The 144,179-nt window shown below is 37.9% G+C and overlaps 11 protein-coding genes across 14 annotated transcripts; 5 read left to right on the top strand and 6 right to left on the bottom strand.

The window, feature by feature from the left end:
* Positions 1-7,585: 7,585 nt before the first annotated feature.
* On the top strand, positions 7,586-10,449 carry Prosbeta5 (Proteasome beta5 subunit). Its single transcript, XM_028321101.1, has 6 exons — positions 7,586-7,808; positions 7,885-7,986; positions 8,127-8,226; positions 8,864-9,057; positions 9,552-9,690; positions 10,250-10,449. The coding sequence occupies exons 1-6, from the start codon at positions 7,665-7,667 to the stop codon at positions 10,414-10,416; spliced, it is 846 nt and encodes a 281-aa protein (XP_028176902.1). The 5' UTR covers positions 7,586-7,664; the 3' UTR covers positions 10,417-10,449.
* A 4,282-nt stretch (positions 10,450-14,731) lies between these two features.
* LOC114364799 (probable enoyl-CoA hydratase) lies at positions 14,732-20,239 on the bottom strand. Its single transcript, XM_028321102.1, has 6 exons — positions 20,042-20,239; positions 19,457-19,689; positions 19,042-19,192; positions 16,321-16,470; positions 15,815-16,012; positions 14,732-15,009 (listed from the first exon to the last, which is right to left on the bottom strand). The coding sequence occupies exons 1-6, from the start codon at positions 20,169-20,171 to the stop codon at positions 14,819-14,821; spliced, it is 1,053 nt and encodes a 350-aa protein (XP_028176903.1). The 5' UTR covers positions 20,172-20,239; the 3' UTR covers positions 14,732-14,818.
* Positions 20,240-21,995: 1,756 nt separating this feature from the next.
* Positions 21,996-25,351, top strand: Der-1 (derlin 1). The gene is made up of 5 exons (XM_028321084.1): positions 21,996-22,392; positions 23,127-23,330; positions 23,653-23,801; positions 24,581-24,691; positions 25,174-25,351. Exons 1-5 carry the CDS (start codon positions 22,240-22,242, stop codon positions 25,313-25,315), a joined length of 759 nt encoding a protein of 252 aa, XP_028176885.1. The 5' UTR covers positions 21,996-22,239; the 3' UTR covers positions 25,316-25,351.
* Positions 25,352-31,628: 6,277 nt separating this feature from the next.
* LOC114364802 (melanoma-associated antigen C1-like) lies at positions 31,629-33,989 on the bottom strand. Its single transcript, XM_028321106.1, has 2 exons — positions 32,200-33,989; positions 31,629-32,157 (listed from the first exon to the last, which is right to left on the bottom strand). The coding sequence occupies exons 1-2, from the start codon at positions 33,985-33,987 to the stop codon at positions 31,711-31,713; spliced, it is 2,235 nt and encodes a 744-aa protein (XP_028176907.1). The 5' UTR covers positions 33,988-33,989; the 3' UTR covers positions 31,629-31,710.
* Positions 33,990-34,377: 388 nt separating this feature from the next.
* On the bottom strand, positions 34,378-35,986 carry ND-B22 (NADH dehydrogenase (ubiquinone) B22 subunit). The gene is made up of 3 exons (XM_028321085.1): positions 35,829-35,986; positions 35,189-35,331; positions 34,378-34,614 (listed from the first exon to the last, which is right to left on the bottom strand). Exons 1-3 carry the CDS (start codon positions 35,927-35,929, stop codon positions 34,421-34,423), a joined length of 438 nt encoding a protein of 145 aa, XP_028176886.1. The 5' UTR covers positions 35,930-35,986; the 3' UTR covers positions 34,378-34,420.
* A 1,432-nt stretch (positions 35,987-37,418) lies between these two features.
* On the top strand, positions 37,419-57,598 carry LOC114364796 (retinaldehyde-binding protein 1). Its single transcript, XM_028321099.1, has 6 exons — positions 37,419-37,602; positions 54,276-54,538; positions 55,526-55,747; positions 56,267-56,460; positions 56,857-56,973; positions 57,322-57,598. Exons 2-6 carry the CDS (start codon positions 54,286-54,288, stop codon positions 57,562-57,564), a joined length of 1,029 nt encoding a protein of 342 aa, XP_028176900.1. The 5' UTR covers positions 37,419-37,602; positions 54,276-54,285; the 3' UTR covers positions 57,565-57,598.
* A 1,497-nt stretch (positions 57,599-59,095) lies between these two features.
* Positions 59,096-99,996, top strand: pds5 (cohesin associated factor B pds5). Of its 4 annotated transcripts, none has more exons than XM_028321071.1 (20): positions 59,096-59,342; positions 62,588-62,677; positions 68,334-68,528; positions 70,019-70,209; positions 74,410-74,617; positions 81,045-82,091; positions 82,240-82,417; positions 83,059-83,247; positions 84,168-84,261; positions 84,475-84,658; positions 87,235-87,456; positions 88,394-88,522; positions 88,961-89,020; positions 89,533-89,646; positions 89,884-89,929; positions 91,034-91,152; positions 91,848-91,991; positions 93,055-93,219; positions 94,459-94,560; positions 96,180-99,996. In XM_028321071.1, the coding sequence occupies exons 2-20, from the start codon at positions 62,597-62,599 to the stop codon at positions 96,279-96,281; spliced, it is 3,570 nt and encodes a 1,189-aa protein (XP_028176872.1). In that variant the 5' UTR covers positions 59,096-59,342; positions 62,588-62,596; the 3' UTR covers positions 96,282-99,996. The 4 variants fall into 4 exon arrangements, with proteins under 4 accessions (XP_028176872.1, XP_028176870.1, XP_028176871.1 ...); XM_028321069.1 differs by having other exon boundaries at positions 59,097-59,342; positions 88,385-88,522; XM_028321070.1 differs by lacking the exon at positions 89,884-89,929 and having other exon boundaries at positions 59,097-59,342; positions 88,385-88,522; positions 89,533-89,692.
* A 1,988-nt stretch (positions 99,997-101,984) lies between these two features.
* LOC114364787 (facilitated trehalose transporter Tret1) lies at positions 101,985-117,648 on the bottom strand. The gene is made up of 7 exons (XM_028321089.1): positions 117,334-117,648; positions 109,708-109,937; positions 109,058-109,381; positions 106,649-106,781; positions 104,044-104,261; positions 103,339-103,524; positions 101,985-102,909 (listed from the first exon to the last, which is right to left on the bottom strand). The coding sequence occupies exons 1-7, from the start codon at positions 117,395-117,397 to the stop codon at positions 102,673-102,675; spliced, it is 1,392 nt and encodes a 463-aa protein (XP_028176890.1). The 5' UTR covers positions 117,398-117,648; the 3' UTR covers positions 101,985-102,672.
* LOC114364788 (uncharacterized) lies at positions 113,630-116,488 on the bottom strand. Its single transcript, XM_028321090.1, has 2 exons — positions 115,552-116,488; positions 113,630-115,052 (listed from the first exon to the last, which is right to left on the bottom strand). The coding sequence occupies exons 1-2, from the start codon at positions 116,112-116,114 to the stop codon at positions 114,488-114,490; spliced, it is 1,128 nt and encodes a 375-aa protein (XP_028176891.1). The 5' UTR covers positions 116,115-116,488; the 3' UTR covers positions 113,630-114,487.
* Positions 117,649-120,043: 2,395 nt separating the features above from the next.
* LOC114364795 (trypsin-4) lies at positions 120,044-125,323 on the top strand. Its single transcript, XM_028321098.1, has 6 exons — positions 120,044-120,291; positions 121,277-121,458; positions 121,971-122,068; positions 123,313-123,480; positions 124,595-124,713; positions 125,149-125,323. The coding sequence occupies exons 1-6, from the start codon at positions 120,044-120,046 to the stop codon at positions 125,321-125,323; spliced, it is 990 nt and encodes a 329-aa protein (XP_028176899.1).
* A 1,870-nt stretch (positions 125,324-127,193) lies between these two features.
* Positions 127,194-142,767, bottom strand: LOC114364792 (solute carrier family 2, facilitated glucose transporter member 8). Its single transcript, XM_028321094.1, has 7 exons — positions 142,535-142,767; positions 139,613-139,729; positions 138,374-138,580; positions 136,970-137,102; positions 132,332-132,561; positions 131,686-131,880; positions 127,194-128,720 (listed from the first exon to the last, which is right to left on the bottom strand). Exons 1-7 carry the CDS (start codon positions 142,736-142,738, stop codon positions 128,460-128,462), a joined length of 1,347 nt encoding a protein of 448 aa, XP_028176895.1. The 5' UTR covers positions 142,739-142,767; the 3' UTR covers positions 127,194-128,459.
* Positions 142,768-144,179: the final 1,412 nt, after the last annotated feature.

Genomic DNA, 144,179 nt, shown 5'->3' with positions numbered 1-144,179 from the left:
CTATTACCACTATAGTCATGTTGACAATAAAATACTATCGATAACATCACAACTGGCAGCACTATCATAAAATATACTCCAAAACCCCGAGGGCAAATGGCAACATTCTTTATTTTCGAATATTAATAAGAAGCGTGCAACATTACACCGTATTTCACATCAAGTAACATCAACATGCTTTGTCCCGCTCACACTGTGCGATTAACCGTATATCCGTACGTTTCTAATGTCCAAAATTTATATAATCACATCTTAGGAGACGGTATCTGCATAATATTGGGCAGTCACACAGAAGGATCACCCCCTTAATGAAATCCGTTGGAAGCAACCCATAAGCACAATCAAATCGATATCCCTAAGTATTATAAATCAATAACACAATAAATTAAGATAGCACTTAACCTATTATATAAGCATGTATAATATTGTCTAAAATGGTGTATGTCTTGTTGGTGTTAATAAATAAATAAATAAATAACGCCACAATAGCTTGCTTTAGCTTGATGTGCCCTTGATTGACACAATAAAAAAGACACAATACAGAAAAAAAACAACAAAAACACAAATATGCTATTACTATTATTATGTAATAGCTATTTACGATGCAGCTCAGCATTTCATCAACCACATAGATAGGTACAGTCAAGTAACATCACTAACCATGCCATTCAAGAAGAGCATTTAAGAATCACAGATAACTAATACTATGTCAGAGATCATGAGATCCATCATCAATCGCTTCTCGGCCTTTTGGCTAAGATCAAAGTGAAGTGCATTAAGAATTATGACCCAATGCTTTCAATATCTTCAGCTCAAGTCAAGATCTTGGACCAAAAATGGCTCGATAAAGAAAAGGGGAGATCATGTTTTTAAGCTACTCCTTTCAGCATTAGACTGCAACCGCTTGAAATGATGGATGATAAAAAAAGTTCCAATTCGGTTAGCGACACCAACTTCCAACTTCAATTCTTTAGAGTTACTCAAAAAGCGCATTTATGAGTAAAAACACTGCATCATCCTAAACTCTACTTAGTGCTTAACGGCCAGTGTTTTTCCATTGTTTTTTTCTGTTATTTAAAAAGGAAACGTAGAAAACTTCTTTGAACTCACTGCATGAAGCTCTGCTATGTATCTGGCTGGAGAGATTTGGGTCCTAAAGACAAAAACTTTTTTCACCATGCAGGTTCGGCGAGGTCGCAAAAAAACTTTTTGGTAAAATTTTGTGCGGTGGTTTGATATGGGTACCACACTACGACACAATATTAATGTTTAAGATAATGTATATGAAGCGGTATGTTATTTCAGATTATAAATAAAAGTTTTCTCTATTTGTAGAATATATACAATCTTTCATCGTCCTCATTTCAGCTACAGGACATCAACTGCTGAACATAGACCAATCCAGCCAGCCTGCATCAAGCGACGTTCCTGCTACCTTTATAAGTCGTCGGTCCATTATTGGTAGACGTCCCACGCTGCCTTTTCTGGTACGTGGCCTCCACTCCAGAACCTTGCTGCCCCCATCAGCTGTATAATAGAAGAACAAACATAATTCAACACAAATTACCGTCTAAAACAAATTATGGTACACTGATACAATTATTCACGCCGTTTTAGGGCGATTTTATTGTCAAACTAGACGGGCATGGCGCTATTGTCTTATTAAAGCGGCAAATGAGCAACTCGGCCGCGGGCTGCCCAAATGCACTGTTATTTGTGGGTATACCATAATTTGAGGAATGTATTCGACTAAATCAGTTGACAATTGCTGTAAGAAATATCTGGAAAGCTTATTATGAAAAATTACCGTATTTCGCTTTGTTCCTGAATTTAGAAAGACTGTTGCAGAAGTTTCCATTTGTAAAACTTTTATCATATATTATTATCAGTTGGTTATACATTGGTACTCTACAAGTAATAGATTATTATCCTAGAATCTAGATGATAAGAAAAAAAACATGTACTCCTATGTGTTTTGAAAGTCTGATCAATCAATAGATAGTATGACTGTTGTTCTTTGAGTAAAACACATTATAAACGCTCGTTTTGACAACAAAATATTTTTTAAGTAGTTGAAACTATAATATTGCCAACAAATAACTCCATGGCAAAACTTCTCTAAAAAAACTTTTATTTCAGTCCTGATAACATAATTTTCTGAAAAATTACATTGTTTATTGGGTGCAGTCCTGTTGTCCCCCCTGGTTGGCCCCCCTGGGGGAGCCAACAGGATTTCGAAATCCTGTTGTCCCCCCTGGCTAGGGGAGACAACAGAACTAGATTTTTAATCAATTATTTGAGGACTGTGGTCCCCCCTGGCAAACATGATTTAAAAATCATATATTTTGTACCATTTTTTTTGAAATACTGGAAGTACTTGACTGAATGCCAAATTGCCAAACTGAATAACTGTTTGTTAAATAATAATTACCATTTTGATAACGAAAAAAATAAGGTGTTGGTGCCGATACTGAGAGTGTAGACATCTGCCAAGAACGGTTTTTATTTAACTATTTATTTAAGGATATGAAATAATATGAAGAATATAATAGGATTTTCTTAAATTCCCCACATAAGGGAGTAAAACGGACTCCACGCATACGAACTCGCGGGCGGCCGATAGTTGAATCACTGAGCAAGTGTTGAATATTATGATTAATTTAAAATTATGCAGTTTTAGCGTCCTATCTACTTTCACGTACCTATTTAAAAACTACTAAACGGATTTTTAGTAAACTTTACAGAAGATAATATTTTTTATACATGTGAATAGCATACCGTTAACTTAGCTTTTGCCCACGGTTTTGTCTGCGTAAAATTTAGTCTGTCACAGAAAAAAATATAAGAGCGCCTTCCTATTTCAAAAACTGGCATAAAAACTATCCCATGTCCTTTCCCGGGACTCAAAACTATCTCTTTACCAAATATCAAAATCGGTTCAATGGTTTAGGCGTGAATTCATAAAAGAAATACAGATAAAGTTTTTCGCATTTACTTAATATTATTTAGTAGGGATAATTCATTAAGATTTTTTTAAAAGCAAGTAAAGCAGATTTTGGAATAGTCAGAAATAGTACCGGTACCAACTACTTATATTTTTTTCGTTAACAAAATGATAATTATTATTTGACATACGTTTAGGTATTTAGTTTGGCAATAAGTATGGCATTCAGTCAGGTACTCCATTTTCAGTTCATCTTAAATGTTATAAAAATATATGGCTTCTAAATACTCAATGTTTGCCAGGGGGGACAACAGTCCTCAAATCATTGATTGATAATCCAGTCCTGTTGTCTCCCCTAGCCAGGGGGGACAACAGGACTGCACCGTTTATTGCTACGAAAACAATAATTAACAATGTCATTTTGTAGAGTTGTCTCCTTCAGAACTTCCACTTGTCCAATACAACCTGATACATTGAAACTCCATGGTCACCACACTGGAATACCAGGGTAGGCCATGGATCGCGTGACGCCCCCATGGGAACAGCCTAACGTTCTGAACCTCAGGAGAGTCCAACTGTCAAGTATATGCCAACTGTGGCCTACGCTCACACCGACTCGTAATTGAAGGGGTGAGTGGACAAAGGTGTTATCTGACAAAACTGAAGAATCGTCTTTTTTGCATGAACATAGGTTTTCTGTGATGATAAAATCGACTAATGAGCTCAAAACACACAATTTAGTTACGTGTTAAACCTTAACAAAGTTGTTATCTGACAAGCATTCATACATTTCAGGATTCAAATGTGGTATGAGCAGATTAACATTTTCAAACACTCATTTTGTTAGTTAAGACCTTTGTCCACTCACCAATTTATTACAAAAATTACAAAAAGGTAACGTTTGTCTGTCGTTTTCAGGTTTAACTTATAATTTTTGTGTAGAGATAGATCATAAAAAGTAGCTGCCCCAAAGCCACAATGACCTACACTTCATGATGGTTTGACGTTCTCACCTATGTTGGGAGCATGCGCTGACAAACTTTCAGCTTTTATAAAATAACGAAGGTCTGGCGTTCACTGGCTCTTAGTCCATAAGGCATTTAAAGGTTCATAGGTACATCATTTCTTCAGTTTGGGTTGAGAAAATACAATTACTGTCTAGATAAAGATTCCCTGTCAAAAGAAAATAAGAAACAAAAAGCCAATTTTTCAATTCAGATAAGTTTCGACTTAACTAATTGCCAGTATAAATGGACAATAATTTCAAAATGTTTATTTTATTCGACTGAAAAAAGTTATCAGTTGATTAAAAAATTAACTCTTATTTATTTAATTTCGTTCAGAGTGCCTTATGTACACATATTATAATTCACCTGAAAAAAGGCAGAGTAAATAACCTCTCTGTTATCCGATCGTTATCCATTAGTTAAACATCAATTAGTCAATTAAATTAATATCAATATTTAAACGCGCCGTAATTACGAGCATTTTAAATATCAACCCTTTGCTATCGTCAAAATTAAAGGAGATAATTTTAATTATCAATATTAATAATGTACTATTTTAGTTTTTCATATTTAATTTGCTAGAGTCAGACTAAGATCGATTCGAATAAAAAGCTGAGTTTCTTCCGCTGCATTTTCTCATCCCATGCCCATAGTTTTGTTTCAAAGTTTCGGTAGGATACGTTTCTAGTAAGTCTCCTGAAAAGTTCCAAAGGCATTGTAATATCATTTGAAAAAGAACGTTCTGTTACACTCCGGTGTAACTGTGATACTGTGAACCTCTAAAACTTGCAATTATGAGTTTTGGGCTATCATTTTCGTCGGACTAGGTTACCATTTGTTAAATATGCACTCTTGGACTTTGACTGGCCGGTCGTGACTGCCACGGCGGTGAAGTTCACGAATTTTGAATTTGTCTGGCCACACTAATGCCTGTTATACATCGGGAAGACTGCTGAGACCCAAATTAGAGAGCTTAAGTGATGGATTAACATGTTTCAAGGCGTGTAAGTGCGAGGATTTGGAATCGGTTTGATTGTTGAGTATTTATTTGGATGTTACTTGTAAAAGATTTCGAGGTTATGAATATAAAGTGGAGATGAGTTAGCGAAAGAACTCTACAAATGCATTGAAGTGTAACTAGTGTATGGTTAAATTGTTTAGTAACGTTTTACATATTTTCTCCACACTTAAAACTCCACTAGGAATTAAAGAGAAAAAGCAATCTCTACGTAGTAGAGAGTAGAGAGAGTAGTACTTACCTATAATCTCATCTTCGATAAATCTAGAAAAGGTTCTACATTATTTAGGTAATAATTACCTTTTAGAATCTGCAGCAGGATTTTGATCACGTCAGGATTTTATTCACTCCAGGATTTTGATCTACAATAAAACTTATGAAACGTTCTTGAACAGGGAACCGATTAACGACTAAACTCTAAGCAATTTGCTCAATTACTTATTTCTCAATGGTAAACACAACTTGCAACTTTGTAACAGCTTCGAAACTCGTGAATCCGCATTCCTTGTAAGGTACTACTTCTGATTGAAGTTCATAAAGATAACTATAAAATAATAACCACCTTAGTTACAGTAACGCCGTTCTTTAGAATGATAAGAATCTATTAAACCGTATAACGAATAGATATGGCTCTACAAATGTCTACAATTTATCAATTTAATCGCTAAAACTGTACGAATGGCTGCGTCCCTACCCCCAGTAAGTAATGACAGAAGTTAAACTAGTAATTTGAATTAAAGATCAATGGTTCCGATTCGGTTGTGCAAATTTTAAAAAAGCTTTTAACTCTTTTAGTTTAAAACTAGCTTTCCGCCCGCGGCTTCGCCCGCGTGGAATTTTGTCTGTCACAGAAAAACTTTATCGCGCGCGTCCCTGTTTCAAAACCGGGATAAAAACTATCCTATGTCCTTTCCCGGGACTCAAACTATCTCTGTGGCTTTCATCAAAATCGGTTTAGTGGTTTTTAGGCGTGAAAGCCAGACAGACAGAGTTACTTTCGCATTTATAATATTAGTATATTACATTACATAAATATATAAAAGAAAGTCGTGTTAGTTACACCACTTATAACTCAAGAACGGCTGAACCGATTTAGCTGAAAATTGTCAGGGAGGTAGTTTAGAGCCAGGAGAAGGACATAGGATACTTTTTATCCCGTTCGAAATAAAAAAAAAGTCTGCTTTTTTATTGCCATTAAGGCGGAACAAAGTTCGCCGGGTCAGCTAGTTACATATTATATAGATACGTTTATATACGATACGCCACAGTACAGCAAATGTTTGGTGACAGAGTGGCTTCAGTTTAATAAAGAGCATTTTAAGAAAATTAATAAGGAGCAAATGTTTTTTAAATATTTTTTTAAGTATCGATGTCCACATTCTGTCTTATTTTTTAACGATTGCACCATCTTAAGAAACGACAAAAATCTGTCAGGCTAAATACAAAAAACACCGGTTATCGTTATTGTTACGGTCAAAGTTAGGTGGTGCACTCATTCAACAATTTGCCGAGTTTAAAACTACGAAACTGAAAATGAGTCTTTGCTGCTAAAAAGATAGGTAAGAATATTAAGAAAGATATATTATGATCTTAGTTTAGCGATAGGTCCAACAGAATGCCACCAATAAGATTATATCGATGAATTGTGAGTCAGCGCGTAATGATAGCCTTACTAACTCCTCCGCCATTAACTATAGCGCTCGCATTCGCTGAATTTTATAATTCTGACCTATGGGTATCTCGAGAACTTGTAACTGTTAATTTATGATACTTATTTTATTAATGTTAGATGTATGTACAGTACCTAAGTATAAGATGCTTAGTTAATGGGCAGACATTTATTTCAAATTTTTCTTCTATTGTTATTTAACTACATATTCTATGGTGTAGGCTTAGATTAATAAAGCGGTGTAAGGTTTATCAATACTGGAGCCACATTAATACAATTCAAACATGATTTAATAATGTGCTCTCCAAAGCACAGACTCATCTTCTTTACGAATAATTAGGTTAATTCAAGCCCGCAGTGTTCAACAAAAATAGATATTATTGCATTATATAAATGTGCCCCACCTAGGAATTGAACCCGGATCCTCTATGCCGAAAGTCTCTGTCTAAGCACTATTGCTTACCTACAATTTTGTTAAAACTTGAATATTAATAAATACGAATGCATATTTTTGCAACAAAAATAAAATAAAAAATAAGCTCCGGCTTAGTTTTTTTTTTGAGACACGGTCTAATTTTATAAAATTACGAGTAGCGACATCTATTGGGGAGTAGATGACAAAATGCAATGATGCTAAATCAAGCATGTCAGAGTTATGGTGCATAGCGACATCTATGATGGAGTAGGAAAACTAATTTGATATACATGTAGTACTGTTTTATCACGAGAGATGGCAGTCTAAGCATTATACTATTCTATTACAGATATTACACTTTAATTGAATTAAATCAATTTAATTTTAATTATTTATTTAAGTCATTATGATAACTATTTTAAATGAAAAATAAGAAAAATAAATTAACGTATTAAACGATTTATTAACTCCATGTTTCCAGTCGCCCTGTGCTAGCTTCGCAAACCTAAAAAAGCATAAATGTCAGGTATAAAACTGTCAAATCATATTTCTGAAAATCGGCGTTTTTCGCTTGTCATCCAACAAAGTTTTGTATTATTTGTGAAATTAAAATGGCTTTACTGGATATTTGCCGCTTGGATGAAAAGATTAACTTGAAACCCGTGGACTCGCTTGCCTCTTTTCAAAATGATGTGATGGGATTCAGCCAGAACTTCGACAACGGCTACCAACTTGCGACCCCTCCATTTGCAAACGTAAGGTTACTTTGCTATTTTCTCTAAAATTGATCATAAAATAACCATTATTATAATGTTTATCGTTTGATTTCAGCCTGTTGAAACATTGGCCCAGTTCAACACAAAAGATGAGACCGGCAAACAGATCAAAATTGAGTTCGACCATGGGACCACAACTCTTGGTTTTAGATACAAAGTAAGTAAAAATTGCACTTTATAGCCTAATTCAAGACAATAGACAAGATTAACAAGACAAATGTACAGTTTTTTTTAATGCAGCTAAAAGTACTCTTTTTTTCTAAGTTTTTGTTATTCAGTTGTTTATTTTGTGTGTAGGGTGGAGTGCTACTGGCGGTGGACTCCCGAGCGACTGGCGGCCAGTTCATCGGCTCACAATCTATGAAGAAGATTGTCGAAATCAATGACTATTTGCTTGGTAAGTAAAATTTTCCCTTTCTTCTAACAAAGTCCATCTATCAATCTCCTCCATTGATATAACACACAGCCCTTTTCCAAACTTACTTAGATCCAACACTATCTTTTCATGTCCCACAATTACATTCAATGCTCAACAGTTAGTTGCCTATTGCCATTAGCCTGAATGTCCTGTTTATAAAAATGGCTATTAAAGATAACTTACGCCAGCCAGCTCTAAAATTGTTATTTATTGTCTGCATAAAAATAATCCCTCATTATCATCATGGTAAACTTATGTATTTTTCTTTCCTAGAACTCAGTTTGTGTAAAACAGTGTTTTTCAACCTTTTTCATGACACAACCCCCCTAGTTTAAAAAAATATTTGGCGACCCCCCAACCGTTCGCTTTTTTTTCATGCATTTTATAATGTTATAAAAATGTTTGTAGGGACTGAATACTTCAATCCATACAACATTTTAATGCATTTTCATAGTTAGATTTCGGATAAATCTGTCTTTATAACTAATGTTTTTTACTGAGGTGGTTTTTACGACCTCTCATGACCCCCCTATAGAGGCTCCGCGACCCACAGGTTGAAAAACACTGGTGTAAAGTAACCTGGAGTGGCATTGAAACATATAACCACCTTCCTCAGGAACACTGGCCGGCGGTGCAGCGGACTGTGTGTACTGGGACCGCGTCCTCGCCAAGCAGTGCCGCCTCTACGAGCTGAGGAACCGCGAGCGCATCTCGGTGGCGGCCGCCAGCAAGCTCATGGCCAATATGGTGTACAACTACAAAGGCATGGGGCTTAGCATGGGAATGATGCTGGCTGGGATTGATAAGAGGGTAAGAAACACTACATTGATATTACAAGCTTTTCAAATTAAAATTCAAAACATTTATTTGCTCAAAACTGAAATTTGAATTTGTTATATTTAATCCTTCAAGCTCCGCGAATCTAGACACAATAGATAATCAATTGTTATGACATTAATTAATGCCGTCTGGGACTCAATCGGTTAAAAGTAGCTTTATTTAAAAACTGCAAGTCACTTCATCATAATAACATAGGCAAGAGTGAATAGGCACTTATAGGGCAGATATGTACCATCCTAGACTGCATCCCACTTAACACCAGGTGCGATTGTGGTCAAATATCTGCCTTGTTTTGCATAAAAGATAACCTGAAAATTGTATCTTTGTTATGAAACTTGAATAACTAAACTGCACAACATCATAAGTTCAAAAAATAAAATGCTGAGTAATCTGCTAATTACTTACTTAATCTATTGTTTTATGTACTTTTTGTGTGTCAATAAAGTTTTATCTCATTCTTGCAGGGAGCTCAGCTGTACTACGTGGACAGCGAAGGCACGCGCACGCCAGGCAAGGTCTTCTCAGTCGGCTCCGGGTCGGTGTACGCGTTTGGTGTCCTCGACTCTGGATACAGCTGGGACCTGTCTGACTTGGAAGCTCAGGGTAATGTTTGGTTTATTTCAAAAGCAATTGATTTGTTTGAAACTAATCTGCTGTGATACCAAATAACAGTTTTGGGAGGGGTTGATAAAGATAAATAATAGTTCAATAAATAATGTAATGGTAGAAAATTAGTGTCACACAGTTGTGGTCTGTGTCATTATAGTGTCAAATTCAAAAGAACCTTCAACAAACTAAATTTTTTTTTACAAACATGAGTGTTAAGACATCCCATTTAATTTTGTATACAAAAATCTTCTTTTATTTAGTGACAGGCATGACAAGCTCATAAAAGTATAATTCTTGGTAATATAAAATTATTTATACATGTTGTTGGATCTTAGGGGGCCATCCTTAATATACGTCACACGAATTTTATGATTTTTGACCCCCTCCCCTAGTGTCTTCACATATTTTACATCAAGAAATTTATTCCGAAATTCCCACCCCCTTGTCACACAATGTTACACTTCGTCAACTTCTGCCTCCCCCACGTGTGACGTAATTTATTGGTCCCTTATTTCCAGAGAATATTTATTTATTGTAATTTATATATTCCCAGAGCTGGGCCGCCGCGCGATTTACCACGCGACGCACCGCGACGCATATTCCGGCGGCATCATCCGCGTGTACCACATCAGCGAGCAGGGCTGGGTCAACGTGTCCAACGAAGACTGCAGCACGCTGCACTACAAGTACCGCGCCGAGAAGGGGCAGGAAGACGACTAGATGGGGCTTTTGAAATAAATGGTTTTTAATATATATCGTGTTTTTTTTCCTTCCTTCCTTTCCTTCAAAGCGACTTCCATCAGCTACCTTCCCCTGGGTGCGCCCATGGATGTAATACTTGAATACAAAAAACAATTTATAGGTTTATCTTAACTGAGTCAAGCACTGACTTAGAGCGCTCTATTGGTAAGGCGGTTATCACACCGCGCCGCGCTCCGTCGTAGGGATATTCCGATACTAATAAATACGAGTAGGTACTCGATACTTTTGATTCGATACCAAGTATTTATTGTATCGAATCAATTTTGCGATACATAATCGGTATCGAAACAAAAATACTTGGTATCGAATCGAATCAGCAAAACAACCGAAAACAATAAAAAAAACCGAGAACGCATCATACAGAACTGAGAGAGCAAAAACAGTCAGCTAATCAGCTTTAATCGGTTACCGAGTTACCGGTATTCGTCGCGTGGCGGCGTGAGTGACGCGTTGTCTCGCGCTGGGCCAGCCGAATTCGTCCGACTTCAGCCGAGCCCGAGCCGAAAGCGAGAGAAGGAGACACCCGCACCCGCCCGCAATAAATCATCTCGCCATTCCGCCAAGTGTTAAGTGATTGTTTACAAGTAATTTCAAAATAATAAAACAAAATAAAAGTTCCAAAAAGTATCGATATCAGTAAGTATCGATACTTTAGGAGTACTTATTTAAGTAGTATCGAAAAAAGATTTGAGTATTATCGAAATGAGTAGGTATCGATACTTAGGTGGTATCGGAACATCCCTACTCCGTCGTGGAGCGCGTGATTTTATATAAAAAATCCCGCGCGCAGACGCAGTGTGAAGTGCCGCGCGTGTTTTCTATACAAACTGAAGTACTTGCATACAATGATTAAATCTGTCGACCCGCGTACCGCGGCGCAGTGTGATAACCGCCTAATTGGAAGCGGGATAGGGGGGTGTTTTTGTGACGGTCAAACGCCAGCGATACTTCAGATCCCCTTGATTTACATGCTCCGTGACGTCACAATATGTCAATGTCACCTCTCCGACAATATGTCAATGACGCATACTCCGGCGGCATCATCCGCGTGTACCACATCAGCGAGCAGGGCTGGGTCAACGTGTCCAACGAAGACTGCAGCACGCTGCACTACAAGTACCGCGCCGAGAAGGGGCAGGAGGACGACTAGATGGGGCTTTTGAAATAAATGGTTTTTAATGTATATCGTGTTTTTTTTCCTTCCTTCCTTTCCTTCAAAACGACTTCCATCAACTACCTTCCCCTGGGTGCGCCCATGGATGTAATACTTGAATACAATAAACACAATTTACCTATAGGTCTATCTTAGCCGAGTCAAGCACTGACTCAGAGCGCTCTATTGGTAATTGGGAGCGGGATAGGAGGGTGTTTTTGTGACGGTCAAACGTCGTCAGCGATACTTCAGATCTTCAGTTATGCATGCTCTGTGACGTCACAATCAGGGCCGGATCGTGAATTTGTGGGGCCCTGGGCTGAAACTACTTGGGGGCCTATCATAGTACTCAACTAATAGCCATGCCAAAAACTGTTTCTATAATGATATACACTGGTCATCACAAAAATCGACCCTCCCGCGACAAGCACTTTCAAACGTATGCATTCCCACTTCCCACCAATATTGGCACCATTTAAAAGCCTAGTTCTAAACTTCATTTAATTAGGGAAAGGTTTTTACCCCAAAAATGTATCTGTAGAAGAACCCAGAGTCACTTCTTCAAAAACAAGGTAGTTACGATTGAGCCAACTTTTATGGCTATAAAACTGTTAAGTTGGGATTAATATCCATCTGTTAAAGAGGACACGTGAGATCATTATTTCCGATCTCTCTAGCTACAATCACGGCAAAGGTCCTTGACAGTGTGCTTGACTCTCTACTAGATAAATATTTAAAATCACATGATGCTCAATTGGGGTGTAAGCCTGGACTGTCGACCGAGAGCGCCATCCTTAGTCTTAAGCACACTGTCAGGTACTACACGGATCGGGGAACTCCCATTTACGCATAATTCCTCGACCTCTCCGTTCCGAAGGCGTTCGATCTTGTGTCTTATGATATCCTTTGGGATAAGATGAGGAGGCAGGGCGTACCGTCTGAAGTATCACAAATATTCCATTATTGGTATGCTAACCAAATTAACCGCGTAAGATGGGCTAACGCTTTTTCTGAGGAGTATGGGTTGCAGTGCGGGGTGAGACAGGGTGAGCTGACGTCTCCCAGGCTTTTCAACCTATACGTAAATGACCTCATTGTTGTCTTTAGCAGTATGCGTATCGGATGCTGGGTAGATGGTATTTGTATCAACAACATAAGCTACGCTGATGATATGGTACTGCTGGCGCCAACAGTAGGGGCTCTCAGAAAGATGGTGGGTGTGTGTGTGAAGCGTATGCTAAATGCCATGGCAAATTGTATAATGTGAAGAAGAGCGAATACATGATATTTAAAGCCGCCAGTAAATGTTCAAACGTGGTACCCGACCTCTTGCTGAATGGGGTAAAGTTAAACAGAGTCACTAAATTTAAATATCTCGGACACTACGTTACTGATGACCTTAAAGATCATGTTGATATCGAGAGGGAACGAAGGGCGCTGGCAGTAAGGTGTAATAAATGTTGGCCCGCAGGTTTGCCCGATGTAATGACCATGTCAAGATCACTCTGTTTAAAGCATGCTGTCAGAGTCTATACACGGGGAACCTGTGGACTACGTACTCGTAGAAATCGCTTAGCGTCCTTCGGGTCCAATATAACAATGGTTTCAGGGTGCTGTTGGGCTTGCCTCGCTTCTGCAGTGCTTCGGAAATGTTTTCTCAGTCGCATACTGACGGCTTCTTTGCTGTCCTACGCAAGAAGACTGCCTCGTTGCTCAGTAGGATACGGGCGAGTCCCAACAGTATCCTGAAGACCGTGGCGGAGAGGTATGACTCTCCTATTATCCGACATTTCCTTCGGCTACTTCTTACCGAACGGGTTGGATAATTAGTGGTATGTTATAATAAATAAATTACTAACATAGTTGTATTAGGCACCCATTTACTAACCATGTGGATCATTGTTATCTTTAAATGAATAAATTGAATTGAATTGAATTATTTGGTTTTATAACCATAAAAATTGGTCTAATTGATCCCAGAGGTGAGCCCAAAGTGAGGTCTTTTTTCAAGTCACATTTATTGTATATCGCGTTTATGTTAATCGTTTATTAAAACAATTAATGTGTTTTTCTTTAAGGATATTTATTGGGCTTTCAAAAAACACCAATATTGTTGGGGCACCATGATTGCGTCAGTAGAAACGAGTTTTCCTGTAAAACGTAGGTGGGCCGATTTTTGTGATGACCAGTATATTATTCTTAATATTCTTATACATATATTTTTTTGTTGCACAAAAAACATAAATATTACTTAAATCTACACAAGTATTAGTTGTACAAAAGGTGACCTTATTGTTGTGTAGCAATCTCTTCCAGGTAACCTTTAGGTGAGAGAGAAATCGAAATAGAGATGTATTGTATAAAAGAAAAATTTTAATCAATATTTTCTTATGACGTTGTCACGTAAAAATATCGTCCGTAAACCGACTTTACAGACAATTTTTTTTTTTTTCAAATTATGGCCTACTTTTTAGCGGGATCTGGGGGCCCCTTGTAACCCCGGGGCCCTGGGCTGCAGCCCAATCAGCCCATAGGTAGATCCGGCCCTGGTCACAATATGTCAATGTCACCTCTCCCGTGCCGCTTCCATATCTCGCACTAACGGTCGTCGGTAGTCGGCGCTCGGGCGGCATCATCCGCGTGTACCACATCAGCGAGCAGGGCTGGGTCAACGTGTCCAACGAAGACTGCAGCACGCTGCACTACAAGTACCGCGCCGAGAAGGGGCAGGAGGACGACTAGATGGGGCTTTGGAAATAAATGGTTTTTAATGTATATCGTGTTTTTTTAAGTCACAGTTTGACTTAGTTCCTTCAAAGCAACTTCCAGGGAGGGGCAGTTAACCCTCCACGGGTGCGCCCATGGATGTAATACTTGAATACATCGTGTGGGAGCGGCACGGGGAGGATGTTTTTGTGACCGTCAAACGTCAGCGATTCTCATTGGCGTATTTACAAGTTAGTGGAACTGGAAATTTTACAAATCCCTACTAGACTGTTTCCTGGACAACCTAGCCATGTGGAATACACCTTTGATCTCTAAACTCTGCAGGCTAGAGTCCCATGTCTAGAGGAAACTTTTGGTCAAGTTTCAACAATAAAAAACAGTTTCAACTTAGTCAACTAACTTTATTAAACCAAAACGGTTGACTAGAGGGCATTAAGTTAAAAAACAATACAAAAACTTAACCGTAATCTTAATACTAGTTTACGACTTTTTCTTTTCTTCTGTAAACTTATCACACTTGTTCTGAGCGTCTTCTTTAGTCTCGGTGGGTTTGGGGGGTTCTGCAGGGGAGTCTACGTGTTCCACTGTTACTTCTTCAAACGTATCTTCTAGTTCCCAGTCCTTGAGGGGCACTTCAGTCAGTTTGTAGAACTTGCCGTGTTTGCCGATGCCTGTAAGTGTAATTTCTTTTTAGTTATAGTAGCACTGATTTCTCTTTATTTGATTTTGGTCGCTTAGTGATTTCTTGCAATAAGCTGACTCTTAAGACATTATGATGATGCAGTTCCTCCGTGGTTGAGGATTCCGGGTGAAGCTCGTTTCCACCTTCGGCCTGATCATCACTTACCAATACCATCAGGTGAGATACAGGCCAAGAGCTTCCTCATTGTGGATTAAAAATAAAATCGTTTTTTTACGCAAAAGGCAGGTTTTTGTCTGTAATTACACCTTATGTTAAGCGTAAATCTACAAGTCTAGATGTGGGATGCGGGTAACGCAGGACCGGTCATTATGGAAATCCTTGGGGGAGGCCTTTGTCCAGCAGTGGACGTCATTTAGCTGAAAGCAACGAACAAACAGGTCTAGAGCGGTATATTATCTACCCAGTAAATGCCTATTCGCTCTCGCCTTTTCGATTGTTTTGTTAAAAAAAATTGTTTTCTTCTATGTGTAACTACCTAGATTAATTGGTTAAAATCTGTTCTTTTTTTTCTGTCGGCAAGCTTATTTTCTTTGAATGCTGTATTTACCTGTAAAGGCATATCTTTTAGATTCTAGCTTTCTAATGTAACGATGCATGTAAATTGATATGTTGTGGGTAAATCTTTAACAATAAATAAATAAATAAAAAGAGGGTTCGGGAAAGATATCAGCAGGCAGTGAATTCTAGTCTAGCTATTCACATTAGAACTCAAATTAAATGTTTATATTATTTGACGAAAAAAGGCCCTAGACCATAGTTCTTAAGAACATTACCTCCTTGGAACTTCTTGACGCCCTGGTTGATGTCATCTATGGCGTTTCCCAACAGGCTGGTCATGACGGCCTCGTCTCTCATACTCTCCTCACTATTGGGGTTGAGTTGCGAGTTCACTGCGGCTAATTTGTCCATTATGAGCGCGCTTTGTGGAAACTTCGAGAGAGATTTGGCCAGTTTTATTGATTCGCCTAATGCTGTAACAGGTAAAATATTTGTTTTGTTATAGTCTACTCATGCGAAAATATGCGTTCATAACGAAGACAAGTACATTTATTTACAAAGTTAATTAAATAAGAGAAGATACAGAATTATTTTCAGGAAAGATTTTTTTATAAAACAAGTTTTGTGATTTTGTGTTACACACTTATTAAAAGTTAGAACCACTATAAAGAATTATAATTTATAAATTAAAATCTCTGTTTTTAAATTGTTCTTAGCATGATATTATAAATTAGTTTTTTGATACAAAACAGTGTCAGCAGTAAAATATTCTAGTACCAACCTGTACCAGTAGCCGTGAGCTTAGACGCAAGTCCGAACTGGTGTGCCTCTGTCCCAGTAATCAGCTTGCCAGTGATCAGCAAGTCTAGCGCTCGTGACAGACCGATGAGTGCAGTCAGCTTCCTGCCACCAAACATGCCTTGGGGAACCCCTGTATAAAGAGATTTTGATGCTAAAATTTTTCTGCCATCTGTTACGTTATCTGCATGTGTTACATGTTTTGTGAAGTCATACTGTCAAAGATGGAATTAAATGGTAGATTCCATAAATTGTGATTGGGATTCTAGATAGAACCTGCAATATAGGGATGATAACAGTATTATAATGCTAGATTTAATCATTAATCTGCCTGTGTTACATTATTTTGGGAAATCATACTGTCAACAATGGAATTAAATGGGAGATTTTCTATCAAGCATTTCCATAAATTGTGATTGGGATACTAGCTAGACCCTGCAATACAGGGATAATGACAGTATTATAATGCTAGATTTAAACATTATTCTGCCAGTATGTGTTAGATTATTTTGGGAAGTCATACTGTCAAAGATGGAATGAAATGGGAGATTTTCTATCAAGCATTTCCATAAATTGTGATTGGGATACTAGCTAGACCCTGCAATACAGGGATAATGACAGTATTATAACGCTAGATTTAATCATTATTCTGCCAGTATGTGTTAGATTATTTTGGGAAGTCATATCATAATCATCCCTGTATTTAATATTTAATCAGGTTTTTAATTCAAATTCAAATTCAAATAATTTATTTGTGAAACACAGGTAAGGAGTATGATGTACAAACAAAATATGTGTTCAAGCCGTGATCAGCCTTGTCGGCATACAAATGTTAAAGCGTGATTTTAAGTATAATATTACGTTATAGAAAAGTAATAATGAGCAAATTAAATGTCAAAATCATAAATGTCAGTTAAATAAATTGCAAGATTAAAATAAATTAATGCAGGGCAGTCAATCGGATATTAGAGTCAATAATATTGTCAAGGAAGAAATTGTAGAAAAACTTTATTTAAATTGTAGGAACTCATGTACTGAATAAAAACTGTTACTGACCAAAAATATAAATAGCTTTTGTTTAAAGATTGAGATATCAGTGCACTCTTTAATATGATTAGGTATTTTATTATAAATTTTCGGAGCCATAGCAAAAACACCCATGTCGTAGAGGGCTGTCTTATATGACACACATCCATCAACGGCTATAAGAATATTGCGATTACGCGATCTCGGTATTATTTTAAACAGGGAAGGGTTATGTCTAATAAATAGAGCCAGCTCAAATATATAAAGGCATGGCATAGTCAATATTTTTAAATTTTGAAAATGAGGTTTGCAACTGTCAGTTCTCTTCAAGCCACACATAGCACGTATACACTTTTTTTGACACCTAAATACTCTATCCCAGTTAGTAGCATTTCCCCAAAAGATTATGGCGTACCTCAATCTGGAAGCTACGAAGCCATGGTAAGACGTGACCAACGCAGGGAGATTTACTTTTTTTGATAAGTGGTAAAGACTGTATGATGACTGGGAAAGTTTCTTACACACAAAATCTATATGACTTTGCCATTTTAAATTGCTATCTATATGTAGACCCAAGAATTTTACGGTTTCAGTTGAATCCACTACTTTGCCACTATGCACTATGGGTAAATTGAGAGTCCGTTCCGTTCTTTGCTTAAATTCCATAATTTTAGTTTTGTCTATATTTATAACCAAATTATTACTTTGCAACCATTCAATTATAGAAACTAAGCCATTATTAATATCTTCTTTGTTGTCAAATACGGCTGTACAATCATCTGCAAACAGAATCATAGGATAATTAATAGCCTTTGGAATGTCATTTATATAGACCAGGAAGAGAAGTGGCCCCAAAACACTTCCTTGAGGAACTCCAAATATGATTTTTCTTGCAGCCGATCGAAAATACGTCTCTTGTTTAGTCTTGGGACAAACTCTGCTTATGCATGTAACCTGGTTTCTATTACTCAGATACGACTTTAACAATTCCCAAGTATTACCCCTGATTCCATAAGCTTCAAGTTTGTTCAGTAGGATATTGTGGTCAACGAAGTCGAAAGCTTTTGACATGTCCATGTAAAGAGCGTACACAGGTTTTCTTGTATCAACTCTAGGATATATCAGACGGAGGAATTCGTAAATCGCCAAATTTATTGATTTATTCTTACGAAATCCCTTTTGTTCATTAGCAAATAACGACTGCTTTTCAAAGTAACTATATAAGTCTTTGTATAATACTTTTTCAAGTATTTTCGAGAAGATCGGTACAAGCGCTATGGGTCTATAGTTTTTTATGTTATGTTTGTCATCTTTTTTGTACAGTGGTTTAACAATTGTAGTTTTTAGTGGTGTTGGAAATACACCTTGTTCAAAACAAAGGTTTATTAAATGGGAAAGCACAGGGGCAATAATATTAGATACATATTTTATCACCAAGACGCAAATGTCATCATATCCTGTACTTCTTGTATTTTTTAACTCTTTAATAATTGAATGGACGTGATATGGATCTGTTGGTGGTAGAAAAAATGAGTTAGGTGACTTATGAAATGATTTGGGATGAAAAGAGTCAGTTTTAGGGTTTTGAAGTTGAACTATATCTACAAAATAATTTTAGTTTACATATTTTGTTTTTAGTTGTGGCTCAAAATAAATTTAAAAATAACTGTCTTCATACCAAATCTCCTGCCCAGGCATCCCAGCACAGCAGTGTCTTCAACAACACGCAGATCACACGCCAACGCCAGCTCGAAGCCCTCGGCTACTGCATACCCAGACACTGCTGCTATGGTCACTTTGTCACAGAGTGGGCGGCGTAAGAGACGCGACTGTAAATGCAGAGAATAGACGTTGAATGATTGCAGTAATTATAAACTTAATATGAACTTGACTTGAGAATGAAAAGTATAAAATAATATTTTAAAATTTTACACCAATAAAATTATTGTATGCTTAATTATTTTTAAGGCATTTCATGAATTTGTGAAAAAAAAAACATTCTAGATGCATTAATAAAATCATCTAAAGTCAAGGACAAGGACTAGGGCAACCTAGATCTAAGGAATATACCTTTTATAAAGCATAATACTTACTGCTGCATCTTTAACATTATTGTACCCTTTCTCCCCAATCTCGTCTATATCAAAACCGGAGCAGAAGGAGCCTCCTTCTCCATTGAACACCAGGACTTTAGCCGATTCATCTTTATCGAAGGCTTCGATTGCAGCAGTCATCTCACGGAGAGTTACCTCATCTAAACTGTTCCTAGTGTGCTGACGGTCAATGTTTAGAGTGGTAATGGCTCCAAACTTTTCTATTACGATATCTGAAAAATATAAAAAAGAATATAGACATTCTACACTGCGTGTACATTGATATCAACCTATTAATGAGAAAAGAATCTTATTTCTGAGAAGAAGGGATGAAATTTAATAAATTGTACTGACAAAACAGATAAATAAATATTTTATGGTCAAACTACGTAGGTACTTAATTATTTACAGTACAAAATCTACATTATGCTTTCTGAGGCAGTATTCATATAAACACCATAATTTCTACTTTGTTTGATGACGAAAAGTAATAAGGCTTAAGTAATAATCAGCCAATACGTAATGTAAAACGAATTATCATAGTAATTTGAAGGTAAATAAATAAGAAAACAAAAATAACCTTACTTTTCTTTACTTCATCCTCATCGTCCTTATCTTTCTTTTTCTCCACTTCTTTTGAGCAATAGCGTACATTATTACTCCTAACTAACGACAAATTGCTAGCAGAAAGTAATCTTCTGAAAACGCTTCTCATTTTTGCGAAAACCGGAAAAATAAAATGAAAAATTGAAAAGCAAGACTGACAGCAGACAGCTGAGGAAATGTCAAAATTTGGTAGGGGTACCAATGCATTGCCAATCATTTTACCATCATTTATGTATTATCCCAAAAACAGGGCCCCTTCGTCAAGTTGATTTGTCATATCAAGTCCTTTCTATTACTAGCGCTACTTTGAAAATGTTTGTGAATTGCAAATTTAAATTTTCATAATCTAAATTACTTTCAAAAAAATATTATATAGCCTGACCAGGAATATAAAAACCCTGGCATAGAGGCGCGTCAATTGCATTTCATAGTGCAACACTGAGTACAGTCGTACCTGTGTTAAATTAATAGGCTAACTTTATGTATCAGGATTCAGGATTACGGGCTAATTTGATATTTTCATAAATTAACGAAAAATATTATTATAGGTAACCTGATTTAAATAAATTAAATGAAACCATCAATCCGACGCGCATTAAAATTCGCCCGCTGTGTCCTGAAGAAAAATTTTTTTCACCTACTTTTTTCAAAAAAAGTACCATACAATGGTATATATTTATAATCCTGATAAATGTAGCTTTCAGGACATATTTTTTTTATTAGATTATCTCCAGTGATTTAAAAGTAAACGACGTTTATTTAAAAAAATACTTTTTGGTTTTTGTGAATTTTACTCCATATTTCTAATTTTTTGTATGAAAAGGCAAAAAGTTTGTTCTAGAAATGAATTCACCATCCTTTAATTATCCGAAAATGATACCACACTTGCCCTAATACCCATAGTTTTGAAGATATAGGCCTTAAAGTGAAGCGCGGCAGAAGGAAAGTTGCCCCCCCTCCCCCTGCTACCACAGGGGGGGCTCCCGATGTCTACCGACGGAAATCTACTCAGGAGCACCCAAAGAACAACTGGTGCAAAAATGAGCCTTCTATACCAAAGTGGAGGGGTTCCTGCACTAAATTCCCTACTATTCATCAATAATCAAATTCAGAACTTGAATATTCAACTGCAATGTCTGCTCATGAACGCTTCAAACTCAAAATAAAATTAAAAACTGAGAAAGTGACAAAAAACTTTAAAATAGGTAGTTGAAACAAACCACAGCTAATTTTCACAGTGGGCTGTACTATACGATAAACATGTCAGTCAATTTGACAACCTTTGTCGGAAACATTATTAAATGAAAATATTGTCCGAACCCTTAGTATTTCTCTTCGACAAATACTTTAACACAATGTGAACCACTTTTCTTTCACGACAGTAAAAATATTTTAGCAATTTAATTCATAAAACCAATTGCGCACATTTAAAATAAAGTTTGTTTACACTTTGACAGCAATAGACTGACATGCAAGGTGACATGACAATGAAGTTTTCAGTTACTGTTGCCATTAAAAGAAATTAGTACCATTAGTTTTCCGCAACATGGCGAGGGTTTTTATGTTCCTGGTCAGGCTATAAAAAAATTATTGACAGATTTTGTTTTAATATAAAGTTCTCCAAAGTGGATATTTTCCCTTAAATTTTGCAAAAACTTTTAAGCTGGTAACATTGAATTTTTTTATTTTTGGTTAGACGAAGACACAAGGAAAGGAAATTAGGAGATATACAGCATTTAAATTATGTTAATGGAAAGCACAGATGAGTGATGGAAAGCTTTCAAAGCTATTTTATTTAAAATTATTCTTAAGACATAACTGCAGATCGATAATTTATACTTTATCCTTTGGAATTGTTTGTTAATTTTGCAAATAAACAACAGTGTTTTATTTCAATTATCATTATCAATCAATCAATATTATTTTCCAATAGTGCAACACCTAATTTTAAATGTCAAAATAAATAAAAATCATCCTTCTCCGATTTTCTGGACAAATTCTCATAGGACACGTGTACTTGCTTCTAATTTGTGTTTAATTTCATCACCAACATAAATATTGCGCTCATCAAGCCGAAAGAGTCACCACCAAAGTGGTTTCGGGTGTTGAAACTTAGTGTTTTGTGGATGTTAGTGTGTCTGTAGAGCTATTGTGTTTTTGTAGGAAAACCAACAAAAATGTCTGAGTTTAAGGACTGGTACAGGAATGTGCCGTTTTTTACGCGTACTTGGTTAACTTTGACGATAGTTTTTAGCCTTATCGGCCGGTTTGGACTTGTTAACCCCTATTACTTGTTGCTCGACTTCTACCCCTTCGTGTTTGAGTGCCAGGTAAGTGCTGATGTCATATTGATACCTTATCAACTTCTATGTAATTAAGTAAATCGGAACCAAGTAATCTTAAAGAAATCAATCAAGATCAATCAAAGCAATTTGTTTACATCTTTATTTTAGCATTCTAGTGGTACCTATAGATTCTTACAGCCAAAAGTATCCATAAGTTTTTATTCTCTTATTATAGTAATATCTTGTTACTTTCTGTAAATAGCATTTCTTTCTATATGCAGAACTGAGAGAATTGTGTTTTCTTAGTGTTAAAAGTGCATAAAGAATTTGACTTTTAGATATTACAGAATAAAATGATACCGGAGTATTATTTGTCATTTGCCTATTTGTATGAGATAAATTAATACAATTCACTTATTTTCTGTAAATAGGCTCACAATGTGCACTTTTATTTACATAATTATCCCAACCCTAGCACTGCTCCCAAATCTATATAAATAAAAATGAATTGATGTTCGTTAGTCTGATTAAAACTCGAGAACGGCTGGGCCGATTGAGCTGATTTTGGTTTTAAAATGTTTGTCGTAGTCCAGGGTAGGTCTAAACGGTGAGCAAATACACGCGCGATATTGTTTTTCTGTGACAGACAAAATTCCACGCGGGCGAAGACGCGGGCGGAAAGCTAGTCAGCAATAATATGGTGCAGCACTAAGGAGAAGCAGTGCAATACCTTAATCACAATGTTTCATTGTCTCTTCATAAATCCTAAAATTTTCCAGATATGGAGGCCGCTAACCGCAGCGTTCTACTACCCCATCGGTCCAGGCACCGGTTTCCATTTCCTAATCAACTGCTACTTCCTGTACACATACTCGCAGCGGCTGGAGACCGGAATGTTCCAGGGCAAGCCTGCGGACTACTTGTACATGCTCCTTTTCAACTGGGTGTGCTGCGTTATCATCGGACTGATGATTAATGTGCCGGTAAGTTCATTGATGTTAATTACAACTGTTTACTTGTGTTGTTGCTTTCTTTAATTTTTTGTAAACTCTTCACTGTAAAGATATGTAAGTTCCTGATGGCAATGTTTAAATTACATTTTCTCTATATTCCTTTCTAATACCAAAAACGAATCAGTGGTATTAGAAAATAATACATCTAATAGATTGTTTTTGTGTGGACCTGTCTGTTAATTGTATTGTATCAGGCACTCTTAATGTAAAATTAAGTTTTTAGCCTGAGTAACAATTAACTAAAAACATGTTTTATTAACACTATTTCATACAAAATACTTAATCTTTCCAGTTGATCATGGACCCGCTAGTCCTGTCAGTGCTGTACGTGTGGTGCCAGCTGAACAAGGATGTAGTTGTGTCGTTCTGGTTCGGCACGCGCTTCAAGGCGATGTATCTGCCCTGGGTGTTGCTAGCGTTTAACATGATCCTTAGCGGAGGGTGAGGCATCTTTAGAAATAAAACATTGTTTATTACCCAACTGCGCCAGAAGGAGAGTTCTTTTGCATAAAGTATTTGCCACACTGGATGTGGTCTGCAACCCGGTCAAAGTAAATTCAGACCGCATAATGGCCTGAAACCTGTGTAATTAAATAAATAAATCTGAATCTGTTAGCAGACCGTATCTAGTGTAGGCGTAGCAAATCCTTTAAACATGGTATGCAGGTTAAAAATATAGGCCAATGAGATTATGTTCCCATTTCGGTCAATATGTTGTGTATTAGCAACAAGCAATGTCCACCAACATTAAAGCGAAATTCATTAACGTAATTAAATTGCGACTGAATGCGTTTGTTGTACAATTTCAAAGCTCTTATCTGGTTTACAAATTAATGTAGAACAACTGGTTATCTATTGAAATTTGAGTCACTGGGACATTAAAGTTATAATGGCTTAGCACAACTTAAATACATAATTTATGTCGATCTGTGACAGACAAAATTTCACGCGGGTGAAGCTGCAGGCAAAAGCTACTAATATAGTAAAACAATTTTTTCTATATTAGACAAACCTTGTGTTCATCATCATCTCAGCCATAGGACGTCCACTGCTGAACAAAGGCCTCCCCCAACCTTCTGTTAGAAAATGTAAATGTCGCCGTAAGATTGTAAAAACCGTTAGATTACAATCGCACTTTCGAGATTATAAAATTTCGAAAGAATATGAACAATACACTGCGGTAACTCAAATCACATCATCTATAACTATTTTCTTTCCAGTGGTGCAATGGAGCTGGTGGGCATTCTCATCGGTCACCTCTCATTCTTCCTGCAGTTCAAATACCCGCAAGAATTCGGCGGCCCGGCCATCTTGACTCCACCTGCTTTCTTGTAAGTATTTATTTTGTATTATTGACCAGCCCACATACTTAAACTAAGCTGTTACATAAGCGTTCGTGATGCAAAGCGATTTCTTTTTGGGATTTTGGATAAATTGCTATTCGCACAATCATGCTAATATTAAGATTTAGAAAGAAAAAAAATAGCAACTAAAGCAACACTGAAAAAAATACTAAAAGAATATCTTGTCTGAAAATTAAACCTAAAGTTCTAAAAATGCTATTTGCTCAGCATAATGTGGTACGCTTGGATTGCACCAAGACGACTAGAGGATAGAGAGGCAAAGAGTTAGAAAAAAACAATTTTTTGACTCTGTAGAAGTGTAGAATAAAGCTTTATTAAAACTCAAGTTTATATAAATTAAAATAAATATCTAATATGTACCAGATAGCTTTACAGTTAGCTTACGCTCGCTAACATGAGAAACTAGGGAATTCAGAGAAAATTATACATTTACCCATATTTTTTACCAGGAAAAGGATGTTCCCCGACTCCCGATTCGTGGGAGGCTTCGGCACCGCGCCCCAAGCGGTAGGCGGCGAGCGCGCGCGACCAGGCGACACCATGTTCGGCGGACATCACTGGGGTCGCGGCCAAGTCCTCGGCGGCAACTGAACGCATGGTCACTCTATTGTACCATAAAGTTATACCTAGCGGAATAGAGCAACGAGATGTCACTATAGTCCGGTCTCCGAGCACGTACAATTTCGTCCAATGACCCCAAGCTGTGTGCGACGGGCGGCCGCAATGAGTGTGCGAGCGCGACAGCAACATAATTACGCGCGAGCGATAATGATGGGTAGCTTGCGGTCATTGGACGAAATTCTACGTGCTCGGCGACCGGGCTTTAGCAGCAACACTGTGGTAAAAATGAGGTTCAGTGATTGATTTATTTAATAATTTACAAAACAGTGAAATAATCCTGAAAATTGACACACAAATGACATCCTAAAATCGGTTTCGTTTGACAGCTCGTGGTTGTTGCTCTATTCCTAAGGATTATAACTTTATGTATTGTACAGACCACAGCACGTCAAGGTAAACTGTGGCATCTATGTAGTCGGAATAGATGCTATTTTCCAACAAAATTGAATAGTCTGTGCTGTAAATGGTATTCGATGTTCGAACGGAGGTTCTATATGAAGTTGGTTTTTGTTTAGGAAAGATTTTGCATTTTAGTAATCTTTAATTTTGTTTTATAAGGATGGCATGGCATGTTTTTGTATGCAGTTATGTTTAAATTTGCTTCGAAAGGTTAAGAATAACAATCATTTGCTATGGTTTTTGGGTATTCAAAAATGTAAAAAACTATAATTTTACTATCATGGCTCTAAGCTTTGGTTTTATTCAAAAGTATAGAACTACATACTTTATATTCAACCTCCACTTTAGATGTAATAATAAATTGATGTTATATTTATGACGAATGGATGTCTTAAAATGTATGAAGGTGTTTTGAAATTAGGTGAAAACGAATGTTTTGGAAAACTGTGGGTAATTTGTAGTTATAACTGGCTGTTTTTAATAAAACTAATGAACTTTGTATAACTTATATTTTTCAATATTTGACGTCATAGCTATAATTACGTAATTATCAACCGAGGTTTTAAGTTTAATTAATCAACAGTTCTATATTTAGCGATAGTAATGAAGTATTTATTTTTCCGAACAATATTTAACTCAAAATGATGTTATAATATACTACATAAATATGTACTTTTATATCAGTTTCGGAATTTTTGATATAAAACATCATCCTGTATAACTAATATCACCAGCGACGGCTCATAGATTGTAAGCAGAAATATTAACCTGCCATGGCATGGTGGTGATTGTGATAGATATTATAAAGCTGACAGACTGCGTGTGCGCATATTTTTAGGGCGTCGGACAAGGCAGCTGCTATAATCGAGTCGTAAAGTAGTACAGACGTGGACACATCAAACTAAACCTTATGGCGTTAGTTGTAAAGTGCTATTTTCAAATAACATAGTTTGATTCGTTAGGTCATAGGTGTGCGAGTCTGGTCACTTACTACAAGCAGTGCCTGTTGAAATCAATGCTGTATTAAAGCATTTACTCAGAAAAAATACTTTGTATAACATAATAAATCCAAAAATATTAATAAGGATTGAAACATCTAGCATACACTTTTTGTGATCATCTTTGTAGAAATCAACTGGAATAACCGAAATTAGAATAAAAAGTTATTGTCTCTAGAGCAAACTTATTTTTTAACTTTCATCAGTCTCACTTGTGTACATAATGTGGAAGATATCTTTGTATGAAATTGTTTTAACAATAAAAATTGTATAATGTATTTTTGTTATCACTCATTCACCCAAATCAGATTTAGGTCAATCAATACCCGTTTACACATCTTACAACCCGGACGAGTTAACTGCGCACCTGACAGCCGTGACGTCACAACGACGCTCGGGCAGGCCTGGCTCACTCCGCGCGGTACATCCGATAATTACCTACAGCGAAGCGCCCCGCCGGCGGGTATTTTNTACTTATGCAGAGACATCGATACCCGCGATTATTATGAAAGTTAAACGAAAAGTTACGATGACGGAACATCCCGCCCACCAAAATATCTATGGTATTTTCTGGTTAATAACTAACGCTAAGACTGATAAACGATATATACGATAAACTATTGATAAAACTAAAACTAAGTTTACGAAAAACGATATGATACGAATACGATACGAGATTGAAATTAAGTTAGGCCTCGATTGGCAGAGGGCATAACTTAACCAATGGACGCTGAATCAAGTTATTGGTTGCAGTTTTAACCATGGCGATTCTAACGATTCCGTCAGCTCCAGCAATGAGCTGCTGTACCCTACCGAGGGTCCAGTGTAACGGCGCTCGATTGTCATCCTTAATGATGACCATCGATCCTACAGCTAATGGTTTTGAATCTTTGGTCCATTTAGCGCGTTGCGTTAAAGAGTTAAGGTATTCGTGTTTCCATCTGGANTGGACATACTTGCATCACACCATGCCAAGAATGATTTTAAAAATTTTTGGAAGTCAACTAATAAGTTAAATAATAAGCCTGGCATTCCTGTAAGCGTTAATGATGTGAGTGACCGAAAATGCATAGCAAATTTGTTTAGAGACCATTTTACTGTAAAGTCTCCGCTGGGACCACAACAGTCTGGATCTCGATTTATTCAGCATGGTCGGGAGCCAAGTACACAAATCACGGCAAAGGGTGTCAGAGAAGTTATTAAATCGATGTCACGTGGAAAATCTCCTGGCCATGATGACCTTAGTGTTGAACATCTAAAATGCGCTGGACCTCATCTAGCTAGAGTACTGGCAATGCTGTTTAGTTTGTGCATAGGCCACTCGTATTTGCCCGCAGACATGATGAAGACCGTGGTGGTTCCAGTGGTGAAGTGTAAAACTGGTGACATAAGTGACAAAGGCAACTATCGACCTATCTCACTGGCAACCATTATATCTAAGGTGCTTGATGGTCTGCTTGGCACTCAACTTGATAAGTATATTAAACTGCATGACAATCAATTCGGTTTTAGGCCAGGATTGTCTACTGAAGCTGCCATTTTGAGTGTGAAGCAGACTGTGAAGTACTACACAGTTCGCAGTACGCCTGTATATGCCTGCTTCCTTGACCTGTCCAAAGCGTTTGACCTGGTTTCCTATGACATCCTATGGCAAAAACTTGACAAGCTGTCTATGTCACGTGACTTAGTGCATATTTTGAAATATTGGTACTTGAACCAGGTCAACGTGGTTCGGTGGGCCGGGGAATACTCGGATCCGTACAGGTTGGAGTGCGGGGTGAGGCAAGGTGGGTTGACCTCGCCGAAGCTCTTCAATCTTTACGTGAACGCCCTGATAGAGGAGCTCAGTAGTACGCATGTTGGCTGCCATATAGACGGTGTCTGTCTTAATAATATAAGTTATGCGGACGACATGGTGCTGCTGAGTGCTTCTGTCTGTGGATTGTCGAAACTCATTGCAATATGTGAAAGATACGCTGAAAGCCATGGTTTGATATACAACGCGAAGAAAAGTGAGTGTATGGTCTTTCATAGTAGAGGAAAATGTCCAGATAATATTCCATCTATAAAACTCAATGGTGCGCCTTTAAAAAAGGTAGAACAATTTAANTGAGAAGGCCACGACTCTTTCTCCTGTGACAGCCAACACGGTCCCGCCCACCATAAGGAATTATTTAAAATTTCATTAGGAAGAAGTCCGCGAGAACAGATGTCAGCTGGATTGTCTCCAGAAGAAACGTGGTGCCAACATTCAGAAGGTGCGATTTCTTGTATGTGACTTACACGATTTGCTACAAAAGTGGTCCATCGAGAAGAATGGGAACGAAGCCAGGACAAAACGATCGTAGCATCTGACCACAAGAAAACTGAATTGATGGGAATGTCAGAAAGGTAAGTATCACGAACATATTTGTATAGGTCAGCTAATAAAACTGCAGCGCAAAGCTCCAATCGAGGCAATGGAATACGTTTCAGAGGAACTACTCGAGCTTTAGAGCAAACAAAAAAAACTTTAACGTTACCAGTCTCGTCAATTGTGCGTAAGTAAATGACAGCGCCATAAGCAATCTCGGAACTGTCACAGAAGTAGTGTCCGACCGAATATGGATTTTCAGCCGAAAACGAAAACGGAAACGAAGCTTCGGCTACAGTCCCATTTTCGGCCGAAAACGAAAACGAAAACGAAAATGACCTTCAACTGTCAAATTTCAATCTGTTTCTGATGAAATATCCATAATTTTCGATGCTTTTACTTTCAAATTGTTTAAGTAGTCTTGTAAACAACACGAAAAAACTTCGAAAACCGTAAATATTTTGATCAAAAACATATTGACGTTTGACAGTTGACGGACGGATTTGGATTAGGATTAATTAAAGAAAACCGGCACATTAAAAATTAAAGATATTAATTATGAATTCTTAATGAAATTTTCCGGTGTATACTGGAATATTGTTTTATCAGTTTATTTAAGCAAGTGAAGAAGAAATAAAGGGTGACCAGCGAGAATATTTCAACTTCAAAAATGAATAAGTAGACAACAACAAATAAAACTAATTATTTGTTATTATTTATTCAATTTGGAGTTTAACAATGCGGATTTTATTTTGCATAGGCAATATCGTTCAAATGACGCCCGTTTCACTTGAGGCACTCTTACAGCCGGACCCTTAAATTCGCAACTACGCGAGAGCAAAGCGCGCTGGTTATTTTCCTGCAACTTCACGGCGAATATTTTCTTACAGAACCTGAATTATTTGAGGATTGTTACTGTAAACTTTTGACTTGAGATATCCCCACAAGAAAAATTCGCATGGTGTGAGAATTGGTGACCGAGGCGGCTAGGGTATGTGCCTGTACTCGCTGATCATTTATTTTAAAAACAAATGTCCTCAGTGTCTCCTTCTTGCTGAAATAGAGTTCTGCGCGCACGCGCTCGAACCGTGATTCGTCGCATTTCAACTGCGAACGCTCTGTGGGCTCCCGACCAGTGACTCATGGCGTATTTCAAATCCGCATTATTAGACTATTTTGAAACAATTAAACTTAATGAAAACTCTTTGGAACGTAACCTAACTTCGCAACTTCAAAACAGTGTGACAATACCGCGGCCGTTCAAGTCTGATTGGAACGATGAGTGCACCCCATTCACTCCGAAGATATCCAAACGTTATATTTTATCATCTTATTCACATATTTCTAATATTCGGTTTGGCCGAAGCTTCGGCTGGTTTTTGGCCGAAAACGAAAATATGGCCGAATGTCCATATTTTGGCCGAAAATGGCCGAAAACGAAAACGAAAACGAATATTCGGTCGGTCACTACACAGAAGCCATGCAGTTCATACGATTTTGAATTCGAACAGGTAAGTTTGCGTGGTATACGAAGATGAGCAAGATTCGGAAGTTGATCGGAATAAGAAGTCCATGAACGGACGACTTCGATAGGTGGCGTTTCGTCCCAATCTACACCGAGAATCCAAAGTTTTTGGATCAAGCATTTAGCTTGGATTGTGATTGGTGAAAGAAAGCCGAGGGGATCAAAAATCCGAGCGAGTTCGCTTAGAATAGAACGTTTTGTGCACGGTTTAATTTCAGGTTTTACTGAGAAAAGAAAAGAATCGGATGAAGGGTCCCATTTAAGGCCGAGAACCTTCAACGGCGAGGGTTCCGCTTGGTCAAGAGATACTGAACCTTGTAGGTGTAGTTCAATGGGCAAATCAGACAAGAGCTGCGGTTCGTTGCTAACCCACTTCCGCAATTCAAAACGACCCAAGTTAAAAAGTTTGATAAGTTGCGTCTTTGCTTCTTGAGCAACGTCAAAGCCGTCAAATCCGCAAACCACATCGTCTTGATCGGAATAAGAAGTCCATGAACGGACGACTTCGATAGGTGGCGTTTCGTCCCAATCTACACCGAGAATCCAAAGTTTTTGGATCAAGCATTTAGCTTGGATTGTGATTGGTGAAAGAAAGCCTAGGGGATCAAAAATCCGAGCGAGTTCGCTTAGAATAGAACGTTTTGTGCACGTTTTACCTTCAGGTTTTACTGAGAAAAGAAAAGAATCGGATGAAGGGTCCCATTTAAGGCCGAGAACCTTCAACGGCGAGGGTTCCACTTGGTCAAGAGATACTGAACCTTGCAGGTGTAGTTCAATGGGCAAATCAGACAAGAGCTGCGGTTCGTTGCTAACCCACTTCCGCAATTCAAAACGACCCAAGTTAAAAAGTTTGATAAGTTGCGTCTTTGCTTCTTGAGCAACGTCAAAGCTGTCAAATCCGCAAACCACATCGTCGACATACACGTGCGATTTAACGATTTGTTTCGCCAGAGGATATGCATCTCCTTCGNCTTCTGTACCTGTACTATTACTTATTCTGTGGTGCGGGTGAGTGCGAGGGAGAGATTTGCATTCCAGCGAGGTGCGCAGTTAGCTCAATCGAGTTGTAGATTACATTTAGATTATTCGTTTATCTATTTGAGTCCAAATCCATTGAGGTACAAGCGTTATTGTTCACATTGGTGTTATTTCGTAGAACCTCCATCTGTTTCTCTGAAAACAACTTCGCAATCTCCATCATTAGTTCTGCTTGTATTACAGGTGGAAACGATTTATAAGTTTCTGCATAACTACGAAATAGTTGGTCTATGGCGGTGATTGGAAGATGTTTTTTGAGATATTGTAGTATTTGTTGATTAATTTCTTCGTTTTTGGCGTTGTCTGTCTCCAACTTTTGCGTGCTCTGTTGTACAGGGTCTGGTTTATTTAGTTGATATGGTGGTGAAGGAGGTACTATGTAGACTGGTGAAGACATTCTCGTGCTGTAAGGATTCTGGTTTTGACACGAAGTTGACACAGATGTGTATAATAGTGACGCTGGAACGTATACTGGAGACTTTGCTCCGTATGTTGGTGATGGTGACCTTACAGCGTATACTGGTGTCGTTGCTACATACGACGCTTTAGTTGTGGACGATTGCGCTTCATTATTCTGGTTTTGGTATGGATGTGACGTTGGAGCGTAAACTGGAGACGTTGTTCCGTATGTTGGTGACGTTGGAGCGTATACTGGTGACGTTGCTACATATGTGGGTGACGCTTTAGTTGTGGACGATTGCGCTTCATTATTCTGGTTTTGGTATGGAGGTGACGTTGGAGCGTAAACTGGAGACGTTGTTCCGTATGTTGGTGACGTTGGAGCGTATACTGGTGACGTTGCTACATATGTTGGTGACACTTTAGTTGTGGACGATTGCGCTTCATTATTCTGGTTTTGGTATGAAGGTGACGTTGTAGCGTAAACTGGAGACGTTGTCCCGTATGTTGGTGACGTTGGAGCGTATACTGGTGACGTTGCTACATATGTTGGTGACGCTTTAGTTGTGGACGATTGCGCTTCATTATTCTGGTTTTGGTATGAAGGTGACGTTGGAGCGTAAACTGGAGACGTTGCTAAATGTGGTGGTATCGTTGGTGAGTATCGTGGTGACGTTGGTGCATAATATACTGGTGACGATGGTGCATATACTGGTGACTCTTTAGTTTTGGACGATTGATCTGCTGCATTATTCTGGTTTTGATGTGGCGGTGTCGTGGGTGAGTATCCTGGTGACATTGATACGTATATTGGTGATGCTGGATTAATTTTCCGTTTTTTAGCTTTAGGAGAAACTTGTGTGGATATAGTTCGAGACCCTCCTGTGTTTTCAGTTACCATAATTGACGTGTTAGTTCCCTGTGAAATCAAAGAAATACCCGAACAATTTTGCTCTGATCTAAAAGTAGCCTGAAATGGCGTTCTTTTCAATTTGCTATCAAATAGCGTATTTTTATTGTACTGTACGAAAAAACAACCAGTAACCCACTCCGATGTAATATTATCCCGCATCCAAGCCCAAATCAAATTCTCAATTTCCTGACTAATGGAATCTTCACTGCGTTGCGTCTGCAGAGGCAAAGGAACGCCATTTATTTTCTTACATTCAGGCCACAATTTTATCAATTCCTCAACGACTTTAGTAGGGTCCAATTCATTATCGCTTTGTAAAATGTACGGCATTCCGAAATCCAGAAATATTTTAAGCAATTCGAAAGCAACTTCGCTCCCTTCTTTTGAACAGAGCGGTCTGACATGAATAAACTTGGTAGCTTGATCTTGATAATAGATAATCCACTTAAATTGGCCATCTGGCACTGATTGCATATCAATAATACCAATGCAACCACTTATATTGTAATTTCCGCTTAATTGCGAATCGCAGATGGGGCATAGGGACACAAATACGTCAACTGCTTTTTTGGTAATAATAAGATTTTTAGTTCTGATAATATCCTGAAATTTGGCGCTATTGCAGTGTCCAAATTCTGTATGAATATCTAAAAGAACGTCATAATAATCCTCCATTGGCATCACCTGTACAACTGGGCAATCTGGGCTGGTTTTTTTCATAATAAGAACGTCTTTTTCTGCAATTTTAATAACATCGTACCTCAAATGCCAGTATCGAATAGGATTCCGTCGATGATCAGATTCCATGGCCACCTTAGCGGCTTTGATATGCTCGATAACCTCAAATACTTTATCCTTCGTCCACGGTTTTACTACTGGACCCGTTTGAGAATTATACGATTCTAATAATTTGTCATAATACCTGTCTTTTAACTCGATCATTTCACGCAAATATGGAGCTGTACTTGAATTATTTTCGCTTCCATTAAATTTTTGATCCGTATGTTCAGCCGCCATTGTTGTTTGAATCACTGTACCACAGATTAATAATATTATCTCTAATCTCTCTTGTCTGTGGTTCTGGTTTAATTCGACTCTTCGTGTCCCGTCTTTATGGTAGGGGAAGTTATTAAATGGTAAACCATATTAGTTTGGTTGGCTAGAAAAAACTTAAGTTTACATTCGCTTGCTGTCCATTTTTCTTTTATAATAGGCGGTCTGTATTTTTTCTCGAATGCGAAAAAATTTGAGACTTATAAAACTTCTGTGCATGTATTTTAAACTACCTACTAGAACCTATTTAAAAAAAATACCTATTTTCACCTGGCGCTAAGTTCATAAAAGTAGATAGAAAGTAGGTAGAAAATAATAATTTTTGAATGGAAGAAATAAAAAAATACCAAAAAATACAATAACAATTAATTTACTATCATAGACTACTATACAATGTTTAATGGTGTTCGATCTTAGGGTCATATTTGCCATATTCCTTCTCCCACATGGCTATAAACTCCTTCTTTCTCTGTTCACGTTTCTTGAAGTATTCCGGATACTGGGCTTTTTCGAGAGGATGCCAGTAGTCCAGGACCCAATCTGGAGGGTTCACGATACGCTCATATGCGACACCGCCAGGACTGAGGGGGACTGGAAGAAAGAGAAAGGTTACTGGTTTGTTGCTGAGCAAGACTTAGAGTAGGCGCACACCGTTGATTTTTAGTTGGCCGATAGTTGTGCCCGATTTTAATTTGTATGAAGAATCGCCCAAATCGAATCGGCGTAGTGTGCGCACTCGCATACATGCCTATACTGATCAACTGCCCGACTAAACTATCGGCCAACTAAAAATCAACGGTGTGCGCCTACTCTTATAAGACAAAATTTTCTGGCAACTATCAAAAAATCCTGGTAGGTTACTTTAGCCCTTGAGGGCAATTTTGGCTCAACAAAAGTGTTGAAATTGAGTAAACTATCTTGCTACCTTTTTTTATAAATAGGCTCCAGTAATGCTATGTAACATTTATCAACATTGCTGTGAAGAGGTAGGAAATTAAATCCTCTTTTGTCTTGAGCTAAAGTTGCCCTCTAGGGCTAAAGTTACCCAAAAATATGGTTTGTAATTTTTATCATGGATTAAGTACTATTCTATTCAGAATTTTAGATGGACAAAAATCTAAAATATTTCGTCTATTAAGTTATTAGTTCCACCTAATCAACTTACACTTCTTAGGGATAGGATGCTGCGTAAGGAACAGTTCCTCTTGTGCTAGCTTCAGCATTTCCTGGGACTTGCGGAAATCCTTCTCATTCACAATCTCATCGAAACGCACACGCATTTGCACAGCATGGTAGCGGTAGACATTACTGGAAAATAGAAGATTAGTTATTGATTATACTCAATTTATGCCCTGAGTAACTAGGGAACATACAGAATTATTGGTAAACTAGGTATTAGTAGACTGATCAAACAACAATAAACAATAATTAGGTATAATGGCTAACTAATAGAAGTTACTTTACTACATGAATAGACAATATAATAATACATAAGTTCTGATCAAATAAAAATGATAAAACTACAAAAATTCAAGTAAAAAAGATCATTGTTTAGTTTGAATCTAAGATAACAAAATATAAATAATAGGTACAATACTAAATATTCCAAAACAAAGTATGTAAAGGAATGTTAAAATAAAAGACCTTCAGGAGAATAAGGATAGGCATAAAATAGGGCTCAGGTAAAATGAAAATCTTCAAGAAATCTGAAAATAAAATTGAAGAATAGGTTATGTTATTATGTAATGTAAATAGACGGGACGTACAAAGGACCCTATATTTTGGATAAAATGTAGAATAATTACCGCCTGTCATAGAATGCCTCCAAGTTACGTAAGGTCTGCTTGTAAACAGAGCAAATCTTTTGAACATGGGTTTTGATACCCAGAGGAACCTGCGCCGCCATTTTTCTTGTTTTCACATCTGACAGTAATATACACTGACAGCCAGCTGGAGCGATGACAGTTGACACCCCGATTGCTTGCGGTCCGTTACAAGCCTACTACGTTTTATCTAGAAAAATTTAATATTCTCAGTCTGTTGTTTTTTTATTTGTTATTAATTAAGAATCGGCTAAAACTTTAAGGTTTGCCATAATAAAATTTATTAAAAGTTTGATTTAATTACTAAAAAGACCTTACTTGTTATTAATTTTGTAAATCCAATCATCTCAAATTATACTTTTCTTTCTCCTTCTCATCCAGAAAAAACCCTGCTGTGCGCAGAATGGTCCCCAAGCAGTTCCACAGCAACCGGTCCTGTGTGCTACTTGGATCTGAAATTTACGTCTTCCGACACGTGGTTGCGAGTTGCGACTCAAGAGTACATATGCGCTACCGTTGCGTTGTAAGCGTGCCATCAAAGCCACTTTAAGTGCTCTATGCCACCGCTCAATCATGCCGTTACTTTGAGGGTGATAAGGTGTCGTGCGCAATTTGTGTACTACATACTGCATCAACAGCCATCTATTCTAAGAACTATGTGCCCCGCCCACTGCCACTTGGTTGTGCGGACTGTAGGGGTCACTTAATTCTCCTACGGATCCACATTTTGATTATATCTTGCGCGGAAACTCCTCAAAACTTAATTAAATAAAAAACAAACATAATCAATTCACATTATTAAAATAAAATCGCACGCAACTGCACAAATCATCCGATACAAATGATGTATGTAGCCTTGGTCATCAGAGATTCGCCACATCGGGCACAAGGGCGCGTTGCGTTCGTGCGCACCACAGATCACAACCTTGGCGCAATGGCGGGAAAGTGATAATTTGTGTGACACAGATTGTTGTATTGTATAACCATGGTTTTGCGTATCACCGCCACTCAGACAGTGTGTCATAAATAGAAAGAAATTACAACAAAAATAATTTCATTTCTGTTGAGCCAAAAAGTTGGCTGGAAGAAAATTTCTTAAGGCATTAAGCTTAAGCAAAACTCAATCAGTAAAGGCTGTGTTTGTCATAAGAGAAGTTAAAATAATCAGAAGAAAGATAGGAGACGATTTGAAGAAATGTAATTTAGGAAGAAAAGAGTTCAACGCGTTAGATCTTATTATTTAATTATTAAATAATTAGTTTTTCGTAAACTAATAAGTACGCAGAAATTGTGAACTGAGCTTACTTTTATTGAAAATAGCTCCCTGAGAAAAATACTGATCACAAAAATGTAACAGCTCCATGTAATTGGGGTCAAAGAAAGTTTTTAAAGAGAGATGACCATGCAACCGGTTGTGATGAAATCGCGCCAATTTTTTTTAAGATTTAAAAAACAATTGTTCCAACGAGGTTTTCCTCCAATTAAGTCATTTATAATGTCAGCTATTTCAGGTGTTTTTCTTGGTAGAAAGTCTAAAGATAATCACGGTCTTGTTCGATAGCTTTGGTAGACGTGACGGTGGCCAGTGTTATGCCGACACTCGGTGCGGTGGGTAGCCATCGCTTAGTACTTCTACTCTCCTAGTACCTCTTTACGTGTAGTGTTTAAAATAAAATATAGTTCAAAAACCGTACTAGTGAACACACCTATCCTGGAACAGACCTTTTTGGAATTTTTCTACTGCAACGGTTAATAGGTAAATATTTTTTGTTTTAAATTAGTTTTTAACAGTATTGTTTTTTGACTTATTTACGTAATTAGTAATGTTAATTTAATATATGGAAATTAAGCACGCTAAAGAATGTAGAGTCGTTACATTCCAAATAAATTATAGGCATGAATGAGTTTGTGCAATAAATGTTTATAAAATTACAAACAAATAATTTAAAGTAAGAGTAATTGTTATTTCTTGTAATTAATTAATCAAATTACGGCCATTTGCTTATCCATTAGTAGCATCGATGTAAATATAAATCTTACAATTTGTAACGATTCGCACGCAAATAGTAATTCTATAAAAATATTAATTCGGTGTTATAAGAGTCCATACGGATCTAAAAAAAATCGACAAGAACCTGGCCACTCCAAAGCATTATTTATTTTTCTACAACATTAACCAAACTTTTTTCTTCTCATCAAACTTTTTAAAAATAAAAATGTTCCAAATTCGAATCGCATCCATAGAGTAAACAGACTATTGTAGCACACATTTTCCGTATTGGAAAGTGGGTGAGGCGGGCACCGCAATGGTGCCACGGGACCGGTTGGGATAAGGAACTGTCGTGGAGTGAGAAGGCTAACTTAAAACTTACGTAAACGTTAGTGGTATCACAAGATGATTGGTTTTATTGAGCGAAGCTACCTACTGGTTCTGTGTTAATTTACCTATAATATTGTTCTATGTGTAGTATATTTTATGATGGTTATTAGGACTATAAAGAATAAGTAGAGCCATTACCGGTGATTTACTTAAGTAAATTATGTTAAATTTATGTTAGGTAGGTATTAATACCTACGTAACATAATTTTCTTTGTACGTCTATCAGAAAATATTAAGTAGTTGATATTTTTTAAGTTTTATACAGGGTGTCCCAAAAAGTTATACATAGTTCAAACTCACCAAACTTTTCTATGGACATAATTAGGCTTGTTTGTTCTATATCATCGGATCTTAGGCCAGCTACCTCCAGTGTGTCAGTGCGACGTGCAAATTTTGGGACAACCTGTATAAAAAAAATTGAATATGTTTGTCAGGCCCAAAAACCAAATCTAGTTCATAAAAAGTAACTAATCTTAGAAAGCTGCATAGCAAAATACTCCAGAAGACACTGAAATTAGACGAGACAACTAGTGTAGAACGTCTAGCTGCATTAATAAATAACACCGCACGTTTTGTACATTAATTTATGTACGTTATTCGAGATTGAGCTAGATAAAATGATTGTAGTAGACAACAATAGCTAAACAATTAAATCGTGGAGCGTAATAATAATTATGTTTAGTTCTTGATATTGTAAAAATAAATTGCTCAATTCATATTATATCTTGTAAAGTAAATTGCATTAAAGATTTGAATCATGAATCGTTAATTGTAATTGTATATTTCAAATATAAATGGGTGTGTAAAGTTACAAAATTAAATGCTTTTTTCATACAGGTCAATATTAACTTTTACTTGGAATACCACGTTACGTTCCACGTTCTCATGACCATTACAATGTTCTTGATTAAAATCAATGATTTATACCAAACTTAATTCTAACTTAAAGCTTGTATTAATAGAGTTGATTTCAATCAATATATTAATTACAGGCTTGAAAAAGCTTTTAGTTATTTGATAGTCAATTTGATTAGTTAAATCGCATAGCACTTTTGGCGACACCCCTGATGACCCCTGTTAATGGAGATCGATAAAAATGTCATTCTTTTTTCACATCGACATGAGAATTAAATTATAAGTACCTACTTAACCAGTATTATGAAACTTTATCATGTACTATCAAGGTTTTCAGGTTTTAAGTAGCCTACTTGAAGATGCCAAGGTTCATCAAGATTGTAATCATTTGGTTTTCCAATTTGCACTTAAGATCAATTGTTTACTGAAGTTATTTATTTACCTATTTATTAGGACAAATAAGGACCTAAGGTTCTATTGATTATCTAATGTTTTAAAATACCTTATCTGTTAGTCTACGAATAAATCATAATTTTATAAGATGTTTATGGAAATAAATTGAGAAATAAATTGACTCCGTTATTTTTAATCTGAAATAAAATAACCAACGTTATTATAAATGATTATAGACTGTAATTATAATGTTTTGTTTCAGAATTTGCTAAATATTTACATCTTTTGAGTATATGTGAGAAAGTCGTCAAAACCATTACACACATTTTAAGATTTAGCCAACACAATCATAAAAAGTATAAATAAGCATTGCATCATGATCATGCCATGATCATTATGCAACACTGTCATGATGATCATGACTTTCTTGCAAATTATACGAGCACTTCGCACAGATTTGCAAACGCCAAAAATGTAGGGTAGGTTACTTTTACCGGTAGAAAGTGAAAATATCGCTCTCTCTTTCTAATAAGCTCGGATAGTGCTTTCATTTTGTGCATCGTGATCTTTTAATGTTCATTGTTAAGTATTTAGGTCAATATTAAACTACATTAGTTACAAAAACATAAGTAATCATAAGTTACGTACATTTTACTATTCAATCTCAAGTTTACTAAAAGCTCTTACTTTAAAGTAATACCATTTATTTCATGTTGTAACACTGTTTGTCTATGGCAATTTACACCTTCTTGCACTGCGGCAAGCGATTAAAATAATACCATAAATTAAAATTATCTCTAAGCTGTTGGCCAGTTGAACGCCATGCTGTATCTCGACATGCTTTTCATCATAGCCCAATTAGAAATAATTTATAGTTGCACACAATTTAATGAAAGCCCTGCTACCTAAAATTAACCCTAATACTTAGTAATTAGATACATTACCTACTGCTTAGGTGGCTTACGCCCGTATTCTCAAACATTACTATGACGTCTCACAGTGCGCGTGGCGTGGACGCATAAGGTGATACACGAACCAATCCCAGAGCTCTATTCAACGCTGTGAGTTCGAGTTGCTGCTTCACTTAAGCAAACATCGTATGTGAATACGGGCGATTAGATACACTCATGAACAACATACCGTATGCTGAAAACTAACTAAATAAGACAAATGAAAATCGTCTTTGATTGTTTAAATAAGGTTTGTATTGCTTTAGCGATATGTTAGCCATGGCTAAACCCATGGCAGCAGATTGATTGCTCAAACATACCGTAGCGCAACAGCTTGGATGGGTTATGTCAACACTATGAATTATTCATTCATTACAGCGCGGATTTCAAGGCTAGTATAAAATCACTCGTTGCCAACATCAGCTCCATTTAGGTAACAATACTGGATTTGTACTGGATAAAATGAAACTGGAATAAGAAAAATTGGGCTGAGTCTTATTTGAGACCAGGTTTAGAGCGGTCCTAAAACTTTTGTGCCATATTAACTATTGCTCCAAATAGCTAGTTCTAACAATACGTACCATATTTCCGTTCATGACGTTGGCCGGCACTTTTAGAAAAGGCCCAAAAAAAATGATGTCCTTTCAGCTTCAAAACGTCCACTGCCTCATAGAACATAGGCCTCTCCCACATCGCCCGGTTAGTAGCAGCCTGCACTTGAAAATTTTTGCCTGTGTTTTTTATGTAATTGACTTGATTATTTGATAGCACAAGATCTAACTCAAAACGAGACACTAAACAACTATTGTTTTGATTAGTCACATTTTGGTTAGATTAGTAATGAAGACTCCGAGATGTATTTGACCAATCTCCTTTTAGCCTCTTTAAGTGGAAATCATGCTTTCTGGACATGTCATGCCATGGAAAATATTTCTTCACGAATTGTGAGCAGTTTGTCAATCGTCAATTCGCACGTGGCTGGCAACATAAAAGTAGAGTCATTAAATAGTTTAGCAATAAAAATAAGAAACAACCTGTTTGAAAAAAACGGCCCGATGTTTTAAAAAATAGAACTTTTGATTTCGAGCAAATCCGGTTTTGTACAAACTTGTCTTTAATTATTAGTTACCTCATAATTTGCATATGGAAGGATCCATAATTGCATAGAGACGATTATGAAATTAATAGAGGTGATACATAAACTAGTTATTCTCTATTTGGGAAAGTCCAGAAAAACTTTTATTTTATTTACGTATAGCTACTTATCTTTGAATCTGGTTATGTGTGTAGTAACTAATTTTGTAATAATGACAGTACAGTTAGGTAAATAGGTAACTTACATTAACTTTTTCGACTAATTTTACATTTACAATTTTCTCTGAGTTTTCAATTGTTTTACAAAATTTTAACAACTTGGTGTCAAAAAGCCAACTTTCCTTGCATTTGAATGTCGCTTTAGGTTGCAGAATATTTAGTAATTGTGAAATAGTAGCGAGTTTCCATTTGCTTAAGTTATACAAATTCTGTCTTATTTTCACCAGAGAATACTAGTGGTTTCGAAATAAGGAATATTCATCAGATGCATCGAAACATTTCCTAAATGGTAAACAATTTGCAATTGAAAATGGCTACATAATAAAAAAAATACCTAATGACTTCTTGAATTTCAATTAGGCACAACTAATGAAAGAACAATTTTTTTTACAAATATGGATAACAATCTTCATGTAAGGAAGTAAGGACTTTTCCGGGAAAACAAATTCAATGCAATTATTCTTAATGCAAAAAATAAGTTTAGTAGGTACCTACATCTTTTGCATAACTAATAATAAATAGTTTTTAAAAACATAAAATAGGCATTTCAAAAAGAAGACCGTTGTCAATCAACGACAATGGAAAATAAAATAAAAAAGAACCTAAACTTAATCTACCGACCATTGCTTGGTAAAAAGGGGAAAGTAGACAGCCTCCTCCGTGCAATCTCGGCGACATTCTTTATAGTCGAGCACTTGGTCAGTCGGTGAACCAGCACTTAGGTAACCGTAAAGGTAGAGTCACATAGCTTCGGGGCTTGAGCGGGTCGGTAAAGGTAGAGTCACATAGCTACGGGGCTTGAGCGGGTCGGTAAAGGTATAGTCACATAGCTACGAGGCGTACGCGGGTCTTGTGAGATGGTCCCTCTGTGGAAAGACTTTTAAGCCCTATTTAGACGTAATCGAACTAAAGTCACTGGTATACCTCGACGAATTAGCAAACTGAAGTGGCAGGCAGGCTTCTGATGTGGAGGCCACGTACCGGCAAGCGCAGTGTAGGAAATCCACCCACAAGGTGTAAGGCTTATATGTTCAGCAGTGGCTAAGTATTATTTAGTAGATAGTGAGCGAACGAGGGAGCAGATCTTAGAAGCAGATGCACCGGACTTCACCGAAGCGAAGCCTAGTGCGAAGGTTGTAGTTACATTCGTGCACATTTTGTTCATCAGAAAAAGGTAACCGGAGGTTTTTTAATTCTCAACAATTTGTTTATTTTTAAAGTCCGTGTCTGTAACAAAATATGTCGCATGTAATTTCGTAGTAATTCCCCGCACACGCCCCTTTACCAGTGTAAATTTACCTTAATGGGTTTTCCATGCCACGCAGTGCTCAACTTGTAGGTACTCAATGAAAACTTGAAGTTGTACCCGATTAGTCAACCAGCCAGAAAATCTAACGTTACAAAATTTCCGCTAAGTGGCGCAATTTTTAAAGGAATTTCAACTTAGTGGAACCTAAACCAATAATTAAGTTCTAAGTTTTATCTGTATAATAACACGACTTTACGGAAATAATATTTTGATGTATGAAAGTGAATGGAAAAATAATAAGTACCTAGGTAGGTTACAGCTACTAAATTACACCGTTTAAGTAGTTGAAATCGCCTCTTGTAATTTCAAGATTTTCTGCAATTTTAAATCAAATGGTTGACTTATTTACCAATTGCTTACTCTACCTAAGTACATATAAATTGGAAACATTACCCTCCTTCTGGCGCAGTCGGATAAATAGAATGGATCCATCTCTCACCACACACGACTACGTCACGTATGATGATGTGATGTGTAAGAATTACCTACGTCTTTTTCCCTCGACAAAAATTCAAATTAATTGTCCCTACCTTGATGATGTTGATGTGATAGTTCTCTAAGGCTGGGTTAATGCATCATCTTACTTGTACTTTGACAAACGTGAAAAAAATGTCAGACTACATACAAAAACACCGGCTATCGTTAAAGTTACGGTCAAAGCTAGGTGGTGCAAGTCAGCCTAAATCTGCTAATGTAGAGAAAACTTTCTGCGTACATCGCCGTCGTCTAATATTGGTCCAATATAGGTACACCCGCTCATCGAGCCACTATAACTTATGCCGTTGTAATTGATATTATTTTGCAACAAACATGCATACCTAGGCATAGTCTGGTGCTGTGTACAAAAATCCGTTCATGACATTGAAACTGCGTTACTTACTGGATCAGCGGCTGACTCACGCGAGTCTAGGGTTGACATGTTTGGCTTTATAAGGAAGTGTCCGGCCAAATATTTTCTAATCCGGCCTGTCTTTTGTTAGGCTTTTATGTGGCTGCCGCGCCAGTTAAAACTGCTCAAGTGAAAATATTATTATGACGAGAATTTTTTATATTAAGAATTAACGGCTTTAAGAACTTTAAGAAGCTATGATAAAGTATTATTATTTAGGCTTTTATTTATTTATTAACACCAACATTTTAGACTTATTATTAGTTTTGAGCTTCGCGTTTGATCGCGCTCCAAGTCTTTCCGATTTTCTACGCCTCGTCTGCTACGTTACTTCTACCTCGTCTGCTACTTTCGTTACGGTTAATGTGATAAATTGAAAATTATTAATAATAACCGGTTATTAAAAATTACCGACAGTCGCGGTAAAAGTGATAAATTAATCACATTTAACAGTGATTATTTAATAATTCAACCTTAGTACTAACAAATTTCATATAAAAAAGTTCATCCCCAATTTTCCACCCTTGGGGGCTGTTTTTTCTATTAATAAATGGGACCACCCTTGAGGTATTACCTATACGCCGAAAAAAGATTTGTTCAAATCGGTTCATAATTGGCGGAGTTATCGCGTAACAAACATAGAAAAAAAAAACATACGGGTCGATTTGAGAACCTCCTCCTTTTTTGAAGTCGGTTGAAAAGAGAACAACATCTTGTGTACGTGCTCGTGTACAGTCAAACTTTTGAACGTTTTGATATTATACCTATTAATATAATTTGGCATAATGAGTTTGGAATGTTTCTTGCATAATATTACTTTTCCATGATGCCTNACCTATTAATATAATTTGGCATAATGAGTTTGGAATGTTTCTTGCATAATATTACTTTTCCATGATGCCTATAACATAATGTTTTGATTTAAAGTGAAAAATAGGTTAAGGTGCGGCGGGGGGGGCCCTTTGGCCACCCCCAAGCCGCCTATTTAGTTTTATACACACATAAATGACCTCATATTAATCACATTTACCAAATCATGCGGTAATTATTCATAATAACCGGCGATTAATTATAATTTTCACATTTATCACTTTGACCGTAACATATACATGCTTATTTAATAGTAATTTTAATGTAATGTCCGGCCAAATTAAGCACCGAGTCGGACTTATATGTTTTTGGACCTGGCAACCCTGCACGCGCCCCCATTCTGCTCTGCTGGGCGCCTACTGCCGACTTTCACTGCGCCCGAGACGAATCTTACACGATATCTTGCACGGAATTGTTTTATTTTATTTACTTGATGTGTTTTTGTAAAGTATTAGGATGGTGGAACCTCGTGTTTGCCAGTACGTTTCTTGACCAATCATCATGGATCTTTCACTTATGAATATAGTTACCGTAGGTATAGGACTATAATCAGCAGACTGATCAAGCAACGAGTATTTTCAGGGTCTACAATTAAATATTTTATCCCAGACTGTAACTAAAGTGTGTGTGTAATGTGCTACTAGCGTTTGCCCTCGACTTCGTACGCGTGGATAGAGGTAGAGTTTTGTAAAATCCGTTCTTAGCGGATGTCTAAACCCTATTAGGTACCTACCTGCCAAATTCCATGTTTGTAGTTTTTGTTTCTGAGATATCGTGATTAATCAGAAGTGGTATTTCGCGTTTAGGATATAGAAGTTAAAATAGGGTTGTACCTACCTGTATTTTCCTATTTTATGAAAAACTGTTTCGTATGTAGATTCCAGTCTCGGTTTACCAACAATTTCGCCAAAATACAGTTGGTTACGAGCAGAGACCAAAAAATCGTAGAAAACTCTTGTAACTACCGCATTTCGTAATTTACAAACGTCACTAAGTAAGCCCAAGCCATGCCATGCTACTTACGTCACGATGCCAAAAGACGCCGGCCTATGCTGAACGAAGCAAATAAATCAAATCATTGTCACAACATTTCACGAAGTAGTTGCGTCAATGATTTTGAGACGCACAACTTGCCTAGGTCATTGGAATGGACACAATAACCTGCCATATTAAGAAGCAATTATATTGGTTAACAATACGCCGTTACGAAGTAGGTACAACCATAAAGTTGATTAATGATTAAAAACAGTAGTAAAGGCGATAGGTGTAGAGAGGTCAAATGCGTTTTAAATAGCTCTGAAGCTGTTGATTTGTCAGTGATATTAAAAGTGTACCCTTAATTTGTCACAAATAGATCTGAGAGTCGTGCTCCTGCAATGGAGACTAATGATCCGACTCCTATTTACTACCCAGCTGGACAAATGGTCTCTCGCAGATTTCTACACTACAACCATTCTGTTCTAAGGACCTGACAGACTCTCATCTGATGATTGGAGTTCACGTGTTAAAAATGCATTGTGAAAATGTAGTCATACCATACTCTGTACCGCCTTGTCTGTGTGCAGTATAATCCCTCCGCATCTATTTTAAATGTGCTTTTAATTTATGGTATGCCTTTATAGATCCAGCCGTAGCTAGCTCTTAAAGCTTGTTACCAGGCTTCTGTTTAATAGTTCTTGTTTGTTTTTATTTAGTTAATAATTCAGTTTTACAACATTAAATACGCGTAGTTGATCATCACGAAACCACGTGGGCTTTTTCTCGAGACAGCTGTTGCAACTTCAAATCTTTCTTTAATTCTTTTCAAGTTCTTTGTTCATTTGTTTTATTTCTCCATTGCTTACGCAAGCCAGTATCGAGCTGTACTTTTCATTTGTTTTTATTACAATTAGAACTATAAAAGGAGGCGAAATATGCATAAACCATGCCTCCGCCCGTGTTCACCTCATCATCATAAAAACCAGTCGATGGTACCTACTTAACTGTCCGATTATTCAGAGGCCAATTAAGTGGGCGCTGTGGCCATATGTCCGCGGGTTCGGCGATCGCGGAAGTCCACGAAACGAGTTCGGCCATGACAAAAAGTATAAAAATTGTCAGCCAAGATGGAAGGGAATTTCGGGCGAAGGTTTCGTGATAATTTTTTAAAAGGTTACTAATTATTTTCACGAAAACAAATTACTTACAAAAAGGTACCTCAATGAACCCCTCTAAGTAGGTAACTACGCTAATTAAGCTTGTGTTAGGAAGGAGAGCTAGGTTTCACCATAAATAGTCTCCTGTCCAGCGGTCGACGAAGATCTAGATCTAGCGATGCTACACTATCGAATCGGCAGTCTAATGCCGACATCTAACCATAGTCGAAACCTACCACAGGTTTATGGTGGTCTTCAATGGAAAACAATTGCCCCACTTTCAGTGACTGTTATAAAGAAAGATGTATTTTTAATTTTTTATTGTGCATAATGCCTCAGTAAATTAGGAAGACTTCCTCCCTTAATTCTCGACTTTTATTCATGTAAAATAAAAACAAACCATAAAAGAAGATGCAGTGGTCTTCAACCATAGAAAAACAATATATTGTTTTAAAATTTCATGGTCCCTAACACAATTATTATTACCGACGGGATTGCTACCGATTGTACCTTAATTTTGAGTTTCCGATATTTCGGCACTGTTGCAAGCGCCGTGGTCACGGAGTAACATAGAAAAACCATAAAAGAAGATGGAAAGGACATTTATTATTCAGTGGTCTTCAGCCACTGCCAGGGATCTCCAAACAAGTCGCTCGACCAGTCGATGTCCCACGGGATGTTGCAATTCGGCAGTAACGGTGCACGGGTGCGTCGACCGCACTTGACTTGCACTTTTTTAATCAGTACGATTTTTTAAAATCAAACTGTTCTTTTGGTTTTTTTTCTCCATTTATGGCTTCTGGCTGTTGAACGTTCAGCCAGTGACAAGTAATTCATACGAGGACCTCTTTGATGTTATAGATCTCCTTCTTGTCGTGTCGCCAACAAATCTTAGATGAATTTGTTGATTGGTGGGAACGAGAGGTGGGAATAGTCCCGTAGTAAATCACTCTCAACTTACACATTTGGTTGGAAAAGAAAACTATCGATACTTTGGGACACACATAGTGTAAAATCATGTTGTATAGGTTAGGTACTAGCGGCCGCCCGCGACTTCGTACGCGTGGATCCCGTTTTACCCCTTTAGGAGTTGAATTTTGCAAAATCCCGTCTTAGTGAGCACCTGCGTATGCAAAATTTGAGACTCTTAATGCAATGCACTTGTAGTTTCTGAGATTTCGTGATGAGTGAGTAAGTCAGTCAATCAGTGACCTTTCGCTTTTATAGATATAGTGGTTTCTTACAGAATTTGGTCATTATTTTTTTGGACTTGCAATGGGCTAGCCCAAGTGTGTGGAAATTGAAGTCATTATATTCCTTTCTAACTGTAAATACCATTATGCGTAAAGTTATGGAATCTTAATGCTGTTGAAATAGATCTTGCAACAAAAATGTAGGTTTAGTCTGATGTTAGCACTTGCAAAATATTGCCAAAAGATCGGATATTTTCGTCTTAAAACCGGTCAAGCATAACGGAGCGTTAGAAATAGTTTGATTGCAATATATTGCATTGTATCCACTATTGCAATACACTTATTGAAAATGCTCTTAATACATTGCAAAATGCAGTTTCCATGATGTAACAGTTACATTATAAGTATAGCTGTTTTGTAGTCGTATGTAACGGCAATTTTATTGTTGCGTGTATTAACGTCACGCCTCCATGGTCTGGTGGTTGAGTTGGACTGTCGATGGTTCGACTCCCAGATAGAGCAGTCAAAGGCGAAAAACTAACTTATTTTTTTTTGTATCTAGGAAGCTTAAGGTCAATCAATATTGTAGTTTGCGTTTTAAGTTTACAGGGATTATACCAATTTTATAGGTAGAGTAAACTAATTAGTTTTATGTGTACACAATAAATTCTCATGATTACTTATTTGTTATGTCTCTTTAATTTATTAACTTACTTCATTAAATTTACTACTGTAAAGTTTATATTGACTATTGATCATTAAGTAGAGACGTGTGCAATATGTAGGCATTCGTAATATTTATGGTTAGTGCACATAGCTATATCTATGCGATGTACATATTATTATTATTATCCATAGTCAAAGTTTTTTATTCTGTACTTAAGCCCTTGGCGCTTACCACCACTTCGCGACAAGATAAATGGGCTGGTGCTGAGAAGAAGTGGCGGAAGAAACTCAGTTACCATAAAAATACCTAGATATATGTATGCCTAGATGGGTATTGAATTACTTTTAAATAATAAACCTTTAACATTTTATAAGCACGCTCTATCCTATCATTACTATGTCAATCAAAGGTGTTTCCCAAATAGTCAACTGATTAATTCTCACTTTTTAATTACCCGATTTCACGGCAGATAGGCAAAGGTAAACGCACCAGAATGCTTGAACTTCGAGGCTCTATCTGCAAATCGATTTGACTATATTCCACTCTATCCGTTTCGTTCTCATCAGAAGGTGAGTGAGAGAGATGGATTGATTTAAAAATACGGGAACGGTTTCGAGTGGAACCTCTGTCGCAATATTTTGGGAGTTAACGGTCAGGACCGGGAGCATCGACCGGGCGTTCGAAGTTTGAATCGAAATTGGAACTCAGTCGAAGTGAGCCCACGTCTGCTGAGGGTCGTGTCGCGCCGGCATGAGCCCGCAGCGGAGCTGGATAGAGATGTGACCTGTAAGTGCTGTGTTGTGTCGCGTTTGTCCTTTTATAGTGCGGTTCTTATGAAATGCGTATGTTACTGAAGGTAGTCGCGTTGACGGAGCTTACATTGAAAAAAAAAACTTTTTTATATTTAAAGTGCTACTTTTTGATAAATTATTTGCAATTTGAGAAATAGCATTTTCAACGTGGTTTATAGCTAACACTGATGTTGCGAGGTAATATCTAATTTAAACCGATTTAAAAGCTTTTCCAGATCCCCTAACAAACCCGATAAAAATTTCAATTGACCCGTACCTAGAATCGAACCCGGAACCCGGCGCCTCTGCCGGCTGCATTACGGAGTAGTAGCTTTAAGCCTCTTTAAATGACAATTGAATACCTAGTTCAATTATGTTAAGAATAAAAAAAATGTGGCTAGAATTAATTACTAATCTTTTGCTTCATTCTCTCACCTTCACTCTTAATAATGGAATTCCCAAAGAACAGGAAAGTAGGTATCCAATTAATTATCAAAAGACTTCGAAACAATTTGCCACATTATGTATCTTATTTCACCTGGATACAGTCTAAAATACGCTATTGTTTCAAACAATGACGTTGACATCCCGATGACACGCCTGACGACTTCAAATGGGCTATTGATGGACAATAGAATATCAAATAGGCACCGGGAGCGCCTGCACCTTTATGATCGGGCTTTGATCTGGCTTGAATGAATGGATAATGAATTAAGACCCTTACTATTGACGTCAGAAATAATAAATTCAGTGAAATTTCCCTATTACATCAAAATTAGATGTCAAAGAGTTAAGCTCGTGCTGTCGTCTGTACAAAGTTTTAAATTGCAATTAAACCCATTGGATCTGTCTCATACCTATTTAAATAAATAAATAAGGGAAATGTAGGTATCATGAGTAGTCTTATTTTAAAAGGATGAATTTGCACCCTATTGAAATAAATTCTGATAGCCTGTCGTGGTTAAAGAGTTATGGTCTCTCAAAATATAAATCTCAACCTTCAGTTGTTTAGTATGTAAGTCTTCAGTGTTAGTACATATAATAAGCCAACTTTTATAAATGTTATTTACAGAGCTCGATTTTCGTCAATAACTCGTTTTCGCACCTCTGTAATGTACCCACCTAAGCATACTGATTATTAACCATCTATAAATACGTAGACAGTAGGTACACTACACGACACGCCTCCGAAAGAGTGTAAATGTTATCGCGATTCGTAACATACGTCTATAAAAGTTGCTGTCAAATCTTTGTATTGTACCTAGCTCTACTTCTTCTTCTCAGTCGGTACACTCTTGTCAGAGTGGTCGTGGTCATCATTGTGAATCACGATTCAGAGTGATGTTCCTCGTAATACGGCGCCATTCCTCGTAGCTCTACTGGCCCAGTCTATTATCACGATCGTGCTTTGCCAAAACACTTGGAAAGCGCAAGTGAAAGTTGTGGACTTGTGCCACAAGATTGAAGGTCACGACACGCCGGAATAGAACGCGCAATGTACAGTTTGGAAATATTTTAGGCAAAGCTAATGATGTAAGAAAGAATAAAGACAAAAACGCGCCAAGCAACGACATTTTAGGATCTGCCCCTCTAGAAAAAGTTCCTATCGTAAAGTTTTCATCCCGAAATTGCTTCGTTACGGCGCTTTTTCTGTAACATCTCGATATGCTACTTTGTCTAGCATAGACCTTCTGTTTTCACGTAACTAGCAATATTATGTATTAAAAGTACCTTATATGTATAATGTAGGTAAGCTCGCGTGTGTCACTAATAGAGTCGGATTCACATCTCTCGCGTGTGCTGTGACACCATGTGGCACGTCCCGCGTGACACGACGACATCAAAATATTCATAAATAAATAATATTGTCTAGCACTTTTTTAAAATATCCCGATTTAAAATGACTTCCGACTTAAATTCAAATCTAAATGGTTTCTTCAGGACATTAGGTATTTTGAAATTCAGTAGAAATTTTTTCGGGAGCCTGAAGCTTATGATTTTATGATATTAGATTTGTGGGCTTAGGAACTCTACCAACCGTATTAAAACATGGTTTGAAAGATCATTTCAAATGACCTCTAAATTAAAATCGCAAAATAGATGTTAATGGCTCATAAAACAAACGAAGCATGGGCGTAGACAAACATTTAAAGAGCGAGTTTGTCTGTTTGTACACACAATAAACGAATTCTTTTGTCGTGGCGTCGGATAATGCAGCCATTTGCGTAACAATGTGCTGAGAATGTGGTCATTAGAATGGTCAAGAATGAATTGGACTACTTTCGCTGTATTTTTGAAGTTTTGTTTTATTTTGGATTAAAGATAGACCAACAAAGAAGACTGGAGTGGGATCTGTCTTTGATATATAAAATTACCTACAAAATTAACTAATTTTAACTTAACTCTTCACAGTCAAAAACTAGGTACCTTTAGGTACAGTCAGTTCACAGATCAAATAGTTCGTGACAACCAAAGTGGCCAAAAAGTTTACCTTATTTCCAAGTAGTTACAAAACTAAACCTTATTTCAGTTGTACTCGTAGCAACTTATGACCTAAACTTCCTTTTTAACGTTTTTGAAGTCGGCTACTAAGTAAAAATAATTTAAGTAATTAAGTATAAGTTAGTTAAGATAGTTATTAATATTATTGGATGCGGCCTTGCATGTTCTGCGTGTACGCAGCAGTCACGTAATCTATTGAATACTATTGAATGTTGGTCAAACTTTACATCAAATTATTGGCGAACTAATTGATACTGTATCAATAAAATTACGCGTACAGATGCCCAAAGATCATTCTACTATAATTTATCGTCGTGGTACGGTTCTTCTTAATTAAAAGTAGGTTTGACGTGGATTCTTTTGGATTATTATTTTTTCTTACAGCACATTTCATTTAACTAACACTGTGGCGACTTATGTAACTACGTGGAATTAAGGATATTTGAGAATAAAAATAAAACAATCCAAGCACAGAACTGATGAGATGAGAGACTAAGAGTAAGCTCTTCTCTTTCTCTTTATCAGACTCTTATTAACCAAAATGTAGAGTAGTGAATACAACTTTTGTGTGGCCAGACTTTAAAATAAAATTACATAACTTGCGTATGAAAAAACGAGGGAACCAGTTTTAAAAGTCACATGGCGGTGGTTTATGTTAGTTAATAGAATTACAAAATTTGAACAATACTGTACAAAGTCGAAAACTGGTATTACCAGTGCTTTATATTTTAAAATAAGCACCTACTCTTAAGTAGTGGAAACAAAAGAACGGTACCGCGGAACCTGAAAAATGCAAATTACCTCCAAAACATTATTATTAAAGTTTAAAATTCTAGTGAAGGTTAAGGTTTTTATTACCAGTTACATTTTGCGGAAATACATTTATTATGAACTTCTTTTCTTGTTAACCATATTAAAAAATGTTTGTAATTTAATGCAATTTGTGACCCTGAGTAACTGTGTCAATTTCCCAAACACATTTTTTGAGCGGCGTAGCTGAAAATCATATGTTTTTTATGACATAGAACTTTGATTTTTTTTTACACGAAAATATACAGAGGTTCCATTTTGAGGACAACATTATTAATGAGTATTTTCTTTTACAAATTCGACAAAAAATAATTGAACTAAGCGTTTCTAATTTTGGTGCAGTGTCCACATCCTTAATTTCTTACAATATGTATTTTTTTAGCTGAAGATCAAAACAGAACTTAGGGAAAAAGTATATTTTTGGATTATACAATCTATCTATTATCTAAGATTACCAAATTAAGCAAGTTTCCCAAATAACTGTGATTAAGTCACGTCCTTAAGTTTTGTCCGCGAAAAATTTATGATTTTGGTGTCAATAATGAAATAGCTCGTCAGTTTCTTTAAAGATCAAACAGGATTTAAACACTCCCATCATTCGTTAGGTTTAGTACCGCCCCCGCGAGCAGTGACGGCAGACGGGTGCAAGACCTCTGCGTCTTCCCGCCAAAAACGTAAATGTGTTGTTTTTTTTTAAACGGACAACAATTCTGCAATTTTGGTGTCTTTTTGTATAAGATTTCTAAGCTATTCTTTTTAGTTGAATTCCTCGTATAATGTAAAGGAACTGTTTTCATACCATGTGTTAAAATGTTGAGTCGGTGCTGGTAAATTTAAAACCATTTCTTGAGCTTGGCACTAAGATATGACCGACTGACAGCATATTTTCTAATTTTGGTGCTTTAATATAAATTTTGGTGTTCTCTTAATTTTGGTGTAAAGAAAATCTAAAAAACTACTGGACAAAATTTAATGTCTTAATCATTTTAGAAACAGTATAAGTTTCCAATAAATTTGATCTATAATTAAAGAATAAAAATACACAAATAACAATTTCCACCAAAATTAGGCAAAAATATGCACTTGTTGAAATTCACCCAACTACAATACCTTTTTAAAATGACAAAGGAACCACAATTCTTTCAATTGGAGCTTAAGACCTTGCTCAATTGTCGGCCCTCGCCAGCAGATCAACCTACCGTACAAAAGAATTGGATAAAAGACGAATTTCCGAGTAATTTATAAACTTTATTTATGTTTTCAATGCACAGTTCAAAATCAAATTAAAATTAGTTTAGGTATTTGTGATAAGTAACTTTCTCTACTGTGTGACGAAAAGAATCCAATTGAAATTCATATATTTCTTTCCAGTTAACTCAAAATGGCAACAACAGTGCTCCAGCCAGAAGAATGTCGGAAGCACGAGCCCAAACCAGACCTGGAGCCACGTGTGACCGACGAGGAGCGCCTCCACATCCTCGAGGGAAAGGAGAGGGAGACGGGAGACCTCCCTCCAGAACTGAGGGAGAGGGCTAGAGTGGAACTGAGGGAAGAAACGGCGCTGAGGGAACAGGCGCTGACGCAGATGAGGCATTTCATTGAAAAACATCCTGCTATCAAGAAATGTAGGACTGGTAAGTTGGGGTTTTATTCATAAATATTTATTATCGATGTCAGGTCTTTTAGACTCTACTGCAGAAGCGTGACCCTCTCAATATACCAGAGACAGATAAAGGAATTTTTGGCCTACAATTTTTCACGCTCTCCAGATAGTTAAGGACGAATTTAGGAGGGATATATTAGCCCTTAAGTGTTAGCTACTTTTTGAACAAATTACATCTAGAACATCATTTTGAAAACTTTTAAATTATATTCTCTCATAAGGACAATCGATGTATATACCCGCTTGTAGTAACCAGTATATTTTTAGATTTAAATAAATGACAGTGCGACGGCCAGCATCTACAGCTTTCGATGCATGTGAAATTGTAAGCAATGCCCATCGCAACAGATTTTTATTCAAATCACAGCGCGAAGCCATTGCTATTCCACCAAGGTTCACTTGCACTTCGGAATACGTGATACGGTTAAGGCAATTGTTTTAATGTCAGACTATGTAGGACAGTTGAGAATCGATTCGAAAACTACGATAGGACTCATGGTTAATGCAGAAAGTAAAATACTTGTTTCGTCATTAGCGTTACATTTTTCAGAACTTAACTATATTATAGTAGTTTTACAGTATTTGTTACAGGCTATTTTACAGACTAACCTTGGGTTTAAGAAAACATATAAATTAGTAATATCCTCGATGCAGATGAGGAAGTTACTTAGGAAGGTATTGTTTTTTAGCCAAGCCAGACCCAAAAAATTGAGTCGATCTTATTCTTGAGAACCCAAGTTCTTAAAGTTCTCAAGTTCTTGGGGGCCAACCCTCATTGTTAATTACTATGTATTGTTAATTATTATTTAACTTAGCCCATTTTCAAAAATTAAGGTCCATATTCCCAATTGTCAGCTAGATTAGATACGAGTAGCAATTATTTCCCAGAATAAAGTGCAATGATCATAAACAAGATTGTATTTGAGTAAGTAACCATTACCTGTTTTTTCTTCCCCAGATGCCCCCTTTTTGCTCCGCTTCCTCCGTACCAAGAAGTACTCCATCCCCCAAGCGTGTTCCATGCTGGAGCGGTATCTGACCATCCGGCAGATGTACCCCCAGTGGTTCCAGAAGCTGGACCCCTTGGACCCCAAGATCGCCGCTGTCATTGATGCGGGGTATCTGGTGCCGTTGCCGAAGAGAGACGCTGAAGGCAGAAGGGTGGTGCTGTCGTGTATGGGTAAGTTGTTAGAATGGATGTTTTTTATTTCGAGCGAAAAGCTAGGAGGGTTGGATGAAGATTTGGCGGTGGTGAAAGCTTAACTAATGTTCAGCAGTGGGCTGTGGTAGAAAGGTGATGCATTTTTTTACACTTGAACACACTTAAGATATAAAACATAAAACATGTACATATTTAACACGACTCAATGTTACAATGTTGATTTTATAGCTGTTTCACGCTACTTCGAACGCGAAGGTTACTTTTAATGTGACTTACATACGTAAACTTTTTGCATCCACTTAAGTTCCACAACGCCTTTTGTGATGTGTTTATTAGTTGAAATCTCAATTTTCTATGCATACACAAACTTTTTGCAAGTTCCACAACGCCTTTTGTGATGTGTTTATTAGTTGAAATCTCATACCCTCTTGTCTGTGCTCCGAAACTTCTAGCTTGCGGCTGATTTAGCCACCTTTTATCAAATTTAACATCTTCAATTTTAAGGGTTAAATTGACATAATGTTTTCCTTGTTTCAGGCCGCTTCGACCCGCACGTGTTCGACAGTTGCGTGATGGCGCGTGTTCACTCCATGATCGTGGAGCTGCTGCTAGACGAACCGCGCTCACAACTGCTGGGCTACACGCACGTCAACGACGAGGCTGGCATGCAGATGCCGCACGTGAGCCTGTGGTCGCTGAGCGACGTGCGCATCATGCTCAACTGCATCCAGGTGACTATCATCATCATCATCATCATCAGCTGGACGAGCCGCGGTCACAGCTGCTGCACCCAACTGCGGAAAGACCCTGGATGCGGGCAAATGGCGCAAGTACACTATGCGGAAAATTGACCGAGACGAAGTATGGGCGACGCACGGGTGGGAGGAAAAAGTAAGATGGTGTTTACACTATTACAATCATCTCGGCTCTTCTTGGCCTATTTCCCGCATAGTGTACTTGCGCCAAAAGTAAGACCGCTCGTTGGAAATCCATGGGGGAGGCCTTTGTCGAACAGTGGAAGGCATTTGGTTGATACGAAAAGAACTTTCTGATAATTAAAAATAATGGTCTTGTAATTATTATCTTAAGTAAATAAACTTTTTAAATAACTTTATTTTCCTTCCCAGAATTCCACGCCAATGCGTCACAAGCGGACCCACTTCGTCAACATCCCGACCTACGGAGTCAGATTCTTCGAATTTGCAGTGTCGTTGCTTAGCGATAAACTAAAAGACCGCGTAATGGTAAGAAAAATATTCATTTCATTGTAAAAAAAGTTTATCAATTTTTAAGTTTCCCTCCATCTTTATTTTCACTTGTCATGACCAATCAAAAGTTGTGACGTCAGTTTATTGCCAACACAATAAATAAAAAAAGTATTAAGCTGTGTGTACACTATTACATAAGTTACCCTAAAACAATAATCAAGTGACCAACATTTTTTGTCTTTTTCTTGTAGTTTAAAATACAGCAATGTGTGTTAAATCTGACTTAGCGAATTACATAGTTAGTAATAATTTCATTATAAAAAATTACGCGACATTATTTTAACGGCGATATCATCAGAATATTAATTTCACATTTTTTTTCAGTTCCACCGCTCAAGTGAGGATTTGACAAAGCACGTCGATCCATCAATACTGCCGAAAGAATACGGGGGCACAGTCCCGTTGAGGGATATGATTGAAGAGCTAAAACGGAATCTATTGAAACGCAGAGAAGAACTATTGGCGCTAGATGACATGTGCGTCGACCTCTATGCTTTGGAGAAGAATGACCTTACTCAAGATATCCATTCCACAGCTGGTTCATTCCGGAAATTAGAACTGGATTAGAAAATAGTTTTTAACTCAATAATTTTATGTATCATTGAGTAATAAAACAATTTCTAATTAGATTAACAGTAATTAGTTACATCGATAGTTAAGTTCATTACTTTGTAAGTTATTTGTTACATTCTTAATGTGAATCAATTTACAAAAAACGTGTTCTTGAATCAACACTTAATTTCAATTATCATTTTTGAAACCTAACGGGGTGGGTAAACACATTCCACATTGACGTAAAATAGATCTCAAGCTTTCATTTTTAGTTGTAAGATTTTCGGAAGTAGATTTGCTTTTAATTAAATATTATTTTCCATTTAATCGCAGGAGTATTTTACGTGTTAACTTTTAATTTACCTATTTTAAGTGACTAGAGAGCTAGTGGCAGCCGTCGGTGGTGTCACGTTACCATTCTTATCTGTTTTTCATTGCCAACCGATGTTTCAGTTTGCATTTTAACGTAACAATTAAGATCCTTACTCATCTATCGCTACTTTGTTGTTTACTGCTGCAATGTTTTTGAGCATGAATTTGTGGGTCCACGTATGTGTATATGAAATCCTACATTTTTGTCATAATTTAGAGAATTCGTAATACAACTGGTGGTATTTTGCTTCAAGATCCTACGGTGCCTTCGACATGACAACCTGACTGCTGCATATAAAGTTTACGAAATGTGACTGCTTTATAATGTGAACATGATTTTAGTTAGGGTATTTTGTAGTTATAAAATCTATGAGACCTACTATCTTCTGTAATGTCCTACAACATAGGGTTTAAATAAATAAAAACTATAATTAACAATGCTGTTTTATTCATTCTGTTAATGCTTACAATTAATTACCTTACTATTAATTACCTTACTCAATAGCTATTTTATTAGTTCCTGCCAAGTAGAACATAAACAATTTATTTTCATGATTTAATTAAATTATTTATAACATCAATAAATCGTAATACTTAGTTACCTACATCAAAGTTTAAATTAAAACAAGATTGATTGCTAAAATGATAATGATGATAACATTAAATTTATTGCGATATTTTTAGTAAAAATTTCGGCTACCCATTTTATAAAATAAGTATTAGCTTTTGCCCGCGGCTTCAACCGCATGTAATTTAGTTTATCACAGATCGTCATAAATTAAAGCCTATAATATTGTAATTATGTTATTCTAGGTTATAAGTAAAGAATAACACTGTAAATTTTCATCAAAATCCGTTCAGAAGTTCAACAAACATCCATCTAGACATCCAAACTTTCGTATTTATAATATTAGTTTAATCCTACGAGTTTTTATATTTGCATAAAAATTGGCAGTTACCAACTTTCAAATAATGCCGCCAATAGTGCTTTGGTGTGTATAGCGCTTTAGTTTTAAATCGAAATGTTTAAAATTGTGTAAAATTACCAAAAATGGAACACATTTTGATCAGTATGTTTCCTTTTACCAGTTTGACGTTTTCGTAATAAAATAATAGACAATAGACTTTATAGATAGTGTTTGTTCCATAGACAGCGCAATGACCTTGAATTGCACGAGAAACGTTGCTAACTTCGGTGTAGTTTTTCCCGCAGTTTGGCGTCCACAAGATTGAAAAAATTATTACAAGAAATTTCTATGTATTTAGATCAATAGGACAATTCAGAACTTATATGATTTATATTCCAGTGCAGTTTTGATGAGACGACGATGTTATTACTGTGATTGTTTTGTTTGTTCCCGTGTACTGTGGTGATTTTTGTAAACATCAGGAGGAACATTGCCCCACGTCTATGACTTCTTGTACGTATCCTAGCCATTATCGGTGTATGCTTACTATTTTAATGTTATTTATTCAAAATAAGTGTATAAATAGTGAGATTTGTTCTTACTCCCCAAAGTTTAACCTCGAAATTTTGATGTTTGGTTTGCAATAAAAGATGGGCCTCCCATGATTGGAAGTGTTTGTTGTAGAACCACGAATGCAGTTTTGTTCGTATTCACAATGCACTTGCATTCGTGTATCGTGTACGTATTTAAATCTCGTTTGGTTGTTATAAAAATATTGTTATGATCATACTTTGATGGTTTGTGATCATGATTATAGATTGAGCAACAAATGAGGTTCATTTTGTTTGGCAACTTCGTAATAGTATGGCATTTGTTAGGTTATTTGGTAATCAATAAACAGTTGTGGTTTATTGGTCAATAAATGTCACTTGCAAAGAAAGTTAGTGATGCCTGTTGACACTGGGCTTAGAGCACTGATGTTGTTCCATACTGACTAACTCAGTAAGAACTGTATCTTACACAAGAATTCATTTCATACATCAAAAGTAAACTCATAGAAAAGGTAATGTTTTGGGGTTGTAATAAAAAAACATGATATTAGAAAGGACTAGGCTGTTAGTGCCAATGGTCAGAGGCTAGAGTAAATATCATGTTTTTGTCCCTAGAACTCCATATTCAACGGGGTCATATAGCACACTGTTGACAGAAATATCTTTATTTTAGCTAAATACTTGACAAAAGATTGTGGTTCTGATCACATCTCTATTGTAAATATTCCCATAAGACTTTCAGTGCTATTCGCTCAGATAAGTATGGGGCAACAGATAATATAAAGTTTTAATTTGTATAATTTCTTTTTAATATCAATATTTATCAATAACTTAGTGCAATAACAAAACATTATTTTGTTCATGACCCAATAAGGCTGTGTTCAATTAGGTGAAATTCGATTTTATATTGATTAATACTTCAATAATGAAGTAGGCCTAGGCCATCGAATTAATATCTATGGAGAAATTACATTTGTACAGCTCATAATGCTTTACGTTTACTAAGTATTTCAAATGATTTGTCATGTCAATTACTTAATTATTAATTTGTGAGAGTACTTAACAAATTATTGAACTGTATATGTAAATAAAAATAACTTTACATAGGCATATTTTAAATTTAAACATTCAGCTTACTAATTTACTAAAAACTGGTTAAACAAGTGAATTAAATAAAACCACTGTTAAGATTATTGTTTAAAATAAGTTTTTACCTAATTGGCAGATTTGGCAGCAAGCTAACAAGGTTTTTGTACTTTAGAAAATTATACCAGTGGTCAGTATTAAAATTCCACTACAGTAATTTATCTAATAGATAGTATGAAAATATAAAATTGGAGTCAACAATTAAAGTAAGTAATTGTTAGAGGAGAATTATCTTTTGGTTATATTTGACTGTACAACCAACCATCAATCTACATCTGAAGAGCAATAAACAAACATGTACCGTAGTGAACATTTGTAACGTTTAAATCTATAAAGAAGTATTAATTCGAATTAGCATTAATCTGTAGTTTTAGTTGTAATTCACAACTGTAAAATCGCATGTCAATTAGTGTTCTGATTGACTGATAACGCACATAAACGTACATTTAATAGAGTTGAATTTGACTGGTGTATGTAACTATAGGACTGGTCTAGATTCTAGATTTTAACATTGTACCTATAGCCTCTTCACCAACAGAAAATGGGTTTCACAGTCATAGTGTCAGATTCCGTGAGCCGTTCATATATGTACATTTTTAAGAAGATTGCCAATTTCTATTTTTGGCATAGTGTTCTTGATCTTGACTTCACATGGAAGGCTGTCTAGAAATACTGTATGTGGAGTTGGTTTATTGACTTTTGGCAGCTAAATTAATTTTTTAATACAGCTCTACTATTGAACTCTAGGAAGTTACAGATATGGGTAATTGTTAGTCAATGAATTTTTAATGTTGTCCTATAAAGTTTTCAGTACACTGTAAATTGACAGATTGGCTTGAAATTAATTTTCAACCGACTTCAAAAAAGGAGGAGGTTCTCAATTCGACCCGTATGTTTTTTTTTTCTATGTTTGTTACGCGATAACTCCGCCAATTATGAACCGATTTGAACAAATCTTTTTTCGGCGTATAGGTAATACCTCAAGGGTGGTCCCATTTAAATTTAATAATAGAAAAAACAACCCCCAAGTGTGGAAAATTGGGGATGAACTTTTTTATACGCAATATCTCCGCCGATTATAAATAAATTTGAACGATTATTTTTTTGTTGAATAGGTATTATCAAAAGGATGGTTTCATGCGAATTTGAAGAAAATATTTCACCCCCAAGGGTGGAACTTTTTTTTAATTTTTAGTTTTTTTTGTGTTCACGCATTTGAAGTCGGTTTTATTTATTTTTTAAAGTTAATTATTTTAATGCATAACAAGGCAGGTATTTACCACAATCACATCTGGTGTTAAGTGGGATGCAGTCTGGGATTCTTATGAATATATTTAATTTGAATGCATGAAAATATCCCACTCCGTTGTAATAGTACAGATCTGCAGGAAAAATGCATTGTTACAAAGTCATCCACAAAGTTTACTGTATAACAGTATCTCTACTGATTTGAAATGAATGTATTACATTAGTTATTTGATAAGGGTACATGATAAATAATTTACCTAAACTTCTTATTATTTTGCGTGTTCATATCATGTATAAAACGTCAATTAAAAATAATACAGTGTAATTGATTGTGAATCATGATTATTTTCTTATTATAATTTCTTGATAAATGAACGACTAGTGCAGTGATTTGTTTAATTAATGATTTCTTAAATAAACTTATTTTTGTTGAATTGTCTAAGTGTGACATTAAACCTGAATATTGGCATCAAATGAGAATAATCAACTAGTTTTAACATTGAGGAAAAGTTTTGAGGACAACTGTTGCAAAATTTTAAATCAAACAGCCTTGACACCTAAAAATATGGGTCCCTAGTAAAATTTTGTCTTATTAAAGTGATAAGCTTTTAATAAAATGATATAACTTGATAATCCCATTTATCCTTCATGGTCACTAACAACTCTGACACACATACATACATTGAACAGCACATTGTAATAACTACTGTTTTATGTGTAGGCATAACCCTCAATTTGCCTTAAGTAAATTAGGAAAGGATGATAAATGATCATGATCACCAAAAAGTAATAAAAATATTTTGTTTTGTACAGATTGGCAGCATGGCGGAAATAGTGTACCCGCAAGGCTGCCGCCCCATTACCGATGACCTTGGAGCTGATGAGCTGGTCCGGAGACTCAAGGTATGTCCTCGTTATGATTTCTTTTACCTACAATAGAGAAACTAAAAGATCTTTAGGTAACGAAGATCTTCCAAAATAAATGACTCGTTATAGTCCACCAAAAAGGCCTAATTTAGTTTGATACAGTCTATAAAGTCATAAACAGTATGTTTTCATTTATTTGGCGAAAAAGAAAGTTTGAAGAATAGCGAATGGTTTTAACAGTAGAAGCCAGCGGTGCTCAACATTTTTAAGGTCACAAAAGTGTATCGCTACATGTATAGCATCAATAGAATAGTCTGAAAAAATAAACAATATTTCTTATCACCTTCTCTGTTTTATTTTGGATTTTAGTCTTTTTGTTTTATTTAAAATTATGAACTTTTGTTTTCTACTTCAATACTCTCTATGTTAATTACCAAACCAATACAATGTGACAGAATATAATGTAACATACATACTTTGTCCACAAAGCTTACAACATGTCGCATTGCACAATATTGCCGATGCATACGTTTGTAAACATATCCCAGCGTGTTTCGTGAATGACGACCGTGCCAGAGTATTTTTTGCAAAAGAATACACTTTGACATGATATTTGCGCGCGTATTTTTAGAATGACCCACATTTTGTATGGTAGCAGTGATAGCACAGTCATTGACTCATCGTGTATGAAGTAGCGCTTAAAATCTTTTTTGATTATCTTAGCGCGTATCCGGCCTTAATCGATTGGCCACAAATTAAAGAAATTAATTAGTCACATTAGCCATTTTGGAGCACGCAGTCGATTGCGTTAAAGCCAACAAGGACGTCATACCTACATAGGTTCTTTGTCACGAAATCTCTGGGAGAATTTGGTGTTAGATAGTTTTTAAAATGCATGTCAATTTATACATACAAGTTAGTAGGCTCTTAGGTCGAGTTTCACCACCTAATTTTAACCGGAACTATAACGTTAACCGGTATATTTTGTATGAAGTTTGACAGATTTTTGACGTTTGTTAAAGTCAAAGTAAGATGGTGGAACCCAGCATTAGGTACTCCATGTAGTTAACCAACTTGTAATATTCACTAGCGTGTATTCCTAGCCTTATTGTAATGAAACAGAAGCAGGTGCTATCACAGGATGTGCTCGTCGGATCCAACTACGCCCTAAATCATAGCAATCGCGCAACATATTGTTCAATGGGCTACGAGACGAACACATGTGATTGATCACATAATGTGCCTGCTCTGAGAGGTTAATTATTTGTCTTCAATAAATTGTAATATGGTTTTAGAACTAATATTATTTGACCTACATTGTTTATATCTGTGATCTAAAGCGACACTTTACCGACCTCGCGTTTAGATAATTGGAAAAAAACTTTGGAATTTCGCTCAACAGTTCTTTAAGTAACGAGAGAGACATAATATAGCTTAAAGTTATATGAAAGTCAATAGTCCATTCTTTTACGTGAAGAAAACAAAATAGGTAATGGTCAAACGAAAAAAGTCCACAAATCAGCATACTTTCTAACACTACCGTTTTATCTTTTACATTCGCAGTCATCGTTTACAATCACTTATACCAACTCATCTCGCAACTTCTTGATGGATTTTGATGTATAATTTATCAAAGCAACTTATCGCAATAAGCCTAACACAGAAACTCTAAAAGCAAATAGATTTTTAGACGATCTGCTGATAACTTGACCAATATTGAAGGGTCAAAGTTTAGTGAATGGTTCAGCAGAATTGCCTTGCCGCCATTCTATAGAGTCATCATTTATACACACATTGGCAGACCTAGTCGTAAAGGATTTGCCACACTAAATGCGTTCTGCGGGCAGCGGGCTGGTCAAAGTGAACGCAGCCCGCATCACGTATGAACATTATTGTCGGTCAGGTCAGTGGTCCGGGCAATACAATCTGTCAGTGGTCAGATTGCCTTGTCAATCTGTCAGCGTTGCAGTTTATGCATAACAAGGCAGGTATTTCACCACAATCGCACCTGATGTTAAGGGATGCAGTCTAGGATGGTACATATCTGCCCTGTAAGTGCCTATTCACTCGCGCCTTGAAAAGGCCCGGATTATAGTCTCCGGTTTGCGTTCTTTGCTCGTGCCCGCACGGTCAGATCGCATCAATACAAAATGAATAGAGACCGTCAATGTTGTTCATTCATACATGATGCGGGCTGCGTTCACTTTGACCTGACCGCTGCCCGCAGATCGCATCCAGTGTGGCAAGTCCTTAAATGCAATAACCGTGCTGCCACTGCAATATTCAGATTAGATTCGCGCGAAACAAGATTTGTGTCAAAAACATAATAAGCTGCCAGAATTAAAAAAATAAAATAAAAATCAAAATCAAAAATATTTATTCAGTTTAGACCACAAGTGGCACTTATGAACGTCAATAGAAAATAATAAAAAAAGAAAAGGTAGCCCTTATGGGGCACTTTACATGTCTCCTTATCTTTTGGGCCCTACCAGCGCTTCGAGACAAACATATGGCAAGTGCTGAGAAGAAACGCCGGAATTAATTTAAGGCATTACCTGGTTGCACAGTCAGCGTCAAATACTTCGTGACACCCAGTGGTCAAAAAGTTGACAACACAATCTTATTCCAATTGTAACAAAGAGCAGCAAGTACAGCAGCATAACTTGCTTATTACGGGCAGTGTACGAGACTGCTGTAATACGGGCTTACGTAATTAGATTATGGAGGAATGAAGATAAGACTTAGCCTAAATAAGATTTTTTGTAAGTTAGTGCTTTTTTATTAAATCCTCATTTTGTGGGCGTTTTTAATATAGAAGCGTGATGTAGCGCTGCAGTGGCGTAACTACATATGATCTTTTTCATTTTTCATACTTTTGTGTTGCAAACGTGAAAGAGTAAACCTAGTTGATAGAATCGACACAGTGGTGTGATAGGGACATACGCCACTTGAGCGCCTTTAAACGCTTTCTATTTGAAGGCGATGGCCAACGGCATTATCTTCTTCATTTCTTATAGACAAAAACAAAATCAAATCGTCTCCTTGAGCAAACATTCGTCGCAATCAAGTTCTTTCTTATCGTGTTATCATTAGGGATCAATTTGGCCTTTGGAAAAAGTTCAGGGTCAAGAAGTAAATCTCCTGATGTTTATGAAATCTTTTATTAGTTACGTAGTCTACCTATCCATATTTAAAAGGCTTTTAAAATCTGTAATTTGAAGTTGAACTTATGTTATGAACAGGCACAAAAAGTTTGTAGAACCACAGCACTACTACTATTAATCAGCAACTATTGCTTCCTTCCAACTTCGTGGAAAACGACCGTTTCAATTGTAAAACTAACATTTACCTTGTTCAATAAGTTACGCCTTAACCCAATTATAGTTTTGAACTAGTTTTATTTACCGGACTTTAGGCCCGCTATACACGGACAGCTTGAAGCAGCTGGTATCGACAGCTTCAAGCTGCGAGTGCAAAGCAAACAAGTCCTCTACGTTCACACATAGACGGAATCGCTCGAGCAGTTGTGACTGCTTCGGGCGGTTTCACGTTGAAATTTCATCGTGACTATTACTGCAAGAGCGGTCCGTGTTTCATAGTAGTACTTTTCGGAGGGAACATCAAAATACGTCATAGAACGGACTTCGTTTCCAATTTCGGATCCGAAATGTTTCATAGTGAGCAATTTCGAATTCGATTGTCGTTTTGACGGATTTAGTTTTTCGTAGTAGGCCTGCTGATCACTGGCTAACTCCGTGTATGGCGGGCCTTACTGGCACATGTTCGCGTTTCCACACAGATCGATGTTGTTATCCGGATCTCAAGTACCGGAAGTGGAATGTCCCAGAAATACTTCGAGCCGGATATCCGGAATCCGGATAAATGTGCCATCAGCGATTTCCGATCCCGATTGAGCTCACGGATTTGAGTTGTAACTTGGAAAAGTTGAGGATAGATCAATAAGAAGTCGTCAGTTTGAAAGACCATATTATTATCTGATATCTTTAGGAAATAGGAAGGACGACCTCCCAGTGGCAGTACATTGTATGTAATCCAAATTAGTAACTTAAAAAAAGTAAACTTTTACTTCTTTTTTGCACCAGGCTGGGTTGCACCATCTTACTTTAACTTTGACAAACGTAAAAAATCTGTCAAACTCCATACAAAAAGCACCGGTTATCGTTATAGTTACGGTCAAAGTTAGGTGGTACAACTCAGCCTTAGATTTTCAGGATTTATAGTCGAGCTTTGACTGTAAACTTTTTGTACCAGTTTTATGTTTGTATTCTTAAAATAACTATTGCATAATTTATGAAGAAATGAATAGCATACCTTTCGAAAATAGTACGCAGCTGAAAATGTAGATAAAAATAAAATGCTAGAGCAATGTTGATATCGCTATCTGCGCCACGTAGGCAGTTATTGTTATAGTCCTGAATTTTATTGTTTCCCCTGCTACGTAGACAAACAATTTTTCGTACTTTCTTTACTGAGAAAAACAATTCATCTATCTTTCCTGGACAGTGTAAAGCCGGGTATCCAGCGCGTGTTTTGCTCTACACAATCAACAAAAACATGTCAACATTCAACATTTTTTGTAGGCAATTTTGATGCAAAACACGCGCTGCAGACCCGTCTAGAAGCCTTGTTTATACACTCCTCCCTCCTAATCGATAGCTTTTGGGATCCTCTATTCGTAATTTCGGTGCGGATCAAGTATTCAAGAGTGGTATAGGTCATGGACGACCTTATCAACCTTGGTCCCCAAGTAAAGTTAACGTTTTAATTATTCATTTGTATAAATTGGCTAAACATACAATGTTTTTAAGTACCATCTATACATAAATGTTAAAAAGACTAAGTAAATGTGAAAGTAAATATAATTTATGTATTCCTTACATCACGTATATCTACTGATCCCAGTTTATTGAATTTTGGTTTAGGCGCTATCTGTACACACTGCAAGGACTGCACTGCACACTTAGGACTTTTGTAGCGATACTACTTAATCCAGTCTCGATGTAGCATCGATGAAGTCGCGTATACTCTCTATTATATCATAGCATTTATCTCCAGTCGGCAGCTGTGAAACGCGCGTTTGTATCGCTACAAAAAACTATAGCAGCGTATAAAAGGGCTTTAGAGAAACACTAGACCTTGGGGAAGGACGTAGGCATCCTTTTGTCGCAAAAAACTTGAAGGAATTAAAATAGGAGACGAACGTTTGTATTGTGAACTCATTATTTCACAAGTTGGGGATATGAACGTTTATATTTAGTAACAAATAAAAAATGATTTAGAATAGATTAGATTTTACGACCTTGTTTTGATAGCCGGCATAATAACTTTCTGTGACAATACGAAATGCGAAAGAAAGCCCAGTACGCGAACAGAACAGTAGGCTGGCATTCGTGAAGATACATCTCAGATTGCTTGTTCTTACCTAACCTTGCTTATCTTCAATCAAGTGGCAGTGGGCGGGGCAAGAGGTGGCGACACGGGTCCAAAAATGTAGTGTGGCCAGGTGATGACTAGGTGGACCGCCGATCTGGTGTAGGTCGCGGAAAGTACCTTGATGCGAGCAGCGCATGACCGATCTTTCTGTAAATCTTCGGAAGAGGTCTTTGCTTCGTCCAACTAGACGTCTAAAACTAACGGATGAACCTTGCTAATCCAACTTTCTCTTACCCAGGTACTGGCTCACACCCTCCAGGGTCTGGGCCAGGATGAAGGCATGTACCAGCAGTACATCCCTCTGGCGCTGCACCTGGCCGACGAGTTCTTCCTGACGCACGCCTCGCGCGACGTGCAGCTGCTCATAGCGTGCTGCATCGCGGACGTGCTGCGAGTGTACGCGCCCGAAGCGCCGTACAAGGACCAGGAGCAGGTATGTTGGAGAGAATATGCTGGAAGTAGCTTGGTGTAGCACAAATGGAACGACAGGGCTTAGGCGGTCTTCTAGGTAGCGGAATAACCAGCAGCAACACGCGTGCTTTAGAGTTAACGCTCCCGAAGTGCCGTACACAAGGACCAGGAGCAGGTACGTTCGTGAAAAGGAACACAATGGACCAGCAACAGGTGGTCTTCTCTCTAGGAATCAGCTTGCTGCATTGCAGACGTACACGTCTTTAGAGTTTATGGTTCAAAAGCTTCCTACAAAGGCCAGGAACAGGTAACTTGGTGCCAAGAGGGATGCTGGTGCCAAATATAGGTGGTCTAGGGTCGGACATGCTGTAATACGGACGTGCTCTAAGTGTACGAGCCCGAAGCGTCGTACAAGGACCAGGAGCAGGTATGTTGGAGACAATATGCTGGAAGTAGCTTGGTGTAGCATAAATGGAACGACATAGCTTAGGCAGTCTTCTAGGTAGAGGAAATAGCAGCTCCAACAGGCGTGCTTTAGATAATTTCGTTACAAGGTTTCAAGGAATATACGACACTGTATAAATGGTCTTCTCGCTAAGAATGAGGCTGGTACCTTAGAATCCTTAGAGTATACGCTCCAGAAGCTCTGTACAAAGACCAGGAGCAGGTACGTTGGAGGCACGGTACTCCAGGGTCTGGGAGGCATGCACCAGCAGTACATCCCTCTGGCGCTGCACCTGGCCGACGAGTTCAGACGTGCAGCTGCTCATAGCGTGCTGCATCGCGGACGTGCTGCGAGGACCAGGAGCAGTTACATTGGAGGAAATCTGCTAGAAGTAGCTTGGCACAAATAGAACGACACAGCTTAAGCGGTCTTATAGGTAGCAGAATAACCAGCAGCATCAGGCGTGCTTTGGAGTTTACGCTCCCGAGGCGCCGTACAAGACTAGGAGCAAGTATTTTGCAGGCAATATGTTGAAATGTATCGGTCTTCTAGGTAGTGGTATAAGCAGCTGCAATTAAGAACAACTAAGCTAGAAGCAAGGTTCCAAGGATCAAAAAATATGTAATGTTGAACACTCGGAAGACGATGGAGCGGCGAACGTCCATATACGTATATGACTTTTTTCTACCTACAACGGAGAAACTCTTGATCTACATCTCATAACAAAGAAAATAATCTTTCTATTCTATTTTATAATGATCAGGCCAAAGTCGTGGAATGTTCGTGCGTTAATGACACAACTTACACCCCATCAACAACTGCATAGTTACTGACCTATTTTGTCGTCTAAATTATTATAATGCTACTGTTTAATAATTCAACTCCAATTCACTATCGAGGATTTACAGAAAAAAAATTCACGACACAATTTAGGCGGTCTTATCTCTTGCAATAATAAGTTGATATCTTATGCTACTGGCCTTGGTATCTGCGGGGGTGCTAAACTTATAAGTCAACCTAAAATGGTATTTGTGTCAATGTCAACTGACCTCGTTCTCCATCACCAGGTCAAGACGATATTCCTGTTCCTGATCAAGCAGCTGCAAGGTCTTCGAGACCCAAAGGACCCGGCGTTCAAGCGATACTTCTACTTGTTAGAGAACCTGGCCTACGTGAAGTCCTTCAACATGTGTTTCGAACTGGAGGATTGCCAAGAGATCTTCTGTGCACTCTTCTCGCTTATGTTCAGGATTGTCAAGTAAGTTTTATCAATTACTTTTTTCTGGTCTAAGACCCGTACGCCATGTAAGATTCGCCGTATAGATGAACCTGTTTGCATGCAAGTTATTTTTAGACACCTTTGTCTAGAAAAGATATTGGGCGAACAGGTGCGAGACAGTTTTTCTAAAATTGTTATGTGCGTCGATAGTTGAGGAAAATCCCAAAATTTATTAAGCCGTATGGTTCCAGCAGAGTAGAATAGAACCATCTCCCATTCTTGTGTGGATGTCATAAGAGGCAATTAGTCGTAAAGAAGAAATACATACATAAATAAATAAATACATGAACATCAGGCCTCCCCAACCCGTCTGGCCAGTGAGGGGAGTGCAGGCCAAATCCTCATCTTTTGCTTCTAGTGACCCTAATGATGATGATAATTGATGAACTTTCTAAGCTATCTACGGGTATATTTCAACCGTAGTAGAATGTACAATCGATCAAAGGAAAATTGGCAGCGTTAGAAAATATTTTCAAGCTAATTTGAGTGCGATGCGTGTAGGCGATGAAATAGTTAATCTGGTAAAAGGTGTTTTGTTGAAGAAAATGAATTTTAGGGGAGTATCTACTGCTTTCCTTGAAACAAAACTAAATTCCGTCACTGATAGATGATACGTGTACTTATTCAATTTATTTCAATAAAATTTGTGACCATCACATTACGCAATTTACGTGACAACAACGTACTTGTGGCATTTTGCCAAAAGCGTTCAAGTATTTCACTTATTATGTGTTACTGTAGATACGATAGTACTTGACTGTAACAATCACCTTTTCAAAGGCATTGCATATTGTGTACGATCTCCTTTATGACTTTACATAGTCTCATCAGATTAATTTTGTTTCAAAATAACACATTATTACACCTGCTTAGTGGTAAAGTGTCAAAATGGATTATGTTCATAACTGTACAAATACTAGCTAATCGTACGGTTGCCGAAATCCGCATCAAAGGAAAGACACTAGGCTTAGTTGCACCATCTTACTTTGACTTTAACAAACGTCAAAAAACTGTCAAACTCCATACAAAAAGCACCGGTTATTGTTAAAGTTACGGGTAAAATATGTTTGTGGAACTCAGCCTTATAGTATACGCATCGGCGTTGTAACACATTTGTTTATACCATGAACTCTGTAATATGCGAAGGTTCATTAACCAAGTGACAGTTCTCTATGGTGACCGAGACAGCTCTGACAGTCTAGTTGGCCCGTCGCCAATAAACAAACAACAGTCGTAAGACGGTAGTAATGGTAGTGCAGCACTTGTATTTTTACAACTATAGTGACAATGTTTGTTTTATGGGATTACAGCTATTTATAAAGACAATTAATGACTGACCTCATCGGAGCAAATATTTTTGAGTCAGAATGAGATCATTCTAGAAGTACCTAAAACCTAAGTTTAATTCATTGCTCTGTATCACTGATATTATCATGTATTACTGATATCTACATTATAGTGTGTATGTGCCATCGTTCATCATGCTAAATACTGGCACTTTTTGTTCTAAAATACTTTCAACATTTTCGCAGTCTAAATGAACTTATTGTTCTATTTCCTTCATCTAACAAGCAGCCAATAGCAAGTTGTTTACAATTAGGTCACGTAGACTTAAGTTAGTAGGCTTTTCTCATCAAGTAAACTTATCAACATACACCCGGCTGTATGGCTTCATATAAGAAACATTGATTACGTCACAACAAACTTCTTAATCTGAGGTTAACTGTGAACTATAAATATAAAAACTTTTCCTATCCGTTAATATACGAGTAACTACTAGTTTAGGCGACAGGCGTTGACCCAATTTCGGTAAACAAATGGCTTGTTACGAAAAAGTGAGTATAATTTATACCAGATTCCTGGAAAAAAGAAAGGGCGAACTGAAAATTGGTTGATACAGTCGGTGTCAAAAGTTCGTGACACCCAAATGTTCAAAAAGTTGACAACACATTTTTATTCCAATTGAAACAAGGACGTGTTACAAACTCACTGACTACCTTAACGCCCGTATTCACAAGCGATGCTTGCTTAAATGAAGCAGCAAATCGAACGCACAGCGTTGAATAGAGCTCTGTAATTGGTTCGTATGTCACCCTGTGCGTTCACGCGCACTGAGAGACCTCATAGTAATGTTTGTGAATACTAACTATTTGACGCTGACTGTACATGAGAGTCAATATTTTGCGAACCTTTACACAGTATTAAAATGTGGTCAAGGCTATATGAAAGAAGATGTTATCATATTTTTTCTATATCACTTTCTTGTTTATCAGAGGAATTAATACTTAATTAAATTGTAATACGACTTAATGACAATCAAAGGTATAGTGTTAAAAAATGAAATAATTCGTTCCTTACTGTGACTTTTTATGAAGTTGAAAGTGTGATATTGCATTTTGTTGTTCCGAAGTGGTGGTAGGGCAAGCTATATTTGGGACTTGTACAAGTGCTCTGGAAAGGGCATAAGTATTGAATTAAATGATTTGAATTCAAACAAAAAAATAATTAAGCTGATGTACTACCGAAATCGACTATTCATTCCAAACAAAAATAAGTAAGATTTAGTACTCATTCATCATTTATGTTACAATATTGCACAAGTGATATAATGTAGCCTTGAAAACGTTATTAATAATGCCTAATCGAGCGGCTGTTATTTTACTACGCTAACAAATGATATAAAACATTTTCTTTTCAGTGTATTTCGATATGAACTTACATGCTTGAATAGACAAAATGTATATTGATTAAGTATTTTATTTAATAGTAAAGCTGAAATATCAAATATAGTAGTTTACATCTAATTATATTAAATGGGAACAGCGTTTTGATAAGATAACAGGAGAACGACTGGACCGATATAGAAATTAATCATCGAAATATTTCAAATAAATGGTGATTAACCGGTTGCTTGAAGTATTTAGTTGAAGGCAACATTTCCTAAACCATCATCATCATGTCACTAAGTCAATACTGCAGGAGAACGATCTTTTAAAATTTACCAGAAGCAAATGACGGATATGATATGACACCACAAATGCTAGGTAAACAGCTTGGGAAAGCCTAATGTTCACATACTTTAGTCCCATAGTCTTTACGACATCCACGGGAAGAGGGGAAGTGGTCCTATTCTACTCAGCTGGAACCACACGTCGAATCAAGCGACAATACCGTTTGGTGTAGTGGTTTCGGAACGGACTACTATGCCGAGAGATCTCGGGTTTGATTCCCGGCCGGGTAAGAATTAGAAATGATAAATTTTAATTTCTGTGACGGGTCTGGGTGTTACAATGTGTTAATAGTTGTGTATTTACAATAAAAAAGTATTTAAGTGTGTTTATACAAGCTTTGCTTAGTTTGGGATTAGAAGCGTAGTGTAAAATGTGCAATGATATTAAAAAAAATATAGCAATAGTGTCGGTGTCGGACTAGCCTAATAGAGGTCCGAGAAACGCGGGTTCGAACCCTGCCAACTCCGTACTATTATGGTGATCCCACTCGTACGTAACACAAGCATATTTAGCTAAGCAAGAGGGGTTAGCGTCAGTGTCTCCATATACACGATAATTACCGTAGATGCACCGTAATCAGGTCATTTTCTACCGTCAAGGTAATAATGTATTACCGTGTCATAAATCACCGTATTAGAATTATGAATTACTTTGCTGTATTATATTCATGGTATAGATATATAATACATACAAACAACAGGCAACACTGCCGAGAGACCGAGGGGAATCCCAGAATATTCTAAAAGTCGATCTCTACCAACAAACATCGGCAATCTAGTCTCAACCTTATTTAAGCCAACTAACGACATGTTGTTAAAAATGAATAAATCTATTTACGAAAAAGATACTGTGGTGCTAGGAGAGTCTGATTCAGAATAATATTAATGTTAAATTGGATATTTCACGTGTTATTGCTTTTTTTATTAAAAATTAAAAAAAATTATTGTGTTTTGTTTCATTTCATAATAATATTGTATTTTTTCCTTTGATAAATTACACGGTAAATTACACGGTACATTTTTAGTAGATTCACCGTAATTTGGTATAAAACACCGTATTTTTACGCTAGCAACACGGTAACTCACGATTTACATATGGAGACACTGGTTAGCGTGAAAACTCAATAACAAAAATCACATCACTAATATTATTCGTATTTCCCCAACAGTACGGAACACTCGACGAAAGTGAAGTCCTTCATGCTGGACGTCCTCTGTCCACTCATCACGGAATCGGACGTGGTCTCCAACGAGCTCCTCAACGTGATCCTGACGAACCTGGTGGAGCCGAACAAGCGCGAACACAAGTACGCGTACGCGCTCGCTAAAGAACTCATAGTGAAGACCAGCGAGACGCTGGAGCCATATATTCAGGCGGTAAGAGCTATTTTGGATTGATATTTTTTTCAGCAAATGCTCGCGAGCTTGATTGTGAACAAGCAGTATGACTCGCTAAAAAGCTCTTAGTGAAGATAAGTGAGACTGGAGCCGTATGTTTAGGCGGTAAGAGCTTTTTTTGGATAATTTCTATAATTTCAGCTAGTTCGCTTAGCTCGCGAGCTAGTTCGTTTACTAGTTACTGAACTAGCTCACGAGCTAAAGCACGCTTGCGTGACCATTAAAGAACTATCACTGACAATTCATGAATCTGCTCGTGAAGAAGTTTGTGAATTAAAGCACGCGTACATGTTCTTCAATAACTCATAGTGAAGATCTTCGAGACAGCTGAGCCGTATAGACAGGCGGTATGAGCTACTTTAGGTATTTCTGAAAGAAAACGATCAAGTTCGTGAACTAGCTCGTGAAAATTTGTAGAAATAGCTTGTTAGACAAACGAGTTGTTTAAATAATATACATAATATAATAAAATAAATGTTCAATACCATCTCAGGTGTCACAGCAAAATGTGCACATTACATACATATCCATTTTGCATAATTATCCACACCTGCTGACCCTGGCTGTTTGTTTAGAGTTTTCAATGTCAACACCAACAAAAGAGTGTGTAGTTACTACAAAGAAAAGCGAACGAATACGAAATTACGAATTATTCGAAATATCACGGCATTATACTGCTGCTAAATCCTAAATCAAAGTCAAAGGCAGTGTATAAAGGTAGACTTTATAGGATTCTTTGTTGATTACATACATTACCCTAAAAATATAGTGAACTTTACCCACAGACTCCCAAACCACCAATTTTTTTTACCATTTTGTCTATTATTCCACTAAATACGCAGTACGCATGATTTAGTGGTTTGTTAAGGGGATAATGATCAAACTAGGTCGTATCGTGCCTTCTGCCATGGTTTTGCTGCCAAATAAGCTATTTGTTTGTTATTTAACTGCCGTAAGAAGTTTTTGAGCGCTTTCGGGTATTGAGTGATTTTTTACAACATGTGATGTGTCATTAGATTTGTTGTAAGTCTAAATATAAAATGTCGTTAAAATCGCTTCGATTACGAAAGATAAGGCTCTGTTCGATGAAAATCACGAAAAAGTAATACGATGAATATGACCTATAATGGCAATAAATGACGAATTCAAATTAACGAAATAATTATTGCGGATTGCTACCATGTACCTTAATTTCGTGTTTCTGATATTTCGGCACTGTTGCAAGCGCCATGATCACCGAGTAACTGAAGAAACTGGCAAACAAATTAACGAAGAACTTACTGACAAAATCGTGTCATCCGATAACAACTCCCAGTAGGAACTCGCGTGCGAGCGTCAAAATGAACATCCCGCGAATGTTTATAAACAAGCAACTCGCGTCGGTTCTCTTACAGTCGACAGCACATTAAATTACATGCCTTCTGTACTGGTAATAGGTACTATTATACAACGAAAATGTGTAGTCTTTGTGCGGTATACTGTACATATTATCTCGTGAAACATTTCAACGCGCGAGGCTTGATCACACATGTGTAAATACGGTGTTATGTAATGCAGGTGTCAGTAAATCTTCTGGATAATTGGGCAGTTCTCACCGCCAATTAGTTGACATACTTATTACGAGCTGTTAAAACGTGATCCCCAAAGAATTTCTATGTTAATGTGACGTCACTTTTTGCAAATTAAACCAGAATCGGTTCCAATTTACGCCATACTCACGGAAGCGAATACACTCATCAATACAAACAACTTTTACATTAAAATGGCAGCTGTATCTTGCAGAGGTTTCTTATGATTTTCTTGTTGACCTTATAGAAAAGTACCTGTCTATTATAAGCCTAATTCTATATCAGACTAAGCTGTACCCGCTACTTCGTTCGCGTGAAAATAAATTGAATAATATTTCTTTACTGCTCCACCCCTATTGGCTCTAGGATGTTATAATAGCCTTAAGCCTTCCTCGATAAATGGGCCATCCAACACAAAAATATTTTTTCAAATCGGATCAGCAGTACCTGAGATTAGCGTGTTCAAGCAAACAAACAAACTCTTCAGCTTTACAATATTAGTATAGATGACGTATAAATTAAGACTCGTCATACAAATGGAGTCATATTTTACAGGACATAGAACATTATCCGCACACTTTATTCTCCCTTCTGTACTAAGCTGACGTTATTTATGGAGTCGCTAAGGCTGGGAACACACTATAGTGAAGTTTGTTTGTGAATTTGACGAGTAAATAAATACACTGTAGAGTCGAATTTAGGTTGGTGACTCTGTGACCAATAAATAAAATTATAAAAATAATTCATTTTAGATTTGCATCTTTATTAGTTTACTGTTTTTTGTTCACAAGTCACAATTTTGAATTTACATTGTTTTATTTTTCATGGCTCTCAAGTGTAAATAGTTGTTATTACTTTACATGTCAAAGTTCAACCCACGCAAAGAACCTATACAAAAAATAAATAAAAAATCTTATATGCTCGAAATGTGAGTATTGTGTAGGTACAGACGCCAGCACAACACACATTTTGAACTCTATAGTACAGTTATAGAGTTTAATATCTATCGGGGAATATCGTCTTTTCGCGACCATTCATGCAGAAGTAATAGGCAAAGGTATTTACAATTTCATCTAAGTATTAACTTCAGTCGTTCATGTCCTTCGATCTCCAACTTAATATGTAGTTGCCTAGCAACCAGCTAAGCCCTTGTAGCAGAGCGTTTACCTTAGGATGAGACTACATTACTCTGTGATGTGATAAAAATTACAGATTCTAATTTATTTTCACTTTTTACACAACTCCTGAGCAAGTAATATAAAGGACTTCTTAATAACTTTACTATCAATTTAGAAATGTTCAAATTCAACAGAATCTACTAATTAATATACCCATGCTATTTCTAAATTTTTCTAAAGTAGGTAATCCATCTTTTTTTTGTTCACCTACTAATGAATCACCCTGTATGTACAACATGGTCAAGTTAACTGCGCACCTCGCTAGAATGCGACTCTACCTCGCACTCACCCGCACATCTCCCGCCTCCCGTTCGTATCAGAGCGTCGATGTGACGTCACGGCCGCCAGGTACCCGGTTAACTTAACCGGGTTATAGCCATGTCGTTCGCTCTCCCGCTCCTCAGCCTAGTGTAGCCTCAGCCTTATGAATACTTCGATCTATTTTCGTTTCTTCCATTATCCTTTTATATCGGAAAACGGTGTAAATCAAATAAACATGAAGTGTTTTCGAGCAAACAACCTATTAGCTTTGAATGTATTTGGGTTAGTGCACGATGAAGCTTGGTTGTTGACTTTTAGGTTTTGATAACGATATCGCAGTTTAATTTGAGTCTTATTTTAACGGGATAAGAGCTGTTTACAATTTTAACGTGTCAACGAACCGAATTGTAAAGATGGTTGATGAAAAATGCAGTGAATTCATTTAACGCATCTGTGTTGTAATACTTTATGTTGAGTTTTTAACCGACTTCAAAAAAGGAGGAGGTTATATGTTCGACTGTATGTATGTTTTTTTTTTTCTATGTATGTTCACCGATTACTCCGTCAATTGTGGACCGATTTTCAAAATTCTTTTTTTGTTCGATAGGGTACACTTCTGAGGTGGTCCCATTGTCACCAAGTCAGGATCTGATGATGGGATCCTAGGGAAATCGACTGCAACCCTCAAATTTTATAGGCACTCATATCGTTTTTCAAACATTTTCTTAAGTTATTCAAGTATTTGCTCCTGGAAATCATCATCTCAAATTCATGAGCTGATGATAGAAAGTAAAACTCCTTAATGCTTAGGAGTTGGAGGATAATTCTTTTAATTTTATAGATAAGTATAGTTTCTAAAGTTATTCAAGTGTTTGCATCAGATAGCCATCATCTCATCACGATGAACTGGTCATGGTAGATACAACTACTTAACGCTTAGGAGTTGGAGGATAATTCTTTAAATATTATAGGTACAAATAGCCCAACAGTTGTATTCTTTCATGTTTTTAAGGTAGGCTGACGGTTTAAGGTGTTTTTAGGTTGCCGATATGGTAACCTGTATTTTGTAGGGAATATTATTTTACACTTGACATGAAGAATATACTGCCTACCTTCAGTGGTAACACCAAGGTAATAATTAGTTAACTAAAAAGCAAGAAATAAGTTAATTTTTATAAAAAAAATAAAACCGACTCCAAAAAACATACACTAAAAAGTAGAAAAATAATTACTAATTACTTATTTATTAGGACGAATTAATATTTATGTATACCATGATTGATACTTTTGGAGTCGGTGCAGGCAAACTTCACACGTTTCATAATCTTGGCACCGACTCCAGAAGTATCAATCATGGTATACATAAATATTAATTCGTCCTAATAAATAAGTAATTAGTAATTATTTTTCTACTTTTTAGTGTATGTTTTTTTTAAACATTTGCTTATCTTTGACTCTCGTAGTAGTCGTTTAACTGTCACTTAATTTTGAACAATTTATGAAGATGAAATAAGGTTTATTTTTCTCTGTACTGGTTTAAGGATTGATTGCTTCAGCATAATAGATAATACACCTTCCTTTTACATACTGATTGCACGTGTTGTCATCAGAGATTGTATTTCGCTTGCAAGCATGGAATATATTATGTATTTCTAAAAATGACAGTGTAAACTTTATAACGTCACTCGATTTAACAACAAACTCCTCAAAACGTCGAATTTGCTTGACTTTATTGGCTACCTTGTTTTCTATCCGCTCTACCGTGTCACTCTATTTAACGTCCTCTCTCTATAACGTCGATTAATGCTCAGTCCCTTGAATGTCGTTATAATGTATAGATTTTTCACTGTAATTGAGTGAAGTCTAGTGGTTAAAGAATTAATGTCTAGTGGTTTTAAAATGACATTTCCATACTAAACGTCACAAAAACAAAAACACTGTTCAACGAGCCTGTTATTAGTAAGGGGGTTAGACTCTAGTTCGTTAGTGTGATATATAAAAAGAAAAATAACTTATTGAATGTAGTTGATAATTTTGTTGAAAAATAGCATGCTTGAATGAATATCATTGTCCGATAAAGAAAAATAAAATCGTGCACGTCATGTTGTCGATCGATGTAATTGAGCCATGATAGACGACAACTTATTCACTCTTTTTTATCCTTTTCTTTCCATATCTGTATCTCTAGCTCACAAGAGATAGCTGGCAAGAAGAGAAACTAAATTCTTTCATGCCCGTTTTCACCATCAATCCCAAATTTTTAAGTAACCCCTATGAAAACAAAATGCCTGTTATGTGTGGTCACTTAAAAATTAGGGATTGAACGTGAAAACGGGCATCCGGGAGTTGTTTTTTTGGGGGCCGAACAGCGAACTCATCCGAATTAATCTTTCTTCCATTGATCTCAAAACGAATTTATTAGATTATGTAAAATTCGCAAATTTTTACAGGGTTATCCAAAGTACTTTTGTCACGGTATACAAAACAAATTGTGTTTTAGTTATGCATAGATCATTACAACATTCCTAAACGATAAAGTTGTTATGTACTGTCGATAGCACAAGCATCAAGCGAAACAACGATCTCCAATGTATTTTGAACTGTAAATCTTTAAAATAAGGTGCAAACTCAATCAAATAACATTTTTCATTAGTGGTACGTGGGTGTGTTTTCAATTGTGCTTAATTGATATTAACATAAGATTGATTTCATGAGATTGTCAAACATGAATGATATTTGGCTTATCAGTTATCTTTGAGTCGTTCTAACGATTTGTTTATTGTTTGACATGAAATACAAAGTACTTTGTTTAGAATAAATCTTAGATATTACTTACTTACCTAAACATACATACATACAAACACTGCTCGTATAGTTCTAGTGATTCACGAAGGCGAGTGAGCTTTACATGTGTGGTGGCTCGCTACTGTTCGTTTTGATTTTTGAAAGTTTTGATAGACATTACACTATTGTTATGTGCATGTACACGCAAGTAAAGCTCACTCGCCTTCGTGAGTTGCAAGAACTATAACATAACTAGCGGCCGCCCGCGACTTCGTACGCATTTACCTCGTTTAATTACTAATGATGTTGATAGATGGCGTTTAACGGCTTCCCCCGCATGAATATTTACGAACGTCAAAATTTTTTGGCTGTAGATTTTAACCAATGATGATAGATGGCGCTCTTTACCCACGTCTTATTTATTTATTGAAATTTAGTTTATCACATATCGTCATAAATTATAGCCTATATTTTAATCTGGGTTATAAAAAATAATACTGTAAAGTTTCAATAAAATACGTTTAGTAGTTTTTGTGTGAAAGTTTCGCATTTATAATATTAGTAACGTCAAATTCTTATTTTTTTTGTATAATAATTGTGCTATCTTTGTTACAGTTCTTCAACCACGTCCTAATCCTCGGCAAAGAAGAAAAAGAGCTGCTGATCTTTTCCAAAGTATACGAGCTTATCTACGAGCTTTATCAGTGCTGTCCCGCCCTACTTCTGTCAGTACTACCACAACTGGAATGCAAACTCAAGTCCGCACAGTTCCAAGAGAGACTCAGCGGCGTCGCCTTACTAGCTAGAATGTTCTCAGAGCCCGGGTCAGAACTAGCCAAACAGTACCCGGGCCTCTGGCGAGCGTTCCTGGGAAGATTCAACGACCTATCTGTACCCATTAGAATCAAATGCGTGCAATACTGCATGCACTTTCTAGTACACCACCCGGATTTGAGGAAAGATATAACGGAAACACTCAAGATGAGACAGCACGATGCGCATGAGCAAGTGCGCTATGAAGTGGTCATGGCTATAATAGCGACGGCGCAGAAGGACTTCCAAGCGGTCGCCGAGTCGGAAGACCTGTTACACTTCGTCAGAGAAAGAACACTTGATAAGAAATTCAAAATTAGAAAAGAGGCCATGTCGGGACTCGCGATGATCTACAAAAAGTTTCTGACAGAAGAAAGCGTGCCTCCAGCGACAGAAATAGCAGTGCGGTGGATCAAAGACAAAATCCTTCATGGATACTACATGACGGCATTAGAAGACCGACTGCTAGTTGAACGGTTACTAAACACCTCACTGGTTCCGTACACATTACCCGCCTCTGTGCGGATGAAGAAGCTATATTACCTTATGTCAAATGTCGACGATAACGCGACAAAAGCGTTCATTGAACTCCAAAAACACCAATTGGCCGTTCGACGCACTGTGGCAGAGTGGATAGAGCTGCATAGGAAACCTCCCACGCCGGCCGTACAAAAGAAAATGATCTCTAAAGTGCTTCACATAAGCTCCAAATTCCTGCCGGAGTCGGTGAAGGCGCAGGAGTTCCTGAACAAATTTTCGTTACATATGAAGCAAGCTCCTGAACTGTTGCAAGGAATGGAGACTATTCTGAACCCTAACGTGAGCTGCGAAGTATGCGTACGCACTACTGTGAGTATACAGCACTTTTAAAGTCATAAAAACTCATTTATTTTGTGTAAATAGGCTTTGAAAATATTGTGAACAGTTTTTTCGCTCGTTAAGCTTTTACGGTCTTTGAGCGTATATACTTTAAATTCATTCATTATTTTTGTTACAGTCAAGCGTTCTCAAGAAACTAGGCCAGCCGGTGATGACGAATCTGTACTACAACACGGTGAAGATGCTCCTAGAGCGAGTGAGCTCAGTGATGATCGACCACGAGTCTCTGCTGATACTGGTGGGCTACGTCGACGGAGCTGTCAAAGGCACCGACCAGTCCCTCGCCGAGGAGTGTGGTAAGTCATTGCTGGTGATGAGAATCTGGTGAAGAAGCTTCTAGAATGAGTGAGTTCGGTGATGATGAGTAGCTACTGATACTGGTGGGCTACGTCGACGGCGCTGTTAAAGGCACCGACCAGTCCCTCGCTAAGGAGTGTGGTAAGTCATTGCTGGTGATAAAGAAGCTTCTAGAGTGACTTGGTGATGATCGACCACGAGTCTCTACTGATACTGGTGGACTACGTTGACGGTGCTGTTAAAAGCACCGACCAGTCCCTCGCTGAGGAGTGTGGTAAGTCATTGCTGGTGATGAGAATGTGGTGAAGAAGCTTCTAGAGCGAGTGAGCTCACTAATGATAGATTCAAAGCCTCTATATTCCTACTTTATACTTCGTTTAAGTGTGTTCGAACGGGAAACCCTGTATAAAAATAATATTAATTAATGTAAAAATAATTTGGCAACAGTTATATCCGTGGTGGCTCTTAAGCTTCAACCACATCAACGCGTGCAGATCGCCATCGCCGGCGCGATCAAAGGCCGATGACAGGTCGCGCGACCGTTGAAGCATTAGACCAATTTTGATGATGTCCTCTATCAAAAAAGGAGATGCTCCTAATCACAGAGACACTACTAAATCAACACCTACTTCTTTTCCAGGCATAGACATAAAGAAATGCGCCGAGCGCGGTCTGAAGCTGCTAGTGATGCTATCATTCGTGTTCCCCGCACATTTCCTGCACGAAGACGTGTTGAACCGGCTGACGAATCTACTGGAGTTGGACGACGAGAGTGTGGCGCCTCACATACTGGCCGCGCTCACGTTCCTAGGAAAATACAGGCCGCTTAGTAAGTTAATTAGTCTTTTTAGTGCCTTTCTCTGGTTCTCACTACACGTAGACGTGTTCATTTTATTACTTACTGCACGAAGACGTGTTGAACCGGCTCACGAATCTGCTGGAGTTGGACGACGAGTGTGAAGCCTCACATACTGGCCGCACTCACGTTCCTAGGAAAATACAAGCCGCTTAGTAAGTCATTCAACCTTATTAGTACTTTGTTCTTACTTACTGCACGAAGACGTGTTGAACCGGCTGACGAATCTGCTGGAGTTGGACGACGAGAGTGAAGCCTCACATACTGGCCGCGCTCACGTTCCTAGGAAACTACAGGCCGCTTAGTAAGTCATTCAACCTTATTGTACTTTGTTCTTACTGCACGAAGACGTGTTGAACCGGCTGACGAATCTACTGGAGTTGGACGACGAGAGTGAAGCCTCACATACTGGCCGCGCTCACGTTCCTAGGAAAATACAGGCCGCTTAGTGAGTATTTAAAGATTTAATTTGGTACATATTTCGAATTTATTTATTTATTTATTTATTTATTATTCAATCATCTTACAAGCTAACGGAATATATTCCAAAGCGCTTATAAGACTAATTGTACATAGGTTATCATCATTTGGCAATTGGAATTGGGCAGTTAAACAACAATGTCAATCACAACTTCTCTAAAAGAACACATAATTGTAGACCTAAACACACTTCTATATAACTCTCATAACCGAGTTTTTAAATTTTCTATTTGACTTGTCTTTGTCACAAAAAAAAATGAAAAGTCGCGAATTTATTTATTTATTCATATTTATTTGACAGTTCATACAGAGCTCTTATTTATCTAGCGGTGTCAACTAGCCCTTAACGGGCTATCTAGCATACACTAGGCCTATATGCAAGACATATTGAACTTATAATATTTTATTTTCAGGCGACGCATGTCCAGCGCTGTTCCCGAAACTAATCACACTTTGCAAAGCTTACGCGGAGGTCGGCACGCCCAAACAAGCCAAGAATGCTGTCAGGTATGTCGGTGTTTTCTCTTCTACCTTGCTTACCTACCTTTCAGGATTTAGCACGTTAAAAAGAAACTAGAAAAATTTTGTGGAAGGAACTATTTCTAAAAAGAATTTGCTAAAGAACCAGTTTCTAAACCTATGTAAATATTTAATTGACTATAGTTTTCAAAAGCTACTGGGTCCACAAAGCTATATAACTCATACCCAATTCTTTTCCAGGTGTCTATTCGTGAACGTACCAGAACAACGGACGCAGATCTTCACGGAGATCCTGGAGACGCTGAAGGCCACGCTGAGCCCGCACTCGGAGCACTACCGCACCGCCATCGTCACGCTGGGCCACGTGGCGCACAACCTGCCCGACAACTTCCCCGTGCACATCAAGAACATCGTCTCCAGGAAGGTAAGGAGAACTATGTAATGTAGCATACACCTGCTCCCAATAGCTGAGAGCCTGGTAGTCACAACTTGCCCCATGCATACCAAGAACATCATCTTCAGGAAGGTTATCCTCAGACGAGCAGCTACCACTAACCCTGCCCATAATTTAGCCTCCACCTCCTCCCAGCTTCTGATAGCCTGGTCAAACCGAACCAGGCAGCTGCTGAGATATCCAGGTCCCAGATGGATCCAAGTCAAGCACATGCTGAATCCTCCACTTATTTCTAGCTACTACCATAGCACCTGGTAGCCTGGTAAGTCAGTCAAAACAAGCCAGGCTGCTGCTGTGGTTTCTAGGTCCCAGATGGATTCTTAGATCAAGTTCTAGTCACCATTATGACTCCCGAGAGTTGTCGTCACTGCGCTCCCTACACGACTTTTATACACGTGCTGGCGTCGAGTATCAGCAGGGTTGAGATGATCAGAGCTCTACTGTCTGGGTCGCATCAAGCAGGGCGAATTAGCGTTGGGGTCGCATTTTCCTGGCAGGTTATTTATAGGGCAGGGCTGCTTAGCAGTTGGGTTGCATCGAAAGCGTCCTAAGTAAATGGGTCAGAGCAGTAGACACAGATCTTCACGGAGATCCTGGAGACGCTGAAGGCCACGCTGAGCCCGCACTCGGAGCACTACCGCACCGCCATCGTCACGCTGGGCCACGTGGCGCACAACCTGCCCGACAACTTCCCCGTGCACATCAAGAACATCGTCTCCAGGAAGGTAGGGATACTTCCACTAAAGTCTGACAGCCTGGTAACTCCGTCCAGCTGAACTAGGCAGTTGCTGCGGTATCTAAGTCCGTGCGTCCACGTGCTCCCAATATATGACAGCCTGGTAGTCGCAACTTCCCCGTGCACATCAAGAACATCGTCTCCAGGAAGGTAGGCAGTCTTTGTCAAACTGAATAATGTAGCCTCCACCTGCTCCCAATAGCTGAGAGCCTAGTAGTCACACACAACCTGCCAGTCCCGTGCATATCAAGAACATCGTCTTCAGGAAGGTAGGGATAGGGGTAGGGGCTCAGACGAACAGCTACCACCAGAACCCCGTAGTTTAGGCTCCACCTTCTCCCAGCTTCTGATAGCCTGGTTAAACCGAACCAGGCAGCTGCTAAAATATCCAGGTCCCAGATGAATCCAACCAGGTAGCTGCTGCGGTTTTTAGGTCCCAGGTGGATTCCTAGATCAGTCAAGGTCTAGTCACCATGATGACTCCCGAGAGACTGTCGTCACTGCGCTCCCGACACGACTTTTATACACGTGCTGGCGTCGAGTATCAGCAGGGTTGAGATGATCAGAGCTACTCTACTGTCTGGGTCGAATCAAGCAGGGCGAATTAGCGTTGGGGTCGCATTTTCCTGGCAGGTTATTTATAGGGCAGGGCTGCTTAGCAGTTGGGTTGCATCGAAAGTCCTAAGTAAATGGTTCAGAGCAGTAGACGCAGATCTTCACGGAGATCCTGGAGACGCTGAAGGCCACGCTGAGCCCGCACTCGGAGCACTACCGCACCGCCATCGTCACGCTGGGCCACGTGGCGCACAACCTGCCCGACAACTTCCCCGTGCACATCAAGAACATCGTCTCCAGGAAGGTAGGGACACTGCCACCAGAGTCTGTCAGCCTGGTACATCATCCAAACTTAACTATCGTATCTAGGCCCCAAATGGACCCTAACTAGGCAGCTGCTGTCCCACCTGTGACAAAAATATCGTCTCCAAGAAGGTAGGGACCCTAACACAGGGTGCTGCCACCTGCTACTAGCTCCTGACAGCCTGGTAGTCACAACTTGTCAACTTGCCTCATGCATGTAGAACATCGTCTCCAGGAAGGTAGGGACACTACCGCTAGAGTCTGACAGCCTGGTACCTCCGTCAAACTCAACTAGGCAGATGCAGCGGTATCTAGGTCCCACCTGTGCCAAAAACATCGTCTCTAGGAAAGTAGGGACACTGAGGCACACGGCTGTAATGTTGCCTCCACCTGCTTCCAATATATGACAGCCTGGTAGTCACAACTTCCCCGTGCACATCAAGAACATCGTCTCCAGGAAGGTAGGGAGTTTTATTTAATGTAGCATCCACCTGCTCACAATATCTGGTACTTACACACAACTTGCCTTTCCCTTGCACATCAAGAACATCGTCTCCAGGAAGGTAGGCACACTGCCACTAGAGTCTGACAGCCTGGTAACTCAGTGAAACTCAACTAGGCAGCTGCTACGGTATCTAGATCCCTCGTGGGCCACCTGTTCCAAGAATATCGTCTTCAGGAAGGTAGGGACATCAATATACGATGCTGCTACCTGCTGCTAGTTCCTGACAGCCTGGTAGTCACAATTTGCCAACTTGCCCCATGCATGTAAAATATCGTCTCCAGGAAGGTAGGGACATCGAGATATGATGCTGCCACCTGCTATTAGCTCCTAACAGCCTGGTAGCCACAACTTGCCAACTTGCCCCATGCATATCTAGGCCCCAAAAAGATACCTTGATCAGTCACATTTTTCTTTTTATTTTCTAAACCGTATTATTTTATCTTACAGATAGTAAAAGAGCTCCTAGTTCGCGAAGGGGGCGGCGGCCCAAACGCGCCCCAAGGCGACTGGTGCAAAGAGGAGGACCTACCAGAAGAAACCCGCTGCAAGCTAGAAGGACTCAAGTGCATGGCGCGATGGTTGCTCGGCTTGAAGAAGGACGAGCTATCGGCACAGAAGACTTTCAGGATGCTAAACGCGTTTATAGTTCACAAGGGCGACTTGTTGCAAGTAAGTTTTGTGAATTGATGTTAGAGGCGACAGCGTGGGAGAAGAAATACTGGCGATGTAGAAAAAAGGTTCTCTAGGAATAGGCGTGATGACAACACCGATCAACGTGTGCCTACCTACTTATGTTCTTGCAAGTCACGAAGGCGAGTGAGCTTTACTTGTGTGTGTACGTGTACATGCATAACAATAGTGTGATGTCTATCAAAACTTTTGAGAAACGAACAGTAGCGAGCCACCACACATGTAAAGCTCACCTTCGTGAATTGCAACAACTATACTTTTAATTATTAGTTACTGGTGTCATTTTTTATAGGGATTTGGCACTTTTAACACTGTCATTGTCCCTACTGGGACGATCATCTGCCCGATAGACTGACGGTCAGATACTACCGTGGACTCGCCGGTAGTTAAATATTCAACAGCGGTCTCCAGCTTCAAATGAGAATGATGATGTTTAACAAAGTCCACTCTATTGCCTCAACATTCCTATTAAAATCAGCTCTGTTTACTGTGATTTCGAAACAACTAAAGCTGGGTCCAGATGGGTGTGATGTGTAATGTTACACGAATTCTAAGTGTGGACTGCCGTCCATGTGAGCATTACGTGTAAAGTGCTGTCTATACTATTTCCATTACATTTCACGATACATTCCATTACGCGTTACACCCGTCTAGACATGGCTTAACAAATTAAATTCTTATATTTTTTTGGAGTCTATTTATTTATACCAATTCTGTAAATAATGAGTGTCTGTACAGACAACAGCAGGTCAAAGTGATACTAATTGCAATAAATGTAGAGTTAGTAATAAAAAAGCAGATAAAATTTCAACAGTTTTTCAAAATCACAGTTATTTCACAGCATCTATTAAGGCTCTATGTCCACGGACAGCCGAGGCTAGTTGTAAGCCGACATTTGTGTTCACAGCAAAACCAGCTGTCGAAAGCCGAGATGGCACATCTGCGGCTTGCAGCCGGCGCGGCCATGCTGAAGATTTGCGAGCAGAAGGGCGTCGGCGACCAGTTCACGGCGGAGCAGTTTTATAACCTGTCGCATTTGATGATTGTGAGTTCACTATAAAATAGATAGTTCTTATAACTGTTTTCTTCTAGAGTTATCTGGTAGAGGTTCATTTCTAAAGCTACCCATTATTATAGAGTTTTCTGGAAGAGGTTCATTTCTAAAGCTACCCATCCTCATAGAGTTATCTGGAAAAGGTTCATTTCTAAAGCTACCCATCCTTATCGCTCGCGCGCAATCATATTGCTGTCGCGACATGCGGCCGCAGAGAGTGTGCGAGCGCGACAGCAATATAATTACGCGCGAGCGATAAGGATGGGTAGCTCGGGGTCATTGGACGAAATTCTACGTGGTCGGCGACCGGACTTTAGCGATAAAACCAACTCAATCGTAATATTCAATATTTCTTTTTATTGTAAGTTGTTTATACTATAAAGAGATCATCACTATCACTAGTATTAATTGAGATTAAATTTATTTCAGGATGAAGTACCACAAGTGAGAGAATTATTCGCAACAAAATTACACAAAGGACTTTCAAAGGTAAACGTTTAATCGAGATTATTTTTATTTAGATACGCAAGTTGAGCGGATAAATCTAAATTAATTCACATCTCTTGTATAAAAGCAGCCTTATATTACATTTAATTATCGGGACTATTCCTACCTCTCGTTCCCACCGCTGCAACTCCTGTGTAGCCAGGAGCAAGCTTGATCGCCAATAAAAACCCAACCAGTGAAGGTCAAGTTTGTCCCGGGGAAAATTAAACTTTCAATGGACCCGCAATGAAATTAATCAGAAGAACATAGAAGGAGTTCGGAGTTATATTACACTAGCGCTCGCCCGCGACTTCGTACGCGTGGATCCCATTTTACCCTCTTAGGGATGGTGTTTCGTAAAATCCTTTCTTAGCGGATGCCTTCGTCATAACATCCAAATTTCAGCCCGATCCGTCCAGTGGTTTGGGCTGTGCGTTGATAGATCACTATGTCAGTCTGTCAGTCAGTCACCTTTATATACCTATTTAGATTTACATAATATTTATTCCTCGCAGGGCATACCCAACAAGTGCCTACCACTAGACTTCATGGGGATGTACGCGTTAGCGGGCCGCGAGCCCGACCGCCGCATCCGCTCCGTCATCCGCCAGTTCATGTTGGCGGACGTGGTGCGACGCCGCGAGTACATCCGCAACATCACCGTCGGCACCAAAGGTGAGTCCTGCCTAGCCTAGACTTCATGGGGATGTTAGACTTCATAGAGATGCTAGACTTCATGGGGATGCTAGACTTCATGGGGATGTTAGACTTCAAGGGGATATTAGACTTTATGGGGATGCACTAGCGGCCGGGAGCCCGACCGCCGCATCCGCTCCGTCATCCGCCAGTTCATGTTGGCGGACGTGGTGCGACGCCGCGAGTACATCCGCAACATCACGGTCGGCACCAAAGGTGAGTCCTGGCCTAGCCTAGACTTCAAGGGGATGTTAGACTTCATGGGCATATTAGACTTCATGGGCATGGACTTCATATGGGCATGTACGCGCTCGCGGGCCGTTGGCACTAAGGCCACAGAATAATAATAAGTACTACGTACAGAAGTTTTACTTCGCGAAGGTATTTAAAAAAATGTATGCTCAATGTCATTAACAATATGGTGTAATTTAGCCTGTCTCAAGAGTCAAGCACCATTTTGTTGACAAACGTCAGTGATCGGCACTGCGCCGAAGCTATAGGGCTGACTTCGGTAAAATGATGTGACGTGAGGTGCCAAACTGCGGAAAATGGCGGAGGAAATATAATTATGATTTAGCATGATTATCATGAATAATTTTAACTACTTATTTACCTCTCAGTGTCTTGACGCAACTTAAAAAAGTACTTTCTGTGTTTTTATTATTATTTAGGCAGTTAAATACTGTACAGTATTTAGTACACCATTTTCTTTATTTTCTTCCATCATACACAAGAATACGCGTGCGTGAGTCAATGTTCGCTCGTATGTGAGGCCTTGTCGAATAGTATCCTGTAGGTGGGCCATCGTGCGTGTTTTGTTTTCGATGTAAACTCGCGGAGATGAACAGGCCTGCTAAGGCCCAGAACAGATGGTGAAACGCAACTGCAACGAAACTGCAACTGCTAGTTACTTTTGACTTGCATCTAAGTTTCTGCCATAGCGTCCGTTGAGAGACCACACATGACGCGACCAGTTTGAAACTCTCAGTTTCAGTTTCATTCATAAGAATCATCAGAAAGTTGCAGTTTCGTTGCAGTTGCGTTTCACCGTCTGTTCTGGGCGTTTGTTTCATGGTAAATAGTGATGTTTCAGGTATGCTTATTTAGGAAGTTATCAACGAAGTCAGAATCAATGTAGCGATGCACAATTGTTATACATTTTAAGATTGTTTTTGGCATTGTCGGCATTAGTCTTAAAGTTATTTTTATTTAACATTAAATGGACATTCGATGATAACTGTATAAATAATATAATCTCATAACCACGTGACGCGTAAAATTTGAACTTGGCCCGTTTTTTCAATTGTTTCTCATTTCCAGTGGAGCGCGCAGTATCGCAGCTGCCACACATCCTGCCCGACTACATGCTGGTGTTCGCGGTGCCCGTACTGACGCACGACCCGGCATTCACGGCGTACGACAACGTCGCTCAGCTCAAGGTAATGTGCTCAACTTGGCGGGGACACTGCCGTGTGCGTTTTTCGATTTGTGATTTTTTAGAGCTGATGATCGAGAGTAGTCGTTTATAATGATAGCTAATACATTTGAAGTAGTCATTTCACATCTTCCGTGAATTTCGTAAGTATACAAACATCGAGCCTCCTCAACCCATCTGTCAGCGCTCCCTATGCCAGACAGTTCTGGGAGGCCTTAATATGTCCTGTAGCCCAAATCGAATGGAAAAGAGAGGGGCGTCCTGTCAGCCAAAACCAATGAACTGGACGATCATCATCCTCGATGATAAAATTAACTAAGTCTTTGATTAAACGTTACCTTTTCATCCAGGTGATGAAGCAATGCCTGTGGTTCATCCAGGAACTTCGTTAGTTAATACTTTAACTAAACCATAACATTTCCATCCAGGTGGTAAAGTTTGCCTGTGGCTTATCCTGGAACTTCGGTAGTTAACTGTTTGATTAAAAGCCATAGCAGACTTATCAACTCGGAAAGGGATTAACACCGTATCGCTGTCATCGCATTTCGCGCGCTGTCAATCGCGAGGCGAGGCGTATAAGTGTGCGTTGCAGTATAGAGTTTCATACAAATGATACTCACCGACTCGGGTTGATACGGTTACGATCCCTTTCCGGGTTGATAAGTGTGCTACGTCATTAAACTCAACCTTTCCGTCCAGGTGGTGAAGCAATGCCTCTGGTTCATCCTGGAGCCGCTCATCACGCGCAACGACTTCTACTGCTACGGCTTCTACAAGAGCCTGGTGGAGCGGATGAAGAACCACAAGGACGCTCTCAACGAGACCGACGACGCTGTTAACTATGTAAGAATATGATTAATACTACTTTGCCTGGCCCATTCCCATTTTATTTGGGGTCGGCCCTTCGCGTCTTGCGTCTCCAGTAGGCCTAAGATGCGCGCCGTGATAGGCGGTTATCACGCCATTTTATCGATTTTGCCCATACAAATTGACGTCGATAAAAGTTATCACGGCGCGCATCTTAGGCCTACAGGCGGCTCGGTCCTGTGTTTCTAACTGTTAACTTGGGCTTCTTTAAGGTCGTTATTGATTACGGACATCCATGTAATTCGGGGTCTTCCTCGTCCGCAGGGCTTAGTTTCGATGTCTAGCACTTTTCTGGTCATCAATCATATTCTCACATGAGGCGACCGGTCGGGTGGTCGCCTCATGTGAGAATGTGATTAATTACTTAAATATTAATCAAATAAACCGTGCCTATGAGAATATGCTACTTTCCTTGAGTCCGTAAATCAATAATATTGGATACGTATTTTTTTTATTTGTCAATCATTACTAAGTTATGGTGCGTTGAAGTTCCGCGTGACGTCACAAAGTGCTACATTTTGAACCACGCCTTGACATGACGGCATAACAGTGTAAAATTGCGAGAATAATGGGCTAATTTTAGCTAAACATGTTTTTCTATTAAAATATGACTAATTAATGTGTTTTTTAAATCCAATGACGAACAATACGAACATACTTGAGCAATTTCACGTGAGATTAAAGGGGGTCGAGTCAAACCTCATGATATCTCAAAAAGGGGGGAGAGGGGGGTCCCAAAAAGGTCTATTCCACTTTCATCACTTGGATTTTATCACCCAGATGAAAGTGTACTCCAGGCGATACTTTGGTGTTCTTTTATCGCCCATTACGTAGGTGATCAAAGTGGATTTCTTTTCCATAGGTGATCATTATAGGTGATAAGGGCACCAAAGTGTCGCTTGGAGTCCACTCCAGGTGGTAAAAGTGGAATAGACTTCAAAAAGCGCCAAAATCACCTCACATAATTTTAACGGACGCCCCCTTATCGTCCATAAAATTAATTGTACCATAATTATTAATAACAATTTTTTTTCCGCAGAAACTGTGGGCGGTATGCGACCTGGCGATGTCGGTGATCTGGGTGCGCTCATCGAGCTTCGAGCTGGGAGACTTCTTATCGGACGCTCGCATCCCTACGATGTACTTCGCGCCGCAGTCAGAATACTTCGTCAATACGCGCGTGTTCCTGCCGCCAGAGCTGCAGGTAACTTGTGGTCATCATCATCATCATTGCATCATCATCATTGCATCATCATCATCATTAGCTGGGCGACTTCTTACCGAGTTCTACCGAGTACTACGCGCGTGTTCCTATTGCCTGAGCCGCAGGTAACTTGTCGTCATCATCATCATCACATCATCATTATCACCATCAACTGGGAGATTCCGGGATATGCGACCTGGCGATGTCGGTGATCTGGGTGCGCTCGTCGAGCTTCGAACTTGGAGACTTCTTATCGGACGCTCGCATCCCTACGATGTACTTTGCGCCGCAGTCAGAATACTTCGTCAATACGCGTGTGTTCCTGCCGCCAGAGCTGCAGGTAACTTGTGGTCATCATCATCATCATTGCATCATCATCATCATCATTAGCTGGGGCGACTTCTTACCGAGTTCTACCGAGTACTACGCGCGTGTTCCTATTGCCCGAGCCGCAGGTAACTTGTAGTCGCCTCATCGTCATCACATCATCATCATCATGGTGATGACCATGACCATCAGCTGGGAGACTGATATAAGCGATCTGGCGATGTCGGTGATCTGGGTGCGCTCATCGAGCTTCGAACTTGGAGACTTCTTATCGGACGCTCGCATCCCTACTATGTACTTCGCGCCGCAGTCAGAATACTTTGTCAATACGCGTGTGTTCCTGCCGCCAGAGCTGCAGGTTAGTTCTAGTTAACTTATTATCGACAATGTTATTGTCAACATTATCGTCATCATCATTGTCAATATTATCATCATCATCATTTCTGTTACATGTAGGCCTAGGATGCGCGCCGCGATAAGCTTTAATCGCGCTATTTTATCGTTTTTACGCGATAAGCCCATACATTTTTCGTCTAAAATCGACGATATGATTTTATAACGGTGCGCATCCTAGATCGGCTGCGTTGTTAGAAGGATCTTTCATTTGACGTTTTGAGCAGGATATTAGTCATGCGTTCGTAAGACCGCATACTAATTTAATATTTTATTTATTTATTATAATAGTAATTGAAATTTGTATTTCGATGCCGTGCCTAAAATAACGACAACGTTCAACTTATAACATCTTAGGCCCTGTTTCCTCCAAAGTGGAGCGGAGTGAAGCAATGAAGTGTTTTGAATAACCAATTATTTCCATTTCTCGTCTCTGGTCCGCAGGGCTCTATGACAGCATCGTATGGTTTATAATGGTTTACAGAGCGTTGTTATTAATATTAATGATGTAATATTCAGTTCCAGCCGAAGCGGACACCTACAACGACAGAAGTGCCGGCGCCGCGCGGCAAGAAGCGCCCGCGCGCCTCTCCTGCCGATGAATCTAGCGTCGACGCCGAGGTAAGAAAACTCATAATCGGTCAAAACCACTTTTGACCGATGTCCCTGGTCAAAAGCACTTTTGACTGAAAAAAATCAGTCTAAAATGGTTCCGCCTCATTTAAAATTGCTAAAAGATTGGTACAGTCCTATCAACTTAAGCTGAGAATTGCATTTGTGTGAGTGATCGCCAAAAGTACCGTTAGTAAAACACATACAAATAAAATTAATGTTTTATTAAAAGGAAGTCTATAAAACACTTGCTACCAATTGGGCCGATGTAACGACACTTGACACATCCTTTTAAATAAATAAATAAATAAAAACAGGTCCTCGCTCAGCATATGCCAAGGCACGAAGTACCTCGACGCTGATATTCTGCGAGCACCGTTTATAGAGAGGGCGTCCAGCCAGCCTTACAAAATACAACAAAAAGACAAACTTTATAAGATTACAAAATAAAAACAGACTAAAAACTTTTCGTTCACACCTTTAAAATACGTATTCAATTTGCATAAAATTTCTTTCACTTGGCTGCTTAATGGATTTCGTACAGGATATTCACTTACAGTAGGAGCCATTTCACTAATATTTGGAACACAATTACATAAAATTACACGTATCTGCTACCAGTACCGGGGGTGAAGTGAAGTATGTGAGCGGCAAGGAAGCGGTGCGTGGCGGACGCGCCGCGCTTCAGGCCGCTTGCTATAATAAACCATGCGCGGGACGCGCCGCGCTTCAAGCCGATTGCCACTCTAAACTATCGGTGTGCACTCACACAAATGCAATTCTCAGCTTAAGTTGAGAGGACTGTAATCAGTCGAAATTCATATAAAATTATGATTTGTGAAAAATACTTAATCCTTTGTGTAAATATTAAAGTTTAACAATTGTAGGCTTTAATCTTATTAAGTTTAAAACTAATTTTGACTTATCACTTTATAAAAGATTAAATAAACATACAATTTACTATCCATTCGCATATCTGTTGTAGAAATAATAGTAGTATTAGTAATTGTAAGCTTAAAGCATGTGTCCCACTCCTGTCTGTCCCTGTAACCTCCCGTGATGTTGTTCCAAGCTCTCCTCTGGACGCTCAGGGAGTATCGATATTGAGGTACGCTCACTCTTTTTGTCTATTTGATGGCCAGTAATTTAATTTAGAGAAGCCTAGTTCGATTTTTCAGGGTTAGAATGAAATAGTTTTTAAAGAAGTTGTCTTGGAATTACTGGTTATTAGTGTCACTATCAATAGCATAAAATGTCCGAGCCCTGCCGGGTTAGTATGCGCGTCGTAATAAAGTCCTATCGATGATTTTCGACGACATCCAAAATCGATAAAATGCCTCGAAAAAAGGTTATAGTGATGCTCATCCGAGAGCTACTGCAATGCTCCTGGTATCACCAGTATGTTTTGTAATTTAAGAGTAGTACCAATCTACCATTGTGGAAAACCTTGGAGGAGGCCTTTGTCCAGCAGCGGACGTTCGGTTGAAACTAACGAATGAACCAACGAACCAATCTACCGAGTCTAAGTTCTTAGGCCTTTTAAATATCAAGCAAAAGTAACTCGTCACAAATAAAATACGTCAGCAAACCGTCTTTAATTTTTATTTTATTGTATTTTTGCCCCACAGCCATCAGAGGCGTCTGACACCCAAATCCAGCTGCCGGGGCTTGAACAACCTCCAGAGACGGACCTAGAGGAGCCTCAGGCGAAACGCACCATCAGCGAGTGAACACCCGTGAGCTAAGCTATTCTCCAATAAATGGTATAACAACACAGACAAATACATTCGTTTTCTTATTAGTTTTTACTTTATTGGATTGGGATATGATGCGTCATAATAAAATCTTATCGACGATTTTGTCGATAAATGTATGGCTTTATCATCTGTCGATAAGTTTTATCGACGATATCTGTCAAAAATTGTATGGGCTTAGGGTACAAAATCGATAAAATGCCTCGAAAAGATTGTATAATACAGCGTATCTTAGCCCTGCTATAATGGGTGGTCAACATTTTCACAGAAGTTCTTATTATTGAAACTAAAATAGCTCTTCTTATAGCCATCTAGGAGGCAACATTTGAGGGCTCGAGTGTTGTCTAACTAGTTGCTAAAAACTAAAGCTATATTTATAAAAATACTGTAATAAAGATAAGTATTGCCGTGAAAATGTTGACACTATCTTTTTTGTAGATCAGTCTTGTTTCACTAAACTTTTTAACCGACTTCAAAAAGGAGGAGGTTATGAATTCGGTTGATTTGTTTTACTACTTTTAAACGTAAAGTAGGTAATATAAAAGATTGCTGATATGTTGACTTTTCAATACTTTATATTAACTCCAACTTAAATCGTCAACTTGAACACAATATTTTGTATGTTTACTTTGAGAATAGCATGGCTGAATTATTTGTGAGAGACCCTAACGTGACCCGCCATATTAGGCACTGATTATGTGATGTTGCATACAAACTGGTAGTATTTGTTTATTTATTTATCAAGTGTTTTATCGCGCGCCAGACCATGTAATTATTTCATCTTTTTCAGTGACTGTATAATCTAATAGTTCGTGACACCCAAAGTAGCCAAAAGTTTCGCAACGCGTCTTTGTTACAATTGGAATATGGTTGTGTTGTCAACTTTTTGGCCACTTTGGGTGTCACGATCTGTTTGACGCTGACTGTACAACGGCTTGTCAATGTGACAGTACAATTTCAGATTTTGTTAACCCTTTAACGGGCAAGGCAACTTGAAATATTTATCGGTTTTAGACCCAGTTGGAATTCGGTCCACACTATATTATTGCCTTTGCCTTTTAAAGGTTTAACATTTAGCGTTTTCTGAGTCTTTCATGATGTAAACGTTTTGTAAGAAATAAATACTACGGTTTCGTGCGCGATGAAGATCCTTAGAAAGTAAGAGCGATCTTATTTTGGTGATCAAACTATTCGATATTTAAAATCTTACTGTGCAGTTGTGCTACATTTGTGTTCTTGACACAGCAATGGTTAAATTTTGTAGAATGATATATTTTTAAAATAATTAAATATTTTACAAAATCAGGCTGGAACCATACATAGTAACAAACTAAAGACGTGTCCTTTAGATTACCTTAAAATCCAGAACATTTAATTTTATTGTTCTTAGGTGTAAAAAGTATTATCATTTATCTAAAAAAGTTTGTATTATCAAAACAGGGTCGCTCAACACATTCGGAAAGACAAACACTCCGTCTCGTTGGATGTAAACCGACCCGAGGTATCAATACGCTTAACATTACGAAGACTGTTCACGTAGCACGGTGCTGGCGTTATCGTAACGAGATTGTGGCGATCTTGCTTGACTACTTCTAACAACTTTTATTCATGTCGCAAAGTATTGCCCATAATTTTAGGCTTTGTGTATTCTAAGAAATGATTTAAAACTTGCTATCAGGCACAAACCACAAATCTCTTCGAATGAGTTGTCAAATTAAAGTCATTATGACCACTGAATACCTATTTAAATAGATCTATGTATTACATTAGAAACGTGTTCGTTAGCTTAATCTTTATTTAAACTGTCTTATTTAACTATGGCATAAATGCGTCTTTTGCGCAAGTATAAATAACTTTTGCACCTTACTTGGATCATAATTTAAAAGCTAATTCATACATTTAAATTTTAATGGTATGTGTTTAAACTTTGTCTTCAATATTGGTCATAAATCTCGCTACGAAACGCCAACGCATCGCCACGATGTATCGTGTTAGCTGATCACATCAAACCATTGGACTTTGACACCACCTTCTTTGTAATAAAGATAAAAATCGTTTGAGACGCTGGTTACACTGTAACCACATTTTATTGTATGTACCTATAAGTTTACTTCGTAAGGAATGATTGAGAGAATACGCATTTAGAATCTTTGGCGTCTTTATAATGTATAAATAAACTTAAACGAAAAAGAACTTTATAAGAATACATTTAAGATGATTATGAGATAATCATGTGGTTATACTTCGTCAGATGTAAACCCAACTATTATTTCTGTTGAATTATGTTTCAATATTAAAATATCCATCTGAATTATTTAATTCACTATTGTGTGCGTTACAAATTCATTTTAAACCAGAATTATCCGCAGTTTTTTTTTATTTATTCGTGAAGATTATGCCCAAATCTAGATTGCGTAAATTAATTTTCCAATTATAAAATCAGACAAGTCTAAATCGTTTTGAAACTATACTTTTATTGTATGACCTCGTGAATGTTTGTTTAGTGTAATAAAGGGTGTTTCAGTACTGAAAACAAAAACAAGTATTGAAAGTTATCATTGAGTATCTCATATAATTAATTCAATCTGTTATGCCCTTTTCAACACTTTTTAACTCACAGCTTCTTTATTTGAGTAAAGAATAATGAATGATGACTAGGCCATTGGTCAATGAGAGATGAGTCTGTATTATAGTTTTTAAATCATAAGTTTTACTATCATAATGTTTGTTTGAAAGTTGTTTTAGTTGTAATTCGAATTCGGCTGGTCGATCCCTTTGTAATTTTATATTGTCTGTATAATTTGGCTCCTTGCCTCGTCGGTATCGGCATTTCCTGATAGTTACGATAGTTGCGTCATTTGCGTACTCATTTCGTTGGCGTTTCATACCAAAGTTGTCACAAATATAGTTCAATTTCTCTCTGATAGTGGCTTAGCTAAGCCCTTCAACAGATAACTGACTTTATCTTAAGAAATATTGCAGTTATTATTCCAGTAATTACATTTGATAGTTAAGATTAACAAACACAGTCATAAACCATAAAATGGATTATAACAGATGTAGATTTTATGTTAGTTACTATACAAAAACATCGTGTTTTTTGCATTTGATTTCATAACAAGTTTGGTATGAAGCTATCCAGAGTTAAATCAATTTTAGTTGATAATTGCCATTACGTTTATGTTAAAGTAATTAATTTCGTGTGATGTAGGGCTATTAATTTAAAATGTTAGCTTTCTATAAGTTTTGATGTGCGACTCTTTTTACTTCATAATTTGGAAAATCCGTACCATTTCGGTATGGTGAAAAATATGTTTTATTGGTTTTGAGCCTTATTTCGTCGTAAAATGTCAAAACAGCGCTCTAACAGGTCGTATTACTTTGAACTATCATGGATTAGTATGATTTAAGCACCATCTAGTAAAAAGAATCGCACAAGCATCAGCTAAGGTTTATCAAATCGAGCAACCAGATCAAAATGAATTGGTTTTTACCACAAAAAGTGCTCGTATTTATTATGTAATTAATTCATTATATTATCACGAAAAGTGTTTTGGTTTTTATTACATTGTCGATTAAAATTGTTTTGTAAGTTTACCAAAAACGTCTGGAGTAAAGTGTGGGGCGTCGGCCGCATCGGCGCAGTGATGATTCTCTGTAGTTATGTATTAAATAAAATAATAAACAAATATTTGGTGATTTTATTTAAATTTTCCAGTAACTTTAAAATGGTCGAATAGTCAACATAATATAAAGTACAGGACTCAGAGCTATTCTGAAATAGATTATTATTAATCTTACATAGATATCTGGCAGAAAAACCAAACTTTTTGTTAAATAGCGTTATATTTTATGTCAGATCTACTCAAAAAGATGGATTACTAATGTTTGGCCAAAAAACGTTTCCCAAATTATCACATCGCAAACAACGTTTCGCAAATTTTCATTTGGCAAATTCTCATTTGGCAAAACAACTTATTGCAAACTTTTAATTCGCAAATGTCGTTTTTGGCATATTATTGTTTAGCAAATTATTGTTTGGCAAAGTATGTTTTGCCAAATGTTTCATTTGGCAAAAATATTTCACGATAAACTATTTACAAAACAATTTGATTGGTGCATAGAATGGAATACAAATTAGCTTGTGGTTATTATTTTGTTTAGTGGGTAGTTAATATATTTTTTTTTCTAAATAAATTTTCATATTTCATTCTTTTTATCGAAATTTCCAAATGATTCATTAACAATAGAGATGATTCATTAAGGGTCACTGTTCTAACCTAACCTAACCTACTATTTTCTACGGTATCCTTCCGTTTGGCCAAATTACTTTTCGCCAAATTTCACTTCGCAAACAACTTATCGCCAAAGTTTCATTTCCCAAATAAACTTTTAGCAACTGTACTTTTCGCAACTAATTCATTTGGTCAAATTAACATTTGGCCAAATTTTACTTGGCAAATGTTTATATAGCAAATGTTTTATTTTGCCAAATATTATATCCCAAATAATTTGCTTGGTCAAATTGACACTTCACATACTTACGAGTACCCACCGTTACCCACAAATCAAAGCATAAGGCACATGGTCATGGTTTTCACAATAATTTTATGTAAAACAGAGAGATTGCAGAAAATAGTATGGTTGCAAAAAGTAGGTATTGTAGAAAATAGTAGGTTAGGTTAGGTTAGAACAGTGACCCTTAATGCGCGAAGGCGAGCGAAGCGTGCCGCGGCAGCGGCCGCCGAGCGCTAGAATCATCTCTATTGTTAATGAATCATTTGGAAATTTCGATAAAAAGAATGAAATATGAAAATTTATTTAGAAAAAAAATTATATTAACTACCCACTAAACAAAATAATAACCACAAGCTAATTTGTATTCCATTCTATGCACCAATCAAATTGTTTTGTAAATAGTTTATCGTGAAATATTTTTGCCAAATGAAACATTTGGCAAAACATACTTTGCCAAACAATAATTTGCTAAACAATAATATGCCAAAAACGACATTTGCGAATTAAAAGTTTGCAATAAGTTGTTTTGCCAAATGAGAATTTGCCAAATGAAAATTTGCGAAACATTGTTTGCGATGTGATAATTTGGGAAACGTTTTTTGGCCAAACATTAGTAATCCATTTTCTACAATATCTACTTTTTGCAACCATACTATTTTCTGCAATCTCTCTGTTTTACATAAAATTATTGTGAAAACCATGACCATGTGCCTTATGCTTTGATTTGTGGGTAACGGTGGGTACTCGTATGTGAAGTGTCAATTTGACCAAGCAAATTATTTGGGATATAATATTTGGCAAAATAAAACATTTGCTATATAAACATTTGCCAAGTAAAATTTGGCCAAATGTTAATTTGACCAAATGAATTAGTTGCGAAAAGTACAGTTGCTAAAAGTTTATTTGGGAAATGAAACTTTGGCGATAAGTTGTTTGCGAAGTGAAATTTGGCGAAAAGTAATTTGGCCAAACGGAAGGATACCCAAAAGGATATTTTCACTTTTATTAATCTCATCCAGATTTTAATTTACTATAGAGACGGTTTTATTAAAGTTAAACAACATAGTTTTGTTGAAGTATAAATTTATTCATTAAAAATGCAGGTACAGGTATAAATATTTCCTATTCTCCTTTGTGACGATTTCGTATTACTTTCGAGTATTTGTGTTCAACAGCCGCATACATTTATTTACACCTACATAAATAAATTCATACATACTCTATAATATACATAATCCTTAACCTTATAATCTCACAAACACTGGCCGGAATTGAATACAAAACCCTTAACCCCTAAATAGTCCTAAAATATAATATTTCCATTGGTTGTAACCGTATCTTCTCACAGCACAGATTTCCAAAATTCCAATGAGGGCTATCGTTTTTATCCTAAAGGTTGGCACCACCGGCTATTGACATGACCCGACTCTACAGTGGCGCCATCCTGGTAAGAGCAAATGCGAAAGTGCTTCAGCGCTCACCAGTACCTCTAGTATGAACAACTTTCGTCTTCGAATCGTTTGCGTATTCGACCGATCAACTCAACCTTCAATTTAAACGATAACGTGACAATTTTGATTCTCAAAATGAGTTTAGTGCAACCATTTCTCATACTAAGTTCACTTTACGACACGTTCACAAGGGCGCTGTTGTAGTTTTCGTACTAAATCTTTTCGATGGGGATTCGAATACGCAAACGATTCGAATTCGAAAGTTTTTCGTGCTAGCCGTACAGTTGGCGCCTTTCTCTAGCTCTATAGTGGCGCCAACTGGTAAGCGCTAGAACGATAGTCTTTATTGATATGGGAAGCACAAATCCGCGGTTTGCTGAAGGGTAAATAGGCAAGTATCAAACAAATTCAGGGTCTGGTTCCTTCCAGTACCTTTGTATCTGTTGCAAGCTCTTGCCTTTCGTCTCTGGGACCCATAGTAGAGTGTACACAACTCCGAATAAAGTTACTGCAGCGAATGTGTAGAAAACTACGTATTCCCCGAATTGGTTCGCTACGGGTGTGTAGAATAGTACTGTCATGGAACTGCAGAAGAAAGAGAACGCCATGGAAGCGCCGGCCATGCGCGCACGCATCTGTAAGAGATAGAAAAAGATGAATAGGACATACATTTTTATTGCTTAATCGCCCATATTACAAGTACGGATGATATCGAAAATAACGTCTATTGCAATTAGATAAGAAGTCTGTAGTCTGTGTTAGTCTGTAAATAAGAGACCACAGCGTTTAGCTGACATCAAATCAAATCTTTACGGCTGTATTTGTACGAAACAGGCACGTTCGCTAAGGCTTTACTGGCAGAGAATGCCTTTTAATTTGGCATTAAATTCGCCTTTTACTCTGCTTTATGTGGCTATATTAATGTTTTTATAAATACTGAATGGTCTCTGTCACTTTCATTTATTAATTTCGATCTAAGTCATATAGAAGTTGGTCAGCTCAGACCAGATATCTTGAAGAAGTCATTTTACTAGCAATTAATCATCATTAAAGTGGAAACTTACCTGGAAAGTGAAGACCTCAGCCATGATGACCATAGGCACCGGGGCCAGCCCGGCTCCGTAGGCCAGGATGCATAGGCACACAGCCACCACGGGCAGCCAGGGGACCGATTTGGTGCTGACCAGGAAACCTGTCGCCAGGGTCGCCATGCAGATGGACACGACCAGGGAACTGCAGGCTAGCGGGTACTGTGTATATGGAATAAAATTAACAATAATGTTAACAGCATTGTTGTGTTCCAGCGGAGTTATAATAAGATAGCCACTTCCTCAGTGGTTATGGATTCCGGGTGAAGTCCACTTCCAGCTTTGGCCTGATAATCACTTTCCATCAGGTGAGAGCTTCCTATTTGTGGATAAATAAACTTGTAATGGCGACAATAGGCTCAACGGTATCAGTGTCGGACTGACGATTCGAGAGTCGGTAGCTACTTCTACACAAGGACATCTACTTAATACTATTACTCCTCTTTTTCCCAGCACTGCAACTCCTGTATAGCCTCCTGGCAGGATCTACAGCTTGGCCTCCAATGAAACCCAACCAGTAAGGGTTGATTGCCCTGTCCAGTTATGGTGTTGGAACCCGCAACGAATTTAATCAGAGAGGGTTTCAACAAAGTACTCCTTTCGAGTTACGAGTAAGACATAAAAAAACTCAAAAAGCATGCGTTTTAACTAAGTAAATACTTTCCTAAACTCTTCTCTTACCTTCCTCCCAAACTTCTCAATAGACATAGTGGTGAAGAAGGACCCAGCCAGCTGCAGCGAGCCCATGAACAGCGCCAGGGTGTTAGGGCTCCAGTCCGTGCCCGCGCGACGGAACACGTCTGCTGCGAAGTTCATGAGGGCGAAGCACCCGGATAGCGTCTGCATCGCCATGAGCGTGAGCGTCATGCGGAGCGCTGAGAAGGTCGCTTTGTCTTTTACTGTGGAAGAGAAGAAAACTCATCAATGTGGTCATTTGGTTTCCACTAGTTCAGCATTAGTACTTACTACCAAAAGCATTTGGCCGAGTGTTTCGAGCAGTGCGGAAAGAAGCACGACACTCTAATTTACAAATCTAAATGGAAGACTACTTGCAGTGTGATATTGCCGTCGCCGCGCCGCCCCTACACTGTTCATACGCACCGGCACCGAGTAAGCGCCGCCGCAAGACACAAATAGGTTAACATCAGGCGTCCCCAACTCGTTTGGCCAACGCGGCAACGTGCCAAATCCTCTACCTTCGGCCTGATCATCACTTACCATCAGGTGAGATACAGGCCAAGAGCTTCCTCGTTGTGAATAAAAAAAAACCTATTTCCCTTTTCTTTCATTCGCGGATTTTCAAAAGTTTCCACGTACGAACGTAATTTTTTATCATGACAATTCCGATCTGATCACTACCTAATTTCTGTAATATAAATAATTCGCATTTATCAATATTGTTATGGATGTGAAAGAACCGTCTATTCATTGAATTGCTGATCCAATCAGACATCTAATGTAATAACCAACTCATTGCTGATTAAAACGAGTTCCCGTAACGATCTTAATATTGCTGTTACCGTGGCATCATCGGGAATTCCGAACATCAAATTGCATGTGATGAAACCATTCCATAATTTATTGACCTACTGAACCATTATAAGTAGATAGCTCCTGACAGACATTTTTCAGTTTCTTTAACTTTTTTGTATAAGTAGATACCTACCTAGTCAAACATCTTATCCATCTATCTACAGCCTTTGGGGTTCCTCCAACCTTTCAACGACTTTTGTCCCTGGCCACTTGCATCCAGTTTATTCCAGCTCGTTGCCGGATATCCATCTTTTAGTCAAACATCACTCTATTTTAAGTATTGACAAATTAACGCGAAAACAATTACATAAAACTGAAAGAAAGTGATTTCATCATTATTTAATTACCCGTTTAATATTGAAGTTAATTGCGTCTTGTATACCTAATTAATGTATTTAATAAGATTTCTTACTTAATGTTTTTTTTTATAGCAGGTACGAGTAAATAAGTAGGTACTTAAGTAATAACTGTATTATTAATCATCATGCAAGCATTAAGTGAGTACCTACGAATATAGTCTAATCTAACATTGTTTAATTAGATTTTTATACTTATTTAACTAACGTATTTAGGTATCCTTTATATCTTATTTAATTTAAGTATCTATATTTACAATTTTTTGTGCTTCGTTTCATACTTATCTTATCTTATTGGGTTTTGCAAAATAAATCATTAGGTCTCCAGTCCTGGATAAATATTAAACATCGGAAGATCGTACTTACTTTGGAAGTACTTATTCTTCGAAGCGCACCCATTTTGAGGTGCTCCTAAACTATCTACTTTGTTGTGTTACTATTAAAAGATATCAACTTTGTTTACTAATATATGAATAAAAGAACCAGAGCAACATAACATTTAAGCACACCCATTTTGTGAAGCGCACCTAAGTACTTATAGAGATGGGTTTCCACCCGGGTAAAAACCCACATGAGGGTAAAAACCCAATAAAAACCCGTTTCATTCCACCCGTGGGTGTTTACACCGGGTGAAAACAAATAACTTTATAATTATTTCAATTGGTATCTTTTCTTTATTTTTATTGAATTTTTCTCATTTAAGTTTATTGATTAATAAGTTATAAGTCAAATTTAACACTAATATGCATTTATATCGTGGCCAAATCGTAAAATTTATCACGTTATGATGATGTGACCAATTATTTTATAAAATGGTGTTATTTCAAGAATCGTTGAAGCGATTTAGAAGAAATTTAGTAGGAACACAATAATTTGTGATCATGGCAAGGACATGGAGGGGGGGGGAGGGGGGGATTGCCAAAGATGCCAAACTCTCTCTTTGATGACATTACGGTATAAAGTTACAAATAACAACACCAACTACAAAGTACTTCTGCTTAAACATTTAAAATCGAACCGCCCTTCCGCCACTGTAACGCATTGTAACGTTTTTCAAGACCTCCTCTCCCCCCAGATTGCATTACGTAACACTAGAACACCCCCTTAGCAACAAATACCACTTCTCACTTTAAAAAAAACGCTATTTTTGTTTTCACCCACCAGAATGGGTGATAATGGGAAAAAACCGGGTTTTTACCCAAATCACCCAGTTTTAACCCAATCGGGTGAATTGGGTTTTTACCCACTACCCATCTCTAAGTACTTAGCGCTTTACAAAATGGGTGCGCTTCGAGGAGTACCCCCTGGTTTGTGGTGTTTCTACGCAGCTTACGTCCAGAACTGCCATTGGCTGAAAAGATTTTACGATTTTAAAATTACTTTTGGACGTACTTTACCAATACTCCGTAGAGTGACAGAAGGCGCCTCCTCGTACAATCGCTGCTCCTCCCGAAGTTTGGCTAGCTCTTCGTGCACGAGCTTACTCTTGCGGTTGACGCTGCGCAACCAGCTGATGGTCTTGGCGGCTTTCTGGGTGAAAAATGATTTTAAGAATACTAATTAAGAATAAGAATAAAAAAAGTCTTTATTCAGCACAATACATACGAGTAGGTACATGGCGGACAAAGCAATATCATAGAGGTAATGAACATAGATATCATAAAAATAAAAATATGCTGAACAGGTGCCAGTTAAGAAAAATTCGCGACATGATACAATTGTCAGAAAAAATATTTTATTTTAATATGCAATAGCATCTTAAGTTCGTTCGTTTCTGTCAAATTTTGTCTACTGTTGGACAAAGGCCTCCCCTCTTAAGTACCTACTTCTCGCGAGTTTCACCAGATCATCGGTGCTCCTAGTGAGGCTCTGTAAAGGTAATGTAAGTAGGGTCAACCAGGGTATTTGTAAACAGGGGTAATTGGTAACACTCGTCGTATTTCATGTTTATGCATGCAAAATATTAAGTTGCCTGTAATGAAAAGCAAGTATATCCTATGGTCTATGGCCGCAGCTATCAAAATTCAAAATGGTGTAAACAGAAAAGCAACTGTGTGTAATTGCAAAAACGCGGGACAAAAAAGTGATTTTTAGATTGTATAAACAAAAGGATGACTACATTTTGTCAAAAAAAAATTAAAGTAAGTAAACCGCTGTTGTATTGAACAATTAATAATGGGTTTATCTTTGCATTTTTTATGCTTTTGAACGCTCAAATTCAATCGCCACGCTACAAATTCATGTTTACAATTACCCATCAATAAATGATATTGGGTCAATTGTAAACAGCATCTGGGTTAATTGTAAATACATGGGGTAATTGGTAACGGTTAATATATATGCAAGGAAGGTGAAGGTGGGTAAAAGTAAACACTGTTACCCATTGGTAAAAAAATTACCGATTAGTAACACTGTTACTCAATGCCACATTTTTTCTTCCCTTTAAGTGACAGTTTCATTTAAAGGTGTAAAACGAATGACTACGATTCATAGACATCTTTTTATGGTGGATTATGTTGATGATGAAGAAATGGAGATACAAATTACATCCCTGAAATGTATGGACAGTTCCAACACATTGTAAACACTTAATGAGAATGACAAAAGTGATGTGCCATATGATGATGTTTTTGGATTGTAAGTGAACCTCGCATTATACATATTAAAAGGAGAAAGAATTTGAAAATCCAATTGACGTAATATTTGAACGGGCTTAAACACTGATTTAAAATTAATACATATTAAGAAATATGTAAAATTTGTCTTTTTTATTTCACAATAAATGTTTTGAAATTAATTTTAAATTGTTTCCATTTACCACATACATAATTAAATATAATAAGTCTAGCTTGTTTACAATTACCCCTAAGTTACTGCTTTGTTTCCAATTACCCAGATATTTTCTTTGCCAAATCGAAGGAGCAACACAAAGAGTTTTAAATTACCCCCTTGATAAGGAATTAGATTGATTTCTCTTTATTTAGATTTATATTAAGTGTCCATCAAAATTAAGTGAATATATGTATAAGCTGTATCTCTTACAGATACTGAATTACATGTTTCCAATTGCCCCAAAATACATAATTTGTAAAAATATTGATGGGTAATTGTAAACAGCGTTTTAGAGATCATATTTACTAGTCGATTTAATAAGTTAACCATATATATTAAATTATAGATTACACGCCTAACTAAAGTAATACATTTAATTTTATTATATTATTTGTAAATTAAAAAAAATATAACATAAAACTTAAATTAAGGTGCCATAAAAAATTAAGTGTTTACAATTACCCTGGTTGACCCTAAGTATAATGACTAACTTCCCATATTAATGTTAACACGGCCCACAACTTATGAAAACAACATTGGTGGCTAATTCTAAAATGGGTAGGCAACATTGTACTTATGATCATACATATGGAATGTTTGTAGAAAATTTACATGAGTTAAAGCAGTGCTATTACTCACTAAGTGCGTGATGATGCGACTCATACACGATAATACGAGATATGAAGGAATGTGTGATATCCCGATGAAGAAGTATACTTAATATGCATCTATCTTGGTAGCAAAAGTGCTCTCAGTAAACTTAGCAACCTAATTTCTAAAAATGGTTCAGTAATTTTACTTGAGAACCCAACATAATAATAAAATTCGGCGCATATCAGTTCCCAAAATAACTTTAAATCACGCAAACGAAATGTGCAATAAGGTCAACGTTTTATCTGTCTCATTAAACGATATGTTTTGTTCAACCTCTTCACTATACCTAAAACTCTGTATGATGGCAATTAAAAACCTACCTCATCCCTCCCAATCTTGAGCAGATAATTCGGTGACTCTGGCATAAAACAAAAGACGACTACATGCGTCGCCGCCAGAGCAAGATAAACCGCCTGATTCGCGGAGTACGACAGGAGCATGCCGATAGCATACACGAAGATGACTCCCATCTTGCAGACGGTCATAGTGAGAGACGCTAGGGCTCCCCGCCAGGCGTCTTCCGAGATCTCCTTGACGTAGACCGGGACGACCACGAAACAGCCTCCGGCGGCTAAACCGGCGATGATCCTGGCTGCTATTAGGGAGGGAACCGTCACTTTTGAAAGCTTGAGGATCCATGATATCTGCGAAGGAAAAAGTTAGTTGAGTAGGTACATTAGGGAATAGATTGATATACCTGTATTTATGTAGAGGTACTTTTTATTTTACTACAGTAGGAGTAGGCGTTCTTATATTAGCTATCGCTGGGAAGCATTCTTTTCCAGACAACTTGGGGATAAAAGGAAGACTGCTTAGAAAAGCTGAGTGGTTTGAATCGGTCATTTTTAAAAGAATTTTGAACTCGTACTTTACTGCTTACTAACTACAGAATCTATGAAGAAGCAATAGAATTCAAAGCGTTTCAAGATAATAAATGGACAGCCATTTTATAACTACTACATCAACTTACACAAGACAGCAAAGAGACAGCAATGACACAGATCTTCCTTCCGAACCTGTCGGAGCTGTAACTGAAGAAAGGTATGCCACAGATGGCCGCGAGAGGCAGTGCGGCCGCCATCCACGAGATGTCGCTGTCTCGGAGTGGCGCTCGCGCAGGCGTGTCGGCTGACTTGAGCAACGGGCCCATGGGCGAAAGCCAGCCAATTTGGATGCCGTAGGTGAAGGTCGGGATGGTGGCTGCAAGAGAGAAGGTAAAGTGGAAAATATGCTTTATGTAGAGCTAATTTTTCAGGGCATAGAGACAATGACACGTTCGCATGTATCTACGTTAGGTACTACACAACAGCAGAATATATCGTTCATTTCAGCCAAATGACGTCCACTGCTGGTCAAAGGCCCATCCTCAAGGATTTCCACAAAGAAAGACCGATCCTACACTGTCCGCATTCCGCGACCTTCACCAGATCGTCGGTCCTCTTAGTAGGAGAATGTAGCAGCTTTATAAAAATTTGGAAAATCAGTGGTAATGATGATTTCCGTGTCACAATAGTCTGCCCCTAAGCCAAGTCTAATAACACCAGGGTTTTCTTCTTAGTACGGTCCCACGGTGGAGGTATACCTACTTATTAAAGACTACAGTGTTCACTATTATTGACATTGGCGGCCAAATTCTTCTCGTCAGAGCAGTTTTAGGAGCGTGGGCATTTGTCCCTTTGTAACAATAGCAGGATTCGTTATTTTTGATAGATTTTTGATTTTTCTCCTGTTCCCTTCGTTAGCAAATGACGTTGTTTTACGGAAGAACATTGGAGTTTGAATAAGATTATTCAAACAATTGGCAAATTTTTATATGTGTAAAAATAAGAACAAGAAACCTGTATTGATAAGTTTATACTGGAAGGACTACAAGTCAAATGCTGTCGAGCTACTTCCTGTCTGATGACGACAGTTTGGTTAATTTGTATGCCGTTGTTGTTTGTGAGGACCGCGGCGAGAGTGCGTTTTGCACTCGATTTCGTTCGCTGTTCGCTGACAGTTATGAACACAGCCGATTTATCGTCACAACTCGTGAGTCGTGACAATGATTGAGTAGTTAAACGTAACGTTAAAAACGTTTTGGTGACTTTCATTCGCACGAAAAATGTTCATTTGTAGGTATTTTATTTACCGCTTTGTTCCAAGCAAGAAAGTTTCTGTCCCCGTCTCTACCAAAAACTCATAAGTAGTATTGCAGTCCTAATATTATCAATATTTCTTGTAAAACATAACCTTACCTACCCACTCAATAATAATGAGCATTAGGTCTACGTAAGTAAAGCTTTAAAGCTTTGGCACGGGCACGAAACGCTCTACCAAGAAAGAATCAGCGACAGCGACTCTATCATTTAAAAAATAGAATCAATATTCATTCATGCCATTCCCATGGTACTCGTAATACCAAGAGTATGTAGGTAGCTTATAAAAATCAACAAAGAAAGACGAAACTAGGCAGGTACACATCGCATATAAAAAATGTAAGTGACTTTCCACGTAGCGTTCTATGCACTGCGGCAACGTAAATTGAGGAATTGAAATGCAATTTAGTTAGTGACCCAGTTACCTCATTATTCTTTGGATAACTAGACCAATGTCTGGAGTGTCTGGACTATTTATGAACTAGTAAGTATATGTAGAGTTTTATTGAATGGAGAATTGAGCAATTCATTTCACAATGCTAATCAATTCATTACTTTTTTTCAGTTGTCAAAATACGATTTCACAACGCTAATCAATATTCAAATGTTTTTTCAGTTGTCAAAATACGATTCCTTTACAGTTTTTTTTAAACCTTTGTCGTCACTATCTTGTTTTCCAATTTCTTTTTGCCCGCTATTTACAAAGTTCAAATACTGGTTTTAAACGTATCTTTTTTGTTTCCCGTCCTATTTCAATATTTATTTTACATACTTAACTTCTAGGATTTAGCTATTCAAGTGTTTATGAAAAATGAAATTTATTAATCTTTAAATCGGGTTATCAAAAGTATTAAAAACGGGTGCGAATCGACCCCTTTAAGAACTAGTCATCATCATCATCATCATTTCAGCCACAGGACGTCCACTGCTGAACATAGGCCTCCCCCAATGACTTCCACATCGCACGGTTGGTAGCGGCCTGCATCCAGCGCCTTCCCGCTACCTTTATCAGGTCATCGGTCCACCTTGTGGGTGGACGTCCTACGCTGCGTTTTCCGGTACGTGGCCTCCATTCCAGAACCTTGCTACCTCATCGGCCGTCAGTTCTGCGTACTATGTGCCCAGCCCACTGCCACTTCAGCTTGCTGATCCGTCGGGCTATGTCAGCGACTTTAGTTCGTTTACGGATCTCCTCATTTCTGATTCGATCTCGTAAAGAAACACCGAGTATAGCCCTCTCCATAGCACGCTGTGCAACTTTGAGCTTCTGTATAAGGCCTATAGTGAGGGGCCACGTTTCCGAGCCATAAGTCATCACAGGTAACACACATTGGTTGTAGACTTTCGTCTTCAGGCACTGGGGTATTTTGGACGAAAAGATATTGCGTAGTTTCCCGAACGCTGCCCAGCCGAGTTGGATTCGACGATTGACCTCCTTCTCGAAATTGGACCTACCTAGCTGGATCGTTTGTCCGAGGTAGACATACTTGTCAAAAATCTCAAGAATCGAGCTCCCAACCGACACCGGGTAGGGCGCAACATGGACGTTCGACATAAGCTTCGTTTTGTCCATGTTCATCCGAAGGCCTACCTGTTGGGAAACTCGATTAAGGTCTTCGAGCATGGTGCCGAGGTCCTCCAGCGATTCTGCCATGACCACGATATCGTCGGCAAACCGAAGGTGAGTGATGTACTCACCGTTAACGTTTATGCCGTATCCTTTCCATTCCAGGAGTTTGAAAGCGTCTTCCAATGCCGCGGTGAAGAGTTTCGGAGATATAACATCTCTAAGAACTAGTAATCGCATAGTACTAGTTCAAAAAAGAGTCGATTCGCACGTGATTTTAATACGTTTAATACATCCGGGCCAAACGCCTACTAAAAAAAAATATTATTGAAAGGGCGACATTTCGCACGTTCGTGCGAAGAAAAATCTTGCGAAACTACTACTAACCCTTTAAATCACATTAACTACCTATCCAAATTGACAATTGATTTTAAAGCAAAATAAATCCAATTTTACCTACAGGGTTTTCTGAATACGAGTAACAGTGCATTCTTCTGACATTATTAGCTAGTTACATACTTACGAGTAGGTTTATGTTGTTTACTTCCATGGTTTAGTTTGCAAACGAATGAGGTCACAAACCTGGTGTCAGACCTTTTGAGTCAATATATGCATCTGACGTTATATTGTCGCTTATGTTATTGGTAGGTATTGTTGTCATAGTTCTTGCAATTGACGAAGGCGTGTGAGTTTTACATGTGTGGTGGCTCGCTACTGTTCGTTTTTAAGTTTTGATAGACATTAAGTACACTATCGTTATGTGAATGTATGTACCTACACTACACATACAGACACAAGTAAAGCTCACGCAAATTTTTTACCAGAAAGGGTCAATCAATCAATACTCACAAACTTCTCATTAAGTAGGTACTATTAGGAAATATTTTTTTTTTTTTTTTTTTTTTTTTTTTTTTTTCCCTCAAAATGTCAAATGTGAGTTTATCCATAGGATTGTGGTACTTTTTATATCTTGAGTGGTACTTGGCTTTTTCTTTTAGAGCCTGTATAAGAGGCTTGCTGAACCAGATGGGATACTTTGAGTCTCGTTGAGTCTTATAAGGGGTATGTTTATATACAATTGGCATAATGTTATCATATAATTTTTTCACCATTTCGTTAGTATCGCATACATTCTCGAGAATATTAGACCAGACCAATAAAGCTAATTCTTTATTGATCTCATCGTAGTTACAAGCAAAGAAGTTTAATTTTCTGATCCGTTTAGGTTTCAATGTTTTTCGATTAGGTATTGAGAGAGTAACAACTATGGGTGGGTGATGTGAATCTATCTTATCTACCAAGTGATCAACGGCTCCACACACTGACAAGCGCTCAGGTTGATTGCACCATACTAAATCCAGAATTCGCTCATTTTTGTTTGTAATTGAATTACACTGATATAGATTAACAAACGACATTGTATCGATTAAATTGTTGACATTTGTATTACATGAAGGTAATGAGGCCATATAATTATTTTGTAGATCATCGCTCACAGTCCACACAATATCGCCCATATTGAAGTCACCCAAAATTATTGTAGTGGATAACTGTGGTATATAGTTTTGAATAACTTGAGTTAAATTGTTAAATAAAATGTTTAAGTATTCCGGACTGGGTGGCGGAGGGATGTATAACGAACAAAAATATATATCAGTGACATTATCACATTTTAAGGAAATCCATAATTCTTCACAAGATGACTCCCACTTAGTTTTACGTATCGCTTTAAATTTTTTATGAACAGCAATCAGCACACCACCACCGTCTTTTTTTGATAAGTGTGAAGATGAGGTGCATCGGTCCCGTCTAAAAACGTCATAACGGTCATCGAAAAGTTCCCTATCAAACACGGTATTATTAAGCCAGGACTCAGTCAGCACTATAACGTCATAATCGGTACGTATAGCAGATAAATAAAAGTTTTCAGTTTTTGTTCTCAAGCCTCTAACATTTTGGTAATAAATTTTTAAATTGAATTTAAATATGATAACTCAAAAAATCATGCAAGTAGGTGTATTTATTGTTATTACAATTTATTACAATTATTTTAATGTTTTTAAAAATTCAATATTCTGCACTAGTACAGAAGCATGGTTACTGTCTTTACGAATAAAAATGCGTCCGCCTCGAATCCACACAAACTCATATTGCTTTTCTTTAGCGAATGCCCTAGCAGCGGCATGTAGTTGCTTATTTGAGGGTGACAAATGTTCCGTTACATATATAGGTCGCTTCTCGGAGGCGATTCCTAGGAGGCTGGTATTCAGCATGTTATTCTTGTTTTGTCTGTTGAAAACCTTAACTGCAGCCAACACCTGATCACGCGCACGAGTGCTCGAGAGTTTAACAATAATGTTTCTAGGGCGTTCCGACTCGGAATTTATCTTGGCAACACGGTGGTAGGACACGATGTCTGCGTTGGGTAGCTCACATGATGTGATTTTCAGGAGCTGTTGAAAGGTCGTAAGCAGATTTTCATTTTTGAATTCCGGTACACACTGTATCTCAATATTGCATTCTCTTGATTGCTGCTCAATTTGTGACAATTTAGCGTTTATGCTCGATACCTGGGATTGCAATGTCATATTATCCTTAAGCAACCTTGAAATCGAATCGATTATGCAGTTTCTCCATGTGGCGTCACTTAGGTTATAGGTACTTTGACAAAACTTGTTTTCTGCTTATTTCCACTTGCAAACGTTATGCGCACTTTATTTGGCGCAGTAGAAACGTGATGTTGGGATTTATACTTGCGAAGGACGAGTATTTTACTTAGTGTTTTGAACTTTTTCAGGAGCACAATGAAACAATACTTTTGACCGCAGCCATCTTTTTTATTAATGTTCATGGGGGTCATCCATAAAGTACGTAAAGAGGGGGGGAGGGGGTCGACAAAGTGTGACATGGTGTGACAAGGGGTGGGAGGGGTCCTAAGTTTTGTGACATCACATTTCGAAATCTAATATATCTAGAGGTACTAATCACGTAATTTGAAATATAAATTAAACTGAAAAATACCCCCACCACTTAAGCACAACTCCGTCGAAGTCGAAAACCTAGGAGAGTTTTAATGGGCAACCAATATGAAGCCATTAAATCAANTGAAATCGTGGTCACATTATCACTATTGAGTTTGGATTGAGTGTCGTGATGATCCGATAAAAACTGTATAGATTCAATTGCTCCATCCAGGTCAGCCCGCATGGATGAAAACCTGGCTCCAAGATCCAGTACCTCCTTCTGTAGGCTTGACAAGATAGCATTCGACTTGTCAAGGTTGGCCTGCTGACTCTCGAACTGTTTGTTCATATCACATCTCAGACTTCTTATCTCCGCCAAAATAGCATGCTGAGTTGCGTCATAATTCACTTGAGGAGACTGCTCCGGGGTAGAAATATTTTTCTTGTTGTTCCTTGTTTGAATACCAGTGGTGTTAGGCTTTAGCATGCCGCCCATATGACCAGGGCGCACAGGTGAGCTATCGTCGTTATTGCGTCTCGTAACGTTGCTGCAGGAAGGGCACTTCAATTTGGCTAGTTGTTTTGGGTCGATTTCAGAAACGCTGCCTTTATTAATACTCAGACACGCTAGGCAGAAAAATGAGGTGCAAGTGTTGCATTTTAAATGTTCGTTGTCGAGTAAACGACTATCACATCCAGCGCAATTCATGGTAGGTAATTTGTGCAAATCCAAACACACAAAAGTCTGCAAGAACGTCTTATTTGTTCGCTGAGTGAGTGCGATCGTCAACAAGCAAGCTTAAGCTCGCGGGAAAAAGGTCCTAAGCGCCGTGAGATCGACGTCGCTTACGCGTAGCAGCCAAACACTTCACTGTATAAAGTTAACGACGGTAACTTTCGGTATGATCGATATTGTTAATTGATTAAAAACCTTCAGGATATTGTTATTCACCTCTGTTAACACACATTTTGGACACAATATGCACTGGTTCACACTTTACAGTTAAAATCTTTAAGTAAACGTAAGATTTAACAGCTCAAAACTTAATTGTTTGTGTAAGCAAAATAATAAACGTTCCGTACCGCACGGTGGCAGGCGGCGAAAAAAATATTAGTAGGAAGTGGGAAGATAGAAGGCATTACATAAGTAGGTACTTATTTAACTATTTATATTGTTAATTATTGGTTTAAAATCCTACGATAAGCACTAATCGAGCTTGAAAACCCATAATCGATTTGGGAATTAAAATACCAAAAACCATGCACTTATACATTCTCTCTTAATGACTTGTCCAAATGCATTAAGCCATAGAGAAAGACCACCGGAATTTGAAATACAGGATGTCTGGATAATTCGTGATTGTTTGACAGTAACGTCGCTTTTAAGAGTGATTCTAACGAGTCTATATCGAAAACGAATATACTATGCTAGATGCTTCTATTAGGCAGAGTATTAAGATTCGGAACTGAAAATTTTTCTTTTCCTGAAATTCTTTATTATTAAATCAAATAAAAATCCATATAATTGCTTGATAAGCTTCTACTTACTCATATTGATTCTGTAATCTAGCGTTTAACACTGGTTTACGGTATTGAGTAGTAGTAAGTAGATTATTTACTATTAATGTGGAAATTGCGCGAAAATATTTGTAGTTACTTAACATGTCGATGTCCTGTAATACAAAAAACTTTACCCATCCTGCTACATTCACCTTAACTCAAGTGCGTTGAAGTAGAGTTCCGTTGTAATTAATTGATTAAATTATTATTGAGTTAAATATTTTATTCCATAACTTACAAAGAAGCGTAGTCATTACGAAATCGCGATAATAACATTAAAAAGATAATGTAGAGTTACCTTATTAGAGTAGAGGGAGTGTTAACGATGTTTATTTAATTTATTTTTTATTTTAACTACTTAAACTTACCTAACAATGCAGTTAAAATCTGTTTTCGGGCATTGCCTCTACTTTTTCGTGCCGAATCGTTCATTTTGAGCTCAAAAAGTAAATATTTATATTTCACAGAATTACTCCCGTATTACGAATACTTTATAAACACACTTTGAGGTTATATTTCACGTTGATTCTTACAACTCGATTTGAAATCCACAAATACACGTTCACATTATGTAATAACCGCTTTTACAAGTATTTTATGTCATGGTTCACAAGTTTTCCACTTTTCATTGATTATTGTTTTTACGAAACGCACCGTTCGAAACCACCGACTGAACTGACGAATGCGAGTTAGTAGAATGTGTTTGAATAACTTCATACTCTTCAAACAGTTACGTATACTGACAAGTTACATAGTAACTGATCCGAACACCACGCTCGTTTTTTGAGTCGTAACAATAGAGAGATAGAGTCGAAAATACGAAATCGTTTGGTTTCACTAACTGTAAAGTTAAGTTGGTCCAACAAATGCTGACCAAGGTCAATAGACGATGACTTTAAAAGATTTCATAAGAATTTCAACCTTAATGCGTGGTCTAATAATCAGATTGTTGATTAACGGAAAATACAACAATGTTGTTTGAAATCAAAGAATTCAGTTTCAGTTTTCCAACGGGAGTTTGTGTGGAATGGAAATGAAACGTACAATTCAAGAAATTGGTATTTTAAATGTGTTAAAATAAAAGTTTTTTTCAGAACAAGAACTTATGATGCAATAGTTTAGGCTGTTAATTTTTATTTTAAACTAGATTTCCGCCTGCGACTTCGCCTGAAGTTTTTCGATTTTTTCTCGCCGTAAATACCATCCTTGGACTTCAACGAACATTAAAAAAAAGAATTGGTAAAGAATTATTTATATCGATCGGTCTTAGTAGGTATATTATTAATTAAACCAATCATGTAAAGTTTTGTAATAGTTAATCGATGTTTGTACTTAAAAATGAAAACAAAAATTAGGTGAAGAAACCTAAATGTATGCAACATTGGCTCAAAGCATTAAATAATTTACATAAAAATAATTCGAATGGTTAACTACGTTTTTACGGTAGTTAACAGTTTTACATACAATGACTGAAAAGAAAAAAATATCTCAAAATTAATTTGCACGGGTTTTATCCATATTACTAAAATATTTCTGTGTAAGTCTAGAAGCGATGATTACATGGTCTGATATTCTCTTATAAGAAAAGTTAGTGACAACATTTGTGGTCCCAGCAGAGAGAAGTAGTAGTATCATCACCACTTACGACTCGGGTAGTATCAGGTCTCCCCAACCCATCTGACTAGCACAGAGTCTAGGCATAATCATCAATTGGTCTCTGGTAATAAGAGAGACTGTGAGTTATGCTCTTCTAGAGAGATAGTAGCACTATCTCAGAGCATGATACCTACATGCTGAGCGGTTGCTGATTCTAACTTGGTCCTAAGGCCTAGAACAGACGGTGAAACGCAACTACAACGAAACTGCAACTGCTAGTTACTTTTGATTTGCATCTAAGTTTCTGCCATAGCGTCCGTTGAGAGACCACACGACGCGACCAGTTTGAAACTTCTGAAAGTTTCAATTTCATTCATAAGAATCATCAGAAAGTTGCAGTTTCGTTGCAGTTGCGTTTCACCGTCTGTTCTAGGCCTTAGGACCAAGTTAGAATCAGAAATGGCAACCGCTCAGCATGTAGGTTTCACCGTCTGTTCTGGGCCTTACTCTTGCAGTGGAGACTAACACCCGTATTCACAAGAAAATCGAACGCACAGCGTTGAATAGAGCTCTGTGATTGGTTCGTGTGTCACCCTGTGAGACCTCAATCAGGAAAGATTGTTTAAGCAATTATTTGACTAATTGTTTATTATTTGAATTTAAAAATTCAAACCATGAAACGACTGAACAAATAACTAAACCAAGAAGACTTTGCTATATTACGCGATAAATTTTATTTCACAACTTATAAAAGTTGTAAGAACATAAAAAGATCGATAAGGCATCCATATTTTTCATTTAACACTCCAGTTCGTAGAAAATGTTTTTGAATTATGTTACGGTTACAATTTTGACCGGATTTTTAGTTATATCGTCGTCTGAATTTTTGGGGAATGCGGCAGGAGTGTGTAAGTATGTGAAAATTAATAATTATGTGACGCATTACAAAAAACAAAAAGGTATAATTAAATCAATGAACAATTAAAATTATCTATCAATCCTCTTATTATAAACATTGTAAGACAAGATACTGTCCATGTTACTGTAATTAGTTTCTGTAGTAGTCAATAGCATTAAGAGTAGGCGCACACCGCGACCGTTGATTTTTCGTCGGCCGATAGTTTAGTCGGGCAGTTGATCAGTATGGGCATGTATGGGAGTGCGCACACTACGCCGATTCGATTTGGCCGATTCTTCATACAATTTAAAATCGGGCACAACTATCGGCCAACTAAAAATCAACGGTGTGCGCCTACTCTAATTTAGCTAAAATTATGCTACTAATAAACTAGTATTCAATAAAGTATTCAATAAAGTAGTATTAAAAAAATCAATCAAATTGAGATTTTTTTTCGAAAAAATAAAGCGTCAATCTAACATATCAGTTGCAAAACCTCGTATCGCAACATTAAATTATGTTCTTACCTCAATTCTCAGTATTCTTATTGTGCATTAATAATTCCAATTGAAGTCAATTTCGACATGACGATCGTGACAGACGGGCTGGGCAGCGGCCGGCGCTCACATGGGCCCAAGAACGCTCTCCGAATACGCAACGACTACGGCATGATGGTGGATGACCGGGGCAACCTGCGGATCCGAGGCGGGAACGTGACGGACACGAAGAACTTCCCGTACATGGCCGCCATCATCATCAACGGACGACTGTGGTGCGCGGGCGCCATCGTCGACGAGAACTGGGTCATCACGGCTGCGCATTGCTTGAACTAGTTAGTTCTTTGCCATATTTTACAATTTACTTACTGAGGATATACCTACTGTTAGACTAGTCCAGCTTCAGGTTGGTTCGTTCTTTAATTAATTTATCACTCATATTCATAGACTTATTGAAGATGACGAGTGACGACTACGACCCTTACTGTAAATAAATACGAGTAGTAGTGGTAAGGCCTGGGTCTATCTGTCACTGTCGCTCATGCTAGCACCTCACTTTGCGTGAGATCGTTTAGATCCAAAGGGAGCAGTGCTCTGCATACTCATCCTATAAACACTTAACTACTTTACTCCCAATCAGTGTGCTTCAAGTGTCTTTGCAACCTTCTGGTTGAGGTTTTACACGCATGGATCCAAAGGGAGCATATTCAGAGCCCTATGAACATTACTTCATACTAGTGTCCTCCACGTGTCGCCCCTGAAGTCGCTGGGCCAGTACGTGAAGGTGCGCGTGGGCAGCTCGCGCCCGCACGAAGGCGGCACCCTGGTGGATGTGGTTGGCGCCGTGCGGCACCCCAAGTTCGAGGAGGAACCCGTGCCGTACGCTGACGTCGCGCTTCTTTTGTTGATGAATGAAAGGACATAATGACGCTTTCATATGGTGCTACATATTTTCACAGCGAGATATGCGTAACAAGTGGCAGCGCTGCGCAGCGCTTGTCAACTCGGCTCAGTGAAATGCACCAGCGTAAGCCGGCACTCTTGACGGCTCTTAGACGTTTAGAATCGTGCTTTGCTACTAGCAGTTCTAAACATTGTGCTCCAAGTATGTTTGGGAGACCAGAACCAAGCTTATATCCAAAATAAGCATACTGAGAGCCTTATGAACACTTACTTTACTCCCAATCAGCGTGCTCCAAGTGTTTTTTGGAACCTTCTGGTTGTTGTGGTACATGGTTCTTTTCTCCAAGTATGGATCCAAAGGGAAAATACTCAGAGCCTCCCTTTGGGTCTTTAAAAACATTTACCTTTTCAATGCAGCGTGCTACACGTGTCGCCCCTGAAGTCGCTGGGCCAGTACGTGAAGGTGCGCGTGGGCAGCTCGCGTCCGCACGAGGGCGGCACGCTGGTGGATGTGGTTGGCGCCGTGCGGCACCCCAAGTTCGAGGAGGAGCCGGTACCTCACGCTGACGTTGCGCTCCTGAAGCTGGCTGAGAATCTTGGTAAGTTTCAATGTTGTCAAATTCAAACAGTTTGTTCAGTACATAGGCCCTTTCCAGGGCACTTAAGCACCAAATATAGCTAGCCCTACCATGTTGATGTCTTTAGATGATTGAGAAGATGGTATTAAAATGGCTGGAATCTTATTGGGAGACAGGGGCTACCGTCGTATTTGCCGTCAATGATACGGGGCCCCCGGAATACAAGGGCCTCACCCAGTGCCAGACTTTTTTGAATAGACAGAGTTGGCATTTGTCTAGGGAAGCTTTGTAATTTTGCAATTACCTTTTTTAGATGAAAAGGGCCCCATGATCTCTGATTGAATCAAATGAACGACTTCTTGACTAATTTGAGGCTATAACTCTTGAGGGTCTGAGGACTGTTCCTTCAATAGCTAATTAAGAAAAGTACGTTAATATCCTTTCTAAGTTCTAAGTCTAGCATGGCTGTCGGTGGATAGTTGGAAACCATATTTTATTATTGATCAAAATACCTTTATTTATTTGCGTCACAGAATTCCACGACCAAGTGAACCTGATAAAGATTTACGAAGGAGTAAAAGAGCCGTACGCGCAGAGCTTTGTCGTGGTCAGTGGCTGGGGCGCGACAAGAGTAAGTCCATTTTATTGAGATTTAATTATTATTATTACCACTCCTAGCTATATCTCGCAGAATTGCTAAAATCAAGTGGCAGTGGGCGAGGCACATAGCTCGTAGAGACGATGGCCGTTGGGGCAGAAAAGTTCTCGAGTGGCGACCACGGGCTGGAAGACGTAGCGTGGGCAGGCCTCCTACTAGGTGGACCGATGATCTGTAGGCCTAAGATGCGCGCCGTGATAACTTTTATCGACATCAAAATGTATAGGCAAAATCGATAAAATGGCGTGATAACCGCTTATCGCGGCACGCATCTTAGGCCTACAGGTAAAGGTCGCGGGAAGAGCCTGGATGCGGGCAGCGCAGGACATTTTTCATTGTGAAAAACCTTGAGGGAGGCCTTTGTCCAGCAATGGACGTCATTATTGGCTGAAACGAACGATTACCCATCCTATCCTTTGAATTGTTTAATTTAAAGAAGCTTAATCAAATCAAAAATAAAAAAAAATAAAAAATCAAAAATATTTATTCAGTTTAGACCACAAGTGGCACTTATGAACGTCAATAGAAAATAATAAAAAAAGAAAAGGTAGCCCTTATGGGGCACTTTACATGTCTCCTTATCTTTTGGGCCCTACCAGCGCTTCGAGACAAACATATTATGGCAAGTGCTGAGAAGAAACGCCGGAACAAACTACAAAGTACAAAGATTTAAACTTAAAAGCATTTAACGTCCACTTGGGACTACGAGTACTTGCGATAGTTCGAGACTGTGTCGTCGCAAGTGGACATAGGCTTATGCTTATGGACTGCTATAAGATAGACTGATGTTGATAATTATATTGTTGTTGATAATGAATAATATGGTGAAGATGATGGTGATTTTAATAGATAGTTTGAGACTGTGTCATCGCAAGTGGACTTAAGTCCATAAGCATAAGCTTAATGACTGCTATAGATAGACTGATGTTGATGATTTTTGTTGTTGATGATGAATAGTCAAGATGATGACGATGGTATTGACGTTGGCGATGACAATAACAATGACGATGCTACTAATGATGATGATCATTCATGACTCGGTCACGGCCTTCCGCGACCACACGCCAGACCTTTTGACGGCCAGCTTGAAGGTCCGCACGCAGCACTACTGCGTGGACGCTTACTAGCTCGTCAACGGGTTCCAGACGCTGATGATTATGATGATAATGATGATTTTGATAATAATACTGCTAATGTTGATGATGATGATAAACCAGGGATCAGACACGGCCTTTCGCGACCACACGCCGGACCTTTTGACTGCCAGGCTGAAGGTCCGCACGCAACACTACTGCGTGGATGCATACCAGCTCGTCAACGGATTCCAGTTTACCCAGGACTTCTTCTGCGCGTCATTGAGGAATGGTACCAGAGATGCTTGTCTGGTAAGTGATTAATAGACAATTTTCCTAAGATAATGTAAAGGATGACAAAAATGTTGATAGTGTCGAATCTGTTCGGCTTTATCTCCAGAAGTTTTTTTGTTAGCCATGGAGTTCCGGCAGAGTAGAAAGAATATCGAACAAGATGTCTTATGAGGCGACTAAGGTGTCTTAATTATGCGAACATTAGGCTTCCCCCAACTGTCTGGCTAGCGTGAGGAGTGTAGGCGAAATCCACCCTTTTGCCTCTGGTAAATTAAAGAGGGTTTTCCTCCTGCATTGGAAACTAAATGAACTAATATTGTATTATTTGCAAATTTATGATAATAGGCTCAAATATACTCCACGATGCTTGGTGGTCCCTTTTTACCTTCGCTTGATCCCTTTTCTGTCGCCTTTTACTTAATCCATGAATCCATACAGAATCAGTGGAGGCGTAGCATGGATTGGCACCCGGGGCGATACACTCCCCCCCCCCTCCGGTCAAAAGGCCATAGGCACCCCCTAATGGTTGGTTGGTGCCTCCCCTCAGGATTTTTGGGGTTATACCAATCGCACCCTCCTCCCCCCCCCCCCGTATCCAAGACTACGTGGAGTCGGTTTTGCAGCGATTCGTTTCTGTCACGTTAGTTTTGTGGCACAAAATATTGCCTGTTTTGGACCATTTAAAATTAATTTAATGTTAAAATACGGTTTAATACGAATATAAACATCATGATTTTCAATAATATGGATAATACACTTATGAGTAATAAATTTATGAAAACAAATATTAGGATACATCACATTTATTAATATTATAGTTATTTATTCGAATGATTATGAGTTTCGATCATTAGTATAGAAAAATATGTATATGAAAACAAATATTAGTAAAAACTAAGTGTATGATTAGTGATATTATGAATATCAATGATTATGTTTTTAAATATGTAGGTTTTAAATTTTTTATTAAGAATGATCATTATGGTATCAAATTGTATGAGAAATATTTTCGGACCTCCAATGATAGGAATTGAAAAGTTATGTAAGAAAATGCGCTACCGCCGGAACCATACAGCTCGCTATCTATTACTTTTCAATAAGACAACTCCATCATACGAAACTTTGCCTTCAGTTCGACGCAGGCGCTCCGGCTGTACAGCAGAATCGCCTGATGGGCGTCATGAGCTTCGGGCCCGAGCGCTGCGGTCACGAGTACCAGCCCGCTGTCTTCATTAAGGCTTTTTACTTCAGGTTAGTAGGAAACTACTGATTTGGAGATATTTCATACTTATCATCATAATAAATGTAGATACCTACTCATTGTTGTGCGAGTACCTACGACTCTAAACAAAAATTCCAAAAACAGAAAAATATAGGTACCTAAGTTCGAAACGGCATAATTATTTAGGTCGGTAGGTAGGTATGCCATTGCTAGTATGCGATCTCTTTCAACAACCCAGAGAGAGGACAGTTATTCAAATAAAAGGCAGTTTGGCAGCAGGAAGGCTAAGGCTGCCATTTCACCACATTTGTGCGAGGAAAATTTGCCCTATGTACTCATTCCTTGGTACCTTTTTCGTTAGCTCTTTGTCACCAGAGTTGCGTTGAGCGATAGAAGGAAAATTAAGACTGACAGCCTGTCATAACTGGTAAAATTACTAGTTATAAGTTCAATAATAATTGCAGGGACTTCGTAAAATCAACGATAGCGTCGTACAAGTCAACAGCAGACCTGATCGAGGCGATGCAGGAGGCGGACCCGGTGGTGACGTCACACCACCTGCAGCCCGTGCACGCCGGCCACGACGGCTACGACGGGCGCCCTGAAGACGTCACACTGCCCGACGATAGGCACGACTAGTTTTGTAGTGATTAAATTGATATTAAACTTTCGAACGTCCAGTTTTTCAATTATTCTCCCAACCCAGAGCTGCGAGGTTTCAGCTGATGTTGAAGCTAGCTTTACGAAGTTATTACTACTATTGTATCATTGTGAATAGCTTGGTTTTCGAAGTCATACGCAGGCGGACCCGGTGGTGACGTCACACCACCTACAGACACGACGGCTACGACGCGCGCCCTGAGGACGTCACGCTGCCCGACAATAGGCACGACTAGTTTTATAGAGATTAAAATTGATAAATTGATATGAGACTTTCGAAAGTCCAGTTTTTCAATTATTCTCCTAACCCAGAGCTCCAAGGTTCTCTCAGCCGATGTTCATCATCATCAATATCATTTCAGCCACAGGACGTCCACTGCTGAACATAGGCCTCCCCCAACGACTTCCACAATATCATCCAGCGCCTTCCTACCTTTATGAGGTCATCGGTTCACCTTGTGGGTGGACGTCCGACGCTGCGTTTTCCGGTACGTGGCCTACACTCCAGAACCTTGCTGCCCCATCGGCCGTCAGTTCTACGATGTTGAAGCTAGTTTATTACGAAATTATTACTATTGGCAATGGTCAATGTAATGTATAGCTTGGTTTTCGAAGTCATGCAGGAGGTGGACCCGGTGGTGATATTTGACTGTCGGACGCTGTCATTCTTTTGTTTCTGCCTTGTCTTGAAAGACTTGGTTGCCGTGTGGTTTGTGCATAAAATAGATAAGATCCCACACTTTTCCCGTGGATATTGTAAGGGGCGACTACACCGATTTTGTAGTCGCCCCCTCTGAACTGAAAATTCTAAATAAACCGATAATTTTTGAGATCCGACACTGCAGAACTATTATCATTGGATCATTTTAGTGTCCCCTACTACCAATTTTTCAGTCAAATAAATATAAGATTTGAATCAAACTCCTCACACTCTAGCCAGACTCGGGGATGCAATAAAGATCTGCTGGATTTTTCTATTCTCCATATCAGTCCCTAAAATTGACATCATAAGTCCGGTAGTTTTCATAAATAATAGTCACAGATTCTTTCAAATAAATTATTTTAATTCAAAAACTAGCTTAATCTAAATAATTCGTCATCTATATCACATTGGGAATGAAAAGGCACGGTTTCATCACAATAAATTATGGACAATATATCAAGCTCTATTACAATAAAAGAGTCAAAATATACATGTCATTTGTAGAATATAATTGTTTAAAATAAATACAGAATCTATTTTTTTTGAAATTATTAGACGATAATATAAAAAAAAATACCTTCAGACGTTTATATTTGCCATAGTAGTTTTTTGATAACGAATTAAAATGTATTTTTTTCTTAATATCGACGATATTTTTAAGTCTTAATCCGATAAATCTTCTTTTTTTTATTCTTTTTTGAGCGGTTGCGATATGAGTAAAAAAACGTGAATAAAATCTTAAAAATATTTTACTAAAAGATATTAAGTATTCAAACCTAAAAGAAATAACAATATTATCAATATCGACAAATCAAAACATTATAGTTTCTTTATTGTAATTAAGATTTGTATTGATATAAAATATTATGTTTCATGAACTGTATGACATGCAATTAAAAATGATGTAGTATCTCGAATTTAGTTGATAATTAATTATCTTTAATTTAACACAGGTACGACTGTACCCAGTGTTGCACTATTAATTATCTTTAAGTACTTTATGTTCAGAAGAATCTCTAAAGTAGATATTGATTCACTTTTAATAGAAAATTGGAATCGTTTTGAAGGTAAGAATGAAAGAAAAAAGGTAATTTTCAAATAATTAAGCGCCAATTTATTTTTACAACAATATTAGGTATTTCATTCAGATACTTATTTCATATTTTATTATCATTAAATCATGAAACGGGGGACTCCAACTTTCTTCTCCCATTTCACACCTTTTTTTTTGTTATTTTTTTTAACCACAAATGAAGCTTTCGATCTTTTCGCAAGTTCAATCTATGTAGCTATCTCTACATTAAAATTTATCAAAATTGGTGCAGCAGCATGAAAATAAAATAAATAACAGAGGTACTTTCGCATTTATGACATAAATTAAACATGATTCATAACATGAGTTACATTATTAAGTAGATAAGTGAAATGAATAAAAATAGATATAAAACAGAAAAATCAAAGATAATAAACTCGAAACAGTACAATTTAGGCGGTCTTATCGCTAAGAAGCGATTCTTCCAGACACCTGTGTTTGATTCCTAACTCTAGTACGGTATGTCCATAGGTTGACAAATTAATGCCTGACATATTGTAATTTATCGAAAAAATAAGCTTAATTGTAAGCAGTTAAGGTTCATACTCTAGTTTACAACACAGGTACAATCTCGTTAGATTATGATCTGACGGTATACTTATTCACATTTACAGTGACATACCTTCATGTAGAGAGCAAATGTGTTTCTATTTATGTATTTAATTTACATTATAGCTGAGTTGCACCATCTTGCTTTCACAGTAACTTTATCCGATGATTTTTGTATGGAGGTTGACAGACTTTTGACGTTTGTTAAAGTTAAAGTAAGATGGTGCAACACAAGCTTAGGTTTTTATTCATTAGGTCACACAAGTAAAATATGGCAACAAAACTGGTTGAGCGGTGACGCGTAAATAAAGAATGTTCTATCTTAGAAATTCAAGACGAGTGTCGCTTTCCATTTGACAATATTGGATGTAGACGAGTATTATTGTAAGTACAGTTCAATAACTGCTCGGTAAGCAGACTCAATACAGTTCATACAGCTAATAACTGCTCGGTAAGTAGGCTAACATACAGTTCAATAGTTCGATTCCCAGATGGGACAATATTTTAAAATTGTATTGGAGAGACCAGTAAGAAGTCAGTTGCAGACTGAAACTTTAATGATGGGCCGAAATAATAGGTATGATACTGTGCTTAATAAATATAGTGTCATATAATATGACATTTATGGCGATATAAGACGTAATAGCAGTTACGACAATCCACATCACTCCTAGTGATTTTTTTTATTTTTTTCCATTAAAAAAAATTCAAAATCGAGGACACTTCGAAAATAAAACCAGCATTTACTTCACAATAATCATTCCCCGTTATCACAGTCTGCTAACTTCTTTCGCAGTTTCCTCATCCTCCTTCTTCCCTTCTAGAACGGCGTAGATTTCTTCCACGGTTCTGCCTTTAGTTTCTGGAACCCATAGAACAGTGTAGAAGGTCCCCAAGAAGCAAATGATGGAAAACATGATGAAAACCCAGTGGATCCCGAAGAGTTTCAGAAGAGGATCGTAGGCCTTTGTTTGGAGGAAGTCGCTGAGAGCTGTCATGGATATGATGAGGGAGGTGGCTGTTCCACGGTACTGGAAATAAGAGATTAGGTATGTCAGTAAAGAAGTTTTTACTTCGATTTCTATCATGAACTTCATGTTCCTTGTAAAAAACTTATTTCGAGCAAAGCAGTAAAGGTTTTAAAATTGTTTCTTAGTGGCCAATAGTTTACACTCAATACTACTGATATTGCCAATCAATTGTCTTAGGCTAGGTTGCACCATCTTACTTTAACTTTGACAAACGTCAAAAATCTGTCAAACTCCATACAAAAAGCACCCGTTATCGTCATAAGTAGTTACCGTTAAAGTTGGGTGGTGCAACTCAGCCTTAGAGGTACTTTTTTGGACCTGTCTAAACGCGTCTGTCCCAACTCCCACCCATAGGTTTTGTCTAGTAATAGAAAACAATGGAATGACGTCAATTGGTCGACTAGTTGATTTAATTTACATAATATCAGTTATTTATTATTTTTAGTGGAAATTATTCTTATAAGTTACCGCAAATACCTAATTGAAAAATATTAATTTTCATTTCAGAGTCATTTTTTAACACTAGAAGTGCCGAAGATTACGACCCCCCTAAAAGCGCCGCTGGGTCAATTTTGTCCCAGCATATATTTTGTAACATTTTTTAGTTTCAGGCATGAATAATAAGGTTAAAACTATTTGTAGTATCCTTAAAAAAAGGTTTATCTATGTAGTTAAATAAATATGTACGTATTTCTTTAAATATAAATGTATTCAATTTTAATTTTGAATTATTAAAAGTCAGATATTTTTGGTTTCATTTAAAAATAGTCACATATTACGTGGTGTTATACTGTATTAAAATAATGAAATTATTACTTTAACTAGTCATTATTTATTATTTTTAAAGGATAAATAGATATCTTACAAATAATAGTGCACATTTTGCACAAAGTTTTTTTGTATGGTTTTTTGTCTCTCTGATGTACTATGTGTTTAGGATTTTTTATAGGTATGGTTATTTTTCTGTTATCTGTACATAAACAGTGAAGTTTTTTACCAATTACAATGAAAAGTATGTACGTTTAATTTTCAAAATTTTATAAGTCACACATTTTAAAAATGTATCAAATCATACAATGTCTGAACTGGCTTATGTCTAGAAGCTACCTTTCTACTAATATTATAAATGTAAAAGTTAATAAATATTAATGAATTGAAGGATGGATGGACTGATGAATGGATAGGAAGGATGAATGGGTGGATATATGCCTGGAACTTGAACTAAGTGAGTATGGATTCATGGTTAGATCGATGGATGTTTTTTCACTCTATTATGCAAAAAATACTAAGCCGATCTTAATAAAACTTTGCAATTTTAATTGAAAAATATTAATTTTCATTTCAGAGTCATTTTTTAACACTAGAAGTGCCGAAGATTACGACCCCCCTAAAAGCGCCGCTGGGTCAATTTTGTCCCAGCATATATTTTGTAACATTTTTTAGTTTCAGGCATGAATAATAAGGTTAAAACTATTTGTAGTATCCTTAAAAAAAGGTTTATCTATGTAGTTAAATAAATATGTACGTATTTCTTTAAATATAAATGTATTCAATTTTAATTTTGAATTATTAAAAGTCAGATATTTTCATTTCAGAGTCATTTTTTAACACTAGAAGTGCCGAAGATTACGACCCCCCTAAAAGCGCCGCTGGGTCAATTTTGTCCCAGCATATATTTTGTAACATTTTTTAGTTTCAGGCATGAATAATAAGGTTAAAACTATTTGTAGTATCCTTAAAAAAAGGTTTATCTATGTAGTTAAATAAATATGTACGTATTTCTTTAAATATAAATGTATTCAATTTTAATTTTGAATTATTAAAAGTCAGATATTTTTGGTTTCATTTAAAAATAGTCACATATTACGTGGTGTTATACTGTATTAAAATAATGAAATTATTACTTTAACTAGTCATTATTTATTATTTTTAAAGGATAAATAGATATCTTACAAATAATAGTGCACATTTTGCACAAAGTTTTTTTGTATGGTTTTTTGTCTCTCTGATGTATTAGGAATTTTTATAGGTATGGTTATTTTTCTGTTATCTGTACATAAACAGTGAAGTTTTTTACCAATTACAATGAAAAGTATGTACGTTTAATTTTCAAAATTTTATAAGTCACACATTTTAAAAATGTATCAAATCATACAATGTCTGAACTGGCTTATGTCTAGAAGCTACCTTCCTACTAATATTATAAATGTAAAAGTTAATAAATATTAATGAATTGAAGGATGGATGGACTGATGAATGGATAGGAAGGATGAATGGGTGGATATATGCCTGGAACTTGAACTAAGTGAGTATGGATTCATGGTTAGATCGATGGATGTTTTTTCACTCTATTATGCAAAAAATACTAAGCCGATCTTAATAAAACTTTGCAATTTTATTGCTAATACTTCAGAATAACATAATATAGGCTATAATTTAGAATAATATTCAGTTATTCGGTCAAAAAGCAACGATAAGTGTCAAGAAATTAGGTCTTTCTATGATAAACTTCATTTCTCACGGGTGAAGTCACAGGCAAAAACTGGTAAAATATATTTACATTTCTGCATTGTCACGAGTCACCTAAACTCTCCTCACCTCTCCACTTTCGTATCTCCTCGAAACAAGGACTCTTCGTCGAATTATTGTGGCAAATACCAGGGTGGGACAAAAATGACCCAGTGGAGCTTCTAGGTAAAACCGATTTTTAAAAATTTTCTATTAATGTTATATTATCAAAAACATTAAAAAATGATATAATTCAATAAATCAGTAAAAGTCAAAAAGTTTCATGGACTTTCGTTGAAAAATAAAAAAGTTAGAGACGATCAAACTCGCGAGTGGGACAAAAATGGGACGGCGGCCTTTCTAGTGTTAAGTTTAAAAATGGGTATAGGTAAGTGCTACAAGTGCTAGACCAAGAAAAAGCTTATTGTACTCGTATGTATTTAAAAAATAATCTCACCTGAAACGAGAACAGCTCGGACATGATGACATACGGCACCGGCTGGTACCCTGACGCGTCAGCAAAGATGCACAGGCACATGGCCATGACCGGCAGCCAGCCCGGCAGGCAGAAGGATGCTGACGTCAGGTAGAACCATAGCCCTAGCGTCAGCATGGACAGCCCCGTGACGAAGGATGTGCAAGCCAGCAGCCACTGGAGACAGGAATATAATATGGTGTAAAAGTATAATAATTTAATAAAGGTACAGCCTAAGGCTAGACGATCTCACCAAAAGAAGAATTGAAATGGAGCGGAAATAAAAAAAAACACATTTTTTAAAAGGGTGGAATTAGCTGAGTGATGGAATGTGAAATGGAACTAGCTAAGAGAGACAACACATAACACAAATACTTGTCGTATTTTACTCAACTTTAGGATGGTATTTAGTCTAGATGTAAAGAAAGTGGCCAACCTATCTGCCAATTAACCTAAGACTAGGCGGCAATAAACTTATGACCTCCCTCCAATGCGCAGAAAAGTTTGTGATAAGTTCAACTCAATGTGATCGCAATAATTAGCCGTGCATACGTTTCTCAACTTTGGTGATTACCATCAAAGCTCTAAATCCATTAAGCGACAAGCACTACTGAAAATAAATGCTCACCTTTCTTCCAGTTTGCTCCACAATACAACTGGCCACAATGGACCCCAGCAGTTGCAGAGCCCCCACCACTATGGTCTGCTTGTTCGGACTCAGCTTCAGGCTGGTGGTCTCAGCTGCCTTCTCGAAGATGGATCCCGCGTACGTGAGTACCACCAGGTATCCGCACGTCTCTTGGGACAGCATCACGTTGACTGCTATCCGGAACGCTTTGAAACGCGTTTTGTCTTGCACTGAAACGTAGAGACGATTATAAGAATGGAGGTATGGTTCTGACCAATTTTCAATTAGGCATCCCTCAGGGCTTATTACTGGGGTCCTTACTCTTTAAAATTTTTACAACTAGCTGTGCATGTGTGTATATATTTTTATAAAAATCTGTCGAATTCCACAAAAAAACAACGGTTATCGTTATAGTTACGGTTAAAGTTAGATGGTGCAATTCAGCCTAAGTACATTCATTGCTTATTATAGACTCTACTTTATTTAAAAAAAACATGGTCTGAATCTAAATTCATTTTAAAGTTACGGTCGACTTATTTACACCCTGTATAGAGTAGTTGCGTAAAGCTCTTTGCTTCCTACCTAAACTGGTTGGTGAAGTTCGTAAATAGAAACAAACACGAAAGCTAGAAATAGATGGTAGAGCTAAACCTGTTTAATACGAGTATTTATCCCAGTGTTCTTTTCCATAGATACACCTGTTATGGATTTATAATAACCATCTTACCTAAGTCTGTCGCCATAGCAACAATGTTAACAGCATTGTTGTGTTCCGGCAGTTAGAGGTAAGATAGCCAGTTCCTCTGTGGTTGAGGGTTCCGGGTGAAGCTCGCTTCCACCTGATCATCACTTATGTGAGGTGAGATACAGGCCAAGAGCTTCCCCGTTGGGGATATAAAAATCTATATTTTACTTTATTTTGTACCAGTAACGTCTTCTATGCACTTTGTAGCATCGTGCTTGATTTAATATTGACTACTGTGAGTCTCACACAACAACAGCATGTTCAGAAAGTACGAGGCTTTTATCGTGTGTCAATAACGTCTTCTATGCACTTTTGTAGCACAAAACCTAACTGATATACAAACCTACTTATCAAAATGACCACTGTGAGTCTCACGCAACAACAGCATGTTTCAGAAAGTACGTTTGAGGGGTATTTACCCCTAATTGAAATGTTGTGCTTTTTGATATCAAATTATAATGATATCAAATTGGGGATAAGTATATAAATAAGTCTAATGCTAAAATTTTTCCTCCAACACGCGGCACAGATCCTGAGCGCTTGGCTTATTTAATTCGTCTTTGTGACAATACTTAGTTGTATTGATAAATAAAGTATCTTTTCTTAAAGTAGAAACAGCATCAAATCATTCTGCTCATGTTTCCTCCACCATTAGAAATCTATACTTAGGCTGAGTTGCACAATCTTACTTTAACTTTGATAAACGTCAAAAATGTGTCAAACTCCATACAAAAAGCACCGGTTATCGTTATTGTTACGGTAAAGTTAGGTGGTGCAACTTAGCCTTAATGTTACTATTTAACAACCTAAACATACCCTTTTCAAATGAAAATAAATCATAATCATTATTATCATCATCATTATACTATCTACAACTATACCCTGTATTAAAGTGTAGACGCAGACGGTTTTTTCTAGAACATCTGTCTAGTGTCGACCGGTTCGAACAGACAAAGTCAATTAAATTGGCTGGAGATGAACAACAAAAACAAAAATATTTTCTGACCTTGAGGGCGACCCGTTATCTAGGTGATTAGTATTAAAATTAATTCAAAATAGCTGTCTGACTAGTGCTATATTCAGTTCAACCAATAGACCAAATACGTCTACAAGGTGACGATCTCAGGTAGCAGGAAGGCGCTGGTGGCAGGCCGCTACCAACTGCTCACTATGGAAATATCATTGGGGGAGGCCTATGTTCAGCAGTGGACATCCTATGGCTGAATAGACGAAAGCTGGACAAAGACCTCCCCAAAAGATTTTCACAACCATCGATCTTCTCTGCCCGCATCCAGGTTCTTCCCACGACTTTAGCCAGATCGTCGGTCCACCGGGAACAGTTAGCTACCTACATAAATGGAGTTTAAAATTGTCTATTTTGCTATGTATGACGCGCTAAGCGAGACAAGTCACATGTTAAGTTACCTATTGGGGCAAGTTTCCTTAAATTTAACCACGAGCAGGTGTGTTACCTACCTAAGGGGAAGACCTGTATATTGTAGTCGGTACTTTTTATTTGCTTTGGTAAAAGTCATGAGTAAAAGACACCTCATTAAATGATTAAACAGTTAAAAGATGTGTCATAAATTGTGTCATAGAATATTCTACGATTGTTTTAGTAACTTTTAAATCCAGTTATGAAATCCAAGTAGTGCACATTTAGTAGTTAAATCTTATTCTGGCACTTAAAGCACACATAATATACAGGAAATATTTAAAGAGATAACCTCCTTAGGTAACTGTAGGAACAGAACTGTCAGTGCTTCTTAACTTTAAGGGGTATTGTGAATTATGAACCTAAGTCAAAAGAAATAATAATAAGAATCCATAAAATAAAGACCTAACCATCACCATTATAAGCCATGTCATAATTATTATTATTTTATGCTTGTAACGCCTCACAAAGTCTGACACCAGGTATTCGACCTCATTTGCACATATAAAAAAAATAAAAAAGGTTGTCAGAAATTGGCGCGAAAAATGACATCGCCATCGACGATTTTGAAGAATCGCTGCAGATAAATCATTCGAATATAAAAATATCCAATTATCTTGAACATCCACATTCAAACAGGTTCGAAGTGAAACCTCGTTATGCGTTTGTTTATTAGCGAGAATTTATTTATGTCGACAGGACTGGATATTATACCGTTGGTTGGACCATAACTCAAATTGATCAGACAGCCCAATCACACGGTGCGACGACGCGTGCAACGCGATGCGACGATGTATTATGGATGCTTGAATTGCAATTGACATGCACCTTCGCCTGATTAATTTTATTTTCACGAAATATTTTGTTTGGCGAAAAGTTACTAAAATCAAATATGGTGCCACGTCCTCATCGGACTATTGGTAAAGACGATCACATAAATCTAAATCCTAAGGTTCTTAAAGAGAGTTTTAATAATAGCGGCTATTTAGTAACAATAATGTAGAGCAGGGTTGGCGAACCAATGGCACGCGTGCCAATGATGGCACGCCACCAATCACAAATTCAGTAATTCAATAGTAAATAATGTGTTTTGATTATGAGCTATCGTATTTGCCGTCATCAGTTAGTGCCACTGTAGAGTAAGGTCGTGTCACTCACCAGTGGTGCCACTTGATAGCATTAGATGTTAATTTAATGGCACGTGTCTATGCTATGACTACTTCAATTTTTTTTTTAAATAGTGGCACGTTCAAACTTAAAGGTTCGCCATCCCTGGTGTAGAGTATTATGAGCTGCTGACTGTACATTTAAATTAAGAACGATGTTTGTACTAAAAATTATTCATAGATTTTTCTGGATAATATTATAGGTCACTTGCTGACTGTTTTATTTATTCTGTGGGTTTATACAAGGGTTATCTAAAGGAAAAGTATTTAACTGTTAATTTATAAAACAGGTAGAAGAAAACGAGAAATTAGTTCAATAGATCAGATACGCGGTCATAATACGAAGTTCGAAGTTCTTAGAAATAAAAAAAAAATCAGCAATATCCTACTTGTATTTTATTCTGTGGCAATATAGTCCCAGCACTACTTTTTAAACTTTTTAGAAATATTGCCGATTACAGCCGATTATGTTACCTCTTACAAAACAATGTAAAATGTAACGTAGGTATTGTAAAATCAATGAATTAAACCAACGAATGGAGAAAGTGAAATGAGGATAATTTTACGCAGCCAGGTGTAGAATTTTAGATCCGGAAAATCCCAATAGTTTCAGGGATTTCTTAATGGTTTCTAGCGATTTCATATTAACTCGTAAAGGATGGGATAGTCGTTTTTTATGGTTCATTCGACAAGGCTTTCGGTCTTAATGTGACTCAAGTTGATTTCCTAACCAAACCGGGTATAACTTCATTACAAGATTATTTGAAACACGCCTTTCTGACCGTGAGGTAACAATTATAAGATCGTTTCATCCACGAAGACGCGCCCCTCCATTCTTCCGTTGATGTCAATGTTTGATGTTATCGGTACACGCTAAATTATCCATGAGAGCACACGCACACTACAATAATGACGCTCGGATTGCTCGAATCAAACTCCTCGCACCCCGCGCTTCCCTCGACCAAAAATTGGTGGGGCGCGCCTTCGTGGATGAATCGATCTGTTCCACTAAACCTTTATAAAACCCTTAATGAGCCAATAGCCCAAACCCGAATCCGTGTCAGATTGGCCGATTCCCGATGTATTCGATGTTGACTGCATAAAAAAGTGACATTATGTATGACGGATTGTACAGCGCCCCTAGCGGAAACTTTCAAGAACTAAAATCTTCATATTTTATATTTTTTTAACACGCTCGCTTGTGACGACGTGTGACGTAAACTCACACTACGCCCCCTGATTGGCTTTTCATGTACCTAACTCCCTATATGAACCACATAATCGTCACTCACCTAGGCTCTTAAAGCTGGCATGCGCCATGGACTTAGTGTACTCCTCTTCTCTCTCCAACTCCTGGATGGCTTCTTCTAAGTTCTTATCATCGGTGGTGGTGTTGCGTAACCACGCCAACGCTGTTCTGGCTTCCTGAAAACGGATAAATTGTAAAATGACTAAAAGCATGACTCAGAAGTATAGAGATAATAGAGAGATGTTAACTAATGCGCTGAGTTCGAAACTCAGTGTCGCATTAGAAATTCACACACACACAAAGTAATTAAAATATGTGCTCATTATCCACTGCGGTATCGTACTCAACGTTCTAATAATCTCTAGTACTACGTAAGCAATGTAAACTGTTTACATTATGACGATGATGTCGCTGCTGTCATCATTGCTTTCACGAGCAATGTGTTCTGTTTTTGGGCATATTGCTACGGCACTGGCCACGCCCCATTGTCACATCTCCTTTTAGTTTCTGTGATTTGTGCTCAGAAGTAAATACTAACTGCAAATGACCATAAGTCATCGGTCGATGACACCAGGAAAGGAAAGAAACTGGTTGCATTTGGTAAAAAACAAATGCAGTGCGAGGGCATAAACCCGGCTGGTTTTATTCGAAAATAATATACGTAGCATAAGATTGTGAAGGTACAAACAGGGTATTACAGTCATCAACTCATGAGATTACATATTTTTGTTGCAAAATCACACTTAATAAAATTACATTATGATATCACAACGTTTAGCTTAATTAATGTGCTGTCGGAACACGATGAACTGACCCTAAGGCTAAATTGCACCATCTAACTTTAACGGTAACTATAACGATAACCGGTGGTTTTTGTACGGGGTTTAACAGATTTTTGACGTTTGTTAAAATTAAAGTAAGATGGTGCAACCCAGCCTAATTATTATTATTGTAACGGTACAAAATTATGAGGTAAAAAAGAAAAAAATATAATCATGCAAATGTTTCCTTATGGCTTATGTAATTGTATTAGGTATGAGCGGTGTTTTTCATTGATATCATTTGTTTTAAGGAAAGAAATAGTTTAGCTAAAATCCTGCTGATATCCGTAAAAACTGTGTCAACCGAGGGCTTATGAGTTGGTTGAGTAAGAAGTTATATTACTAGCTTTACAATTATTATCCATTAATAAGGAACTACATTCCTTCAATTTTATTGCACTTTCAAAATAATATTTTGCAGATCAAAATTGGGACATAATTTGAATGAAACTGTGCACAGCTAAAAGTATGCACAGTATTGCACAGTTTTATCTAAATCACAGCGCACAGGTCCATAAGCATCTCTGCTTGACCTGTGCGCTGTGATTTAACAAAATAACTGTAGAAAGAATATTCTCACATTCACATGGTCATGTCTCTACTTTCACGTTTCAAAATTCCCATACCTTTAATTTCCCCTGCTTGATCAAGAACACAGGCGTCTCGGGCATGGCCATAAACGCCAGCAGATGGAGCACAGGTACCGCCGTGCACAGCCACATGACCGACGCGAAGGGCATCAGGTCACCGCACAGGTATATCACGAGGTAGCCCAGGTTCTGTGCAAGGATGAAGAGGGAGCCGAGCGCGCCGCGGACGTTGTCGGACGCGATCTAGTAGAGAGAGAATAAATAATTAAAATTCTTGGACATTATACAAACTAAGCAAAGCTTGTGCGTCTTCCAGTGACATGGTCCACTTTTAGCTTTAGCTTTTAGCACGTCACGAGCCAAGATGCTGTTCTGGATTACATTTTTAAATATTTTTTCTTCTAGTAACTCGGCCTTCAATGTTTTTATTAATTTAACACCAACATCAACAAAAATCTACTCTAGAATCTAGTGGGCCCAGTTGCTGAAAGAAAAAATATTTAAAAGTTCAATCCAGTGCTTTGCCCGTGGACCAAGCTAAAAGTGGGCCAAGTCACAGGAAGACTCGCTTCTACTATGGGTACCTACCAGATAACGGATATAATGAACATTATAATCCTTTTGTAAATACAGGTCAGGTACTTTACTATAGGTAAGTGCTACATGAAACCTTTTTTCAGCATTTAAGTTCTTTGGCCCAATAGTAGAAGTTCATCAGTGCGTATCAATCATTGTTCGGTCTTGATTAACAAAAAGATGCAATAGGATGGAAAAAATCAATTTCCATTTCAGTCCATTACAGATTCCAGAGGCAATCATTGATTACTTTAGTTCATCATCGGATACAATAAAACCTTCCGACAGCAAAATTGAATCGATTAGTGTTAAAAGAGATTCGACTTTAGGATTTTTTGTGGATGTTCCCGCGTCAGTACCAAAAGATAAGAAAAACGGTGAGCGTATACATAAGCAAAAGTGTTTAAACGCGGAAAGTGGTTAACCCTCAGAAATAATAAGACTCCCATTACTAATTTTAATGCTCTATTTCACTATGTCTAGCTCCAAGCTTCAGCTCCAGCAAGGATATTTTAAACTTGTTTCAATAGCAAGACTTCTTTAGCTTTGTATCAAGAGCAGTTCCAGTACCTACTGATTGAGGCAGCTGTTGTCTTAAAAACTTTAACAATTGGCTGTATTATGGTCGCGGGAAGCATATCGCTGAGATCTTTGTCCAGCAGTGACCTTAGGCTGAGTAGAGATGATAAGATGACCCACCTCTTTCAGGTACAAAGGTGTGACGACGTAGCACGTGGCGCACGCGAAGCCGGCCACGACACGTGACGCGATCAGCGCCCACGGCCGCAGCGAGAACAGCGTGATGGACCAGCTCATCTGGAACACAGAACACCTGTTAATATAAGAGCAAAAGCATGCGATGCGTTGCGGCGGCGATGCGATGCGTTGCGGCGGCGGTGCGACGCCGGAGTGGTGCCGCTGCGTCGTCACATGGAAATATCTGTGGCGGGCACATGATTGAGCGATGCGGCGCCGCAAGGAATCGTGTACTGGCTCTGACACTATTATTATCATCATCAAAACGGGACTATTCCCACCTCTCGTTCCCACCGCCGCAACTCCTGTGTAGCCAGGATCTACAGCTCGACCGCCAATAAAAACCCAACCAGTGAAGGTCAAGTTTGGCCCGGGGGAAAGTTATCATCATCATCAGTTCATAAAGTCTTATTTGCAGGAGATATTCTTTAATGCACAAAGGCAAATGGAGTATTTGGCCTACACTCCCCGCGTTAGCTGAAATGGAAAAGGAAGCCAGAAGTTCAAATTTGTGTTCAAGTTCAAACCTGTCCTTCTTAGTCGAAACGACACGGCAATTTTTTTTGTTGGATTGGTAGCTTAGGCAAACAATACGTTTATTAAACTAAGGCTTCAACCACATCAACGCGAGCAGATCGCCATTGCCGGCGCTATGGTGTGACTGTGGTTGAAGCATAAGAAAAACTTTCATGACAAATTAATATTGTACGATACAAAATACTTGAAACGAATCTAAATGCTTCATAACGTTAATTATTTCAATTGGAAAAGCCCAGAGTGGCGTTCCTGGGGGGTGGCCTGTGTCCAGTACAGTACCTCTAGTAGGAAAAACTTTCGAGTTCGTTTCGTTGCGTATTCAAAGTGTCATCGAAAAATTTTGTATGAAAAATTAAACAGCGCCCCCTATATTATAGCCGCCCTAGGGGGCGCTGTTTAATTTTTCATACAAAATTTTTCGATGACACTTTGAATACGCAACGAAACGAACTCGAAAGTTTTTCGTACTAGAGGTACAGGACTTCTAGAGCACTTAAGATTATTGCAGATAACCAAGAATGCTTTGAATTGCTTTTAAATGTATGTAATAAATACGTCAAGTATCATCTACAGATTGATATCATTGCACGTTGGCTGACATGAGTCTAGTTTAAACCACTGAAGAAGGTTCTTAAGCATTTGTTTTTTAATGGAACAATGTTATTACTATACCTGTGATTGAACTGCATTACTTATTCAAGTATAAATTATCTTTAACAGTACTTAATTAAAGAATTTATTTATTTATTTATTATGTACTTAATTACAATAATTATGAAAAATTACAGAGGTGAAGTTTGTAATTTTGTGAGATTATACGAAGTCTCTATTTCTGTAGTTTTGAATTCTTTCACCAGAAAAAATCCATCTACCTATCTACCTACATTATTCCTGAGTGACAAACGTTCAGTTCTATTTGGAACAGCTCTTTTTAACCGAAAAGTATGTAACAGCAGAACTAGTTTTCGAAAAGTGTTATAATTATACTCTATTTGCTCTTTCAGGTTCAGATTAACAAAATGTCATTTTCTTCAATTTTAGGTATCTCTATACCAAAAATCAAAACTGGTTCAGAATTGTAGCAACGTAAAAGACACCGAGTTGCTCTCGTATTTGCTAAAGAGAAATTGAAACAATTTTCCCCGTTGCAGCAATGGCTAAACCTAACAATTTAAACGAGCATGGGTATTAGTTCCAAGCTGTTCTACTTTGTGGATGCTAAACAATTACTGTAGTTGAAGCAATTAAGAAGGTGGTCGCGACCGCTCGGTGCCGCAGCAGGACGGGTTTGGTGCGGCCCACGGCGGTATGGCCTGGCAGGAAGTAAGAGCCAAAGCACACGATGCGTTTAAGGTTGTCAGGTGTCCGGCTTTAGCCGGACTTGTTTGGCTTTTTAGGGACTTGTCCGGCCTGTCCTGCTTTTGTTAGGCTTTTAATGTGGCTGCCGCACCAGTCGAAACTTGAGCTACAGAATAATGTTCATTGGAAAGTAGGTAGGTACTCATTCATGAGCTATGACGTTAATCGGCTTTTAGGGTCAAATGTCCGGCCAAATGAAGCACAGATTCAGGCTTTTATGTTTTTGGACCCGGTAACCCTAGATGACGCAGCGACACCGCTGCGGCGGTGCGGCGTCGGACAGCTTTGGCTCTAAGCATGTCAAGCTACTTTACTGCTACTGGGTTGTCGTGTGTCATGGCGAGAATTTTTTTTTTTTAATTCGGCGGTTCGGTCAAACCAGTGGTATCACACGCGATCAGCCGGCGTGCAGAGATGCCGACCAATGTATTTAAGTCTGATCGCCATCGCTGCACGCGGCTGATCGCGTGTGATCGCGTTGGTTTGGCTGAACCTTTAGGTAGTGCTACTTTTACTACCTATGCTTTCGTATGCATGTATCTTGAAATGGCAAGAAAATTGGTTGAAAATTGTGGATTTGCTTTGTAAAGTGTGAAAGTAGTACCATATTAGATTACTTGGATCTTCTAAGCATTTGAATTAATAAACTCACAGCTTGGCTTAACTATTGAATCCAGTTCTAAATGTTTCAAAAACAATTTTTTTCTCAGAAATTTTGTTTTCCTAGAAAAAAATATTGCATTTGTTAATTTTAGTTTGAACAGCTTGTGTAAGCCATAAGTCATCCGCGCCAGGTGCCAATTAAATTCTTAACAGTGTAGTATTAATATAGGATCCCTACAAAAATCAAAAAGAGAGAACCTTAACGAGTATGCTAAGGAGGGGCAAGTAACATAAACCTACCTTTTTATAGGTATTTATTTGTATACAATAATGTTTCAAACTCCTGCGACATGCAAAAAAACTTACCGCAAGGAACAGTGACGTCAATATCGTGAAGCTCTTCCGCCCGAAGCGGTCGATGAGGTTCCCCATGTGGAATCCGCAGAAGATAGGCGGCAGGAAGGTAAGGGCAGCCATCCAGGACAGGGTCTCGTCGGAGACCGGCTCCGGCGCCGGGCCCAACGGGTCCTGCAGGATCGGCGTCATGGGAGACTGCCAGCCGAGCAGCATCCCGAAGTTTAATACTGGTATTGTGACTGTGAAGGAAATATTTTAGGTAAGAACAATGATACACAGCCTTCATTACCTGTATTACTAGGTAGTCCACTTAGAGCACCCACCCAAATAGCACCAGGCCTAGTCCACATGGAGCACCTATCGATATCGCTACTTATTCGAATTCAAATTTACATTTTTGTCCACAAGAGAGAGAACAAAATATCGATGCTCTTGTGCTACTTGTGCGGGTGAGAGCACCAAGAACAGAAAAAACTTAGAGAAGTGGAATGGGGACTACTTCGATACTATAAAATCAAATCAAATCAGTTCATTTGCGTGAAAAGTGGTCTACAAGTTGTTGTACACAATATTAAATTACAAAATTATAATAACCACCTTATTGGCATGCGAAGCAAGGGATTTCTACCCCTAAAGAGGACAGATAACCTTAGAATGACCTGTCAATGAAATCGAACCCGGCGCATTTGAGTCTGAGACAGATGGTTTTACCACTAAGATTATCGTGTTAGGTTTGCCATTTTTCTTTACTCATGATCGTAAAGAATCTATCGAACTCTAATGTAACCATTAAAGTTATTAGTTACGATTCCATTGTTTAAATAATGAAAGCCTATGCCGTGAGAAAGGGTTAGACTGCTCATGATTCTACGATTCATCTACAACTAGCAACAATTATCTCGTCAATAAACTATAGCAGATCCCATTACAATAGATAATAATAACCTTCAAGTATGCCATTGTATTGTAATGCTGATAGACGCTCAATGAACGTCTGGGCGTTAGTCCATTATCACACGAGTCTCGCATAATATTGAAGATTTACTCAAAGATTCGTCAAATTATGTTAAGCTCACAAAAGTGAGTTCATCATCAAGGTCATTATGTGCCTCTTTCACGATTTCTTCTAAAGTTCTGAGTAGTTACTTCCTGATTCTCGAAAGATTGCAAATTAAAAATCACTGTTTACATGTGAGCTAAAAAAACTCCCGGTAGTCAGTTACCTTTTAGATTAATATGGCGTCATACTTTAGAAATGCAGGCAATTTTGAAATTATTTAGCCGTTCAAAAACATAGCGTATTTAAACTTATGTATTTTCCTGTTAAACGTTACACTTATCACACCATCAGTATTTGGGGCTTCCTTTCGGCGAAAGCCATAGAAATGAGGTCACTAATTTAAAGGTTCGGCACTTCGGCAGAGCTAGGTGGGGTAGCTAGCTACTTGAGATAAAGTTGCAGATCTTGAATAAGTATACATACTTAGGAGTTGTAAAGGTAACAGTAGCTGAGATGAGTTACTCAAAACACTAGACTAGATTGAATCGTGTTTTGGTTTTGAGGTTTGTTCTTTAGTCATCTTACAATCAAATCTTGAGTCTGAGGCAAGGGAAACGCGCACTTCCCCTCATAAATCGCTCCATGCATGTTGAT

Source organism: Ostrinia furnacalis, unplaced genomic scaffold, assembly GCF_004193835.3.
Source record: "Ostrinia furnacalis isolate ACB-3 unplaced genomic scaffold, ASM419383v2 OfSCF7469, whole genome shotgun sequence".
NCBI classification, from domain to species: Eukaryota; Metazoa; Arthropoda; class Insecta; order Lepidoptera; family Crambidae; genus Ostrinia; species Ostrinia furnacalis.
This window is presented reverse-complemented; position numbering and strand designations above follow the sequence as displayed.

Excerpts from the sequence above, each read along its gene's own strand:
- Prosbeta5 (XM_028321101.1), top strand. The coding sequence starts at position 7,665 with ATGGCTTTACTGGATATTTGCCGCTTGGATGAAAAGATTAACTTGAAA. Across the intron at positions 7,809-7,884 it reads CGACCCCTCCATTTGCAAAC|CCTGTTGAAACATTGGCCCA; the intron begins GTAAGGTTACTT and ends GTTTGATTTCAG. Across the intron at positions 9,058-9,551 it reads TGGCTGGGATTGATAAGAGG|GGAGCTCAGCTGTACTACGT; the intron begins GTAAGAAACACT and ends TCATTCTTGCAG.
- LOC114364799 (XM_028321102.1), bottom strand. The coding sequence starts at position 20,171 with ATGAGAAGCGTTTTCAGAAGATTACTTTCTGCTAGCAATTTGTCGTTA. Across the intron at positions 19,690-20,041 it reads TGAGGATGAAGTAAAGAAAA|ATATCGTAATAGAAAAGTTT; the intron begins GTAAGGTTATTT and ends TATATTTTTCAG. Across the intron at positions 16,471-19,041 it reads ATGCCTGGGCAGGAGATTTG|GGGTTCCCCAAGGCATGTTT; the intron begins GTATGAAGACAG and ends CTCTTTATACAG.
- Der-1 (XM_028321084.1), top strand. The coding sequence starts at position 22,240 with ATGTCTGAGTTTAAGGACTGGTACAGGAATGTGCCGTTTTTTACGCGT. Across the intron at positions 22,393-23,126 it reads CCTTCGTGTTTGAGTGCCAG|ATATGGAGGCCGCTAACCGC; the intron begins GTAAGTGCTGAT and ends AAAATTTTCCAG. Across the intron at positions 24,692-25,173 it reads TTGACTCCACCTGCTTTCTT|GAAAAGGATGTTCCCCGACT; the intron begins GTAAGTATTTAT and ends ATTTTTTACCAG.
- LOC114364802 (XM_028321106.1), bottom strand. The coding sequence starts at position 33,987 with ATGGCGGCTGAACATACGGATCAAAAATTTAATGGAAGCGAAAATAAT. Across the intron at positions 32,158-32,199 it reads AATCGTCCACAACTAAAGCG|TCACCAACATACGGAGCAAA; the intron begins TCGTATGTAGCA and ends GTAAGGTCACCA.
- ND-B22 (XM_028321085.1), bottom strand. The coding sequence starts at position 35,929 with ATGGCGGCGCAGGTTCCTCTGGGTATCAAAACCCATGTTCAAAAGATT. Across the intron at positions 35,332-35,828 it reads GAGGCATTCTATGACAGGCG|TAATGTCTACCGCTACCATG; the intron begins GTAATTATTCTA and ends TCTATTTTCCAG. Across the intron at positions 34,615-35,188 it reads GCATCCTATCCCTAAGAAGT|TCCCCCTCAGTCCTGGCGGT; the intron begins GTAAGTTGATTA and ends TCTTTCTTCCAG.
- LOC114364796 (XM_028321099.1), top strand. The coding sequence starts at position 54,286 with ATGGCAACAACAGTGCTCCAGCCAGAAGAATGTCGGAAGCACGAGCCC. Across the intron at positions 54,539-55,525 it reads TATCAAGAAATGTAGGACTG|ATGCCCCCTTTTTGCTCCGC; the intron begins GTAAGTTGGGGT and ends TTTCTTCCCCAG. Across the intron at positions 56,461-56,856 it reads TCATGCTCAACTGCATCCAG|AATTCCACGCCAATGCGTCA; the intron begins GTGACTATCATC and ends TTTCCTTCCCAG.
- pds5 (XM_028321069.1), top strand. The coding sequence starts at position 62,597 with ATGGCGGAAATAGTGTACCCGCAAGGCTGCCGCCCCATTACCGATGAC. Across the intron at positions 89,021-89,532 it reads TACACAAAGGACTTTCAAAG|GGCATACCCAACAAGTGCCT; the intron begins GTAAACGTTTAA and ends TATTCCTCGCAG. Across the intron at positions 94,561-96,179 it reads AATCTAGCGTCGACGCCGAG|CCATCAGAGGCGTCTGACAC; the intron begins GTAAGAAAACTC and ends TTTGCCCCACAG.
- LOC114364788 (XM_028321090.1), bottom strand. The coding sequence starts at position 116,114 with ATGAATTGCGCTGGATGTGATAGTCGTTTACTCGACAACGAACATTTA.
- LOC114364787 (XM_028321089.1), bottom strand. The coding sequence starts at position 117,397 with ATGAACGATTCGGCACGAAAAAGTAGAGGCAATGCCCGAAAACAGATT. Across the intron at positions 103,525-104,043 it reads TTGAGAAGTTTGGGAGGAAG|TACCCGCTAGCCTGCAGTTC; the intron begins GTAAGAGAAGAG and ends CCATATACACAG. Across the intron at positions 102,910-103,338 it reads CTGAGGTCTTCACTTTCCAG|ATGCGTGCGCGCATGGCCGG; the intron begins GTAAGTTTCCAC and ends TATCTCTTACAG.
- LOC114364795 (XM_028321098.1), top strand. The coding sequence starts at position 120,044 with ATGACGATCGTGACAGACGGGCTGGGCAGCGGCCGGCGCTCACATGGG. Across the intron at positions 123,481-124,594 it reads GTACCAGAGATGCTTGTCTG|TTCGACGCAGGCGCTCCGGC; the intron begins GTAAGTGATTAA and ends CTTTGCCTTCAG. Across the intron at positions 124,714-125,148 it reads ATTAAGGCTTTTTACTTCAG|GGACTTCGTAAAATCAACGA; the intron begins GTTAGTAGGAAA and ends TAATAATTGCAG.
- LOC114364792 (XM_028321094.1), bottom strand. The coding sequence starts at position 142,738 with ATGCTGCTCGGCTGGCAGTCTCCCATGACGCCGATCCTGCAGGACCCG. Across the intron at positions 138,581-139,612 it reads CACCTTTGTACCTGAAAGAG|ATCGCGTCCGACAACGTCCG; the intron begins GTGGGTCATCTT and ends TCTCTCTACTAG. Across the intron at positions 131,881-132,331 it reads TGGAGCAAACTGGAAGAAAG|TGGCTGCTGGCTTGCACATC; the intron begins GTGAGCATTTAT and ends TCCTGTCTCCAG.